The following is a 144,179-nucleotide window of genomic DNA, read 5'->3' on the forward strand; positions in this document are numbered from 1 at the left end:
AAAATTTAATCTACAGGCCAAAAGCAACCTGCTTTGTCTCATGGGAAACTACCATGAGGTAGTTTTACCCAAGCACTATGTGCAGCCTGGATAATTTATCTAATTCTAAGATGATTTATTTTACATAGTACCACTGAAAAGCTTTTGGAGCCCTGAGTCATGACTCTTCTGAAAAGTTGCCAGCATTATGAAAGATAAGTACAGAAATAATCAATCCGACACAAAATCATACTGTTCAAGGTTGGACTTTTATTTAAGGCAAAATATAATCACAGCTTTAATATTCATAATACGGATATACACAGAGTTTGTTCTGCCACTAGGAAGCTTAATATTATCACTGCTTTTAAAAAGCTATAAAATCTAGTTTCTATCATAATCTACAATACAAAACTAATACAATAAACACATTCTGAAAGATCACAGTGTTTAAAATATTAGAAAAGCAGGACAGGGGTCCTGCTTTTAAACAATAAGGTGCATATCTAAAGAATCAAATCAGTCTTGATTCTATGGGCCTGTACCACATCATGGCTGTGAATGGCTGTAACACTGAGAAACCAACCTAGGGTGTGGCACGTACTCAAGGAATGAATATCACACGCTGGAATATACTGAATAATCAAGTGTCACCAACACAAACTAGACATGAAATAATGCCATTTAAGTTCCCTGTATTTTTCATTGGTATCGGCGTTCATGTATATTGCAGAGATACTGAGAGAAAATGTGTATAAAACTGCTATCAAATAGGGCCCTGCATATGCAAACATCTGTGCTTTCCTCATACTGTACAGACAAGCCTTACTAATTCCATGGGACTCATGTGTGAAGGAAAGTTTGTAGGCTTGGGGTCTGGAATAATAGTTTTGCCCCTGTTTCACATATGTGGACCTACCATGCACGCCTGGAATCAAGTGGAGGTTCATCACTGACATCAGAAGGTGGCATGTCAGGCCCTTAAAATGAGTGCAGGAGGCTGAACCAGTGGCAAAATCAGACCACTGTTAGAGGAAATCTTTCTTCTCTCATGTGTGGTCATGGTAATGAAGACAGAGCAGAATTAAATTTCTGGTCAGACAGCCTTTCTCTTCTATCTGAAGTAGAAATATAGGCTTGATTAGGATTGGTTTTCTATTCCCTATAAAATATAATTGACTTCAGGACTTCTTTATAACATTTTCTCTGGAGTATGCACATATAGCCATGCAGTGCTGTCACTGAATATCACTGCACTGTAAAGTATCTTTTATTCAAATATCATTATACCACTTGGCAAAATGAGGTTTTATTTATTTTGCTGCCATTCCAGTTGATATTGCTGTACTTGACCTAAATGCCTCCACCGTCTCATTGACTCATGCAATGAACAAAGTCAAGGGGCTTTCCAAAATACAACCTTCTAAGTATCAACAATAAACATGGCCTTACATATTTTCAAGCAGATTGCTATATAAAAACTGTGAGTTTTTTCAAGAGCATGATATAGAATTTTAAATATAAAGGGTACAGGACCAATGGTGACAATACAAATTAGTCAGGAGGTTTAGTAATTCAAAGGCAGGTTGAAAAGTTGGAGCTTGTTGGCTTCTTGAATGTATTTTTTTTTTAAACTGCCTCAGCATCAATAGTGTACATCACTTCTGTTCCAGCAGGCAGTAGGTTCAGCTACAGGCAACTCCTTCACAGGCAAACTTTTTCAGCATATGATGACTTTGCTATAATGGCAATGAAGTGCTGTTCAAGGCAGCTGAAACCTGCACAGTGGATGCTGTACCACTACCTGTGCAGTGAAGCACACTGTGCTATTTTCTAGGAAAATGCCTATTCACATCCCTAAACTGCTGTATTGTTTTCTGTGGGCCCTGAGTGTTTTTGGCTTATGGCTTTGAAGTATGTTGCTCCCCTAGTAGTGTGATTTTTGGTCATTTTCTTTCATTTTCTTATTTCTTTTCAATTTAGCTTTCTGCTGCTTACTACTTTGTCCAGGACATAATTATATAAACTGAAATGTCCAGGCTGAGCTGCTGACCAGCAATTGCTCATCAGTGTAGTTCTCCACATCAAGATTACTCTTTAAAAAAATCTATAGGGCAATTCTTATTCCTGATATACTAATCTTCCTACAAATTAGAATACACACTCATGCCAGAGAATATTCAAGGTATACAGGAGAAGATTACTGCACCTGAGATTTACTTGGCAGACCTCAGAGATCCAAAGAACAAGGGTACATTCTCAAAATGCATGCACACACTAAAATAGGTCACTGTTGGCATAAAACATGCAATATGTTGGCAGATGTTGTAACTGTATATGCAGATAACTATGTAAGTACAAAAAGCTGATTGCTTATCAAAGTTTCCATTTGCACAGATTGCCCCTGTATGCTGCTGAATACACCAGATACCTATATCTCAATTTTTTTCACAATATTTTAAAAAATATCAGTATTCTGATATTGTTTACATGCCCATATATAATTAGCATCACAACATCAAAATGCCATTAATCTGACAGAGTAGCAATAAGGGTGACCACTTTACTTGTATTTGTTTATGTGTATTTCCCAGAACTAATTAAAGGTGAATTTTGGAATGTTAAGCCATTTCACTTGGTTTTGATTGTCTTAATAGAATTGAGATACTAGAGAAGTGACCATGCTCCATGATGTAAAACATCAGTGACAGTCATTACACAGTATAATGACTTTTCCTTAGCAAGTGGGAAATGGCAGAGCCAGTGAGAAGAGACCACCTGGAAGCATAAAATAATGTAAGGCAAGTTAGTGGAATACCCTGCTTAAGCAAAATCAATCTTATTTTCAAGAACAAAAGACCTGGGCTGCTTCTTCAGCCTTCTCTAGTTATTCATAGGTTGGGAAAGAAAGGCAGGGAAACCAAAGGCAACAATGATGCAAACAAAGCAGATATTGAAAGCACTGAAAGCAGTGGCACAAAATGAACATGTTGTTATGATGAGAAGTTGTGAGTAGCAGGTAAAAATGAAGATATATTTGTTAGAACTGTATTGTTGATAAAACTTATTGAGTCTGGTTCTATGAATCCTGAAATCAATACATCTGGACATTACCAATCTAGTTTCTCTCAAAATTATTCCCTGACAGTAATCTATGGGTGACAGACCAAAAGTCATGAACATGAAAGTCATTAAACTGATGTGTAATCTACAGCTTTAATCACAAACAGCACCACACAAACACAGGCACATCACAAATAAGCATCAATACCCACACAATGCATCCTCTTTGCTTTAACACCATAACCAGAAATACTATTATATCACTTAAATTCCTATTGCCTACACTTTAGAAACTAAACACAGTCAAGAAACTAATGTGCAAACATGACGTAGTTACTTGTGTTTTACACTTCGAAAGAGGCCCCTCGAGTTTCCAGTAACACAGTCCTTTGTCACAGCACCATGGCAGAATCATACACTTTTTCAGTCTATTGGGGCCCAACTCAGGAGCAGGAGGAGACAGCAGCTCATGGAGAATGTCTAGCAAAGGTTGCATGATTGATTTCTCCAAGCAGGAAGAAGGGAACACAAAGAACCTTACTTTTTATTACACCGAAAAGTGCCGATGGTTCTGCTCAGGTTACTTTCCTGTCATTGTCTTAAAAGCAACAAATAAAGGTTGCAACAGCATGTATGTAACAGCATATATAGTACAAAGAATAAAATCAAGATAGGCAATAAAGAGGAGGGAAAAGATGAAAAAAAACCCCTGCTCATTTAATAACTGGGATTTTTGGAAGAGCCCTGGGTGTATTTACACTGTGTTCAGAAGCTGTGACTGCAGCACATCTAGTAGCCACCTTAACCCAGCCAGGTCAGGTAAGAAAAGCCACAAAGCTCTAAGAATGAGATCAAACTGCCATGTCTGATGAAAGAGATGAATAATCATGTTCCAAAATTTTTACTAGATGCAAACCATGACACTGGATATTTGTGTGCTGCCCTTGCTAAAGTCAGTGACCAAGTCGCATAACCTGCAGAAAGATGTTTGGGACCTAGATTTCAAAAATTGGGCAGTTACATGGGTTTTTTTTATTGTTGAATGGACTAACTCTTACTCAAGTAACTATTTTCTTTGTCAGGAGATTAGTATCAAATGAAGCCAAACACATGGCTTCATATATGGAGAACAGCTGTGGAGAAAGATCTGTTTTGCGGGTGCTGTTGAACACAAAGAGCAGATCAGTCTCCTCTGAATGTAATTTGGAAGGAATTAATTCTACAAAGGGACACAGAGGAAAAACCACTAGAAAACTGACACTGAGTTCTTGATTTATTTCCTGCCATTTATGAAGAATCACATTTAAAGATAAATGCAAACTTGACCATTGGAAGTAAAGTATAATAAAACAGAGTGATTTTGTCTACTGCTATTATGGTAAATTTTAACACATGTGGTATATGTTATGGTATTAGCACTTGTAACTTGGTCAGAATCTAAGTTACTGATTCATCATGCTCTAGATTTATTGAGGTTTTGGCAATGGTTTTCATTCTCAAGCATCTCCTGAGAGATAACTAACTGGAAACAATTAAATGTTGTGGCCCACTGATAATTAAAAAGTAGGCACTGGGACAAAGTTAAAAGTTCATGATTACTATTCTGATACGTGTAGATTCTGTTAAGGCTTAAGTTTGGAGTTGTTTAGGGTTTTTTTAAGGTGTAGTTATCAAAACACTAGACGCTTTTGGTTTATGTTTGTATCTCTAAATAAAAGACTTAGCAATAAATGAAGGATTGCAAAAGTTTCAGTCCAGATCACAGCAAAACCTATTTCTCTGGTTTAGTGTAAGACAGAACACAGTTATAGTAGCTATTTAAATGCTGTGGCACAAATGTTGTTACTCACTTGCTTCAGCTGAGTGACATTACCCTACAACAAAAATTGAGATTGAAAAGTTTTAGATCACATTGCGAAAGTGGATACACCAAGTTTTACCTTCCTTAGACATTTGTTTAAAAAGATTCCAGTTATGAAATATATGAGCCACATGCATTACAGGAAGCAACTAGATAAACATCCTAATGGAGATGGGATCTTTACTGATAATTGACTTTGCTCTGATCTAACAGGAGCATTTCAACATTGCTGGGCAGAGCTCACACACATCTCCACCGACTTTTTGATTCAGCCTCACATGTACACCTCCCTGTGGAATTCATCCTTCCATGTGCACACATCTCACTGCTCAGAGTAATCAACTAAGTGACATTTATGGCTTTCTTAGAAGACCTTTTAACCCACAAATAATAAACACATAGCAAATGTATCTTGATTTGTAACATTTGCATTTGCTAAAAGATACCTAAATTCTTGACAAACTGATACAGAACTGCATTGCTTTATTCACTAATGAAATATGGTTATTTCTATTATTAAGTAATTAATTAGAGCTGCACAGGGCAAGACAAAATAACAGAAATCCTTATCTGCAGCTCATAGTCATGCAACCCATCTCATTAAAATTACAGTGGCAAGAACAGGAATGGGATTATTACATTAAAATGTGGAGGGATTTCAAGACCCTGCTCCAACTTATAGCCTGATCAAAGCCCACTGAAATGAAATGGGAACTTTAATCCATTAGGCATTAAAAATAAAGAAATTGTAATCTCCTCCAGCTGAGAATGCAGGAAGAGAGACTGCATTGTTTGGCAGTGCATGTACATCTGCTTTTTTTCTATAACTTCCGTTTCTGACATACTGGTCTTTCCAATTTGTCTTTACAGATAATTGTGTTACAATATTCCCATATAAATAAAAATAAATGAATAAATAGTAAATATATATTAACTACAGATATTGTTTTTATATTTTTAGTACAAATCTACGTCAATGGTTTCTTTAGCTTTCAAGAACCATGTCACATCTATAATACATATAAAACAGCATATAATTGCAACCTTAAGTGCTAGTGCAACTAGTATTGAGCAACCCATTTATTTATATAGCTAAAAATCGTTTGGGCATATACACTATTTTGTTTACTAGGAAAAGAAGCAATTTTGAATTTGTTACCAGGTTTTTCTTAAGATCAGTATGTCATCCAAGGTTTGCATTCAGTTTGCAGGGTTTATAGTGAATAATTCATCAAGGAAAACAGGTTTTTCCATTGTTTGAAATATGTATGTTACTGTTCAGAAATGCTGCTATAAGTAATTTTTAAAGGAAGCTTTTGTGTCACTGAACAATACTTATCTAGCAATGCTGTATCATGAAGAAAGCATCTGCCTGCTGTATCTTTGCTACAGAACCTTTTTAACCAAGTCTTCTCCACAGCTCCACCCACCTTCCCAGTGACCAGGAAATTACTGACAAGTGACAGGGTTACAATAAGTCAGCAAGGAGACCAGCTCCTTGTCACAGACTGAGCTCTGAAAGGAAGGGTCAAATTCAGTGCTCATTTACACACGAGACCCCACTTGCTGAAACAAACTGTGAAACTGCAGCCCGAACACACAGCTATCTACAGAACTGTCATTACATGCACATGAAGAGGAAAGAGCTCCAAGATACAGGTATTCCTAATACGTGTTACTAAAACTAGCAGATGTGGTTGAAGTAAAGAAGTCCCAGATTTTGCCTTTGTGCAGTGTAGTGAAATGTCTACAACACCTTCCCCAGTAAGTGCATTGCTTCATGAATTGTCTTTGCAAGACTCTTTTTAAAACCTACTGAGTGCATCACTGTTTCTTCTTTGCGTGTCCCTGCAACTCTAGTTTGACTTTTTTTTTTCTCCTGTGTAACTGCCAAATTAAAAGTATGATAATGCCCCTTTCTCTCCCACTTAAATGATTAGATTATGCTTCTTATTATAGCTAAATATCTACCCCATCAGATTCAATCACTTCCCCCCACCCCCCTTTTTTTTTCACTGACCCATTTTTGGTGACCACACACTTCCCTCCTAAAGCCCCAGTGTGTTTTCTTTTTCACCTGACTCCCAGCTACATTAAGGCTAGCATTAGTGGTACCACTGGCTCGTTTTGTAAATAGCCTGTCTTGACAAAAAAAGTGAAACTGCAGGTGCCCTCCCCCATCGCCACCGGGATGTGGCCCTGGAGGGTGTCAGTCTTTAGACAAAGACACTGAAGAGAGGAAACTCGGCTTGGTTGGGTTGCAGCAAGTCAGTCAGGAAACACACAGTTCCTGAAAAACCTTCATACAGACTATATACACTTTCTAGTGCCCGGGAACCAGCCTTAAATTCTTCTGTAAATAAGAACTCTGCAAATCTAAGAGAGAGAAAAAAAAAAGAGTTTGTTATTATTTGATATCTCACTCTGTCTACTTACCTATTGTTTCAAAGCATCATTTTAATAACATTCAGCCATTAAAAAAATAGAATGATCATTATTTAACCTTATCTGTAACTTCTACACTATCCAACTTCCACAAGAAATTGAGGTCCATTAGATTTTGAAGAGATAAACCTTTGCAATCTGTATGTGCATTTTGCTTGTTTAAGAGCTGTAAATTTTTTCTGATTTCTGTAAGACATATCATTAAACAAGTACTTTTTAATAACCTTTAGGATGCAAGCAAGGTTTCACACTGATGCAACAAATTCTGTCATGCTGAAGTAACTACACAAATAAAAGGTTCTCACTTCAAAGCAAGTGGTTGAAAATAAATCACCCTAATTTTTATACCACTTTCCCTCACTGTCCTATGCTGTAAGGGAAACAATAACAAACATTGAATTCTATGTTTTTAAACATATGCATTTAAGTTACAGATGTATAATTAAAGCTAGTTGCAGCACTGTGACAGAATTTTCACTGGATCATACATGCTTGCATCTGTAGAAAATGGAATTAACTCCACTAGCTAAACTGAACAGCACAATGTCAAACTGGCTAAAGGTGGGAAGGATAAATTAAAAACCTGTAAAATAACAGCAAATCATGTCCTATATTTATTTTCCCACTTCTAGTAGAAAGAAATAGCATTAAATGCTCTGAGAAAAATGTAACAAATCATGTTTTACTCTGCTGCTGGACTCAGGTACACAACTTGGCTGATTTCTGAACTCGCATCAGGATGATACCTGGTTGCACATCATCCCTCCACATCCAGCCCAGTTCCCTCTGAAAGAGCACAGGATCTCGGGCAGGGAGGGAGGGAGGGAGGCAGCCTGGGAGAACCTGATGCTTCTCCCACCACAGGCAGCTTGGAAGCAGGACTGCAGAGCTCCTGCCCCACAGCTCATTGCAACTCACTGCTCATGTTACCACCGAGTGGTGATCACAGACAGAGCTGCTCTATAAATGTTCCTGAAACTTTCCAGTATTACCCTACATCCAGAAGACAGGAATGCTAACCTTTGTGCCCTGTATATGTATTTTGAGTTTCCAGTGAGCCTATAGAGCAGCAGGAACACATAAGCACTACCAGCCACTCCGTGGCATATTCCAGGGCCCTTCTTCAACAGGCCTTTCTGCCAAGTCAGCTCTCCACAGCGGATACAAGTGTCCAGATATTGAGGCTTCTTGGAAACCAGGTAAGCTTTGGCAAACAGGTATGCAATGCCTAGGAAAAGAGCAGTGAGATTATCTTCTGTAGTAAGGACGCCAAGGGTTTCATAGAACACTTGAGAAAATAAAGGTTAATACACTAAAAAACTGCAGTCTCATGCTCTGCACATGTCAACGTTACCTCTGTATGCTAAATGTGGAGGGAGGAGTATCTGGTATGATAAAAAAGCATATGGCAAGATGTACTTACCCAGTCCCTGTGACAATATTTTCAATATATCATTGAATTTCAGGGTTTACTCTAAGATTCCCAAACTTTTATCACTTTAAAACAGCAGTCACATTTTTGCCTTTAAAACAGTAAACTCTTAGCACTGTCTTCTGCTATTTCCAAATCCCCATTCACCTCACCTACTTACACTGACAGAAACAGAAGGATGGGCAAGATAATTTCTTACATTGGCAACAGATAATTTTTTTTACTAGATGAGAAAAAGAAACGCACTTTTTTCCCCACTGGGGCCCATACTGCTTTATTCTAGTTATACACAGCTATGCATACTGAAAAAAAAAAAAAATAAGAGCTATTTGGCTTATTTTTAGAGGGGATTTAAATAAATTAATCATAATAAAGTTTGGTAGGCAGAAGCTGTTTTTACTCCACTTCATTAGAGTGCCATTGTTATCAAGACAATATCACTCGTTAGCAATAAAATTCTGCCTGGAGGTAAAGCAGCATTTTCAATATGCAGCACTACTTGCCAAAATTGCTGACAGACATCAGCCTCACCTCATGAACCCAAACTAAGGATTGATTTTTTTTTTTTCTGAAAAGCAGTTTTATATGCATTACTTTCAGAAAAAAATGCCTCTTGCTAGTACAAACTATACTTCACATGAAAATACTTCGGTCAAATTATGCGTTATCCATGTAACAAGTGCAGTTTAAACTTTGATTCTGACAGGGAAAAAAAGAGGTATTCTCAAGTCCTTCACCAAACTCACGGATGTGTCTGTATCTGTGTTCTTTCACGTACCATTTTTCTTTCCAGCCATATGCTGTCTTTTGACTCAGCTGTACCAGTCTTTGAGGTCTTACGAATGGGAGCAAAAGCAGAAAACAGGATCACCAGAACTCTTTCAGCTGTGATCACCTATGCTTTTAAGGCAGAAAATATACCTCTTGTTCCAGCTGCTTCAGCAATAAATAAAACACTCTGAACTGGAAGAAGAAGTCTAGATAGTTTTCCTGCATCTCCTAAAAGGTCAAAACCAGTCAAATTTAACCTGAGATTATCTTCTACATAGAATCACCTAACGTGAAAAAGCAATGTGATCAGCATCTGGCTATTCAAAGCATCAATGGCAAAAAAGAACCTGGAGCTCCATGACACCAGTGCACGAGCTCATTCTCCCGCTCGATCGTCTCCCCCAGCTCAGGAGGCCAGTTGCTGTTCTGTTCCTGGTCCATAAGGAAATCCACACTCTGCCACACAAGCTCCTGATCTGCTGGCTGCAGGTACTCATAGTAGGAGAGCAACATCTGAAGGATTGACGAAAGCCCATGAGCTGCACCTGTAAAGTACAGAAACAATCAAATTAGAGGGTCCTACCTCCACCACAAGGCAACTTTCCCTTGGGATTGATTTCTTTGTCAAGCACATAGCTCCTTCATCTTCTTTATGCATGTTACAACAGTATTTAGAATAAAAGATATTTTACTACTTCTGTCATTTCCAATTCCTCCAGCTTAGCAAAAATATATATGAATTTTTTCTGCTCTCACTAGGATATGACTGAAACTCAGTGCATGAAGTTAAACTGAACCTGAACTGAAATTCAAATTGAAGCTGGGCCATAAATGGGTATTCTCAGTTCCCGACTGACAGTATCAGTCAGCTAAAACCTAAATTTCAGTGCAAGAACTGTCTGTACCTGCCAGGGTCTGTGGCACACACACAACTCAGTGACTTCTCCTGCTGGTTGCCTGCCAGAGAACTCGCTAATATATGCAAATCAATCCCACACTTTCTGCATATTGTACCTTGAGGACCTTGCCAGGGAGCTGCTCAATGGCCTTTCCCCACTGCTTCAGATGAGCTGCAGCTAAAGCTGCTCTCACTGTGTAGGACCTGACCACATGTCTGAGTTGCACTGCTACGGCCCAAATCGCTCAGCAACAGTAGCTTACAAAAACATCCCTGACTGTTCCCTCGGGTAACCTGCTCCACACAGACATGGGCACCTCTCGCTGCCTCTGTCTGGCAAGGCAGATTTACCAGGGCAGGAAGAAGAAGAGAGGAATGAAGCTGCTCCCTGCTGCTCCCCTGGTGCAGCACAGGCACCTCTTGTGTTCCCCAGTGCTCGGCAGCATCAGTCCTTCCCTCCAGCTCTTCACCCCTCTTAGCAGTTTTAGGAGGTTGGATGGTCCCAACTGGGTCAGGAGAAATCTCACACTGTAGATTTTATGTATTTTATTTCTGAAGTGCCTACTAGCTCAGCATCTACACACAGCATCACTGTCAAAGCTGTTGGTGTGTTTTACTCACCAAGATACTCTGTCCCGTAGTAGGAATACATGAGTGGGAATGGTTTCCTCTTCTTCACTGCATACTGTTTTCCTGATTCGAGTATGGCCAGGCAAATTGATTTTATTTGTGCTGGGGTCAGCACCTAAACAAAAACATCAAACAAACATCAAGTCTATTATAATAATTTAATTTTTTAAGACATTTTTCAGGACTCTGCTTTTTTGCTGATACACAAGACAAAGTACTGCCTTTAATCTTATGAGCATGCTGTAATGTACATCATTATTAAAAGTTCCTTACATAACATAGTCAATTTACATAATGATTCTCAAAAACAGAGTTTCATCCCGTCTCAGGAAGGGAATGCCAAACATTTAGCTGAAGAGATGAGGTGAAAAGAGGCCCACTAAGAGCTTTTCCTTCCTAAAGATCCAGCGTCTAGGACTTGACAGCAAGCAGGAGGCAAGCTGCAGAACAGCAGCCTCCAGACTGGAGGAAGAGAAGCTAGGATAAGACAAAGGAAAAGACTAGAGAAGTTGTGTTACAGGCTTTATTAGGACACACCAGGCTAGACAGATTTTTCTACAGACAAGATAAAAAAAGAGGAAGCAAAGAGGAGGGTACCAGATTTTATTGAAAATCACTATTATGTGTGTGGGTTCAGAAACATCTTAGTAAAAAAATCAGGCTTTCTTACCTCAAGAAGATGCTGTGAAAAATGAAGTGCATGTTCTATGAAGATAGGTTAGCTATGCTTATGGGACTTTATCATCGTGAACAGGGCAACGCTGCCTTCATTGCAGTCCTAAGAAATGACTAATGCCTTACTCTTAGTGGTGTCAAAAGTAAGACTGATAAATCATATATTTCACCAGACATGAACTTTTCCAAGTTACTGACCTAAAGCATTCAGTGAAGGATCAGTTTTACAGGTTTTAACTACGACTCTATTTATATGCAATTCACTGCAATCTTCGGCAATTTCCTCTGTGTCAGCCCCACCTGCACTTTACTAACCAACACCTTGATTGAAGTACTGTTTTGGCTTTAGGGGAAAGCCTGTATGGCAGCAGTATTTTAAAGAAATATATTTCAAATTATGAAAAGAGAACTGAGAAAGAAAAAAGGCAAAGTGAGACAGGAAAAAAAATAGAAAAAGGCTGCACAAATAGTCTTGACAAGATAAATGGTAACCCTAAAACTAACGGGGATATCAAGGTGATGTCTTTGAAATGTTTCTGAACTCATTTGGGTTTGCTATAATTTGTATTATCATAGGATTTTCATTTACTTCTTCAGATAAAAAGTTTAAAAAATACTGATAGCATTAAGTATGGAGGCAACATATGTTATAAACTATGTTCTCTCATTTGGCACGTAAAAGATGCTACAGAAAATTAATGTCACCTAAAACTTGTCTGAAAACTAACGGCTGAAATATTTTATTTGTCTGTCTCACCTTGCTCCCTGATAACAAGGGATTTTATTACAGCTGCTCCAAATGACTATGATATTTATACCCTGGAGAACAACCTACTTCTGATCTTCATTAGTGTTCTTTAATGTTGCTGCAGTAGAAGTAAATAAGCCATTAACATCTGGAGACTTCACTCATTTTCAGTCATTTTTAAATGAATCATTTTAGCTTCACAGAATTTAAAGAAACAGTTTAAATCCTAAGCAAATTAGGAGAGCAGAGGAATAAGAAGACACACTGAATTCTCTCCAGAGCTTTCATTTTAATATCTGCCAGTTTGCGACCTATTCCTCCAGACTCCATACCTTCCTTGTAAAACCATTAGTAAGGTAACCCCTTAGAAATAAATGTGAAGGATAAAGTCCACTAATGGTAATCCTGGAAGGCAAAGGCACACTGGATAGAAAAATCTTAGTTCATTTTCCCTGCATAGTAACCCCTTTACTTAATATTAACAGCTACCTTTCAATACAGACCATATTTTGCTAAGCTTATTTTTATGTTCCCCACATTTAATTTTTAAGTGGAATTAATGTCTATTTTAAAATGCTGGTTGTGTATTTTAAATGCATACAAACTTCTACCCAAATCCAGCCTTCCACAATGCTGCATAAAGAAGGATCAGTTCACCGTTTTTTAATATAAAGCAAGTGTAAAAAGTCAAGCACTTAAGTAGTATGAATACTTAAGTGTATACATAGTATACCCTTTTATCTGGCATAATGAAATATGCTAATGAATATCACCTCTTTTACAGAATGCAAAAGCAGCCCACATGCAAAGCCAGATGAAAAATGATATTTAGAATCGTGATTAGAATGGATGATAGAAATCAACCCACCTGATCCACTTCTACATTACCAAAGAAAATGGCAAAGAAAATTACGTGTGTATCTGGAAAACAACCTTATTTTTTGCTAATTACAAAATTATCTCTTAACAAGAGCCTCAATTCACAATCATTGTAGGGCTGCTGCCTGTTTCCCAAAATACTTAAATAAGAAGGATTTGTATTTGCTTCTTATTCTAAGAAATGGTTGGCTGGAACAGAAACCCTCACTTAACCATAATTATTACTGGCCTGGCAAAGTCTGAATAATCAGAAATCACACTTAAGATCTCCCCTGACTTGCTATATTTTACTTCAACCAATTCTGTCTTAAAACCTTCTCGTATTTCTTTCAAGAAAAGAAAATTGTGACTTGTCTCTATATGCTCCCTTACAGTATCTTTAATAAAACTGCTAAATCTTATGACCAAAACAACAATCACAGAATACATTAATCATAACCACCGATGATGTAGCTGTGGTTCTACAGAGTTCATTTTCATTTCAGTGTAGTCACAATGCCTCCTTGCCCCTGGGAATTATGGAAGCAATATGTTTAATTAGGAACAGAAAAGAAATAGACTGATCATCCTCAAGGCTTTGAGGATATAAATTGCATATTGATATCACGTCCTCTGGAGCTGTCAGATGCTTTGATGAAGAATAAAGCCAATATGAGAATATGCTACGTAGAAAAAAAGTCATGCTTGAGATAGACACATCTTTTGAGAAACTTCTTGAATGTCATTTAGCATAAGCATAGGTAAAATTATTCTTCATCCTATCAGTACTTAGCCAAAAGACTACTGACGCTAAGAGATATATTGCTGGTGCTTTAAAACTTCAGCCAACTATTTTTTTACTTTTAAAGATATCACAACCTGTCCTATCATAGAATTACAGAACGGTTTGGGATGGAAGGCACATTAAAGACCATCTAGTTCCAACTGCCCACCATGGGCAGGGACACCTTCCACTAGACCAGGCTGGTCAAAGCCCCATCCAGCCTGATCTTGAACACTTCCAGGGATGTGAACTTCTCCACCACGACCTGTTTCAGTGCCTCACAGTAAAGAACTTCTTCCTAATAGCCAGTCTAAAGCTGTCTTCTTTTAGTTTAAGGCATTCCCCCTTCTCCTGTCACACCTGCCTTCTTAAGCTTTCAGCTATTTAACAAACACATATAAATTATACATGTTCCTTTTCCAGGTTAAGTATAGGTGGTCTGTCCACTTTAGTCAAAACTGGTGATTTTGTCTCAATTGATGTTAGAAATGTTCATTTTAGTCTCCTCAGTAGATTGAAGTTTGGAATACAGGCATTCCACGTTTCCCCTGCAATTTCTGTATCAGTAGGTTGGTGGAGTTCTTTATTTTCTGTTTTATATCATTGCCCACTGATTCTGTGTGCTGTAAATAACTGGTTTGCTCACACAGGCGACAGCTACATTCCCATATACCTTTTACTTTAAGTACAACACTTAGGAAGCACTGTAATACTTAGTATTTGTACTACTGTCTGTGCCTAGGAGCCCGACCTACAGTAAAAAAGCCACTGTGATTGTTTTTAAAGTCTCTCCATTTTTCTCTTGTGCCACTGCAGGCAATATGCCTTTTCCCATTAAGGCATTCCACAGTTTTGTGAGTTATTTGAGACAGATACTTCATTCAGTAAATCCCTGTTAAAAGCCAGCAAGGAAGTGCTATGTCTACAGTAATCACAGAACACCATCCATCCTTTTTTGTTGTTAGAAGTCTTTCTCAACCTGAGATTGTTTAGTTAGAAGAGAATGATTTCACAATTCCTTTCAATCTACTAGGAGAGATTTTGTGATGTATCAGTTTTGACAATGCCCAGCTCTAAATATGTGTTTTGATTGTAGACACAAATCTTGACCTTGAGAAGTAGGAAGTAAAAAACAGGACTAGCTCTTCTTTGCTTCTGATTACTGTAACATTTTCAGCACTTCATCATTCCTTGTACAAGCCCCCCTTGGCTCATGCTTTGCCTTTTGAAAACCACCACTACATAGAACTGCGCAATGTACTGAGTATACTTGATGACTGTAAGCTTCTAATTCTCTTAAAAGAGCTGTATTTATTTTCTTAGAGCTCTTTCCTGTATGTAACTGAAAGCATTACTGAAGCCAAGCATCATTTTGATAGATGCACATATACTTTTAGGAGGTAACAGCTACACTTACATTATTGTGGAAAAAACCTTCCTCTCTGCATGTAAAAACACTCTAATATGCACCTAACACATCAAACCTCTCTGTCACACTTCCAAAAAGCCATTTAGATGAATTTGATCAAATACTTTTTCTGATGCTGCACAAAGTGTCAAAATAACCTGAAGAAAATGGGTCAATCTGCAAGTAACATGAGTTTTGCCATCAGCCTCCTATGCTGGTAGCCCAGCAGAGGGAGCCTGTGAATTAGTTATAAGAACCAAAAATTCTGGAAAAAAAAAAAAAGATATATATGTTTGTGTTCAGCAGGACAGCTGACTCAAGCAGAAGGATGATGGAGCCAACTTGATAATTTAGTGATACCTTACTGCACTGTGTGATGTTTAAGTTCACTCCTTAAGCTTCATCTTTTTCTGCCAAAGACAGGGGCTGGGATTGTTCAGGGATCTTTCCATGCAGTGTCATGGCCAGTTTTTTTCCTCATATTAACAAAACTACATGACTGTGTGTAGACTCAGGACAACTACTAGTATTACTCTGCCAGCTCACTGGAGAATGCTACTTGACTGCAATCTTGAGTAAATCAGACTTCCCTCTGGATCCCACTGGTATTGCTTGTTTCTAACATGTAAATTTGGGGGGGGGGGGGGGGGTGGGGCTTGCCCTTTGCCTCAGGCATGAAAACATCAATGTCAGTTATTACTCTCTTGTTTTGTGGGTCACTAATCATGAGTCCAATCAGAAACTTAAGGCTGCTTTTATTCCTGATGAATCAGATTACTGGTAAAGAAGACAATGCAGAACTTCTGTTAATGCTAATAGTGTAAAAAATTTCCACAGGTCTCATTAAACCCATAACATTCTGCTGTTAAACTTGTCCTTCAGAAGGGGAATGTGAAGTGTTATGGAAAAGGATGGAGCAGAACTGTTACTGTAGACAGGAGGTTGTTTGAGAGCAGCTGGTGCTGCTACACAGTTGGTCCAATGCACTGGGCATCTCTAATCCCTGTGTGTGTCACCTTCGACTGGAGAGTTTCAAAGCAAAACCAGCAATTGGCCTTTTGTGACAGCAACAATAGTCAGGTCTTTGGTGTATCTCCCCACACATACACATACACTCCCTCTTGTGATTGCCTCTGATGGACATTTTGATTTGTCCTATCATAAGAACACCAGGTCGGAATTGCAGGTGGGAATTGCAGGAGTGCCCAGTTGGTCCAACCTCCAGCAGCATTTTATACAGTTTTGCAGGACCAAAGCCAAGTACCATCATCACAGCTCCCACATCTCTGGAATGCACTCATTTTGTGAGCATCTGGCCAGTTCCTCCTGCAATTCTCACATAGTATCCTTACCTTATGACAATTCTCACTTGATGTTTGTATCTTAGGACAAATTACAATGCAGAGACAGGGGCAAGGGAGAGAGAGGGTGTATGGAGTGGGAGGATGCACAAAAAGACTCAACCTTTCTTCAGGTTCCCCCTATCCTGGGTCAATGAAGAGAGAGGGAAACGTTTCTACTAGTTATGCTCAGGCCCCAAAATCTTTCACTCTAATGCACCAGGGTCTGGCTGGATATGCAGTTCTATTGCAGTGGTTCTCCTAGGTCTTGGGAAGGAAACAAGAAATCCCCATCTCTATCATAAAGCAGGGAATCACAACCCCCCTGCTCTCTGCTGCTGGAGAATTGAAGCAGGAAGGATTTCAGAGCAGTTCTGATAACCACCACGACTGAGGAGGTATCAGGCTGCGTATTAAGAGCTTCGGTCCTGTTCAGCCAAAGGTGTCTGGTCAACAGCAAAGACAGCAGGGAATTTCTCAGGAGGACAAGTCCTATCACAGAAGAAGAAGTGAGGTACCCTGGGATGCACTCCTGCATTGAGGCTTTCGAATGGCAGCTGTCTTCACCCCAGCTGCGTGTTCTCTACTGCCTAGTAGAGGGTTAGAGTTGCCACAGAGAGCCAACAATTTAATTTCAAGCATCTCTCCCTAGAATTGCACCCAAATTCAAGAGCATGAATTGAAAAGCATGTTTAAAAACAGTAAAAGATTTGCAAATTAACTGAGAAACAATCCCGACACTGCTTGGAGAGGCTTCTTCTTACAGAATTCTACCCTAACGTTTTTCAACAGGCACATAAAATTCTTTTTTTCTTTATTATTATTATTCTTCACCATCCTCCCAGTGCATGGCTGAGCAATTGTGGGGACAAAGACCCTGGGAACTGGGTGATCAGTGATCATCTTTCTGTGATCCAAATCCTTGTTTGGAGCTCCCTTGTGTCAACCACTCCTCCACCAGGGTCTGGAGCAGCTTATGAGAGCTGCAAGTGGGAGATTAGTACTGCATGGCTACTGCTTTCCTTCCATCTATTCTCCCCTCACAGGTAGGAGGAAGATTATTCATGTAGAAGTCATCAGTGGGAAAACCTCTGACTCTGCTTAGTCCCAGTCAGAATGTACATCAGTATACGAGTCCTGCAATAACTGATGCCAAAACTGCAGTGAGGAGCTGTCAGTTCCTGAGGGGAGATCTATCCTCCTGCACTCTAGAAACCTGTCCCTGACAATTCTCCATTATGATGATAAACATCTTCCAAGCTGGGCGTCTTGCACTCTTGTTTGGGTAATAGGCAGCCCAGTGTGCTGTAGCTGTGCTGCCTCAGGATCCCATCCCATTTTTTACACTACTAAGCAAGGAACATCTGCTCTGCCTGTGTATATTGGATCATCTTACTTCCCTATAACAGCAGGTCTGCTGGTTTATTGGAAGTGAATCCACACCTTCATCTGTTCCACAGACATTTCTTGTAGCAAAGCTGTCCTGGTGCTTGAATTGGTTGATGTATGCAACATATGCAGAGGGATAAGGAGTATTATCCATTCTCCCAGCTCCAGAACAACAGGAAATGAGATTTATTATACAGCCTTTGCAAAAGATAAAAACACTGTAACCATGAATGACTGACCCCAAACACTGCAGGAACCATGGCAGTGCCTGTAGTCTAAAATAAAACATGATGCAAGTCTAGTTTAATTGGACACCACTGTTTGCTGCTAGAAACTTAGGCAGGCTGCTTCTTGGGAAAATGAACTTATTAGTGTCTGTACACAGGTCAGCATGAGATGGGCAGAACTTGATCTCAGTTCAGTAAGTAAAGGCTAACATTGTTCAAAGGGAAGCTGACCTAGGCTTAGAGTTCTACAAATGAAAATGGTAACTGGATCTAGAAACCAAAATAAGCTGGTAAGTCATATTTTAAGATGTCCTGGAGGTTTCCAGAAAGAACTGGACATTTCCATTCCTTCATTCTTTTGCTTCATCCATAAAAGAGAGCACTCAGCATCAGACAGGGCACTGATCGAATAAAATGTAATGCATTTACTTCTGAGGAGTACAAATGTGCAACAAGAAATGTTCATGCTAGAACTTCTTAAGATTATGACTTGTACAGCTGCCAAGTTTGTGAAGACACAGTTAACTTTGAAGGTACCACTCAATACAGGAGTGAAATCAGGTACTTGAAAGCACTGTTGCAAGTGGTAAGAGGAAACAAGGACATCTCTGACACATCTCCAAAATTTAAGCTCTGAGAAACTTTATCTTGTTTTCTATGAGAAACCTGTGAAGTTCCTTTAAACTGATGTTTGGTTAAGAAAGACAAAGGGACAAGAACACTGTGTATCACTTCACAATTAACAAAACTTTACTGCTGTAGTGATGTCTCCTGGTGGTTATGATGTCCTTGGTGGCTGGCTGGTATTTCTTGTCTGAGTTGGGAACAGCCAGCTGGATGTTACATGGCAAAAGGTGGCACAAAACAGAGACAGAGTGGCCTAACTGGCCTTGGGAGAGAGGGAAAGGGGGTAAAGAGAGAGGAAGAGAGAGAGGTGAAGAGCTCCTGTGCCCTATAGGCTGTGTTAGCAGGTTATGTCTGAAGAGAATGGTCTACACCCAAATTCATTGTGGTACTGGGCTGGAGAAAACAACTTAGTGGTTTATATACAGTATATTTGGATGATTAAAAGTTTTTCTACTGCCCCCTTCACTGAGGTATCTCCCTGACCAAATTACTGCACAGAACCTGTATGGTCACATCACCTTTCCTCTATTTTTCATTTTATTGTAAGTGCCATTCTCATGGTGCAACTGTATATAACATTAAAGCTTCACTTGTTTCAGAAACAGTGTTTATGTTGTTCATCTGAGATTGCCAAGAAAAGAAAAATAAAACTGAGAGATTACACTGAAAGCAACTATGTAATACAATAAATAAGAAGTACAGGATGGGGACAGAGAAAGATTGATTGCTGGTTCCTTGAGAATATCTCCAAGGATGCTCATCGTTCAATTCATCTTAAGTAACACCATCATCTTAATCACTCAGAGTGATGGAAAAGAGCCTTTTTAGTCTCATGCAGCTTTTTTTTTTCTTTTCAATTTGTCAAAGTCATTTCACCTATTAGATGATTAATATGGCTTTTAATATCAAAATCCTCATTGACCTGAATGGGTCATTGACCTGAACGGGAAAGGGAGGGGAGAGAGGGTTGTTACTCCTGGTAAGTATTATATAAGAAGTGCTGTAAGTTTTACGACTTGGTTAAGGTTTCTATGCCATGTAATTATTCCTGTAAATTCTTGTTATTCCCAGTAACACCACAGGGCTGATAACAACTGTGTCTGATGAGGCCTTTAAAGGCTGAGAACACAAGAACATGGCGTACCTGACAAAGTAAAATGCTGACCTTGCTTGCAGAAGCTGAGTAGAAAAACCTAACAGATACAGCTGAGCGAATATCTAACTGTTCAAGGACTGATCCTGCTCTCAGTTTAGTCAGTTGGGAGAGAACTGACCAGCACAGGCATTGGCATTCTTTGCTCCAAACCAATGTGGAGTGTATGACTTACACACAATGGAAGTATTTGGGGGTTTTAATCACTTTTTTCCAAGGACGTGCACGCTCTATGCCTCTATTGAATAAAGCTGCATTTATAAGCAATTCTCCCTGGCACTCTGAAAGAATTGTGCTTCATGTCAACAAATATTCTCATGAAGACTGTCTCCTGTGATGAGCCAGGCAATACGTTGTCTTCTATATCTAAATGAAAGAGACTAAAAATTTCAGTTGAGGTATGAGGCACCATTTCCCTGAGGAGAGAATTCCAAATATTGGTCTATAGTTTGTGTTGAGGTAGAGCTTTACACTCTTGCTGTGAATCTTCTTTGCTCCTGCAAACACACTGTTTGAAGAATTAAAATAAAATGAAGAAATTTGAAGAACTAAAATAGCAGTAAAATAAAAGGTTGCAGTTTATATACCCACCAGCAAACTGTAGTGGATCAAATTGTGTCTGATCTTGCTCAATATTCAGTTTAACAGGAATTCATTTGCCTTTCAAGCAGTTATAGTAGGTCATGGTTCACAGATGCAGCTGTGAACTGTTTTCCAGGGGGAATTTTTTTCTGTCAGGACTACAGGATTTGGCCTGGAGCACACCTGTCAAAAACATTTTATCACTTTTCAGCTAATCAAATATTACAATGTAAACAACTGTACATCCATTTAATTTTACATATGAAGTGTGTTGCTGGGTATCATAACTTTATTTCTTCCTCCTTTTTTTTGGCATCCTTGGTGTTTTATTTAGCCATTGCTGACAGGCAGCAACTCACAGAATATGCCAGGGCCATTTGAAATCCAGAAGACAGAGACTTCATTCTATACATTATTGAGCAGCCTTATATTTTTTTCCTCTTTACGTTAAAGATATACTACATTCCTTATCTGTCATCATCATCCAGTCCTTTTATGTTCCTCATGCAACAAATCCTAGTCTACTTCAAATGCCTTTAGGCTTGTTTTTTGAGTGTTCAGACCTCCTCCCTTGGCACAAGTGAACGTGCGTCATTCACAGGCTTACCAAAGTAAATAAGAGACTCCTCAAAGCCTCACTGCAGAAGTGTCAGAACCAAAAAAATTGATGGGGGAGGAGGGGCTACAGAAAGTAGCATTTGGAAAGCTATCCATGAAAGACTTGATAGCTTCTTATTGTTAAAACTTGCAGAGATAAGCTACAGAAAAGTCAAACAGTATTCTTTTCTTCATTTGTTTCTAGTTAAGGTTCGAAAAGAGAACAGGGTTGTCACCAGCGTTAGAGGCTCCCAATCACAAGGCTTTCACCTGTGGGGTTTTTTGTCCATTTAAAACCAATAAAAAGTTGGGCTTTCATCTTAACATGTTACCTCGGGATGTACAGAGTGTCCTGATTGTGGCTGTATAATACATGTACATTTTTAACAGTTCAGTACCTTAGAGGAGTCCTTGACCTTCTCAAAATCCTACACTCATGGAAGAGAAGAACCTAAAGTATATGTGACAATTTGCATAGCGCTGTGAACAGCTCAGTGAAAATCTCTGCTCAGTGTATCACAGCGCTGTAGAAAGCAAACAGAAAGTGTTAGGATGCATGAGAATAATGTTGAAATGATTATTTAAAGGCTACTTTAGCAGTATTGTTTTGTTCTTTCTTCTGATAATTCTCCAGGTCTGTTCTCTCATTATTAACATAAAATAAAACAAAACCACCAAAACAAAAAAAATCAAGTAGACACAGGTATTTTAGAGAAAATTAAGTGAAGCTAAAAGGATGGCAACATTTATTTTCTGGACAGGAGGTAATTAAAGAATTAAAGAATACAAAGTTATTTCATCTTCCAATGTCAAGAACAAAATGATAGCTTGTAAAAAGCTGCAAGTTTAAAGAGAAAATATCTTTCTGCACAGTCAAGACTCAAGTAAGCCAGAGAAATTATTTCTGCAAAATTTAGCTGAGTCCACTCTCATTGTGGAATTTTAACAAACCAACTGAACCTTAAGATGAGAATTTTTAGGATGATTTTGGCTTAACAGCCAGAAGTGTTCCACTACTCCAACTGAATTAAATAAGAATTCTTCAGAGTCTGTGCTGCTTAAATAAATAATTTATCACCTTTCAACTCATCAAATATTTTAATGTAAGAACATTTATTCTTGACAGATGTTGCAAGGCTAAATCTTACAATCAACTCCCAGAACTCAGTCAACCAATTCTGGATGAAAAATAAACTTTTGTGCTTCAGAGCATAAAGTCAGTCCTTAAAAAACACAGGTTAGGCATGTTACAGAAAACACATTTCAAAATTAGCTTCCACAGACATTTGTGCAGCTACTCTGAGTCATCTAGTACTGGTACAAGATATTAAACCAGATGGAGCATTGGAAACAGACCTTGAAGAAGAAAGATTTGTTTGTATACTACAGTACTCCTCACTGCAAACAAGGGGAAGCATCCAACTGTTTGGACAATGTCCATGCTGTACTGTATGTAAAACAGTTTGAAAACTGTTATTTAAACCTGTTCTGCAGTTAGTGTGTCTCTGCCATGTAGGAACAGTATCCTTCCATGCTGACACCACGGGCGACAAAGAAACAAGAGTGACTTGGGAGCCTAGAGTTTGGGACACTTCCCTCCAGGCCCTGCTCTGAAGAATATTTGAGTATTTTACATCAGTAATTTCAATCAGAGGGAGTATTTTATATAAGTAATTTCAATCAGAGGTGCAATAACAGAGACTTGCTCTAGCTATCAGCACACTCAGCTTAGAGGCATCAGCTTAAATTCTTGCAGTGTGTCAGAAAAAGAAGGAATGTGAATTTGAGTTGCCAGGTTAGTGATGAAATCTCAAGGTTATTGCACATAAAAAGGAAGAGACTATGACCCCCACTTGTACTGCAATTTGCTTAGAGCCCATTTGGTCTTGAAAACTGTAGGGTGACAGGAGGTGAACACATTCTGTCCTTGCCACTGGGAAAAGACAGGATGCTTGGTTTGCTTTTACTCCACAGTAGGTCAGACCCTGCTTGGGGGTCTGTGAGAAAAGCACCTTCAGCAAACTGGGAGAGATGAGCTTGGTGGGATGTACTCCCCAGCTGCAGCTCTACAGCCTCCTTTGGATGTGAGTTTTGGCAGGTGAGATGAAGGCCACTCATGTGGGAAGATTGGGAGGAGTTACATAAACACCACGGAGAAAAGAGAGCACTATAAATCTGTACCAGAGCTCCATGGATGGTGAGTGGCATGGTGTAGCTGTTGGCTTATGGATTTTGGCATGGTTTACATGACCCGCAACACACAACTCTCAGGTTTTGCACACCTATCGAGAGATGCCCAGCAGACTTCCAGGGCACAAACTAGGTGCCTTGGACTCTGTTGGATGGTACAACTGTGTAGGCAGTCCAAAATTTCACTGACCTTCTGAATGCCATGTTGAGTTAATTTCTACGGGTACTGGTTATGCCTTCTCATTTATATTAGCTGCTCATTCCCATGGGGAATGAATGCAAAGGAATGTAATGGTAATTTACATTAAAGTAAGTGCAGGACACTGACGTGCTCTCATGTTACACCCAGTGTACAAGCAGTGATGCAGCACAGGTGCAGACTAATCTAACACTCACATGAACTGGGTACATGAGGAACTCAGGCCCTGTCATTTTCAGCTTACTTGAGTCTCAGTTTCTTCCTAACATACAGGATAAGTATTACAGATATTTCTCCCCAGATACATCTGCTTGCACCGCTAAAAATAAACTTTGTTTTAGCTCATTTTTTAATCTCCTGAGCTGTTTTCATACTTTCCCTCTGCCCGTGCATGGTATTTGGCACTTGTCTCAGTTTAAAAGCCAAAGCAATTCTTATCCAGAGAGCTGCCTCTTCTGGATCATTAATGAAGATAATAAATAAGGCTGGTTGCTACATCAGTCCCTTATTAGTAGTTATGATTAGCTTTGCTTTTTGGTCTTTCAGCCAATTCCAAATCCACAATGTCCCTACCCAAGCCAGCATGAATTAAGTTTTCAAAGAAGATTATCTTTGACACTGCATCAAAAGACCTATTCAAATGTAAACAAGGTATTGGCTACTACTCTTTCATCAGTCACTAATTTTATAATTTCTTATTTACAACAAGTAACACTGCTTGTCTCAAAAGACTTCTTTTTTCTAAGTCATGCTGATTTATATGCAGTTCTACTATGCAGATATTTGAGACATGTGACACACAGAGGTCTATCTAAATATTTATGGCCAAGGAACAACATGGCTACCTGTGAAATTAGTTAAATTAGGTAAACACCACAATGTTAGCATCATTCACAGGCTAACAGAGGCATAAATTAGTCACTTTAAAGTAGCACCAGCAGTGCCGCCAAGCAAAGGGAATTCTAGAGAACTCCATGCTGGCATCATGCCACTTCTACTTTGTGTGATGATCTGCAATTTGTGCCATGCCAATAAGCTACTGAATAGAAATATCAACTTAAGCTACAGGAATAATGCTGACAACATAATGCAGGAAAACTAGATGAAGGTGATCAAGTCCTCTGAGTCATCTAAATTTTACCCTATCCTTAGACTGTGGTAGCAGCCTGATGTAGTAAAAATCCTGATGTTCTGTTATGTGGCTCCCAGATACTCCAAGGCACATCGACGAGACAGTTCTGATGCAAAAGACAGTAACAAAAGTTTCCAGTGGCATACAGGGCCATTAGCACTGCTTGGAAATATGCCTACAACTCCAAATTCAATTCGAGTCATATTTCAAATACAGACAGTCTCTTATAATTCAGTACTGCCACATTTCAAGGGCAGAGTGAGAGTCATGGGATTAATTTGAGGAAGTGTGGAATACTGTGATCCTTAAAATGTGGCTTATTTGGTAAGTAATGGGATCTCTGTCTGTACTTTTCTCCTGGATAAAAGATTGCCATTTGATACTATAATAAAATCAGGAAAATTTTATCAATCTTCCCTTTATGCTACTTATTCTCAGTTATGACTGTGTGTAAACCAAGCAGACTTCAGGAAAAAGAGACTGCTGTGTCAGAAGGCACAGTTCAGATTACTCAGAGTTCAAACCTCACGCAGCAAAGAAGAAGAGTAGTAGGAATCACGAGACAAATCACACCACTGCCACCAGTAATAAATATTCACAGCACTTGGCCATTACTTTGCACATCATTAACTAACAGGAATTACTATTACCTCATGTTACACTGTGTTGTTGGTGCCCTGGGAGCACTCAAAGCCATGCTTCCCCTTTGCTGGATTTGTCATTTTACATGACTATTCTCTCCAGCCCCTTGGGAGGAACTGTGTAAACTGAGATAGAAGAGCCCCAGCCAGATATTCCTGGACCTATGGATCATACAATGTGTTTTCCAAGTCAAGCTTGCTAAGTCAAACTACTTGTATTTAAAACTCTTTGCCAGATGCCTTTCCTACCTGTTCTGTGTGCTTAATATTCCAATGCCCTTGGAGTAAAGCAGCTTCACTTCAAGGGCTCAGAAGGACATGGAAATCCTCTGATGTCTTTCTTGCAAAATCTGAAAGAAATCCCACAAAAATAACAATTTAAAAGAACCTCCCTCATAACCCTGGCACTTGAGGGGTGTCCTGGCCATCTGCAGACATCAGGAAGAATGTTTTATCATCCCTGGCCTGTAACTTAGCTTTCAGAAGAAGGTTTTGCCTCCTTGCCCTGATGCATCCTTGGCTCCTCACACAGCCTGTGGGACAGGGAACTCTCTTCCTCCACTGGCAAACAGCAACCTGAGGTGTTTGATTAATATGGGCGGTGAGGGGATAAAGTTCCCACAGGCACTTTTAGGGTATTTCTTGTCTCACTTTGATAGTGGGGTATGGCCTATCTCTTATAGACATTTTCACTAACAGATGTTCAGTGCTGCAGGGCTGCAAGGCATTAAGAAGCCTTTGAGCTGCAGCATGCATTAAAACAGCTTCATTTTTCTTGGAAAAAAAATCTTCACACTGAAGCTCTTCAGATCCACAACCTTCCTGATTACCTGAGAGAGCCAGGAACAGTTTTGTCAACCTCAATATTTAGCTATAAGAGAAGACTCTGCCCTTCCTTTCATACAGCAAAGACTGACAAGGGGGATGCAGTTTGAGTTTGAGACTCTGTGGCAGTGTGGTGCTGAACGGGTCCTTTTGACACTTCTGGACTTCAGGCTCTTCCCTGCTTCCAACTGCAAGGGAAAAAAACTGCAATCCTTTGCCCATCCAAGGTATTAGGGGGAGTCAGAGGAGTTGAGATGGCATTGTGAGCCTGCTTTTGGGGAAAAGAGGCAAATGGAGGAGGAATGACTGTGTGCTTTCTGTGTACTAACTTAGGGATTGCTCAGTCTGGAGAAGAGAAGGCTCTGGGGAGATTTCATCAATGTGTATAAACACCTGATAGGAGTGAGCAGAGAAGGGCCAGGCTTTTCTTAGCAGTGCCCAGTGACAGAAAATTCTACTTAAATATAAAAAGAAAGCTTTCTTACTGTGAAGGTGGCCTAATACAGTTGCCTAGAGAAGGTATAGAGTGGAAATATTACAAAACAAATGGACACAGCTGCTCTTGCAGACCCTGCTCTGAGCAGGGGCTGGACCAGAACACCTCCAGAGGTGCCTTCCAGCCTTGGCCATGCTTTGACTCTACAACTGAGCCAAATCCAAATCTAAGTGAGTATGCTGATACATTGGTCAGATAGATCATGTGGATTCAACTCTAAGTTTGACTCAGCTTACTTGTGTGTTATTTTTTTTTTAATTTACCTCACAATATTTGTTTTATCAAAATAAGCAGTCCCACAGTGGTTAGAGAATAAAATCAAAATAGAGCTACAGCTCTGTCTACATTTTGTCTTCTGGATGTGTAGCACTTATCTGAGCATTATTTCCAGGTATTTTTGCTGGCATAATAACAAGCATGTATGGATGAAAACAGCAGCCTGGCATAAGAAAGCTCATGATTGATTCAGCTGTGCAAGACCAAGAACAAGCAAATCAATATTTATTTAAAGAGCCTGAATAAGTTTATTTTGCTGTTCTACTGCTAAGAATTTTGCCCGAGTTCATATTTGACCAGCTTAGGTCTGATCAAATTTAAACAGCTACATGTGGAATGTGTATCTTGTGATCCATTGCTATTATAACTGGAATTTCAACTACTTAATCACTGACTTAGCTTTAGAAAACTAAAACAAGTATAGCATTAGCCATTTCACAGATGACTGAGCTTTATCTTTACATTAGCAACAAAAGTAAATCAGAAGAACAGACTAAGTTTAATTTCCAGACATTTCTTCAGATTTCAGTTACTCCTTGATTTCTAATGTCAACAACACAGCTGATTTAATAAAGCCCTCTAAAATATATTGTTGCAACTATACTTCCACAAAAGAACTCTATACTTCACAGATGTCCCCTGGATATATAATGGCACACCTTGTGTTACAAGGTAGAATAACATATTCCCAGTTTTATTCAGGGAACAAAGGAAAGGAGGTTCTCTAGTTGGCATTAATGACACAAAGCCCCTTCAGCTTTGAAGCTTTGAAGAAGCTTCTCATCTTGCATATCACAGCACAGCTTCTGTGGTTCCCTGTCTCCACATGACCCCTTCCTTCCTCACTTGTTCAGAGACTTTTCCTAATGAACACCTGTCCATGTAGCAGCAGCCCATTAAAAGACTGATGGATAATAGCTGGATGTGAGTCAGTGTCATGCTGGTGTGAGATGCGAACACCTTACTGAGCTGTATATATGGAAACAAGACCTGGAAGAAACACAGTTATCTCTTTGCTAAATTGGAAAGGCTTTTGCCAGAACCAGGTGTCCAACTTCTGGCACTCTTCAGGAAAGGCTGGAGGGAGACTGGTAGAGTGCAATGAATGGGAAGGACCAGACATGTAGATAAGATGACACACATGGGAAGATTGTAAGGCTTAGGATTGTTTTGAGAAGAGAAGATTAAGGATAAAAATTATAACAGTCTCCCTCTTCTGTAAAGAGGAACAGAATTTCTCGCTGTTTCTCAATGGGGAGGACAAGGAATATCAGGATGAAATTACAGTAAGATTCAGATTAGTCATTAGGCAAGACTTTTAACAGGGAAGCTAAAAAAACCGGTATCAGACAGCCAAGGCAGCCTGCAGATCCCCATCACTGACTCCAGGGTGTGAAGAGCAGGTTAGAGAGGGTCTGCTGGGAATGACACAGGCACAGCCACACCTTCCTAGATGTGGGTTAGATGGCAGCCTGACTTAACTTCAAGGTCCTATCAGCTCTTTGATTCTGGTTGGGATATTATTTGGTTGTCAGGCCTGAGCAGACAAACTGCAGAACACCACCAGTATGGAATATGCAATACCACCACCTTTCAATTCTGTACTGACCAACCAGCACAGAGCTCCTTTGTCCTGTGCTGCTTCGAGCTCCAGGCCCACACATTTTTAAGAGCCGCTTTCATTTCCTTGACTCTGATATCTAAATATGACCAGCACACGCCCAATTTATAATCCTCAATTTATGTTAACATTGTACCAATAAGGGAATGGAAGTATCCTGTGAAGGAAAAGATTAGACACACAAAATAACTAAGAGCCTTGGACAGATAGAAGGTGTATTTATCTGTCACATGTTTTTTCTCCCAGATCATTCAGTGCTATCAGACACCCATTCCAACTCACTCATGATTCACTGTTCTTCAACAAGATGTACTAAGCCATTAAAATGAAGAATTCAGGAATGTCGATCTACTGCAAAAATAGATTTATGGTTCTGCTCTCAGACATCAAAATATACTGAGCTGAGAAACACCAAATGACTCAGACACAGCTCGGACTGCTATTAAGATGCTTTTTGATCGTTTGCCTAAAATGAAATAGTATTTCAATTATTTTGCCTTGGTGCTCCAGCTCACTAACAATCCCTTGAAAATAATCCTACAACATAGATAAGAAATACTCGGTTCTGACACGGTATTGTCATTGAGCTTCTTGTAATGGAGTGGACAGAAGGTTATGCAACATCACTCGGTGCTTAATCTCGTGCTTGTCAATGGTCAAAGAACTCACTGCATGACAGACACAGACAAAGAGACATTTTGACAGATTGTCTTATCAAAAATGGTGACCTGATTGCATATACTGAATTCTGACTTTTTTTAAAAAGGGGTGGAATAGAGAAGTAGGAAGACAGCAGGACCATGGGACTTACCCATCCTGATCCTCTCCACAGGGCTCCATGACTGCTCGGAGGTGAGGCAGAAGACAGGGGTTTACTGGCTGAGTAACCTGCTCTGCAGTCTTTACACAGTCTGTCTGTGGGCTGGCAGGTTGATTTTAGGACTGTCCAGCTGAATTAACAGAGAAGTAGGGCCTATTGATTTAATGGAGGTGAGACAAAAGAAGAGGACAGATTCTATATTTGGGCCCTGCTAGTTTTGGTGCGCTGCTGTCCTACATATTTATGTACAAATCTAATGCTCTGTGTATTAAATGAGTACAGAGGAACTTAAGGCTTACTTTTATCCCTCCATTTCAGTGCTGTGAAATGCTGAGGATGTTACGCTTTTAACCAGTAATTGTTGTTAGCCTTGTGTTTTTTCTATCTCCCAGGAGCAACTCAGTTTTTCATATTCCTGCTTATTTAGCCTGATACCTAAGTAAGGTTTACTAACAGTATTACTGTTTAGGTTACATACTGATTTATAATATTATATGCACGTAATAGGGAAATGTCAGCATCAGAAATATGGAAACATTCATGAAAATGCCCATATTTGCTTCCAGACGTCAGTAGTTATCTCTGTTATTCAGTACAGAAAAAAAATATGGAATTTAAGACATAACGTTGTGCTCTGAATTTTTAAGCACTGAATGTGATGGTAGCTATTTTTGTAAGTGTAGGAGCCTTTGCAAAGAGAATATGGTGACAAAAGCGTGACAAACAAAAAACAAGCAGACAAAAATAGTAATTTTCCCCAACTAAATGTAGTTTACTCCTCTGCCTGTCCTCTTCTCCATGCCTTCACTCTTCTTTTTGAACTTTTACATTATTCTAAATTGAGTACATTAGCCATCAGATCTGTCTGTCAAAGAGCCTGGCTTTAGTTTTAAATCTCCTCTGCTCCAGGGTCTACATTATTTCTTGCCTTTCTCCTCTCATCTTTGAATTCTGCTACCCCTCTGCAACTTTCCAATTTTTTTATATTTTTGCCAGCAACTAATTCTTTTGTTTCTTTTAGATTTTTTTTTCAATTAACTCTTTCTTTTTCCTCTCTGTTCCATCCCTGTCAAATGTCTTTTTTTCCTCATGCCTGCCTGTCTCTCTGTGTCCACACACTCCACCACATATGCATGTTTGACACACACACTATTTCTTTCTGCTATGTCATCTAGTATGACCTAAGAGTTAACAGCGGATTTTAGTCCTTTATAAGAACCATGACAAAAAATCACGAGGGAAACCATCAATGTGAAATATCTGTAGAAACACAGTACTGCAACAAAGTTCTTTGACGTATGCATAAAATATGACATAAAAAAAATCTGAAACCCTAAGGCAATGGATTTAAGGAACTTCCTGCACTGTGCCACCAAAGTAACTCCAAGTAAGCAACGCTGTGAGGAACAGTAGCTTCCACTCCAGCCCTGCACCTCACTGCTGGAGAGACCTCCTGCTTATCTGCTTCAAACCTGACGTCTCCAGATGCTTCCAGAGATTCAGTCACCAGACACACTCCACAGGTCCAAAACACTGCTCAGCAACTTTTCCACAAATATGCCTTCATTCCAATTCCTGTGTTTTGTGTTTTGTTCTGCAGATCTCACCTTCAAGCCTCTCTGCTCTGCAGAGGACAAGACACTGCCTCCAACACCTCTGCTTCTAGCAGAGTAATGAGCGGCACCGACAAACTCCTTAGGGTGACCTCAAAATTCTCCACGGGGATGATGAGGAAGATGACTTAACTGACAAAGTTTAAGAGTTAAATTCTGGCATATGATATTTAAAGGAGTCAGAAGATGGATGGGAAAGTAGAGATGCCTCTGCATAAATATATATATTTTTTTTTGCTAAAAGCTGTTATCATAACATCTGTATTAGTGCTTGGGCTGCTTTTTCAGCAAAAGGATGCTGCTGTGTAGGCAAATGTTCTTCCAACAGCATAAAGCCATAGAGATATGACACTGCTTTTGTACAAAACTGTCTTTTTAATACCACTCCTCAGCTATAAGTGGTTGAAATCCGTATTTCTGCAACTGAATATGTAAAGGATGTAGCTAAACTCATGTCAATCAAACCTCCAATTCTAGAAGGATCCAGTCTGTATTACAGTGCTTTTTTACTGGCTGGTAAACAACGCACATGAAATTCAGCATTTTCAACCTCAAATTTTCTACTTTGACACTACAACTGGACATTCAGTGTCCGCTGTGTTGAACTGAATCCAGGCAGCCCTTATCAACATGTTGCCATCTCTGAATTTGGAGGCTGTTAAAATGAAAACAATTCATGTTGCTTTGCTGAAGAGAAACAGAGAAATTCTGAAAGGTAGATGCAAATTATTTCAGAATGCCTTCTAAAAAAAAAATCCAAATGCAAATAATCAGCTTTGTTTCACTGTTTACTTTAGAAAACTCCAGTATTGAACTCCAGGTTTAAATTCATCAATTTAAGCAAATTAATGCAAAATCTAGCCCCTGTGTGTGGTTTTCGAAACCATGGCTAGAAGACTGTACGTTTAAGAGGCAGACCAGGATCAAAAGCTTTTTATCTTTACTGTTAACTCATTTTAATCCTCTGGCAAAAAAAGACATCCTGGCTGTGTAGTGGCCTGTGTAAAATGAAATAATGAAATCAGCACAGCTCCAGCTAGCACCATGATGTTTGACATTTCAAACACCACAACGCTTCAGATAAACTGGCAAATTCTTCCGCAGAGAGAAAGGACTTCAATGGCCGCAGAGCAGGAACGAAATCTCACCTCAAAGGACAATCCTTCCCTTTCAGGTGCAGGTGGAGATTAAAAGCCTGACATAGAGATTCTGTGCTACAGCACTTGGAGATGCACCAGTTCTGTGGGTACTTAGCAGATCTCCCTTGCTAAGATCAGACCACTGAGTGTCTTTCATAAACACTGTGTTCAGCATTAATACATTTGCTTTAAAGAGTTGCAAATGAACATGTTCTAGGCAGGATTCAGGAAGCTTTCCTCTCGTACTTTCCAATTTTTTTCCTAAGAGATTGAAAAGCAAAAAAAAAGTGGAGCAAAGTAACCTACAACAGTCTTTAAAAACCAGCTGACTATCTGGACGGAAAACTCTAAGGAACAATTTACATCACCTAGAATTGTCTGAGAGGCTGAAAGAAAATAATTTTTGTTCATTTGTATCTTCTCTCACAGAATATTATGAAATACACACTGGCTGGGCCTCTCAGGTCCCACACACTGTACATCTGTCTGTTCCACTGCCTTTTAAAGCCAGTCCTGCCTGACACATCCCTTGCTCTGGCACCCAGATCTCAGACTGCACAGCAGCATTATTTCTGTTTTCCAGGTACCAGGTGAAGTTGGCTCAGTTTGATTTGCAATCTTGTGAGGTCCAGGAGAAAAGAGGTTCTGGCTATACACAGCAGCAAGGGTAAATATGGTTTTTAGAAGGGCCCTACACTCAACAAGGTCCTGTTAGAAAGACTGTTGCTCTTTCTGGGCATGCCCTGACAGAATAACATCAGAATTGTGTCCATACTGTGACAGGATAACACTCTCAGAAACACACAGTAAATCATGACTTTGCATTTGCTGGAAAAGGAAATCGAGATGCCCCTCTGCCACAGAGACAGAAAGCTTAACCACACTGTGGCATGGAAGAGCTTAAAGTCCCTACTGGAGAGTCTCAAGACTCAGCCCAGTGTCTCAGCCCCTGCGGGAACAGGTTTGGCCACATTTGTGGCATACTGTGCTGCTTCAGCTTGTCACCACTGCAACTGCAGGCAAGGGTCTCTTACAGTGACCCAATGTCTTTCGAAACCACTGTCTCTAAAGAAACCACAGCACCAGGCAGTCACTCAAAATGCTGCCCTGCCTCCCACAGGGCACACTGAGATCCACTGATGTCTTTGCTGCTGCAGCCCCGAGCCAGTGGAAGTCAGTCAAGCCCATCCATACAGGCAGTTATTAAAAGATAACCCAAGCTGTACTAAAAGGCAGTAACATCTTGGCAGATGGTAATGCAAGAAGCCACTCGAACTTCTGTACCTTTCCCTCCATCATCTGACAGTTACATTGCCAGAAGGAAGTGCAACTACCGAGGCACACCACGCTCCATCATGGTGTGGGCATGATCCACGAAATGGGACAGAAACATCCCTGAGAAAAACCAAGGATAAAACATCACACGAATAGAGGGATGGGACCATCATTGTGATGGTGTCTTACTGCTGTTTGCACAAGCAAATAGAGACTGTGTGAAGAGAATTAAAAGAAGGACTGACAGATTTCCCCAAGAACGTACCATGAACCAGCACTACAAGCATCAGGAAAAGATATACCTACAGAGGAGAGAACAGAAACTAAATTTTCCCTAAGTGGTGAAAACACAGCAGGTAAGGACAGGTAAAGTACATGCACCTTATACAAAGGACACATTTTTTCTGCCAAAAGAGTATTTTACCCATTTCTGCCTGGGAAGCACTAACTGCAACATAATGGAAATTAAAAAAGGGATGAATACAAACATCTTTCCTAATGCACAGTGCATCATGAAAGTCAAATCCTGTTAAGCCTTGACTGTTGAAGTAATCCTTACTCATGCAAAAAATCCCAATTAATTCATCAGGGGAAAATGCTGTATTAGCCTGAAAATCTGAAAACCAGCTGAATGTAAATGCCATCTTTACATGAAGCCAATATTATCCAACCGACTGCATCCTTCAGGACAGTCCATTTACTTCGTGAAGAACATGTTAAACTTAAAGACACCAGGCCTCTTTAGCAAGAAACTGAAGCATCAGGGCACAGCAGCTGAGCTAAATTGGTGTTTACTGAAATAAAGCCGTCTCATTCCTTCCCTGCTTGGAATAAACAAAAACCAAACCCACAACAAAAACTGTAAAATTCACTCCCAAGGCTTTCTCCAAGGGCAAGTGAATCCTTGTATATAGGTCATCATTTGACTTCTTCAGAGGAAAAAAAACCAACCATACGGGCAGCAGCGGCTGTATTTCAATGTAAGGAGTGGATTTCACTTTGTGCTGGAAATGTTTGCACAGTGTCCTCAAAAAAAAGAACGTGGGAAACAAGAAAACATGCTGCAATGAGCCATGTGAGACTGTGCACAATCAAATTACAGGAGGTAGCATTTTCCAGCAGTTCGAATCACAAGACATTGCTTCTATTTTGGGATGTACCTGGCTTACCGTTTGACCTTGGGTAATAAATGACATGCACTCTCTCTGGGCATCCCTTCCTTCATTTGTAAAAAGATGCACGGTCTGATCTGGCAATGTACTAATTAAAATAATTCTGTATTAGGATGAGAACATTTATTCATAGGACACAAATTTTGCTCAAGCACAAGTACATAGAGACCAGAAATCACTGTAGTTTTCCTCATTAAGGAGCAAAATTAAAAGTTTTAATTTTTGTTAAAATTAACAACTAAAGTTGGTTTTATTAATACTTAACAATTTATTTCTTGCATGATACATTTAAAATTACAATGTATTGACAAAACAAGTAATACCATAGAAGGACATTAGCTTACTGATGAAAACATCAGCAAGGAGACAGAGAATATGTTTTCTTGGCAAAATAACTCCCCACGATTGCAGTTAACCCACCTGCTAAATACATTCCACAATAAGTGCACACCTTTGCTTATCTGTGGGGATGTTTAACTCTTTACAGCTGCGTTAAGTATAATTTTTCACCCAGCAAGCAAACAGAGAGTTTTCCCCTTCATCACACTGCTTGTAAGAAGTGATTGCACCTGCTCTCCAAACTGTTCAGCAGTTGTTCTCAAGGATGTAAGACGAATGGACAAAGGAATTAAATGAAGCAGTAGAGTGCAGTGTGCCACCTCATTCAGCTGGTATGTCACCATACCATCATAAGCACTGATACAGGCACTAGACACACTCCCCCAGTGCAAAATGAACTAACAGGGATGGCTTATTTCTCCATGAGAAACCATCCCTTCAGGCTGGCACTGCTGCATAAACGATTGTGAGGTGTCTTCAAAACTTTCCTCTCGTAGAAAATGCTGTCAGAGTGAAAAGTTCAGTTATGTTATGGTTACAAATAACATAAACACGTTTATGGTTGTGATTGTCAGACAATGCCATACAAAGAAACAGCACACCTCTTTATGTATGCTACTTCAAATGCCTAATGCTGTAAGAATTCTTGTTCAAGGCAATCAAAGTATTTAACTGACTTAACATTCTTTGTGTCTTCTCTGGATATCCTCGAGCCTCCTGAGACCTCCAGTAAGTGAATTTCCTCGGACTCCAATTGCAGTGACTGGTATTGGATGGGGCAAGGCCACTTGTTTTTACATCATTTATTTACTTGTAAATAAATGTTGCTTCCTCTCCTGGGAGGAAAGAAAGCCAGAAGCATATGAACTTGCAAATCAGTGATTAGCAGAGGAAACACAAATTGGACCCGACAAGAGGACAGGAACAAAAATCTACCAACTGCCTGCTCAGATACCAGACTGACCTCATAGTAACAAACACCACAGCAAACAGAATCAGTTGCAATAATTACTGTGCCCTAGTCAGTGGAAGCCCTGAATTGTCAGCACTGACAACGACAATATCCTGGGGTAAAATCCCGACTACTGAAACCAATAGCATGTTGAACCATAACCACATCTTGTGCTTCCAGCTAAAAGAACGGCTCTCATTCATGAAAAGCACCAAAATACAAGGACAGATTTCCAAAAGTCTGTATGCTGAGCAAGACCAAGTGCCTCTGAAAATCTGGTTCCTTGCTTGCAAATTACAGCACAGCACAGCTTAGTACTGTATACCCAACACTCCTCCCTTTCTTACCCACTTCATCTTACGGAAATACTCTTGAAAGCCCAGGGTGGCTCCTGCCAAGTAATTCACCATCTGGCAACCAACAGCTGATGCTCTTGGCGTGCCCTGGGATGCAGCGGCTCCGCTCCAGAGCCCGGCGGTGAGACCCCATCCCACTCGCCCCGTGCACTCCGCTCCCTCCGGCCAAAGACACATCTTTTAATTTCGGGAAGAAACAGCTAATAAAGGAAGCCCTCTCCTCCCGGGGGAGCAGTCCCTCAAAGTACAAGCTGACAAAGACGCCTTTTTTTTTTTTCCCCCTTTTTATTTTGTAGAGACCCGCGGCCCCACTGCATGCTCCTCCACCGCCAGCTAGAACCGAGGGCACTGTCCCACCTCGGCGGCAACGCGGGAAGCCGGTCCGAGGGACCGCCGCCAGCTTCCCGACGGTCCCCCCGGGGATGCCCCGCCGTCCCCCAGCGCCTCTTACCTCCATGCCCAGCCGCTGCTTCAGCACCAGGGCGGCGCACAGGTACCCGGCGCGGCCCACGAAGAGCTCGTCGGAGCCGCACTCGAGGAAGGAGAGCGGCGCGCAGACCTCGCTGAGCTCCCTGAACTTGCCCAGCGGGCGGGCGAACTCGGGCAGCCCCAGGGCTCGGTAGACCAGCGCTGCCACCGCGTACACCCCGGCGCCGCCCAGCAGGAACGCGGCGCGGGTGTCGGCGTCGGCCTCGCCGCATCCCTCCTGGTACCGCAGACAGGCGTCCACGACGCGGCGGGCGGCCCGCAGGTACGAGTCCCTTGACGGGGCGAACAGCGGGCACTGCGCGACGTGGTACAGCATGTAGGCCACGCCGGCCACGCCGCCGTACAGCCCGCCCGGGCACCCGCGGGGGCCGCCCAGGGGCGGCAGCTCCCGCAGGATGCGCTCGATGGTGGCGGTCACCAGCGGCACCGCCGCCTCCCTGTCCGGCGCCGCCGCGGGGCTGCCCGGGTAGTCATCGAAGCGGTTGGCGAAGCAGCGCTGGCTCTCCATCGCCCGCCGGAGCCGCGCTCTGCGCAGCGGGGGAGAGGCGGGCGGGGGCTGCCGCTCAGGGGGCGGAGGGATTGCGAGGGAGAGGCGGGAAAGGGGCGAGGATGCCGGGCGGGGGTGGGTGACGCCGGCCGGGAGTCCCGGCGGTGCCAGGGGCGGGTCTGGCACAGGGCGGACGGTGCCTCCCCAACGCCCCTCGCCCGCCGCCGCCCCACCTGCGCTCGGCGAACGCTTCCTCGGAACGTCTCCCGGGATGGCTGTGGCTGACCCGAATCTCCTCCGCAGAGCTGAGGAGTCCCGGCTCTGGTGTCCGGATTTTCATTCACGAATGGAAGCTCTCGCTGCACCTTTGCCCGACCCGTCTGTGCATCCCCGGGGAAAAGGGGTTAATTGGGTTCTTCACTCTCCCCTGCCCCGCTGCTGCCAGAGACGCTACCACTTGGCTCAGGAATGAGTTCTGGGTCTGCAGGAGAGATCCAGGGGCAAAGAAGGGTGGCTGGATAGCTGCTGAGTTATTCCTGGCTGTGGAACGGCCCCTCGGGGGCTGCTGCATCCAAAGCTGAAGGATGTAGCCAAACCCAAACGACGATAGCCCGAGGATTTACATGGGAAGATGAGCAAGTCCCCAGCAAACCAGTTGTAGCACAAGGTCGTCTTTGGCCCCTTTCCTTCGTGCATAAGCCAAGCAGAGCTTATAAGGAATAGAAAATTTAGGTCACTGAATAGATTCTAGTTAAAAGAAAGGGGAAAAGAAAAAAAGAAGGAATATCTTGAAACAGATACTTAGAGCAACTCTTTAATGATACAAATACACAGTTGTCACATCTTCCCCTGATGATGTGAACTTGTGCAGCGTGAATTCATCGTCAAAGACTTATGGGCACCTGCTGGTATCTGGTACTTTCTCTGCAGATGCAGCCTCAGTAATTGAGGGCATTCCCAAAGGAAGGTGGAAGTAGCAGCTTGCTGGAGGCTCCAGCCAGTAGCCACCAGTTGGCACAGCAGTAGCAAAAGCCAAAGCACTGTCCTTTGGCCATTGAAAGACCTTTTTAGAGTGTGTCTGGCTTCTCTCAGCCTCATGCTGGCTGTTTTAGCTCTCTTCCTGCCTCCTCTAGAAAGTACCTTCAACTCTGTGCAGCTCCTCACTTGCACTTTCACACTTACTTTTTGATTCAACCCACCCATCCTTTCTCTTTCCTTCCTTTGTATGGGGTTTATGATCTGCTCAGAGACGTTTGCTTTCACCCTCTGATTTTGGTTTTTGTGCTTTCCTTCAGTGTCTTTTTGCCGTGTTCACATTCCAGACACCCACTGCCTCGTCTGTGTTTGTACTGTGTTCCCTATAGCCCCATTTTCAGTCTTACCCACAGCTGTACCATATATTGTTTCTATCACACAAATCTTGCCAATCTAGAGCACTGAAAATGTGAAAATGCCCCACCAATAGATAGGACATCTCATTCATGCAGTATTTATTGTCATTAACTGGCTCCTGTCAGCCCATTGATAAGGTTCGGGGTGTAGCCAAGGATTTTCCAGCATAATTTCTGTTAGTGTAGAGAAATGTGTTCCCTACATGCTCTTCTAAGTGAAAATTTGGGAGTTTTGTTTTTCATTCTGACACCATTTATTCCACATTTTTTGGATGCTTGCTTCATCTTTCCAGTATCCTTTTCAGATTAAAAGGACTGGTAATTTCCTTCAGTATTCTGGAGTGGGAGATGTCTTGGACATAGTCTTCCTGTTCATGTGAAGGAATCCTCTCACTGGAATTGCTTGTCTCCCTGCATTGAATGTAACTGAGAGAGTTACCTTGGCACAGGTACCTCTTTTTGAGAACCTCAGCAAGCAGAAATGGACCCCTGCCAGTTTCAGCAGCAAAGGGTTTAAGAAAAATACAGAGTTTATGAGAAAATCAATTGGGTTAGCAACATTTTTCTGCAGGAGGGTCAAATAAGTGCTACAATATTTTTCAAAAGAGGGTCAGTAATGACATGCCAAAAAGAAGCACTTTCTGTGCTCTGGAGAGTCTTTTGTTGAAATAAAGAGAGCTTGGCCACTGTGGGGTTAGCACATGTCACGCAGCAATCAAGCAAGAAATGAGAATGGCAGTTTCTGCTGTACTTCTTTTGTATGAGTATTAACCACCAAGGCCAAAAGGAGAGATACATTAAAAAACCCCACATGCTTCTTATAGCTGTAAAACCCCCAAATCTTAAACTACTCATGCTTTCTTGTACCAAAGTTTCACGTTTTCAGATGGGTTGTGTTCTGTACCTTTTTCTCTCAAACAAGCACAGTTGCAGTCCCAATAAAAAAGGGAGGAGAAGAAGCGCAGATTATCAGTTGTAGATCATGTGTCTCTCATCAGATCATCCGAGATTTGCCCTTCTCTTGAGTTCCAGAGTAAGTGTGGGCCTCCAGTGTGGGCCTTTGGTTTCAGAAAAATATGAACTCCCCTCTCTCACTTCTCTTCACTGTTGCAGCTCCCTGGTTTGTGCTCTCTGAACATGCCATTTCTCTTCTTTGGCTCTTTAAATCTGATGCTGCAAGCGAAGTAAAGGGAAAATAATTATAGATTGTCCAAGGAAGAGATGTGATACTGGTGTGGTGGGTAAATGAGGGAGCTGAAGCCTCAAAGCTCTTTGTTCTGTTTTACTAAATCCACCATTATGCAACACATATTCTGGAGATTTATTGTTACATGTTGATAAAACGTGTAATCATAGAATAATTCAGGCTGGGAGGAACCTTAGAGTCTAGTCCAACTTGTACTTAAAGTAGGGCTGATTGGTGTGCTTGTTCGTGTATGCTTGTTCACTTCTACTTGCCTATTTACAGATTCCTTCAGGGAATCTGTGCCATCTGATATTTCCGGCAGAGCACAATAGTCTGTCTTCAGTTGTCATGTGGGGACTGGAGGCATCTCCTAATAAATGTCTGATTGGTTATTCTGGCATTTGTCTTGTATACTTTTTACTGATGTTATAATTTTTATGCCTTCAGGATTTTTGGATACCCCTGTGGTTGCGAGTTTTGTTCTTACCCAATGTTCCACATTTCTCCCAAGCCTAAGGTGAAATACTGGGCTCCATACACAGTCTAAGCTTCAGGAATAGAAGTGTATTAAGTGGTGTAAACACATTAGCAGGGTTGTGCTGGAGGATCTTCAGGCTGCTTTGAGCACACCTGCTATTAAATTCAAAATGAGTTCCTGCCCTAACTATTAAAATGAGACATCAGTACTCTTTACTACCCGGTGCTGCTCTTCCCTCCACAGAGAGTTTTGCCACTGCAGGTCAGTTTTGCAGTTAGCTCTTCTCCCTGCCTGGTTGGGCTTTGTCCTGGAAATCCACATTCCTATCTGAGGGGCTTTGGGGTTTACAGGGTCACCTCTGTCCCAGCCCTGTAGTCAGTTCATGTTTGATGGGCAGCTGGCCCTTGGGCATTTGGCAGAAAGGAATGAATTAGGCAGAGCTGTTTCATGTCCACATTAGAATAGAAATACTTGTATTTCCAGTGTTATCTGTTGAGGGCTCTTGAAGGGGAAATTACCACTGCACTGCAGAGGCCATGGTAGTAGCCAAAATACAGAGGAGTCTGACCAGGAGTCATACAGTGGAGGTAGCCCCCAGGGTTTCATGGCATTGTCATTCAGTTGCCATGTTGCCCCAGCAGTTTCTGCTTGCTCAGTATATTCTGGTTTCTTACCATAAGCATTTTTTTTCCATTTCTTAGGTTGAACTACACATCAGAAGATGAATTACTTTTTGCTCCAAGGGCACACTGAATTTCTGTTTACTGCTCAGTTTCATAAAACTTAGGAATTGAACAGGAGTTTAATTTCTTTGAGACTCTGCCTTTATTCCCAAATACGGTAGAAATTGGCCAACAGATGAGAAATTTAAGGATGGTGGGAAATACTGAATAGATACTGGACAGTTATGCATGATCATGCAAGCCTTGCCTCCTTAAGAGACAAGACTAGAATGTTTTTGGGGTTTTTTTGGGTCTTGATGTTTGTTTTCTTTCTTTTTATGAAAATGTGCAGAGAAAAACTTATAGGTTTTTTAATAAGATACTGAAAGCATGGGCAGAGATACTCATTGCCAACAGAATTGATTTTTATTACAGAATATCACAATTTCCATTTGGAAATGTAGGCTAATTTTGGTAATGGTTTCGGCTTAGATAAAAACATAACAGCCTTTATGGAGGCTCTGAAAAGAATATTGCATTTTTTAGTATCTCTGTGTAATCCTACTTGTGATGAGTGAATCACGGTTCAGCTGTTGAAAAATGCCAGGACTTTCTGCAGAGCAGGAGGTTTGAAGTTTGGAGTTTTGGTTTAACTGATAAAAATCCAACTTCAAAATGGCCCTGTCCTGAGCTTTTTCATAGGCTTTGTTATTCCTGGCATTCCTTCCCTTGGCTCAAACCTGCTCAGACTAACAGGATGGCAGAACTCTTTCCTGCAGACATGTCTGGCACAATCCACAGTTTCTTTGTCCAGTAGATTATGTCCATTTTTTCACGTTCAAGGTGATTTCTAATGGACCACGAGTGCTCTTGTGTGCTTGTAGAGCAGTAGTTCATCTGCAGTTCTCTACCTGGTTCTGATACTTTCTAATGGAATAAAGAAGGAAAAAAATCCCACTGGGCACTCTACTGTAGATATTAAAATGAAATAGATATTTTTCATCTCACTAATTAGTCTGTCAGTACAACATATACTGTAAATTCTAAATTTCCTTAAGTGCACCTTTTCTACAGTAGATGTCAGTGTGATATCCAAGATTTTAATTGTAACATTTTTTGTAAGAGCCGGAATTTGGAAGCATTTCAAAGTACAGGAACGAAAATGGACATCGGAAATCAAGTAGTCCATTTTGCTACTGCCTTTGTGCTAGCTCATCTCAGTAATTGCTGTGATGGAAATAACAGACAAACAAATGATGTTTCTACTTGCCAGGGCAGGGACCTCACCAGAGGGCCCACAGCAGGCAGTGAAGAGAGCTGGGGACAGTGACTGGGCCCATGACAGCCCTGGGACCTTGGCACAGCCACAGGCACTGAGTAGTAAAGCACATTGTTGGGATTTCAGGCTGTAACACTAAGTTTGATAAGAAAATGTCCTGGGGTCTTAAATACAACTAATGATGGTAATGTTAATAATGGTTTTATGTCCTTGGGGAAAGATAGCACCTCCAGAAACAAGTTACCCTTTAATGATATGCTAAGGAAGTTAGATACATGATAATGGAGATGGAGGATTTCCAAGTTCTGAATCATCAAACCTAGTGCAGAGTTTGATCTTTTTTAAAATTTGCATCTTGGCCATGTTTATTGACCGGGTCTAGATCTCTCAGCTTGACATATTTGAGGCACTCATAGTGCCAGGTGACATACTGTGCATTACAAGACACGTACACACACACTTAGAAATACAAATTATCCAGAAACAAAACCTCTTCCAGGTGTTTTGGTGTTTGGTTGTGTTTTGGTTTTTTTTTTTTGTATGTTTTGGGGTTTTTTTGGTCAAATTAACAAAACCGTAAGACAAGACTGGGTTTACAAAAATGAAAACTTTAATACGAGACTTCTCCTGAGAACCTTCTATCCAACTGTTTTCAGTGTTCCCTAAGGAGTAAGCAGCCTAAGTTAGGGAGCACTGAGTTGTGCAACAGGTCCAGCTTTATGCATGTGAGAGCAGCCTGGTCTAGATGCTTTTATGAATCTCCAGAATACTGGCTTCTCTCCATGGAATGCTGATGCATTATCCCTTACAGCTGCAGACCTAGGAAAACATAAAATAACCTGAGTTTGGGTGTATAGTTATTGTCCACTCAAAGAATGAGACAGTTGGCCTACTTTAAGACATTGAAAATTAATGAGGTTGACACTCAAGACAACTGCAGTCTCCTCAGGGTTTGTTTTTAATTTTTGATTGATACATTTTTAAGTCACAATTCTCTATATAGGATGACAGAATGGCTGAGGTTGGAAGGGTATTCCAGAGGTCATCTGGTCCAGCTCCCCTCCCCTGCTCAAACAGGGTCACCTAGAGCCAGTTGACCAGGACCATGTCCAGGTGGCTTTTGAATACCTGAGCATGCAGAATCCACAAAATCTCTGGACAACCTATGCAGTGCTTGGACACCTTCACAGTTAGAAAGTGTTTCCTGATGTTCAGACAGAGCTTCGGCTGTCTCAGTTTGTGCCCTTTACCTCTTGTCCTGTCACTGGGCACCACTGAGAAGATCCTGGGTCCATCCTCTTTACACCTTCCTATGTTTCTATACATTGATGAGCCCCCTCCCTGAGTCTTCTCTTCTCCAGGCCAACCAGTCCCAGCTTTCTCAGGCTTTCCTCATGTGAGAGGTGTTTTAGTCCCTTCATAATCTTACTGACCTTTTGCTGGACTCTCTCCAGGAGCTCTATATCTGTCTTGTACTGGGGAACCCACAACCAGGCACATTTCTCAAGTATGATTCTTGGTCTTCTAATTTTAGGAATCGACAACTTTTTTTTTTTTTTAATGTAGATATCACAACTGAACTGAAAATATGTCTCAGAAGAGAAAATAATTGAGGAGGCCAGAGTTAATTCTTAGTAATCCTGAAACAATGCGTGAAGCACTTCCTTTTAAATACAGTGAAAATATTGTCTTGGGAAAGTGCCAAGAACATTTCAGAATCAATTTCTGCTCACTTCCATTTGCAGCTCTTGCACTTATTATGCCGTCTGTCTTCATTTCATTGCTATATACCAGTCTGATGGGATGCATAGAAGCTGTGCTAAACTGTGCTAGATGAAGATCCATCTGCAGCAGTTTATGCTATTTTGCTTGTTAAGCATCCAAGGAGGAGGTAACAGAAATATTCAATATATTATACTCTGGTTTTAGGTTTCTTTTAGTATGAGCTTTATGGGTCACTTGAAGTTATAAATTAAAATAAGATAAAGTAGTATTATAGGACTTTAAACAAAAACATTTTGCTTTATTTTTATACCCTCAAATGTGTAAGCTATAATCAAGGAAATATTACATCTGGGATTTATCTTGCATAAGTGAATACTTCCTAGCTGCTCTCAGTAAATATTGTTCACAAGATCATGGTCTAAGATTATTTCAGAAGCCTGTTAAGTATTTTTGTTTTTCTAGTCTTTCATTTTAAAACTGGTTCTTTTAAAAGCTAGAGGTAGAGGATATATAAAAATAATTCACAGCTTCATGAATTATGCAGGGAAACATTCTAGTTGATAAGGCAATATGTTCAGGTACTAAGGTATAAATTTGGATAGGATATTACAAAATTAGGCTCTGATTCAGTAAACCATATGGGTCAGAAATATTGCTCACATACTCAATATAAAAAGCTCATGCTTGAGTGGATCAGACCTATACTGCTCTGGCACAGGATTTTCCTCTTCCAGCTTTCTGTAAATCGATATTTCTCTGAAGTAAGCAGAATTAAGCCTGTTTAAAAGGCATTTTAAGACACTTAGGTATTCACAAAGTGACACTAGTGAATGACAGAATAAAACCATGGCCTTTCCATACAAACATGGGTTTAGAGTTTCTCTATGTAAGCCAGATGATTCAAATTCATTATGAAAAAGGCAATGTAGATAAAGGAAATAATGTATGTGTAATATTTATACACAAACTTACATTAGATAGATGTATGTATAAGCTCACATTTCAAATTTGAAAATAAAACTTGCTATGATGAGCTTGAAAATAAATTTTAAATAGAACCCTCCCTTTTTTGATTATTACCTTTATTATTGCACCTCATTAAAAACAAATTAATTCAGTTATACTTACTCACTTACTGCTTGGTTTATTTGCTGTGTCACAGCACTGTTTGCAGCATTTCTGCAAAGAAGAAGCTTGACATCACTTTTTAGAATCACAGCTAGTTTAGAAGAATTTGCCTGCATTTGCCACCTTCTCTTGCCTTCCCTTCCTTCTCTATTCCCCTCTGTCAGAATCAAATTATGAAACAAAGCCATCAGCTCTCCAGAGTCAGGTATTAATACACAGTTTGATGAGAAGCCTCTCCTTTGAAAAGGTTGCTGGGCTCCACCAACAGTCACTGCAATGAAAACTTTGTGCTTGGAAGTGCAGCTGCTGATGCTGGCGGGGCTGGACTGGCCGACTTTCTGGATGCCCCACATTTGGATACTTGTTATTCAATGCACAGTGACTTTCACAGATGTCGGTGCTTGTTACCTACTGTGGGGAAATTAAACCTCTGCATGTAAGCCAGAGCACAAATTGTTCCCTCTTTTTAATGTCACTTTGCCCTCCAGCCCCTGCTGGCTCTGAGGCTCCAAGGCCCACGCTGGGGTACTTAGTCACATGTTCCCACACTCACCTTTAGATTTAGGTATTGTTGTGTTCAGGAGATGAAGTTAAGTTTCAAATAATTCTTCTGATTAGAACAACCCCATCTCAGGAGGAGGTCAGCCTGATGTTTTCAGTTGTTTTCAGTGGGCTTGACTCCCATTTGCATTAAAATCCTGGACTCCTGTTTACATCAAGGTCCTGTTCCTGCAAAATGTTTCCTGGAGTTGTGTCTGGATCAGTATTAGCTGTCACTCCCATTGCTTTTCACTGCTTGGATAGTTAAAAAAGACGGAAAACTAATGTATCTGACCTCATTATGCACAGGAATTTTCCACTGGCATTCCCCCCACCGTTGCCACAGAGGAATGGTGAGAGGGGTGAGAGGGAACATGTTCCAAGCATTTTATGGCCCAGTGATGACCTCTTCCTAAAATAGCACCTAAAGACCAGTAACTTCTGGTACAAGATAATGAACCTCTTACTCTTCCAGCAGCATATCCCTGGCACACATGTCCTGGAGAGCATGGATACTCTCAGCTCACAGGCAGGCTGCAAGTGGGCTGGCAAAGGAGCTCTGTGGTGCTCAAGCAACACCTTGCTGCTAACTTCATATATCATTGGGTCTCTGTCCTTCACCTTATGGCCCACAGGCATGACTGTTCAACATATGAGTTTGGGACAGAGGATTACATGTGTTTGTAACATTAATAGTAAATTCATTGTAGGTCCCACCCTAATCCTTGGCTGAAAATGAAGATTTCTGAAAAACCATCTCTGTCTCCAGTATGCAGCAGAGACAAATTCTGTAAAAGGTGACTTTCCAGGTGCAATTTCTGTCATCACCAAAAACTCTCCCTGCCTTGCTTTGTTAAAAGGTTACCCCCTTTGGTGCTTGCCTTGAAGGCCTAGAAAGCTCATTTTTTAATTCTCACAAAATGTTCCAAGCAGGGGGTGGGCAGGTACTCTGATCCCTGGGCAGAAGGGGTGGTACAGGAGCCAGGAAAATGTGCTGTGAAGTGCCACTGCCTCACTAAATATATTTTCTCCTCCCTCATCCTATAGGCTGGAAGAACAAGGAATGGCAGTTGAAACAGATCCTTCTGGAGGTAGGTTGCTCCTAGTAAGAAGGAAAACATGGTAAAGAGTTGCAAACGTGGGAGATGTAACCATAGGCAGAGGCTGTGTGACATGAGCCAAGTGTATTTGTGTCACACTCAGTGTGTGAGAATTGACAGGTCTTTCATGTCAGAGGCACAAGGATCATGTGTGGGTTTGGAGCCTGTCCCTTACGGGAGCGTAAGCAGGATTAAAGACACTTGAAATTAAGCCCATTTAGTTTATAGAAATTCAAAAGATGCTTCCTTCTTCCAAAACTTTCTCCTCTGTGTAGGTTTTATGATGTTAGGAATTAGGAAGAGTACTATCACTTCCAGCATGTGACATAACTGAGATAAGAATTCATAAATGCATTTGGAACAAACAACTCCATGTTACTGAAAATAAGATCAGTTCTGTGATTAGAATGAACTCAATCAAATTTGAAGCTTCAGGTGCTGCAGCTAAACAAACATATCTCTAATCAGCAAATTATGTCCTTTCAAGGAACGTTATAATTCAAAATGGAGGAACTACTCTAAAACTGTCTTCTCTGGTGAACAAATGATTAGGCAGCAATATTTACGTAGTTATATGTAAAATCTTTTAAAGGGAATTCACGGAGATTTTCCAGCTCGACCTGCACAAACAGATCTGTGCTCAGGATCTGGTGCAAGGGGGACCCCTGGCGGGACGTCCTCGCAATGCCAGGCCCGGCGCCCGCTGCGGGATTCCCCAAGTGCACATGGAAAATCCTCGTATCCTGGCAAAAAAACGACTGCTCTGTTAGAAATTGCCGGTTGGAGTGTTTATAACATTGGCTTCGGGAACTTAGAGAACTACGGAAGGGGAAAGGAAGGGAGGGGAGGGAAGGGAAAGGAGAAAAGAGAAAGGAAAAAAAAGATTTGTGTTTTGTATTTTATGCTTCTTTTTGACATTTTCATACACAAGCAATTTCATATAATTTTTCAAGTTCATGGAATGGCAGAATCATTAGGGTTGGAAGGGAGATGATCTGGAGATCATCTGATCCAGCCCCCCTGCCCAGGCACCTGGAGCAGGTGACACAGGGACGCATCCAGGTGGGTTCTGAACATCTTCAGAGAGGGACACTCCATGACCACCCTCTCTGTAAAGAAGTTTTTCCTCATGTTGAGGAGGAACTTCTTGTGTTTTACTTTATAGTCATTGCTGGGCACAACTGAAAAAGAGTGTGGCACCATCCTCTTGGAACCCACATTTGAGATATTTAAATGTATTGACGAGATCCCCTCTCAATCTTCCCTTCTCCAGGGGAAACAGGCCCAACTCCCACACTCTCTCCTCATAAGAGAGATGCTCCAGACCCCTCATTATCTTTGTGGCCTCCTCTGGGCCCTCCAGTAGCTCCTTGTGTTTTTTGTGCTGAGGATCCCAGAACTGGATACAACACTCCAGATGTGACCTCACCAGGGCTGAGTAAAAGGGGAGGATCCCCTCCCTCTATCCACTGGCCACCCTCCTCCTGATGTACCCCAGGATACAATTGGCCCTCCTGGCCCCAGAGCACACTGCCAGCTCATGGTCAACTTGTCATCTACCAAGATCCCCAGATCCTTCTCTGCAGAACTGCTCTCTAGTAGGTCAGCCCCAGCCTGTACTGGTGCTTGGGGTTATCCCTGCCCAGGTGCAGGACCCTGCACTTGCCCTTGTTGAACCTCATTAGGTTGCTTTCTGCCCAGCTCTGCAGCCTATCAAGGTCCCACTGAATGGCAGCACAGCCTTCAGGTTCATTCTATACCTTCAGCCAGGCATCTCTGTTATTCTTTCCTTTGAGGCATTTTAATTGAAGTGCCAATGATGCTCTAGGGTAGTGACGCTCTCACAGAATTAAAAATGCATATTGTATTTTGTTTACGGGCTGACAGTGAAGTGCTCTCAATTGTACATACAAACTCTGGTTGTCTTGAAATTTACTGTGTTTAATGGAGACCGGAATGAAAATGCTTTTCATTTATTTGACACTAATATTTTTTTTCTTGTAGTAAAGACAGTAAATGCTCATGGAATAAGATGAGGCGTCCATATGACTGGGCCAGGCTAATCCTATAAGAAGAGGCAGCAACATGGGCTGCTTCTCACACCTGTCCTTGGGTGCACCCTGCTTTTGGAAAGGGTGGTCACGCTGGTGAAATCACTAAAAACACTTCAAAGAGCCTTGGTCCTGCTCCAAGCCCTTCTTTTCATTTGCAGAGTGAACAGAGAGGTGAATTGATCCTCTGTGGGAGGAGGAGCTTACCTGTTCAATAGGCACAGGGAACTGGCGTGCCTCTTTTCAGGACTGACATCCAGAAAGATGACCATGAGAACATACTCAGGTCTCTTGACACATGAGACTATAAAAGTCTAAAACTTTATTAAAGATATGAAAAGCTAATAATAATAGATTGCCTTGGCAGTTTACTCCTAAAACCATTTATTACTACTGTTTATTCCTCCTCCTTTTCCCTCTACTCCTCCTCCTCCTTCTCACTGTTCCTCACACTTCTCACTCCTCCCTCTGCTGGGCAGCATTTTGCCTTTTCCCACACAGGCCTCCCCTGCAGCTCCAGCACTGCCAAACCTGGATATCCGGGCCACAGACACGGATTTACCTGTACCAAGAGTGACCTTCTCAACTGCCTGGGAGACACAGGCAATATTCCCACTTAGGAGGAGGAGTGCTGGAAGAAAAGCAGGAGGCCTGTGGAGGTCTGTGTATACATGACCATCTCCCAGCAGTCTTCAAACTATGTCCAGAGGTGGCTGAGCCTCCAGCTGTGGGTCAGGATCTGATGGTCAGAAATAGGTAACGCAATGGCCTCTGCAGGCCTTTGGGGGTTTATTTGATGGGACCACCCTCCTAAGAGGAACAGCCCAAGGACAAGCAGCAAGACCCCGTGATGGAGCTGCTGGTTTCAGCAGCATCTTTTGAAGCCAGTTTAGAGGCATTCCGGGACATGGGAAAGGATGCAGGGAGGAGGAGATGTCAAGAACACCAGGAGAAGACAGGGAGGTGCTAAGCACCTCAGCACAAGTGTAATCACTGCAAACATAAATTGGAGCACAAACTTCATCTCTTTGTTAGAGAGAGGAGATGGAGCCAAGGGGTACCATCCTCCAACACAGTCTTGCCCAGACACCCACAGAAAAAGCATTTCTCAAAACAAGCAAACAATTCTAATAACATGCACAAAGGATGAATCTCTCCCACGCCTCCCGGCAGGGGGAGTATCAGGACTGGCAGCAGGTGCAGAGGCTGCACAGAAAGCAAGGATGTGGCTTCTGTTTGTCTTGTCAGACAGCAGAGGGGGAAGCACAACACGTTCTCCGAAGAGTGCTGCAAATGGCCATAGGAGTGTCTCACTGGCAGACCCACCATGCTGCTGAGCCCTGCTTGAAAAAGTGCACAAAGGATGGTCTCAGGGACATGAGCAGCAGGAGGTTGGTGATGTTGTCCTGGAGGGTGCCGGGACTTTGTAAGTGCTGCCTGCTCTCATGGCTGGATGCAGCCATCAGAAAGCTGTTCTTGGAAAGGGCTTGGCAAAAGCACCAGAGGTCCCTACCTTATCCAGGGGCTTGTCTTGAGTGTTGTAAGGGTCTGATTTATCTTCCCAGTCCTCCTCCTCCTCTCTCTGCTCCTGGGCACTGTTGGAGTTTCCCCACTGGCTGCTGCTTTCAGAGCCAGTGCTCCTCTGCTTGGGCAGCCAGTAGAACCCAAAAATCACGAGGAGGATTTCGGCAGAGGCCCAGAACCACCACCGCTGGCAGGCAGATAGGAGCAGGCTTTCCTCACTGAGTCTGGTCTGCTCCTGGAGCCTCTTCTCCATCTCCATCAGCCAAACCATCTCTTGATTCAGACGCTCCTCATGCTGCTTCAGGAGCTCTTCCGTGACCTTGACTGACTGGTCATCCATCAGCAGTATGAATTGTAGGACACCCAGAACCATCAGGATTTGGGTGACGCTCAGAGCCATGGCCTGGAGGAGGAGGATGGAGAGAAGGGGCTCAGCAGGACTGGGTGGCAGCGAAATGGCTGCACTGCCAGATGGGGCACCTGGGGACTTGTCCCCTCTGATGTCACAGGTGCCAGAGCCCCATGGTGACCCCACGCTGCCAGCCTGGGCTTTGGATGGAACTGAGATGAAACTCAGATGGAACCAGAGAGTTTATGACCTTTGGAAGGAGGAGCAGCCACTCAGGAGGACTTCAGGCTGTTGTGCGGTTATGCAGGGAGAAAATTGGAAGAACCAAAGCCTGACTGGAAGTTAATTTGTCCAGTGCTGTAAAAGAATAAAAAATGTTTCCATAAGTACATTAGCAACAAAAGGAGGGCTCAGGAGAATCTTCAGTCTTTGCTGGTTGGGAGGAAGCACAGTGACAAAGACGGAGAAGGAGGAAGATTCTGAGGTACTTAACATAAAGCTTGACTGAGTAACCTGATCTCCTCCCATGACAAGAAGAACTGCTTAGTAGATGAGGAAGGGGCTTTGTTTCCCTGTAGTTTAGTAAAGCCTTTGACACTTTCCCACAGCATTCTTCTGGAGAATCTGTCTGCTCGTGGCTTGGGCAGGTGCACTCTTTGCTGGGAGAAAAACTGGCTGGACAGCCAGGTCCAGAGAGTGGTGGGGAATGGAGTTACATCCAAGTGCCAGCTGGTCACCAGTGGTGTTCCCCAGGGCTCAGTCTTGGGGCCACTTCTGTTTTATGAGGAGCATCTGAGGGAGCTGGATTTGCTCAGCCTGGAGAAATAGGGGCTTGGGGGAGATCTTATTGCTCTCTTCAACTACCTGACGGGAGGTTTTAGACAGGTGGGGTGTGGTATCTTCTCCCAAGTAATAACTGGCAGAACAAAAGGAAACAAAAGGCCTCAAATTCTGCCAGGGGAGGTTTTGATTGAATTTCAGATACAGTTTCTTCACCAGAGGTGTTGACAAGCATTGGAACAAGATGCCCAGGGAGTTGCTGAGTCACCATTCCTGGAGGTATTTAAAATACTTGATGTTTCACTTAGGAACATGGCTTAGTGCTGGACCTGGCAGTGCTGGGTTAACAGTTGGATCTTAAGGTCTTTTCCAACCTACATGATTCTTTGATTCAGTGATTCTGTTGCAGTAGTCTAATGTAATAACTAGGCTCAATGCAAATCCTCACCTGAGCTTTATTTCACAAGCCCAGTCATTTCCCATATGTCTTCCTATGTATAAACCTCAAATTAAAAACAAACAAACAAACAAATGAACAAACAAAAACAACAAAAAAAGAAAGCAAAGCATCGTAAGTGACCCTTATGGTGTCTATAAGGCTGTGGTTGTCGTGGTCTTACCCAGTGACTCAGTGCTGTCAGGTTCTGGCTGGGGCCAGACCGAGGTCTGCTGCCCTTTTGCCCGCAGGATTTCAGTTCTCCCAGGCACCTGAGATGATGCCCAAGCTTCATGTTCCTTTCCTTGGATGTGCATTGCTTGCACTGCAGCTTCACTTAGTTCTTCAGAGCTGTGAACATTCGTAATATGCAGGGACATGCACTACCAAAGGTCCTTGCAATGTTTATCACGTCATACATTAATAACTTTAATTTAACTTCCACCGTGAAAGTTGCTGGTCCTGACAGATAAGGCTGGCCATGATGTTAATACTGTTATCTATCAGAGATGCTACAAAAACTCAGAAAAAATGAGTGAACCTTTTTCATTCTAGGAGTTTGCTCTGCTGAGCAGAGCCTGCAGAGGGCTGCTAGGTTATATTTCTTGAGTGTCATAAGTGATGTTTGAGATCATTCTCCTTCAATATGACATCAGTAAAAGACTTTAGCTTCAAAGTATAATTGAATTATGTTGACCTTTCCAGTCATTACTGATTTTGTGGAGAAAATTGCAATGATGTCAGCACTTGTGGCTCTGCTACGTATTGGGTAGCTACTGTGGATACTTCAGAAATCGTCCTTTCATCAACAGTTGTCCAAACAGGCTTTAAGGCTGTCAAATTTATCTTAAGGCTGAAGTATTGTCAGGATATGTGGCAAACAAAGGAAAAATGCCCTCAGAAAAAAATATGCTGCTATGCACTCTTCTGTCGTGTTCCATTTTCCCCTGATACACTGTATTTTTGGGTTTTGTTCTCAGAGTGCCTAAACAATAGGTTTCAGCCCCCTGCTTTGAGCTTCCTAGATTGTCTGCAATACACACAATAAAGATTGAATATTTGCCACTGGAATAAAAGTTACCTTATCTGGTGGCTAGGATACAGGTTCACAGAGAAACTCATCTTGGTTCTTGCCTTAGCTTGTGGTCTACTGAGTGCCTTCAGTGTCAGTGGTAATTTCTCACTTATAGAGAAGAGAGAGTAGGACGTGTTTTTCACCCTAAAGAGAAGAGCTGCTGTGAGACACTGAAAACCTGGAAGAGTTAATGTAAACCTGGAAGAGTTAATGTCTCAAACACTGGGGAGAAGAGAAAAGGAATGTTACCATGCCAATGGAATAAGGCAAAGTTAGGAAAGAGGGTCTTTGGAGGCAGGATAGTGTTTTTTTGGGACCACCTTCCTTATGTTGGGTAGCTGCCTCTAAAACCAAATTTCAGACACCGTTGCACTTGTGTCTCTGTCAGGGGAGGGGAATTGAAACCACGAGACCCCCCAGCACCCTTCTGAAAAGTTCAGGAATAACAAAATAACATGTGAGGACAATTCTATAAATAGCAAAACTGTATGTGCACCCACCATCTGGGCACCCACTGTTTGTGCACCCACCATCCAGAGGAACTGGACCCCAGATGGTGCTGAAACCTTGGGTGGTGACCCGGATCCTTTTCATTACCTCTATTTTTCTGTCTTCCCTTCTTCCTTTTTTCCCCTCTCCTTAACAGTTTAAATCTCTGCTGCCACACACTGTTTAGAAACGTTTAAGTCATTGACACTGCGAGCCATTCAATCTATCATTTGAAAGTTTAAGTCTTTGCTGTCCTAAATAAAACTTTGTAATTGATAATTCGGTGTTGTTTCACCTTAATTTATCCCAAGGGTATCCCAAACATCTATCAGCTATCCCAGAGTAGGCAGTCCAGAAATGCCCTCTTAGCACCTGACAGCTGCTCAGATGAAAAATACTCTGAAATCTTACTGTGATTTTATTATATTTTAATTTCTCATGATAAAGAGCAATAATATCCCTAAATTAAAAATTAAATATTATTGAGACATATGAAAGTGATATTTTATTTTTTTACAAGTCAAACTAGGGCTTGTTTGAATGCCTCTGACTTGATATTGAGCTTTTTCAGATAAGACAGAGATCTACTACTTTCAGTCACGTATTTAACCTTTGTAGCCTCATTGAATAATGACTGAAGCAACCAAAGAATGATATGTAACACTTATCTTTTATGCATTTGTTACCAGGAGTGCAAAGATTGAGAATTAGAACTATTAATAAAGTTTTACTTGTCATATTTGTCAAACACATACACCCATATGCACACTGGTTTTTTAAAATTTTTGGTGTTCTGAATAGCAAAAACCAGTTTGGAAAATCAGATGAAGGTAAACATAAGAAACAAGAAAAAAATAATTTTCACATCTTTTATAATTATTTAATCACTCCAGAATAATTCCTTTAGATATTGTTCTTTTCATTTTCTGAGAGTGTAACAGTTTTTCTGCTTACAGGTATAAGCCCATCCATCTCTGTTCTTTTTATTCTGTGTAAGGGAGATGAGTTAATATTTATTCCACATGGAGAGTTCTGCATCTTATACAGAAAGTTGTCAGAATGATCAAATTGAACAGCAGGATAAAATATTTAACATACCCACTGAAAAGTAGAAAATAAAATTTTTGCTATGTTCCTGTTCTCTATTAATCACAATCTGACTGAGCGTTTCTAACCACTCATGGTTTTCAAACAATTGATTTCTCACTGAAGCAGACAAAAAAGGAAAATATTGCAAATCAACCCAACCTCCCTGTATTGTAGACCACTGAAAAGTTGAAATGTGATTTGCTTTCAGGCACTTTTCATTACTTGATTAATAGAGCTGATTCATATTTGGCTCAGTGGTTGCTCTCTCTCAAAGGACTGTTTACTCCCCACTCTGGTATGAAGTTATGAAGCAAGGGCAAACACCATCCTTGCTGCTTTTTCCTGGTGAAATAAGTCTGTTCACCTTTGGCCAGAATTAGGGTCTAAGCATACCTATAGCATGGTCATTGCTGTAGGTGACATGACCTGCTGACAGAGCAAATGAGTTTGAGTCATTGGGCTGATTATTTTAGGTATTTTATATAAAATTGGCAACTTCAGTGAGAATTTTCAAGGCCAAGTACTGCAGCATACAAAGAGTCACACACATCTACTGCCTTCCATTCCTTTCTCACTCACTCACTGCAGCTCAAATTGAGGCCAGCTCCAAATCATCTGCCACGTGAATTGTGCCAAGTGAACCCAAACTACCTTCTCAGTTCATAAAATATTCATTCAATCCCAGCTGGGACTGTAAAATACAAATGTTTGGTTATGATGTTGATAACATACCCTTTTCATTCTCTTACATATGTATTAAGGGAATAGTTTTACACCCACTCAAAAGTACAGCTATCTGAAAAATTAGAGCTCTAAAAAAAAAAAGTAAAATCTAACTTTTCCATCTCCCTCTGCTGGAAGTGCATTTGACACTACAATTGCCTGCCTAATCCAAATGACCATTACAAAAATGTTTCAGACTTTACCCTGCCATAAATTCCTATCATCTCCTTTCATATCCATCTGTGGGAAATTTAGGTTCCTCCATATTATCTTCTCCTGGCATTCGATATTCCATGTTGGACAAGTATTTGTTGTAGGATAATTGCAATACAATTCAGTGCTAAAACACTAATGGAAGGAAGAACTTTGGAGTCTCTCAGATTATATACCCACTATACTAGTTCGGAAAACTGGAGAGTGCTGAGATACACACCTTTAGTCACAGAGAATCTTCATGCATAGAAGAGTATTTTAGGACACATTTGAGAAATTTTAGCTGTATTACTCCTGAGTTTTTCTCCCCTTTTGGTTTACAGACAATGATTGATGCAAATCTTTACACTTATAGTGATACGGATATTCACCTTCCAAAATACTGTTAACATACTCTGAAAAATATTTAAAATATAATTTTTCAGCAGAAAATAAGACACATATCTATCTGTACTAGGTGTGTTTCTGTGTGTGTAAATTAGACAGTGTTATGGCATAATGCATAGGTCTATTTTCAAGAGTTGGAGGAGTGAACATGTTGTCTTCAGAGTCCAAACAACTGCTAATAAGATGCTCAGAAAAACTCTGGCTAAGAAGCCTTAAGTGAAAAAACTGGGGTGAGTTTGCCTTGTAGACCCAGTGTTGTGACATGAACAAAAATGGCACAGACACAGCAGTTTTAGTTGGAACTATATCCATCACTTTTTAATGAGAAAGAACCAGGGTACTTTGTGAGCTGATAAAACTTTATTGTTTGCTCTTTATTGGCATCTGATTTACACAGTTCAACAACCTGCCATTTGTCTTTAAGTCAGAGTAAGGTCTCACTCTGGATGAACCCAGTGCTCACCACATCAGTGAGAACAGAGACACAGGCTCCTTTAAAAATTGTGCCATATATTCCACGGGTGCTACATTTGGATCATCTCAAATGCAAGCTGATTGCTACTGTAATTTTCAGATGATCTCTCTGTATTGAGTATACAGAGCTGAGGAAAGAATGTATCCTGTTTGAGTAAAACACAAAGAATATAAAAACCCCCATGTTTAACACACTAATCTGTGTTGTGTGGCCTCTGTTGCTGACAAAAGATATTTCAGTCACAACCAGAGAAGAATGATTTTTTTAATTAGTAGAAATGAAAAGTGGTTTGATTAAGAACTTTGGATATATCTGAAATGCAATGTCACACTATAGAAAAGCTTATGCAAGAAGTTATTTAGACAGAGATGTGTATAAAGAGTGAAAAGAACTCTGTACTTGATAATTATAAAAAAAAGGTAGCTATGTACAACTTTGCTTACTGTGTCCTCTCTCTCCAGGCTTCTCATATAAGGATTAGTGGTGGCTGATGATTCCTTTCTAGTCCTGGGGTTATGGTTTGTAGACATCCTGCAGTGTTGATCCTCTCTTGATTCTCTGCAAGCCAGTACTGAAGTTTCAGGAAGTCATGTACTTCCCAGGGGCATTTTCTCCAGGGCAGTATAGTAGCATGTGGAATATCTGCCAGAATAGGAAATCTCTCTTCTGTAGTCTGAACTCTGTGTTTCTGAGGAGTCAACAGGACTAGTTGTTAAATGGAAGCAAATAAAGAGATAACAAGCTAAAAAATAGTAAGGTCTGTGAGAGGGCAGGAAAAGAGAGAGGGCAGGAAAAGGGAGAGGGAAGGGAAGGGAAGGGAAGGGAAGGGAAGGGAAGGGAAGGGAAGGGAAAAAGAAAAGAAGCCTCATTTGTCTGGCAGATAGGCAGTGATGAGTGTTCTCATCTCATAATTATGTGAGTAAGCAGGAGGTACATCAGTATGGATGTTGTTATGGCTGAAAACCTTGTCTTGCATGTTCACCTATATGCACACCACAGTTTGCCTGCTCATATGGACAATCTCTTGAAGGGAAAACACAATCTGCTATAATGCCTATCTGCTAGACAAAATGTGCATGATTAGTTCCATATGGCTTTTTTTTGTCTTGAAAAAAAAGTGAGGAAGAGTTCCAAAGTGAGGAAAGATTTCAAAAATAAGCAATGATGTATTTCAAAATCCCAGTTCATTGGCCTCCAGTGAGATTTAAATGCACATGAGTGTGCTTTGCTGACTAGACATGTCCTTAGATATCTGCTTAAAGACATGTACATAGTAAGACATGATCTTCTTTATGTGGGCTTTGAATCAACATCCAAATTATTTGCTGAATGAAGCTTCAAAAGAAGATGTCTGCAGTCCACACAAAAACTGTCTGTTTTCTAATGTAACACTTTCCCTTACTGCTGAGTTGCATTATCAAGTAGAAAAGTGCTAATGCTGTTCCTCTTCACACAGTCACATTTAGGACACAGATACACTACTTAATGGAAGGAGATGCCTGGTCTTATATGTGCCTATTCCTAGCACTGCAGGCGTGAGAGTCCTTCAGAGGACAAATCAGAAAATCCAGATGTTGCACTGTGTTGTAATGTAACCCACCACTGATGACTTGAAAACAGCCCCTGACTTTTAGTTCCAGCTTTAAAAAGCTTCTGGGTGAGTTTTTCTTTCCTCACACTCCATACAAGCAAAATGAGGCAGGATAGTCTCCCAATTTAGATGGTTAAATTAGCTGTCTAAATTTAAGTGCTGTTAGTAAGCCACATGAATAACCTCTTTCAGATGTAATTTTTTAGGGGAGATAGGCTCTAGAGTGATTTGTCCCAAATGCAAGAAAGAAAACAAAGCTTTCTATCTAACATGGCTGTTTGCTTTCAATAGATGAGAGCACTTTAGCAGGTGTCCAGCATTGGGCTTTAAGAGTTTTAATGTGCAGCTCGTGGCACCAGGGTTGCCAGCACCCTCTCTGCCATGCCATCTGCAAGGGTGCCGTGGTGGTTGTAGCAGGATGCTCTGCCTGGAATGGAGTAGAACAACTCAAATAATGCCCAATTTGCAAAGCTACCAGTGGTAAATGGAGATGGAGGAGTCATGCTGCTTTAAGTGTTGAATAATAGTGAAATCAGTCTGACTCATCAATCCCAAATTTAAACATCCTGATTGTGAGGTGAAGATGTGGTAGGCCTGGTAAAGCACCCGGATAAAGGAAGAAACAAGTGATACCAACTGCTTGTCTAAGGCTGCTGAGCTGACACAGCCAGCCTGGAGATACATGGTGGACAGTCAGTCACTTTATACTATAAAAGCCCAGTCTGAAATTTTAATGGCAGGGTCTTCTAACATATCCCTTCTGGGAGTGTATGTGTGGAAATTTCTCCCTTGAGTGAGGCTGTCCCTCAGTGTTACTCCTTAAGATTGAGTGAAAGCAATTTGCCCACAGTCGTTGATATGGGTGACATCAATCTCTGCTTAATTGGTTTTGCTAGCTTTAATACAATGGCATATATATATATATATATATATATATATATGTAGCTTCAATGTTGCTTCATAGTGCCCTGTATTATAATAGTATTATAATATTGTTATGGCTCCTATACTGTGTCATTAATAATTCCGATTAAGAACTTTTTTCTAATCATTATCATAATAAATCATATATATATTTATATAAATATATATGGTTTGCCATCCTTAATCCTGGTGACAACATTGTATGGAGGTTCAATTACACCTATACAATACTTTACACATAAACTATTGACAAAGTCTGGGGCTAAGACTGGATCCTTTGCAGCAGATTTAGAAAGCAAGGGGCTCCTTTCTGTTCCCTGTGATTCAGTAGGAGGATTTCTTTAATAAACTTTGTCTGAATCTCCCACTCTGCCTGCAAGAGTGGGGTGACAGTCACTCTCCATCAAAGAGAGGAAAATCAGGCATCTAGATGGGAATGTCCAAAAGCCAAATTGCTGAGCAGAGGAGAGTTTCAAACTAGTCAATCAGAAACACTGAGAGAACTGAAAACTTGACTTTGATGTTTCCCTGGAGAAACAGGGATTCAGTGTCTGCAGCGTCTTGCCCGCTCTCTTACATAGCCATGGATTACAAAATGTGCCCAGGAGACTAATTCCCAAAACAGTATCACCCTTCCTGTCATTTGAACAAATGGCTCTGCATTACAAGAAAAGCTACTAGTTTATGAGGCATTTTGCACAGGGGTGATTGTCACCTCTTACTGAGCTCAGACTGTTCTGTAGTTAAAAGTGTGAATTTGTGAGAGCAAAATCTCCACAGGGGACTGGATCAGTAGCCTTGGTTGTAGGTACTTAGCCTGGGGAGAGGCACACTGTGGTTCCTCGGGGTAGTAAGGAAATTGAAACACATCTCTCATAAAACAGAGAAAAATACTCCAGAGTAGGAGCCAGAGTCCCGCCTACAGAAGACACACAGCCCTCTGAGCTGCAGGTCATGGCTGCTCTCTGCTAGTGCTGCAGACCTTCCTCTCTCAGTGGCCCGAGAGTAATGGGGACCATTCCCACCTCAAATAATCAGCACCCGATGTTCAGGGCATTTTTCTGAGGTCAGGGAGATGAAGGTTCAAACTTTCATGGGATTAGAAGAGTCTAGGATGCAGGTTTGGTGTTTCCCAGAGTAGTGCTATAGGTTATCAGTCGGAAGTGGAGCATCTTGTTTTGGGATAAAGTCTTTTTAACTGAACTACAGGGTAGTTCAGAGTTGAGAAATGAATTCTGAACAGCAGGTCAGGCCCAAGACAGCCTCACAAATTCAGCATAAGCCTGTCTGGTCAGCTCAGTGAAGTCAAGGCCATGTGTATTTTGGCTGTTGGCGCTGCAGCAGGCTCTCAGGGAAGGTTTTCCCTGGGGATGTAGGTGTCCAATGTGCATAAAACAAGAGAGGCAGCATTTCCCTCAGCAAGTCACAGCATGGGAGGACAAGATCTTACCTTGATTCCTTCCCTTCTGGGAGCTTTTTAAGCTGTTCCTTCTCCACTCCAAGGTGGTTATGAGTAGCAGAGGCTGCATGCAAAGTCTTATCTAAATGCAGTTTTATTTCAGAACTTTTATTTCATATACAGAAATAAATGGCTTATAACAAAGAGTTGAATTGCTGTCATTTTTCCTCTCCCTCAGGCAGAGAAGGGAACTCCCTGACAGCTTCCTTGCATACCATCAGACATCTCCGACCCTTGAACAGGGCTTTTCACAATGTACATTTTGGATATAGACTCTTAAATTCTGCCTAAGCACCACTTTGCATGAATAAATCTCTTTTTTGAACTGAGAATTAATCCATGTGCCTCACTTTGTCATCTGCAAAATGGAGAATTTTCTTACCTGACAAGAAAAGTGAGAGGATAAATATTTCAGAGACTATGAAGTACTCAGACAACTCTCTCAGCTCGGGTGACAAAAGTACCTCGGCTAGACAGGAAAACGCTGTTTTAAAATTCCCAGAAGAGTAGGACAGAATAGAGATGAGATTCAGCAATCTGGGAGGCAATTGCAGCATTCTGTGTGATAGATGACATCACTCACAGCACAGTAAAATGGATCTGTGTGTCGACTGTCTTTCCTGGTATGCTCCCTTCACTTCTGGCTTGTGCTTCATCTGTGCACTGTGCCACCAAATAGTGTTGTTCATCCTCCTGCTCTTTAATTACTGCTTGCTGCATCAAGTCCTGCAGAAAGAGAATTGGGAAGAGGAGTGGTACTGTATTTTTTCTGCTTATTGTTTTGATGTTACAGGACAACATTTGCAATTCCCATGGGGACCTACCCTCAGAGCTGTATTCTGCAGAAATATAGAAACAGAGAATTTAGGGGGAAATGGACTTATTTGACTACATATTTACCACGTGCCGATCTTTCAGTCCTTTCTCCTCAGGCAGGGCACCCCTTGGCTGTCAGCTCAGGCCGCTGAAAAGCCGTGAGTGACACAGTGGTAGCTCCAGCACGTTGAGCTGCTGTTTGCAGGCTCGACCCACGAGAGGGCAATATAGCAACATCCATCGCGCTTCCTCCCTTCACAAAAAAGGATCAGGCTCTGGAACCAGGAATTTCATTCTACAATATTATGTGTAGTATTAATAGAAAGAGCATTTTACTCTTTTAAAGTGCTGCCGTTTTGCTTATAGCAGTAAAATATAATCAGTATGCATTAAATTTCTTTCATCTCACAGAAGCTAATATGGCCCTCTGCTGCTATCCAATCTAGGACACCTAAACATTGGAAGAAACTCATTTTTTTATGCATCTCAGACATTCTATAAGACAATTAAATTGGAGGCTCAATGCTACAACTCATCCTCAGGGGGTAGCAAGTTTATCAGATGTTTTAATAGGACTAACTAATTGTATGAATACAATTCCGTAGGTTCATGTGCTACTTTCATTGACCCTTATGTAATTAAATACCTTATTTTGTATCTCACCCTCGGGTCTGTAACCTCCTTTGTTTAGCTGACAAATGTCTGTATCACCTCCTAACCTGGTTGATCCGAATTGAGCTTTTTGAAAGTGCCACTGACAGCAAATCACTGCAGTCTATAAAAGGTTTATCTTCCACTTGACTGGAAACTGTTAACTGTGTGCTAAACATTTTTGATAGCCCCATCCAGAAATATTTTTTTTCCACATACTTCATATTCTTATACACCAAAAGGCTGTACATATTTTGCAGCTGCCTTGTCTGATGCAGCTGAAATATTTTTTTCTGAGTGATGCTGCCGTAGATGAGTGATTTGTCTTTGCTTTGTGTTGCACAGAAGTTACTCGCCAGCTGCGGGCTCTGGTAGTGATTTGCAGTGTCACCAGCTATTAGAAAGGAGGATGCAGAGTCCTTAACCAGATCTTGACAGGTAAATGAGAGATGAACAGAAATGCTGTGACTAATGCTGTGGGAAGGAGGAAACACATTCTTACAAGCAGTTGCTCAAAATAAGTAAGTGAGGTGAGATAAAGGACTGTACCGGTGTCAGGACTTAAAAAATGAGGACTTAATTGTCTCAAAACACTGTCAAAGAAAGAAATTCCCATAAGATAAGTCACCAGAAAAGGAATCTGTGATAAGAGCAGATGGCAACAACAGGAACCAGGCCTGGTAAGGCAGATCTGGGTAACCTATCCAGACAATGACTCCCTCTGTGGAAAACTGTGAGAAAGGAAAGTGTTAATTCCAAACCTAAATGAAGGTAAAGGTTTGAAATGAGCAAACCAATATTTCACTGAGCAAGCTGTGGGAAAGAAAACAACTACTTACATCCATGCCATTCCAAGTTGTGGGAACATCTCCTGATGCCCTGTGAATATCCAGGACTTGAACTGTATAAAAGTGGTATTCCAGAAGCACAACTTTGGGACTTCCACCACCGAAAAGATCAGAAAAAGCGGGCATGCCAACAGAATCCATGTGGTGGTGATCTTTTACTTAATCTGTCTCTCTCTCTCACTCTTTTTCTCTCCCCCTCCCCCCTCTTCCTGTTTTTCTCTCCCTCACATTTGCTGTCAAATAAAATCCATACTATTGAGTTTGGCATGTGGTCTCTTTTGCACCTTAATTCGGGCAGAGGTATCTTTTAATAATCAGATCCTAACAGCTGGCTGTGACTGCACTATTTGCAGCAGGATGAGCAGCAGTCGAAGAGCACAGGAAGGTAGAGAGGGTGTTGCAGGGATGCAGGAAGGCCTGGCAGCACTGACTCCTCCAGAGCAAACCTGTCCATCAGCCCTGCAGCCGACCATGCCGGTGTGGGCAGATGCAGCAACCGGGGTGCAGGTTGTGCCAGACCTGCAGACACGAAAGGTCAACATATTTTGCATGGCATAGGCATTACTATGTGTGCTTCTCCCACATATCTTGTTATTTAATTGTTGTGAACTGTCTGGCAGCTCTGTGGAATGGAAGAATTAAGTAGTTTGATTAGTCACCGTCAGTGAAATTGTGGCTCATGCACGTGTCCCCTGCACACTCCATGTTAGACTCACGCACAAGGCCGTCATTATTCGTGAGGATGAGCTGCTGCCCTCCAAGATCAGGACTGAGGATATTGGAAAGCAGAATCACTGATGCCACAGGGACTGAGTCAATGCTGAGGAGGCAAGTCTTACCAAATTGGAAAGAAACTGTACTCTGATAATTACAGAAGTACTTCTGTACCTGTTAGGACAGATCAGTCTCTAATGATTCTGTGCCCTGCTGTGAGAAGTGTCTGTGCTGCCATCATGAAAAATTAAAAATTAATTCACTCTGTGTTTTATTTTGGCTTTCCTTTTTATGTCACAGGAGGGCAGGGAGCACTGCTACCACTGCACTTCAGCCCACGGCTTTTCTGCTGGCTGGAGAGACAACGTATGCTCACACAGAAGACTGATGTGGTACCTTTCCCCACAAAGTGTGTTTGAAAGGGTTTGTTAATAAGTCTGTAGTTTCCAAATTTACTTTGAGAAAGGAACCAGGAAGCTCTGCTCAGGAAAAGGTGAGGTGTGAGTGATGTAGCCTGAAGCTGGGTGTGGCCCAGTGTGGGGGCACCGAGTGGCCCCTCATGGCTGAACACACTGAACACACACGACGCTGCCAGGAGAGAGAAAACATTTCTGGTAAAAATGTTAAGCAGATTAAAGCATGAGCAAAAATAGTCGTGCATCAGGACTGTGCCCAGGCGTGCCAAAGGAGCAAAGGTCATACCAGGGCCAGGCTCAGAGGCTGCAGTCCTGCCGCCTGCCCTGTCACACCCCTGTGGGGTGGACAGAAGGCAACAGGCAGCACCAAAAGGAGGATCCTGCTGGTTATGAGGACCAAACCAGGCCAGGGCTAGGACACCTGGGGTTCTGCATCCCCTGTCCAAGACCAGCTCCTTGTGGTGAGGAAGAGCACTGGGGGCTTCTGCCCCAGTCTGGGGGCAGACCCTGCTGTCCCAGCTTCACCTGCTGGGCCCCTGGCTGGGCCATGGAGCTGCCCCAAAGCCCCAGCCATGCCTCGACATCCTCAGCTGGTTGCTGGTCACCGTCCCCATCCTGGCTCTGCCTTGGTGTCAGGGCAGCCTGAAGACCATTATGAGCCTTTACAGGTTCATTTTTTTTCATTAAAATAGTGGCATTCTCCAGACTAGTTTGTACCAACTTTTCAGTATACTTCAGCAATGCCAAAGCACTGGGTGGAAAATTTCTTTTACATCAACAAGATTTGTTTAATGGGAAAGGACATTACTAATGGGGAAAGCAGTTTTTTCGGACCACAGAACCAAATGCCAGCCTAGAAAAAAAAGAAAAAAGACGGAAAAAATGATGGAAACTATAAAAAGTTCTGTGACTTTTTAAATGTGAAGCTCTACTTGTGCCGTATATTTGAAGGCAAATTGCAATAGGCTTTCAAGCAAAAATAAACTTGAATGGACTTTAAAGAAATGTTATCTGTGAGAAACATATGTAAATAGACATACACAATTTTTATTAAAGCATTGTAAAGAAGAAAATACAGATTTAATGTGACATGCAGTATGTAACCAATTAATAAGTCTCCAGTTTGAACACTGTGATGGATGTATGTAACAGAGATTGGACTTTGGATAATTGCTACTATTTAACTAGGAAAAAGAAAGATGAGTGGCTGAAGAGTTTTGTCAGCTCAGCCACTTCCAAAGTGACATCCCACCCATGCACAATCCCATTCTCACGGGACAAGCTGCTGTACAAAGCCACTCAAACATGCTGGTCACAAAGCATAACCAAACAGGATCAGGTTCTGATTTAAGTAGAGAAGATTAAAACAAAGCCAATCTAAAACTTTAGCCCAAACGAAGAATTCTATGGGACGGGGCAGGTTCTACTTTGCAGATTTCTCCAGAAGCAGACTTCTCCAGCCTCTTCCAGACCTGTGCTCACAGGATTAACCCATGTGGATGGTTGTTTGGAGCTTTCCAGCTTTTAGCCTGTAGTTAAAATACACTTCTCTAAATCAGCCAATTTTCAAGATGACTCTTGCTGCTACCTGGTTAAGCAAATACATGTTCTTAATAGCTAAACATAAGCAAAAGGGTCCATATTTTTATCTCTTACTTGATTGCCACCTTTGCTACAAGATTTGCAATAAGTATTCTAGAGCATCCAGATGAATGACATGTTATAGAACTGGGGCATCAGCCACTACTGACTAATCACAGTTTCATTCATTATATTTTACATAATTTAACTGGCTGAATCCGCTTACCATTAGAGGAATATGAAAACCATTTAGAGCTTTTGCAGTCAAGTTCATGACAATTTCCTTTCCTCACAATCATACTGTTTCCCTGAGTACCTGCACAGTTATTTCTTGCTTGGGATGTTTACCTATTACATGGGGAAGGTCAGTAATTTCAGCTGAGGCAGATTGGCAGAGTTAAGCTCAACGGGAGCCTGACCCCAGGTTCTGTAACCAATAGATTATATAATAGAAGTTTATTACTTTTCAGAAGAAATGACAGAACTAAACATTAATAGACAGATTGACTTTCCTGTGGGGTCACTGTTCATTAAATTTCCCACTGCTTTTACAATCTGAGCTGCTACAGTCATTTAGCTTTTAGCTCAAGTCATTAAAGTGAGAAGATTGTTTCTTTATTACCTTGTGACCATTCTTCATGTTAATGGCATTTTTCAAGCTCTCATCTTAAAACTGTCAAAGACTATAAAAAAAAATGTAAACTGTGCTTCTGCAGCTTAAACACAAACAAACCCAGTTGCTTCCATCCTTCTTATTTAATATCTGACAGGCACCAATTTGTGGCAGGCAGGTAACCAGGTCCCTAACTGAGAGAGCTGGGTAAGGATGCAAACCCCCTTCACAGAAGTAGGTGTTAGACTCAGGGCAATTAGCTGTGAAGGTCTCACTCTGTAAAGCAGCAGTGTGCAGGGGAGGCTGCAGGAAATTGCCACTTTTTGTCAGGCTGCAGAACCAGGAATGGGGACGGGGTAGTTGAGCTAAGAAGGACATGCCAGAGAGAGATTTAGCCACTGGAAGTGTGCACAGATGCCCTGAGGGAATCACAGTGCTGTAGCTGGACCAGAAACCACTGGCTTCGACAATGCTGGCATCTTTTGTGTTCTCCTTTCCTCCTCCAAAAGTCAATATAGAGACTTTGAAACAGATACCATTACAGAAGGTCATCCACATACATTACAGAGGACTGTTGTGGAAATGAGGGTATGGAAAACAGTAAGAAACTCCCTGAAGGAGATTCCATGCACCAAAGTATTATAGAATAGAATCATATTAATGGCTTGGGTTGGAAGGGACCTTGAAGATCATCCAGTTCCAGCCCTCTCACTTTGGACAGGGACACCCCCCACTAGACCAGGTTGCTCAGAGCCCCATCCAACCTGGCCTTAAACACTCCCAGGGATGCAGCATCCACAACTTCTCTGGGCAACGTGTTCCAGTGCCTCACCACCCTCAGAGTAAAGAATTTGTTCCTAATATCTAATCTATACCTACTTTCTTTTAGTTTGAAGCTGAAGAAAGATATTTAGTTCTTATTAGGTAGACATAACATTTATAACCTTGCAACAAAAATAGTTAATAACAGGATTTATTACTTATCTTAATCTTACAAGGACAGTGTTTTATGGCCCCTTCTTTCAGGTCACAGGTCACTTAAAAATACAAGGGCCACAATATCAAATGTTTGATGAGTGGTCAGAATAAGAGAACACTCTTATCTTACATCACTGATTTCCCAAGGAAAACATGAAAAAACCTTTTCTGCACATACTACATAATTTATAGTAATCTAATTTCCCCAATTTCTGATAACACAGGGCTCATGTCTTAGACTTTACACTGTTTCGATGAAAGATTAAAGAAAACTTTTTCATGCTTGCCTCCTGCTCTTCGATCATGACCCTTTAACTTTGTTTCTTGTCACTGACTGATGGAGGAGCAATGTGACTTGACTCCCTTCCTGCCCACCCACTCCAAAAACGGAAAGCCGATAACAGCAGTAGATGAGATAGGAGGAGGCAAATATCTGTTGAATCCGTGTTCTGTGAGTCAAAGATGTTTTTTTGAGCCCTGAAACCAGCAGACTATAACAGCTAAGGACACCTAAACCAAGAAACACTTGGGAGAATTTTGCAGCTGAGCAACAGTGTGAGGAGGATGTACAATATCTTACACTGTTCCTAATATTACAAGCTCCATTTGTTATTCTTTCCTAAATCCAGATTTATTGTTTGAGGCCATCACCAAAGTGTTGTTTTCCCACTATGAAACAGATGGCATAAATGTGCCATGTGATTTTATTGCTATGTTACAATTTCACCATGTCATGCTCAAACCACTGGATTAGTTCAGTCCACAATAAAACTTCCATTCTGCTGTGCTGCCTATGGGGGCACTGAATAAAATGGCAGCTGAAAAAGTCTCAAGTTGCTAAATCAATATTTCATTATTTGTCTCAATATAGGTTTATTAGCCATAGAAACAAAGCTCAACAACAGATAAAAGCTTGAAACAGTTACTTGGAAAAATGTAACGAGAACAGACTTGTGCACAACCACTGCATTTTTAATCTTTTCATTTCTTAGTACAAGTACATCTTTTCCAACACGATGAGATTAAACAAAATTGCTCAGCTCTGTTCTTTGTAAGGTCAGTCAAACTATCGCCTGAAAGAGTCTTTCTCAAGGTTATACACAAACGAAAGAAAACTTCTATTATAAATTTACCTTGGCACAAGCAAGAATAAAAAAGAAATAATCTGTGAAGAGGTGTTCTGAAGAGTGTTCAGTTTAAGACGAACACGACTAAAAGTAAAACAGCTGAAATACAGTAAGATTTAACTCCCTGCAGTCCTTTATCAGTGCTTTTCAACCACAGCAAGAGTCAACCACTCAGCACATTTAATGGTTTAAGGCCAGAGGCAGGTACAGAACTTGCTACTCTAACCTTGGAGGTGTTCTCACACCCAGGGTGGAGCAGAGTTGACACGTGAATACATAAACATTTGTGGAAATCCACTCCCTTGATTGCATAAGGTGAATACAGCAGGCCAAACTCTGTTGTTACTGACAGAGGCTTAAAAGGAGACATGTTGATGACAGAAATTGTTTTCTTCTACAGGAAAAATACTGCAAATCTCTTGGCTTTAGGGGACACTTTATCTACTGGCCCTGTAGAGATAACCTTATACATGCCACCAAGGGAGCAGAGGGAGGACTTAAAAATCCCAAGTGAGGTTGCTGGGATAATCTCAGCATTCCTGAATGCCTCCCTTCCCACTGCCTGGATGGACACCAACCAGCCTCTGATTAACCCTCTCTGGAAGCTGACCCTTTCACACAGATACCACCAGTCCCTGCACTGGCCGATCCAGTTTAGTGGACCAGTATCTCCAGCTGCCCTTGAGGGTGGCTGGTACTGTGTGCTGGTTCAATATGCCCATTTTGATGGCCCCTGCTGTGGATTTCCTGGGTATCTTGATACCAACCACAGCATGAAGGCAGGCCAAGTCAAAACAGAGAAGCATCTGTTAACTTGATTCAAATATAGACAATAAAGATATCAGAGATATGTGTACCTGAACAAAAGCAAGGGGTTTGGAAGACTTTTAACAACTACTACAAAAGTAATTACTCCCATTGAATTGGCCTCTTCCTTTTCTCTCTGTTCTAATTTTTTTTTTAGGAAAAAATTAGACCATTATTTAATTGTATCACTTTCTTTAGATTTGGTATTAAAAGAGATCTTTCAACATTTCTGAGTGCCCTTCAAATAATTAGATTTCTGAAGTCCACCCTGTAGCATTCTATTAAAATTTATTAACTCACCTGCCAGCAGTTTAAATAACAAAATGAAGAAAACAATTTGCATCAGGTACTGGACAGTGACGACAGGAACATTCCCAAGGCACCTTCACATGATTTCTTTATATGCCCTTCAAAGCCTTATATAAAACAGGAAGCTTGTAGAACATGGTCCAAAGAAATTAAAATTAAGGCCATGCAAGTAAGAGAGATGGGGCAACTCCGTGGACCTGGAAAGATTTAGATGCTCACCCATCTGTTTGCATTACAAACCCAGCTAAGGTGCTGCTGCCTGTAGCATATTCTCTCGAGTAGAGAGCTCCATGGCAGCTTAGGGGTTTGTAAAGCAGGTTTGTGAAGCTGCTTCAGGCCATGGGGCAGCCAGCACAGCCTGGCAGTGCCTCACGTGTAGCTGAGCAGTTCTTACTACATTAGCCCTGGTCACATGGAGCACATTGCCATAGGCTGGTCCTGAAGCAAAACAGAGCTCTGAACAGTGACAGCATCTGCTTCTCAGAGGCATTACTTCATGGTCAAATGCAGTTGCAGCCAGGCAGAGTGGCTCCTACCATGGGGCCACGGCAGCCTGCCCTCCATGACCACATCTCCATCAGTGCTGGACACCCTTCTTTGGGAGTGGGGAAAGACAGCCCCCCTGCCATCTCTCTCACACAGCAATGCCTCCATCATGTCTGTGCTCAGTGCTAATCAGCCTCAAATCAACACATATTGCAGCTGTGGTGATGACACAGTGTCCTTGTAGCCTGAGGAGGCTCTCTGAGAAAGCAGAGGGATATGCCATGGGGAGGTGCAGGGGACAGCAGGGCAGCCTCTTGCAGAATCTCATCTGTGAAATCTCGTGGAAGAGGAGCATTTGTTCACAACCAACTACAGCAATCTCTTTCAAAGAAAGGATTATCAAAATGATGTTGACTATCAGCAAGCCAATAATTTGCCATTGTCACCAGCAAAGAGGATATGCCAGATGAAAGGTCCACAGGCTGTACCTGACTCTGAAAACCTCTGTCGGACAGCAAAATGAACTCCTCTATCCTTTGCAAGGCCTGGCACAGAAGAGCTACTGAGAAAGGGCAGGCCAGAGGGAAGTGAATGCTTTGGTGATGTGTGGTAGCATTACTCAGCTGCCTGGGAAGGCATTTTACACATGTCCCAAAACAAGAGTCTGAAATTGGGGCTTATACTTTTAATGTCACTCTGGAGAAGACTTTTCAAGAGTATGGCACAAAATATGGTGCACAGAGTACTGGAGAAGTGAGATGGTTTATCATCAAGGTAACCACATCCATTTGGAAATCTCTGGACAAATGAGCAATGTGGGGGGACCTTTTTTCAGTCATGTTACTAAGAGACATATTTGTAGTCAATCATAGAACCATCAACTGCTGCTACTCAGGAATTTTTTTTAATGAACTCTTTTATACTGAAAAATAATTCAGTGAAGCTAAAATTGCTCATGGAACCGTGGTAGTTTTGACAAAAACAAGAAACAAAACTTGCACTGGCAATGACTTTTCAGACTCCAGATGGAATTTGTGATCCATAAAGCATCACATCGAGGTTGGCATCACCAGCATACAAAAAATCAAGAGGAGCAGCTCAAACCCACGCCCTGTTATATCCCTTAATAGAAGAATACTGGTCTGCTTTACAATAATCTATAAGGAGCTAATAAGGAAATTAAGTCTACGTTAAGTAGTTTAAATTGGCTATACCCAGAGATCTGCATATACTATAGAAAATGTCAAGGGATTTTGAAGTCTGAAAATGGATGAAGACTGCTAGTCTACTTCAACGTGCAAAGCAGCCTAATGCCCTGCAGTGGAGGAAACACAAGTTCAAATCCTTGCTCCAGGGCTGTGGGTGAAGGACAGAGCAAGAGTCAGCCTTCCTTACGGGCTGGGGGTTTGCTGACAGCCCCAAGACACTGAGTATTTTGGCACTAGTATCATGATTTTGTGAAGTTTTCAGGAAGTCAATGCTGTGCTATGCAGAACAGCAAATATTGAAATCTCAAAGTACTGTGCAGGACAGAAATCCCTTTTTTAAACACTTCTACCAATGAAGGAGACAGGAGCATTTTCACAGAGCCAAGCTGCATGTGTGGAAAGGCTGAAAGGTAATGAAGGTTAGTAGCACAGTTAGGTAAGAAAAGTGACACTGAGCTACAAATAACATTTCATAGGGTTGAAAAAAAATTGAAGAGAACATAACACTAGAAATTATTTTCAAACCTACATTTCTTTTAATAAATCTGCACAATAAAAGTATTGACTGTTATGTACTTTGATATAAGAGCATGTGAAATATTTTAGGGGGAATAGAACAAGGAGGTATCATTATTCAGCACTGCTATTGAACAAAACGCAAAAAATCAGCAAGTTAAGAGAAAAAACATCCAAAAGACCTAGAAACAGAAAAATGAAGTTTTTCATGATTACTGGACATATCTGGGATGACCCAGAGCAGTAGTCAGGCTTAGGTTTGAGGTCAGCACTTTTTCTTCATGGAAGAAAGGTCTTTTCATTTTAAAGTTGATAGTTACCTTCAACCTTGCCTGCTCCTCAGGTGCTGTCACAGAGAAATTTGCTTAATGCTGCCTATGCTACCAACAAATGAACGTTCAAGAGTGCCCAGCCTTTACTATACTTCTACTAACGCTCTTGAAGTTGTAGGTGAGTTGGAAACAATCAAAACCACGATTTCAAACAGCTGTAGGACAGAAGAAGTACATTTAGAGACACCAACATAATGTTCAGAAACAACCCCACAAGACTTCACACAAAAAGGGGATACTGAGATATTTATGTCACTACTGTGAGACACAGGAGACATCTGTGTGGAATTTTTTGATTTTATTTAAAATGCTAGTGAGGTGGGTACATACAAAAAAACCAGTCTGACAAACTCTAATATGTCAGGTTTTCTTTCAGAGGGTCACTATATTTTACCTTCACCCACCTGTAAAGAAAAACCTATGGTTAGAACAGAACCACAAACAGAAAAGTAGACAAAACAAAATAAAAGGAAGAGATAAAAATAACAATCCCAATAGTAAATGGAAATAAATGACCTGTGCTAAGAGAGTTTAGGGGTGCCAGCTAGGGAGAATGTTTGAGCTGGTCACATCGCCCTTGCTTTCCTTCAATAGTGTAATTTTTCACAGAAAGTCCTGGCAAGAAATGCTGCCTGCAGTGGTTTTAATCTTGGAAACAACCCACGTGTGTTGGCTGCATTAAGACTGGAAGTGAAAAGGCCTCAGGTGGGAACAGGCTGTGTCTCACTGTGTGTCACAGACTGACACCTGCATCTGGCTCCAAATGCCTGTGTTCATCCCCTCGGCTGTTTGTCCAGCACTGAAATACTGCCTGGCCCAGGTGGGAGCAGACAGAGAAGGACAGCAGGTAAGCTTGGGTAGCAGATCCACATAGGTACAGACCTTCCAGCGTGTCACTGAACAAACAACTTGAGTCCTTGTGCTCAACATCACTGACAGTGGCAAGAGCTGAGTAACAAAATAAAGAAAAATCTAAGGAAAAATCAAATCAGGAGCCTCTGACCTATGGAATCGATCCAGGGTCTGTTGTGCAGGAAAACACATTCTACACCACAGGAAAGGCCAGGGAGACAGAATATTCTGGTACAGAATATTCCCTATGCAGAGATTTCATTGCTGGAAGTATCAAAATGATTTAAGTGCTTGTTTCCTCCTTGCTTTAAGCTCCTCAGCTAACCCTGGGAGCGATGCAGGTACATACAATTCTTCCAAGTGGAGAAGGAAACAGTAGGTCACACTGAAAATTTTTGGTTTGATTCTTAGGTTTTGTTGTTTCTAAGGGGAAAACAGCACAGCAGTCAGTGTACTTTTATTGCATGATACCCAGAGACAGGACAGGCAAAGAGAACACAGGTCCTAATATTACAGTAAACATCGCTGCAGAAAGCTAAATGGTAAGCAAGTGCTGTATAACATGCTGCACGTGCTAGATATATACAAGGTCAAGAGAATATAAGCAAGGCCTTTCTTGCACTGACTTGTTACTTAGCATTCAATAACTCACTGCCAAATGAAAAATACAATTACTGAGATCCCCCCATAGAAGAAAAGCATAGTTCAACTTTCTGGCAAAGCTCAAAGTTCAATTACCCTGTAGCAAATCAATCAAATCTGTGTGCAGCAAACAATGAAATAGTACAGATGTCACCTCTGTGCTTTCAGCTGAACATGGTTTTCTCTCTTTTTAAAAATCAGCAAGTAGCACTAGGAGACATTTACAACTCTCACATTATGCAGAAGATAAAAAGAAATCTATCAATGTGATTTAGAGCAGCAGAGAACAGTGCTCAGGGCGTGCAAAACAATAAATAACGAACATTCATCACCAGTAACCTGCACGATGATCTGATTTTTATAGACACCGAGATTCATGATACCAGTTTAACATTGTATCTGCCACACTCCCATAGCTGGGAGCCAGGCATGCAGAGGCAATCATGCACTGAGCCATGTGCAAACACATCAGCCCATGGTGATGGATGTACGGTCAGGACACAAACGTGTACGTGCACAGCAAACGCCACTTAACCCAGGGCAGAGTGTCCTGTTTGGATAAGAAACTGTTCCAAGGGGAGCAAGGTGCTACACTGTGCATGTGACAGCTCGGAAAGTCACACTCACCCTGCTGCTTCAAAAGACTCTCTTTGCCCTTTTGTTATGATCAGTGTAAAAACTCCCCTCGTGTCCATGAAACTCTCAGACACCCACCTCCCTCCAGGCTTCACCAGCCTCTTTAAAAATACCAGGGACACATTATCCTGCCTACCAGAGCGAGAAAGGATGACACAAAGTTTGTGTTGACTGCAACAGAGACTTTCAGTTTCCAGCAGGGGTCATTATGCAAGATTGGTTTTGGTTTTGTTCACTGTTATGACATTCCCAGAAATGATGGCAAAATTTTGCAATCACTTTCAAATGGCTGAAGTCGACTTTGAATTTAAGTCCTCTGACTTAAAACACTTTTTTGCTACAGAAGATTTGTTTTTTGTGCTTTTAAAAAAAAATTCCTGACAATGTCACTGGTCATATTTAATGCTGGAAAAACCTTTTAATAATTCCAGGTTAGACCATGATATTGTCAGTGAGTGAAAAAGGGAATATGCTCATGTTTATAAAACAGCCAACGAGACAGTGTGAAGAAATCCTCAGATCCAGTTCTGATCCCAATTACAGTGCTTGAAAAACCAGACTAATTCTGGAATTAGCCCTCAAATAATTCAAAGAAGTTTCAAATCAACCTTGCCACCCATGGAGTAAAAACTGCCAAAGAGTTGTCCTCTCACTCAGCTGTAATCTTTCATTCTGTTGTAACAGAGAATAATTTCTGCTTTCCCTCAGCCTGTGACTGTTATTTTGCTATGGCTAGAACAGATGCTTTTTGTGAAACTGAAAACTATACAAATTCACAAATATGATTAAAATTGAGCCTGAATTTTGAAAGAATATACTTGCTTGCCTACAAACAATAGATATTTTGTATCATAAAAATAATTGATTTGTGCAACTAAGTCCATAGAGCAATGCAAATTAAAAGACCACTTAAATACACAGTTAATTCTCATTGTAGTTGTGTAGAATTGATATTTTGAAACAATAGAGGCATCTTAAAAAATTTTATTTAGCATATTGAAAAACAAATGTTACAAAAAATTTTCTATAAACATAGGCAAAAATGTTTAAATAGGATAATTTAATGTAAACCAAACCCCCTTAAAATATGCAATACTGTAATCAGAGGTTATTTACATCCAGTGAAGACAGAACAACCTTCACTAATGTTAATGTAATCTAAGCAAATCATTAATTTCCATAATTTCTTAAAACAGCAACACATTTAAGTTAGTTTTAGTAGCTAAATCATCTCAGTCCTAATACAAGATGAAATTCAGTGTTACATTCAGAAGTGGGAAAGGCAGTATCCTGACTATTCATGTCATCAGTCAAGATAGCACTGCATTCAGAGTTGCGAAACCTTAGAGAGGTACAACTATAAATTCATATTTATTGCATGACATGCAGTTACATGATAGGTAAAACAAACAAACAAACAAACAAGCTGTATAAAACCCCAGTACAAATGAAATTTTATTTTTCAATCAGGTTAGAAAAGCCAGCCACAAGACTAAGCTATTTTCCCACATTTCACAAAACAGAACAAAACAATTTGCAATTTGATATTATTCCAACATGGAGAAAACTGTTCATGTCTCAGAGGAAATGAATTTGCACAACTGTCCCACACAGTTTTGTTAACTATGAAATTTATTCACCAAGACATAAATTTATAGCCCACAATGGCTTTCATGCTCATGTACATGGAAAAGGCATAGCCCAATAAATTTTGCTTATAGATCACTTTAGGTATTTGGTTGTGACTTTTTTGGAACAGCAAGCATCAATTTTGAATTGCACATAAAGGTATCTACAGGATACAGTAACAGGATAAAGTAACATATTCAATTTAAGAACCAGAAACAAAGCCTTTAAAAGTGGTAGTGGAATATAGTTTAAAAAAAAAAAAAAAAAAAAGCCAAACAAAAAAGGGATCTAGCTCATCTCTAAACTACTAAAGCAGACTGCCCATGTTCAGGGGATGACAACTGCTGCTGAACAACCTAATGTGAAATGGGTGATCTCCATGCATTTCCTACAGGAAAGTCTTATATTCTAACAAGAAAGTTACTGCTAAAATTACTATCTGTGCTGGCAGGCACAGGAGATGCCAATATGGCACAGACAATGAAGTACCAGCTCTTTCTGAGGTGGTTTCTGCACGTTGGGATGAGGCACTTTGTTTTGGTAACATCTGCCCAAAGCAGTTCATTTATTAACTGTTGCTCAGTACAAAAGGAGCTTTAACTTCTATAAGTGGCAATTCAGGATTCACAAGGGCTAAAACCATGGCTAGGCTTCGCAAACGAAGATTTGGGAAGGGCTAAAACCACTTCAAAAGAAAAGGTCAGACAGCCCAAAAACAAGACTCAGGCAATTTTTACTACAAGTGTCCAAAATATTATATTTCTCTGCCCAATATCTATTATATATAATAAACATAAATAAGAGTTAGAGCTTTGACAATGGAATCAGGATTTTGTCCAGGGGTTCATCTATTAACTCTAATATAATTTGCCTTAGCAACTGGAGATCCCCAGCAGACAACTTTGGCAACCTACTCTTTGTTAAAAATAAGAACATTAAATTAATCATAAAATCCTTACTCCACTTGTCAGTACATCAAATCAAATTCTTACCAAAGTGTGCATATACATACTAATCTATGACCACACATTTTTTTCCAGTCTCTGTCCATAAAAATCCTCCAGGAAAAGGTGGGCCAAGCCCCCTGTGAGATGGACTTTAAGAGTAATTTCAAATGTATGGCACTGGCATTTCATTTGGGGCATTTGAAACAAGATGCAGTTTGTGTTTCTGTTTTAAGAAAGCCATAACATAATTTAGTCCTTCAGGGCTAAACATGTTTCAGTTGGTGCTGACTGAATAGTAGAACATGGAACAGTACTAAGCTAATGCCACACTACCTTGGTGTGGGAAGAAAGAAAACTGAAACTAATATTCAGAAGTTAAATCAAGCAATGAACTTTCAAATCAAGCTGGGAAAAAAGGAATCACCACACGAGAACTTTCACCACCCTAACTATCATCAGCATCTAAACCAGGTGGGTGAAATTTTGTACAAGCCTGTAGATAATTTGCATCCATCTCTTCATCCTCAAAAAGTCACTCCACACTAATGCTTGGGGTTATGCCTGCATGCTCTTAGAATTCCTTGTTGGAATGGATAAGCAATAAATATATTTGTTGTTGTAAAAAGGTATCTATATTCTCTGCAAAGGATTTCCAAAGGCACCAATACAAGGTGCACACACGGCACAGGTAAGTAGGCAGGAGAGTATTAGAATTTGAGGAAGGGGTTCATAGCTGGGGAAACCTTGAGGAAGGTTTTCGTAGCTGGGGGAAAAGGGAAGTCACACTGATTTGCTTTCTTTTTTTCCCTTTTATAAAGAAAAGTAATACCTTTGGGTTTATGTGCTTATAGATAACATCCTGGTCCCAGTGAAGACCATGGGAGAAAGTTTATGACCAGGATTTTATCCACTCTTGAGTATTTCAGTATTTCATTATTTACTGTTGCATGAACTTTCTAGTTCTAAAGTTAACATATGCATACTTCTCACCTCTGGAATACACAAGGGAAAACAGGAAAGGCAGAATACAGACAAAACCAAACACCATTAAATTCACTAATCAGTGTTTTGAATTTTTAGCTTCTAAACATTTACAGAATTTTGAGCTGTAATAGCAAAAGCTTTAGAACACATCTCTTCTGCTAGGACTCTGAAATTATTGCTATTACACCAGCATTCTCTAAATGAGATCCTGGTTTGAACACAAAGGCATCCTACTCTCAGCCTCCTGAGGGTCCAGGATAGGGTTCATCATGTAACAAAAATCCAAGTGAGAAAAAAGAACCTACCAGATGAGGCAATACTGTAAAATCAGGCCCCTTTAGTGTAACTAACTATTAAAATGTTGTTTAAGGATTCCCTATTGCAGGGAATTATGACAGTCTGCAGCAAGAAAGGGGAGGGGGATCCCACAAATCTTGTGGGGAATGTGGACATGTTCAGAATGAAACAAGTGACATCCCTCAAAACAGAGGAACTTTTGAGAAGTATGACAGAGCACCACACTTGTATCTGCACTACACTCTCAATACAGATTCCTTATCTTTTAAGACCTTCTGTAGGGGAAAAAAGATCCCAAACCCAAAGAACGAGTGAACCTAAAAAAAGTGAAATCCATTGTACAAGTCCGTTAAATTACAGAAATGCATAATATGCCAAGATAAAGTGCTACAAAATGATTACTGATTTTTAAAAGGTCCGTGGCATTCTTCTTGTTTCACTTAGCACTGGTGACAATGGGAGTTAGTGCAATCGCACTGGCTGAGCTGGAATTCACAATGTCTTCGTACTGCGGGGGTGGATCTAAATGTTGCTCAGTGTCACTTCTTCTCACACTGATCTCACCAGTGGCTTCCTCATAGGAAGGGGGAGGATCACAGTTTGAGAGCCTGGTGGATATCGAGTCCGACCGTGCATCCGTATAGCTCAGACCTCCCGGGGAGAGCCCACTGACTTCATACATTTCCTCCTGTGGGGAATGAACAATGCTGAGGGGCGGCGGGACAGGGCCTCTGCCATCAGCCACAGCACCGTCACCCAGCGCTCCGTGGGCTCCCCTGTGCACGTACACCGACTGTCTACGCATTTTCTTTTTAAACAGGCATCTCCATATGACAAAAATGACAATGAGGATAACGAAAAGGCCAATGATTAATGGAAACGCAAGGTAAAATGAATACCAGGTATGTCCTGTGTTACTTTCTCCCTGAAGTCCGTTTTTGTAGACTTTCCAGAACTCCTTCTAGAAGAGCAAGATACAGTAAGTCAGAAACTATAAGGTAGTTAAAAAAAAAAAAAAAAAAAGCAATGTCAGCAAGTTGTTTTAAACGAATGAGGAAAATAAAAAAGGCATTTCAAATACTGAGGATTAAAATAAGAACTGGCATGGATAAGCACACACAATAAACTTTCAATTTTTCTTCTGATGTCATTAGTGATACCAAAGGGATTTGGTTTTTAAAAACAAACTCCACACTACTTTTAAGGTTCCTCTGTCTGCACTCAGTGTTCGCAAACATGCAGCACAGACAGGGCTATGCAAAAATAGACAAAAAATCAACCCCTCAAACAGAAAAAAACTTAGCCAACCAACCCCCCTGTCCCCAAAACAAACTAGCTAAAAACCCCCAAAACTCCTGCTTAATCAGCATGCACATTAGCCATCTGGTGGATCAAAATTTTTCAGCACCACTCAAGGTAAGATTTTGGGGTTGCTTTGTTTGTTTTAAAATTGCAATAATACACTAATAGAATTTGACAGGGAAATACTGGTTCAGAATGACAGACCATTTTGGCAAAGCACAACTATGTTGTACTGTCATCTCATAATTTAGACTTCCTCCACCCTCTGGCTCATACAGCAATTGCTGTCAGCTTATTTTGAGTTGATCCAGATCCTCTGTTTACAGCTAAAAATAGCTCCAGAGCTATGAGAATATCACACAGCTTATTATATTTTAGAAATCTTGACAACACAGCCACAGATAAATGGAACATAAAGTGAAAATATGAACAAGTGAAAACAAAGATGAAGGGGTACACCAGTACTTGAAAGTCATCTTTGCTCTATTAATGTGCACAAGCGGGAGCACAAAGATCATGTTGCCAATCCAATTTCCCCTGCAGTGACTGCTATGAAAAAAACAAAAGAAAAGCATACCCTGCCTCAAAAAAGTAGCCATCCTCACCTGTAACGTAAGATCTTTCCCACTAAGAAACACTTCCACTGTGTTTTATAATCATGGATAATTTAAGAAAAAAAATAATTAATGAAACCCTGCAATCCATGCCAGAAACTCTGAACTCTTTAGTTTCCTTTAAAAATGCAGAGAGCTGGCCCAGCCATGCTCATGTCAGCATTGCATTCATTTGAAATGATAGCACACATCTTATGCAAGTGTTTATGAAATAGTCACCAGTTACAATTGATATTGTCATTACTCAGTTATTAGTAGACATATTCAGGTGCAGACTGACTGACTTAGAGCACAGACAAACCAGGTACATTAGTTGTTTTTTTTTAGTTCAGGACTGCTGCCACATGATCAGCATCAAACAGAAAATGCTGATCCCAGAGGCAGCTTGAGTCCACAGGCAGTGTCCAGGCTAAACCTGCCCAGTGCAAAGCCAGGACCAGAACACCATGGACAAAACACATGCTTACAGTGTTTCTGGATCAGAACTCACTAAGGTTAAGAGCAATGCCATGTGCATGAAACAAATTACTATCTTGTAAATTTTCTTTACCAAAGATGAATTCAGTTGTTCTTATGCCTATACTCAGTGCAAATTTAAAAAAAATAAATAAAAAAAAATTTGATTCCTACAGCAGTCCATTCAGGCATTTTCCCTAAATTTCAAGGCTTGACACCACAAACATGTCATTACAGTGCCCCTCTTTGATGTGAACCCAGGTCCAAGTCACCTAAGCTAAGTCAGGTAGGATTGGCTTCAAACAAAGCAAGAAACTCTGGGAAGATGGACCCTAAACACTTCTATCCCAGGGCCTTCCCTGATGCACTGTTCCACATTGAATCTCAGATCAACTGTGCTGATTTTAGAAAAACATACGGAGGTGGGAACTAACATTAAAAAAATGACATCAGATGCACAACTGAGGACTTTTGGGATCTCTGCACGAGATGGCAAAACCAAACACCTCACCCCCTCCCCACCAGATTACCAGGCAATCAGGAAGATCTGTTACCTATCACTTTTCCATCTGGTTAGAATAGAATTAAATTATTTAGTGAAATAAATAATAGATATATTGTTGATTAAAAAAAGCAGAAAAGGATTCATAAGGATTACGAAATGCTACTGTCTGCACTGGAATGAAATTTTCCATTTCACTGTTCTGCTGCCTCAATGGCAGCAAAGAAATAAAATGGTACAGTGCTTGTTTTTAAGGCCAAGGTTGCAAAGATTTACAGAAAGATGTCAAATAGACTGTGCAAGGGTATGTCATTTTAAAGACTGTGGAGGAGAAAGGTAGTTTTGATGAAAAAGAAGAAATCACACTTCTCCCCTAGCAATCTATTTCATGTTGTAGACTGCAGAGGAAATGCACCTTCTCCAATAGAAGGGTAGTGAGTAGTGACTGGTATTTTAGTGTTGTTTTCATGTGACTTCTAGGTCAGATCTATCTGTTGTAGAAAATGTCTCTGTACCTTTTTTATAAAGCTTAAATACCAGCTGAAATACCTCCTTGGCACTCTGCAACATGGCAAAGAAGCAAAAAAAGCTGTTTTCCCAGACTGGCAGGTACTTAGTTCAGAACAGGTTGTGAGGATGTTTGACTTGATGATGTGACCAGACAGCTGCATAAAGAGCTTAAGGTAAGAGTTGAAACTGCCTTAAGGATGAAAGTAGTTTAGTGTCCTCTTTCATTTATATGCAAGGTAAAGAAAATTCAAGACAGTGTAGACATCCCTCACCCCTGGTCAAAAATTACAGTACTTTAGACCTGACACTATCTTACAGAGATACAGGAATAAAGTTCTGCACACAGATGCAAAACACTAAGAAACAAATACTTAAATGTTCTTCTTCAGGGGAAAAGCGAAAAACAACCAACCAAAAAAACCCACAACAAAACAACTTCACTAAACCCACCAACCAAAACCTTACTAGCATCCCAGGTTTGCAGCTTGCATTTCTGCAAGTCAGATCTCAAAGAGAAGCACAAAGACACTTAGTTCCAGAGTGATGCACTTGACAGGAACTGCAAGAAACTAATCCTTAGGGTTTGAGCTGCACAGCTGCCAAGCAGCTCTCCCTCTGCTCTGTCATCCCACAGCTACACCACACAGTAAATTGATGGTGCAGAAGGAGTACAAGACATCTGGTGAAAGTCAAATCATGCCCTGCAAAACCACAGACAACTAAGATGAATTTGCACAAAGTCAGGATTTGTACAAACTGTTCTGAAAAAAGAACAAGCAGGGGAAATACTGAAAACTTAGAAAGCAGCTGTGAAATTCATAAAGAAAGTGAAAGCGTAGTTTAGAAGTTGAAAAACTCACAGCACAAACACTTCTTCCACAATTGCTGGTCTCTTAAACCAACAACAAAAAGGACTGACTTTCTACTTGACAAGATTACTAATTTGTGATCAAAGAAAAGGACACAAGTAATCATTTATCCTCAAGTGCTATACAACTGGGAATACCAGGTGTGAATGCCTTATAAGGCTGAAAACCTAAGCTAAGCAGGCCACAGAATCAGATAACCACTGTGGAAAAGACTTGGAAAACATCTAACATATATTCTTGCCAAGAGCTATTTTTCTGAATGTACCTTACTGCTTTGGCAAATCCAGTTTGAAATAATCAAAAGGAATTCTCAAATGCATCCCAAACAAAGACAGTTACAGCAAATTTGCCAGATTTTTGTTTCCCTTTTATTTGTAATACTCAGAACAGAGTCAGCATCAGTTAACTGGATCTGAACACATCTGAATCAAATAAGGGATCCACATGAAAGTCAAGAGACTCACATCCTGCTAAGAATTTCAGCTGAGGCCTTTACTAATTTTGGCAGCATCATCAGCTCAAATGATCCTTGATCAACTGTCTGACTTGTTTTAAAGGTGGACTAACATGCCAGCCAAAAGAGTGCTTGTATTAGGTCGGCAGAGGATGTGAACAAAGCAGTAATGGAGAGTGCACCTGCCACACTGTTTCCTTCTGGTCTGCCCCCCATTTCAGGTGACAGGAAAAGATTCACCTCTTCTTCTCTGGGTATTTATCCAGCATCCATAGTTACACACAGACTGGCACTAGAAGTCTTACTTGATCACATCCTTTTAGATCTGGTGCTGACAAGTTTTGAGTTTGCTAAGCTTTTTCACAGTTTCTTTGCTTTCTAGGATAAAGCAAGACAGAAAACACTGGAATTTCTTCAATACTTAAAATTTGTGGGAAGATCTGTGACTTTCAGCTTTTACAAACTTCATGTAGAACAAATTAAATAAAAAAATTAGTTAATGGACACAAAATTAATGTCAGCGCTACAATCACACCCAGATACTTTGCACAGCAACATCTGAATAAATCTTTGAGTCTCCCAAAAACCTTTGACAACTGACCAGGGACAACGCACAGTGCTGCTGTAGGCAAAGGCACCACCAATAAACAGCTTTACTGGGTCAGTCCTAGGGTTCACCTAATCTGGTAACTTCTCTGTGAGAACCATAGTTAGAGACTGCTGAAAGGAGAGTTCAAACAAAGTAGGCAGTGACACTTTCCCAGATCTCACCTATTTGTACTTCAAGAACTATCATTAGCCAAAGCTGATTCCTTTTATTTAATGGTTCCAGACTGATTATCTTCCCTTCATTTACATCAGTGTTCTCTGAACAAATACAAGCTTTTAGGATCCGAAACATCCCGTGGCAAGGCAGTCCATACCTCTATAAGCTGTGGTGAGGAGAGATACCTCTATTTGCTTTGAACCTGCACATTCTAGTTTCCTTTGAGGCCCTCTTAGCTCTGCTATCAGAAGGATGGCAAGTGACTGACCTCAGCTCAACCTTCATGCTCCTCACAGACATCAGTACATACACCCTGATTTAATTATTCTATGAACTATTGTTGTCACAAAAGACTTTTGATATCTTTGGTCAACTGTCACTCTTCTCTGGTCCTTCCTCAGCTACTCATTTGCTTTTAAAGAGATAGGGGGATCATGGTACATTCAAGATGTGGGTATGCACTGACAGAGTTACACTCTTTATTTTGATCCCTATTCTTTTTCTTTCATATTCTTGGCACTCAGGTTTTTTATTTTGGTTTTGTTTGGCTGCTGAGCATTAAATTCAAGTCTTCACAGATCTGCATTCAGATCTTGTTCCTGAATTCAGTTCAGAGCCAATTATGTATGTAATGAGTGTTGCCTTTCCCCCCTCCCCACATTATATTTGTCAACACCAAATTTCATATTCTATTTTAACCACAAAGTCTTGCAAATTCTTCCCTGATGGCTCTAGCCTAACATAATTGTATTATCTTTATAATTAACTTTATAATTTTAAATAATAATTCTGAACCTGTCAAAATCCCCAAGCCAACACAATACTAAAAGCTGTCAAGAAAATACTGAATGCTATGTATATATACTTGACATACAAAATGCTAATTAAAAACTCATGAACCAAAAATAACTTGAGGGAACTGCTTGATGTTACTTTACTATTACAAATTTGTATGTTGCACAGTGCCCCAGAGACTGCAGAAAAATAAAGAACCAAGTGGACAAGATAAAAATACAAAGTGAGAGATTACACATAACAAAGTTACCATGAGATAAATAAGCTACAGACCCTATTTGAATCCCAGTCTATCCATACCATGAAATTGTTGATCCTTTGTTTCTCTGAATGTACTGGATCATGTTCCTTGTCTACTGCATCCATTTCCTTCCCCTGGGGCACAGAAATTAAGTCTTACTAAGTGGCTGTGTGGATGGATACTGCTGGGCGACAATGGACTAAAGCTGAAGTAAATAAGGCTGGTCAGGCATGACTGCACATTAGCAGAGCCTGGCCCATTAGCAAGATCCCAACAACACAACACAGCAGCCAGGAAAAAAGGATACAGTAGTAAAAATGGATAAAAGCTCAGGACCTTATTGGAAGCTCCTTCACCACTTGCGGCAAGAACAAAAATGTATCTATTTCTATTTTACTACTTCCCAAATGCCTCTGCAAGAGAACTGCTATCTACTAAAACATAAAATGTTCCTAAATACAGCAAAATAAGCTGAAGTGAGAAGCAACATGTTTAAGTTGTGTTTTCTCTAACAACTTGAACAAAAAGCAGAAGTGATATCGTGTTAGAATTTTATACAATTTGTCTCATCGTACACACTATTCTTAATTACACAAAGAGCTATCTTAGGAATAGCCACACCATGACAAATTTGGGAGGCAAAAAAAGTGCATGCACTTTAAAGCTTCAGAAAGAAGAAGCTTTGAAGAGATGGCACATATTTCATTTTAATACATCCTACTATTTAATAAGTCCTACTATTTCATTTTAATAAATCAGAAAATTCTCATTCATCTCCCCGGGTATGACCTCCAACAAAAAGATGCCAAGAACTTAAAATCTCCAGTATGCCTTTCACATTGTTATTCTTTGATGTAGAGCTCAGCAGCTGAAGAGTGGAATGCACTACCTGAGTAAATTCTGGAAGAAATCTGCAGTGTTCCCTCTTTGACCACAAGGGATAGAAGCTTATTGTGGAGATAAGTAGAGATAATGATACCTAGTCACACTTTCTAGCAACCGCTTTTCACTTTAGATTTATCTTCAAATTCGGCCCTAATTTCATCTATATCTATCTTGAATTAAAAAAAAAAGACTATATTGTATTAAATAATTCAGATGCCACCATCAGAAACCTGGTTTTATTTTTTGTGAAGCAATATAAGATACTTTGAGTATGATGTGCAGCTACTGCTTGCAGAGCCATTAGCCCACAAGCTTCTTTAAATCAGAGAAGCCAACAGAATTAGGCAATAATTCTGTGTGGGCAGTTTCTGCTTCATTCCCATCAAGACAATAAATCACTGCCCTCACATAACACATGGTAGCACTGAAATCATTGCTCCTTCCACATTTAAATCACTGGTGCTTAAAAGTACTCTCTGGAGGCTTGCAGATTTTAGCTTGAAGAAGGCCACTTTCCTTATTTTTAGACTATTAATAGTCTGGGCAGTGAACACTTTGGCCAGCTACACCAAAGTCTGGGATTCAAAGGTGTATTTTAAATGGAAAGCTTTTTGAGCTCCTCACTCTTTTCATGTGAACGTATTCAATAAACAAGTTATTCCAGCAGGAGTGAGGTAAGTGAAGACTTGTGCTCTCTGCTTCTCTATACTCCCCATAACTGTCCCAGTCCCATCATTTCTTCCAAGCAGGACAACTACATTTATGACATCCAGGGAGAACCAGTACATGGGCTACTTGGGTAAAAACTCATCTGCCACCTTTTCTCAAGTGGGGGTTCATGTTTCTTTTCTTTCCAGCTGCTAATTTGCACAACCCATATAAGCATAATTACCTCTAAAATTTCTACCTCCTTCAAATATAGTTTAACTGGGAAATGTGTGCTCCTAAGGCCCAGAAAGCCAACTGTGTCCTGGGCTGCATCCAAAGCAGCATGGGCAGCAGGGCCAGGGAGGGGATTTTACCCCTCTGCTCTGCTGAGATCCCACCTGGAGCATGGCATCCAGCTCTGGGGTCCTCAGCACAAGAAAGAAGTGGAGCAGGTCCAGAGGAGGGCAACAAAGATGATCCAAGGGCTGAAGAACCTCTCCTATCAAGACAGGCTGAGAGAGCTGGGGCTGTTCAGCCTGGAGAAGAGAAGGCTCTGGGGCGACCTTATAGCACCTTCCAGTACTTAAAATGGGCTTCTAAAAAAGAGGGAAAGCAACTTTTTACTGGACAGATGGTGATAGGACAAGGGGGAATGGTTTTACACTAAAAGAGGAGAGATTTATATTAGATGTTAGGAAGAACTTCTTTGCTCAGAGGGTAGTGAGGCACTGGAACACATTGCCCAGAGAAGTGTCTGCCCCATCCCTGGAAGTGTTCAAGGCCAGGTTGGATGGAGCTCTGAGCAACCCGATCTAGGGAGTGGCTAGATCTTCATGGGGGGTGGTGGGGTTGGAACTAGATGGTCTTTAAGATCACTTTCCATCCAAGCCTTTCTATAATTCTAGGATGGATTTGAAAGCTACTGCTGTGAAGTCTATCCGCTTCCACGGTTCACTTAATTTGCTTAAAGAAACACTACCAAAATTAAACCAAATCTAATGTAGTGTTGGACAACATACAAGCATTCAGCACAGCGAAAAATTTAGCATCAGTACACCCCACACATCTTTACATACACAACATAACATACCGTTTTTTCCTCATTTTCAAATGCTTCTCTTGCTTCTTCATAGCTACAGATTTCTTCTCTGCATTCATGTTCTATGTCACCTTGCTTTAATTCTTCCAGAAACGTGTTAGCTCTTGGGTATCTTTTTAACACAGAGTTGGCTTTGTCCTCTGTTAAGAACACTGAATAAAAAGAGGTGAGACAACAAAGGTCAGTTCTAAAATAGATACCCAAAACCTCATGCTAGAATTGTTCAAAGAAAACATGCTTGTAAGAAAAAGCTTTTCCAAAGTCTTCCCTTTTATTTCTTATGATAAAAGGCGTCTCCCAGTTTTGTTCACTGTTGTAAGGAGTTGGGCCTACAATTTCAGTAGGTATTGCTATAATGGCATAAATGCAATAGACCTCAATTCAGCATCATAGTCCTGTGTGCTTCAACAAGACTGAAGCTGGTGCCTAAGAAGTGCTCAGATGAGACAGGCACATGCTCAACTCAAGCAACTTCTTAAACTAAATGACACAGAACAAACAAAACGAGATTTGCAACTGTCAGAGGACATCGCAGCCAGAATGCTCTGAAGTTTTTTATATAAATATTTATGACTATTACCCAGAATCACTCACACCAGAACAGCTGCATTTATCAATGTTTTAGTCTGTTAAGTTTTCTGAAGCAACTTCGAAGCAAACTGGCTCCCTTCACTCCAGAAATCTCAACCATGAAATGGGTACCCTTTTGGAGGTGTGGGGGGAACTGGCCTCTTTCTATTGTCTTTAATCATACACAAAACCTCACCTTATTTGATTAATCAAATAAAACAATTCCAAAAGGCAACCAGTGTTCTGACACAGGTATTCTTTATTTGCATTCTTTAGTTTTCTCTTTTCTTCTGATGTTTCACATTTCCCTCAAACTCCCTGTACCAACGATTTTTACATTAATATGCAGGAACTGGAACACTCCAAAATCCATCAGACTGAATTACTTGGGAGGTACATCTGCAGTAAATGCTGCAGAAATTCTCCAGGTGTTTCAGGTCAGGAAGCAGGAACATCATGTCAGTGCTACACTGCTCTTGGGCTCTCACTGCCAGCAAGAGGGGGTGATTATTCAATGCACTGCCACACTAATGCACTCATACCACTTTCCTGACCTATGCAATCATTTGTGCATTGCTTCATTTACATTTAATCTGAAGGGTTTTTTTCCCTTAATCATCTGATTTTTAATGTTACAGAAGGAGGGCAGCAAGTAAACAAATATGATCACTGCGCTTTTGCTTTAGATAGATGTCATCTGTCAGCAGTGATTAGCATAATTAGGCTGATCTATTTGAATTTCATTTTATTTAGTCTCTGTAATGGGTTTATGTGGCAAAGTTTTGGTAGTGGTAAGGCTACAGGGGTGGCTTCTGTAAGAAGCTGTTAGAAAATTCCCCTCTGTCCAAGACAAAGGGGAAACATACTTCAGAAGGGTAAAAAAGCTCTGTGCAACTGCAGCAGCAGAGGAGTGAGAATATATGAGAGCAACAGCCCTGCAGACACTGAGGTTGGGGAAGCAGGAGAGGCAGAAAATGCTCCAGGTGCTGGAGCAGATATTCCCTTGCAGCCCATGGTGCAGAGCGTGGTGAGGCTGTGTCCCTGCAGCCCATGGAGGTCCACGGTGGAGCAGAGATCCACCTGCAGCCTGTGGAGGATCCCATAGTGGAGCAGATGGATGCCCAAAGGAGGCTGCAGGAAGACCATGTTGGAGCAGGCTCCTGGCAGGACCTGTGGACTCTGTGAAGGACCCACACTGGAACAGACTGTTCCCAAAGGACTGCACCCCATGGGAGGGCCCCATGACAGAGCAGGGGAAGAGTGTGATGAAGTCCTTGCCCTGAGAAGGAAGGAGCAGCAGAGACAGTGTGTGATGAACTGACTGCAGCCCCCAGTCCCCGTCCCTCTGTGCTGCTGGGGGGAGGAGGTAGAGAAATGGAGAGTAAAATTGAGACCAGGCAGAATGGAAGGAGAAAAAGTGTTTTAAGATCTGTTTTTATTTTCTCACAATTTAAATAATTTCCCCAAGTTGAGCCTGTTTTGCCCATGAGAGTAACTGGTGACTGAACTCTCCCCATCCTTATCTTAATCCATGAGCCTTTCACTGTATTTTCTCTCCCCTGACCAGGAGCAGAGTGACAGAAGGTTTGGTGGGCACTTGGTGTCCAGCCAGGGTCAACCCACCACAACTTGATTACAAATCATTAGACAGTGATCTTCCTTTTGCAAAGGATTAAATGAAGAACTGAAGATTAAATTCCAAAACAGCACTCACTTCCAGTTTTAATACATGTGCACACATGCACCACACAAATGACACTATCCACGATGGTGCCAGGGGTTCAGTGCCAACCCTACAACTGCACCTCCCACTAATTTGGTTTTCTACAGCACCACAGGTGAGCACATGGGCATCTCCTATAAATTCACTGACTAAATAACATAAATCTCTTTAAAAGGAAAGAAAAAAAGATGGCTTCTTTCCATCTCCCACACAATTCTCCTGACTCCCCTCTAGGCCTGAAGAAGCTGGTTTCTCCTCACATGCCTCAGTGATCACCTAAAGGTGGTGAGCTGAAGGACTTGTCCACATGAGGAAGCCAGCACACAGCCATGCCTGGGGATGGACTGCTGGTACTCCACCTACTTCTCCCAATTCCTTGTGGGCATTCCTGAAGGGAACAATGTCAGGCCAGACTCTCTTAAGAGTGCCCATATGAAGAGTCAATGAAGAGTAGCTAATGCACTATAAATCAAGTTTCCTTTCCTCCAGCAGATAAAACCTAGGGAATTTCATTTCACAGCTGGAATTCATCCCTGAAAAGAGCAATGAGAGAAATTATGACAGCTTTGTACCGGATGCAGACGGAAAAGAAATACAGGAAAATGCAGACAGCTGAAAGTACCCTGACTTGAAGATTCTGGTCCTCAGAAACAAGATAAAAATCTTTTTTTCTGCACACACAGTCTAATCTAGAAACAGAATAAAGGTTTTAAAGCTGGTATGTTAAGAAATGTTGCATTCGATACACACTGCTCTGAGTTTCTAGGGAATACTTTAGTTTTCCAAAAGGAGCTAAACATACATTTCTGATTCAAATGCATTGACAAAGAACAGCAAACATTAAGATAATTCAGTATTGAAGAACAGTCAATATATGACTGTCTAAATGCCCAACTTTTTTATTTAGCATTCACATTCAGAAAGCCTGTCTTCTCTCACAATATAGTATACAAAATGCATACATCACAGAGACAAAAAAAAGCCCACTGAGGAAAATAAACTACATCCCATATTAATTCTGAAGATGTCTGATAATTAATGATCTCTGGTTAGTCCAGATCAGGAACGGCTTTTGAAAATGCAAGGCTGGAAAAAATAAAGTATAATAATTTGTTTGTTTTGATGTGACATTTTTAATGCTCTGCACACTCCTAGTGTCTTCAAATCCTATTGAGAAATCAATACAAATTCATCAAGGCAACATGAGAACACATGAATCAAAGCAATTTTGATGAAGATACTGATTGAAATACAGGAATTTAATGAGAATCAGTCACTGCCTGATGAACCCTATAAAAAGAGAGAATGGAACCACACTGAAGAATCCATTTTGACTTCTTAGTATTCCAGGATCATAATCCTGTAGATATTCAGTTATAGTTGGATAGGAGTGTGTAAAAAAAACCTACTTTGCATTTTCAGCTAAGCCACAGTGTGGCCAAATTCACTACAGCTGTTCTTGTGGAGTTGAACACAATCAGGGAAGGCTTGTATGTGGCAAGAATAAAGTAATGAAGCACGATAAAACATACTTTTTTACTTTTTTTTTAAGGAGATTAGCTAGCAAATACAAGATAAAAATAAAAATTATTATTTTGGCATTATGTAAAATAGACACAGAAATAAGTAATTTAAAGTCTCTTTCAGTCCCTCAGTGTTTGTAGAATATAGATGAAGATACATATCTACTAGCAGTTTTAATGCATTTGAATACATTATTTCTTCAGACACTGTTGAGCTCTGTAACTGCAATACTTGTCTTTTACCAAGCTTTTATTCATCAGAAAGCTACAAAAAAATAATTCCAAAGACTTGGTTTCACTTTTTATTACTGAAGAGAGCAATACAGTCAGATCAATCTATTACACATTCTCTGTAAAACCTTCATGGTATCCTAACAGAGGATGGATACTCTACCAAGGTAAAATTCAATCAGAACCAGAGACAGGCAAGGACACGAGAGGATAAATACACCACAGCCTGCCAGCTGAAGCTGTCACAGGGAAAGAAAACAGGCTTCAGGTCTTTAGTGACAGAAGGAACAGGGAGCAGGAGCGTGGGAAAAATATTCTGGGACACAGAAGTGTGGCCAAAGCAAAGCCTGGGGTATTCTGGACACCAAACCCAGCTCTATTAAGACCATTATTGAGGTTTCCTTTTTTTGACTCCTTCCCAACAACTAAGCAGACTAAAACCACCACTAAAACCACCGTGCTAAAAATAAACATTTAACCTTAAATTTGAAGCTGCTGCTATTAAATTTGAGTCTTTCTGTAGTCCACCTTAATAAAACCATTTGGTTTGAATAGGGCAGAGGGGTGAAAAATGATTTGTACATTTCTTTGTTAAGCTGAAAAAGTGACTTCTGCTCTAAAAATTTGGAGGTACTGGGACAAGACTAAAAATAGTTAAAAGTAAAGTACTCAAGGCTGGAAATTGAGCTCTGTTTTCATTCTGCAGCCAACTTTCAAAGGGCCACAAGTAAGTCTGTGATTATTATGGTCTTCAAATGGTCTCTGTCAGAACAGTCGTAGGATTCCAGTTCACATCAGTGTGGGCAAAGATCTGCATTGTACATAACATTCAAGCCAGTCCAATGCCAGAGGGCATTTTTTGTGCAAAGTTACCGGGATTTTGAGGAGAGGACAGTTCTGGGGTGTGTTACTGCCCACTTCATAGGGAATAATAAAAATGCACACTCATCACTAAGTTAACAAACTTACCACTATCCATGATGATTGCTGTCAAGGCAGGGAACTTGCAGTATCAAGTCTGTAAACAAAAGAGGAAACATTCTGTTGAGTTTATGAATTATGATGAACTTGGAAAAGTTTCCCTTGATTCCCTAATACTGTTACAAATATATCAAGATTAACCCCTCTTTTGAGATGTACCACTACTGCAGGCAAACTAATTTCAGTAATATAGGTATACTATCAAAAAAAAGTTAACTCTTGTGAGCTGGTGAATGCTTTAACCTTTTTCAAGGCTTTTAACATTCAGAATATACAAAAATGTTAATATGAAATAAAGGGTGTGTATCATTTAAAATGTAATGCAGCCTGTTTTGCCTAATTGAACTTGAAAGGTATTACATTCTCCACCGTAATTACTTATACCTTAGCTAAGACTTAAATTTACTCTGCAGAGATCAAGTCAACACATTGAGTCCATGGATCAGATTTTTTGAAATCAGAACACACATGTAAATACATTCAGAGTCAGCTACTGATTAAAACAGGATGCCTGCATAAAGTGCAAGGGCAGAACAAGGCCTGCAATTTGGCAAAGGAACTTGCAATACATGAGAGGCTCCCAACCAGCCCTACAAGAACTTACATGCACTTTGGATCTCATCTTGGAAAGAGAACAGACAAGAGATGCTCTCAGTTAAAGTGCCTGAAGCTCACTGCACCCACCAGGCAGAGAGCCAACAAGAACTGCATCTGAAGGCAGCAAGAGTAGTTTGAGGGACTGTTTTCTGTGTCTTGGAGTCTTTATTAGTATGGGAAGAATTGAGAAAACAAAAGCTTTCATGAAAGTACAAGAAAGGTACAACTGCCTAACCAAGTTAGTAGAATATCACAAGGTTAAAGGTGTTTTTTTTTTTTTTTTTTTAATTAATAAATTACCTACTCCTAAATTCAGAGGACAGGTTACACATCAACATGTACCATACTGATGCCCTCACTTTTCATAAATCCAAACCCTCATAAGCAAACCTCTCTGTAAAAAGGGTTGGCCATGGCTGTTGTAAAAAAAAGAGGGAAAGTTAATGTTTCCAGCATGGCCCGTCCAACACCATAATTCATCAGGCAAGAGCAGACTTTGTAAACAGTATTTGTAAGGACTGCTGAGGTGAGTGGAGCTCTGTAAAGACATCCCAGCCTGCTAAACAAAACTGTAGGATTGGGACTACAAGACTCATAGGATGAAGGAGTAAACTGATTTTAAAGCAAGTTCATCAAATCTCTGTAAAGGCAAATAAATGTGGATAAACAGCAAACATTAAAGCATTCTGAAATCTCACCACCACAGTGTTTAGCTTGTCATCACTAAGTATTGCAGGCTAACAGAAGCAGAGGACTTAAAATTTTTTTTCAGAATATATATAAGACCTCTTTTAATACACTGAATTTTTCTTGCCAGACTCCTCCGTGCTAAGACAAACCACAGTTGCCAATTGCTTCTTGAATAAAATTAAAATTAGCATCATTTTCTGGGCAGTCACATTGTTACAACCCAAATACCTGTGATGAAGAAATTGCCAAACTTATAAACAGGTCACAAAAGAACTGGCTAGTGGTGTAACTATTCTCTTCACCTGTTACATCATTATTTTTTTTTGCCAGTTATTACCCAGCAGTTTCAGATGGCTGCTTTTGCAAACATCAGATAAAACATACAGCAACAGAAGAGGCAGGGCCATGAGTGCTCCCTTGCTCTGTTAAGTGGCAGTAATGCTGTGCATTAAACACACCTTGCCAGGCTTTCCCCCTCTCTAATGGAGTCATTTTTCTGCAATAAATTTCAGTTAGTCTTTAATATTTCACCCCCTTAACAAATAACTTGGGTGTGGATTTCAAAAACATTAAAAAAGCAAAAGGCAGAACATACACATCCCCATCCACGAGTCACTACTAGATGGCTCTGATGGCTCTGCCTACTTGGAACTGTGGTGGAAAGAAGAGGAATTTACATGCCTCTCCCCTGCTACAGGATGTTTTCCACCAGGAACACAGCAGGACACTGCCTCTGCCTTGGAACCTTGCACGAGGTACTTGGTAAGTCATAAGCTCTGGGAATGAACATCAGAAAACTGATATAGGCTGGGAAACTGGGAAAAACATGTGGAGGAGGAAAAGAAAAAAAAAAGAAAACACAGAAGGAAAAACACATTTTAATTTCTTCAAAGGTAGGTATATTAGGAGTTGGTGACAAAATAAAGATTTCCTGAAGTGGCTGCAAAACACAAATTACATTTTTCTTTACCTCCTTCATTACAGAAGGAAACAGTATGTCCTTTTCTAAGAAATCTCAAATACAGCTTTCCAATCAGTGGCTGTAGTACAGAAACTGCCCTTCATAAATCTACATTAAATTCTTACAGGAATTACAAGTATTTAGAGCTCCCTGGAACTAATCATGTCCATTTCCCACCAAATGTGTGTCTTTTCTATGTTCCCCTGACTTTCCTCTCTATATCTCCTCAACCTTCATTTCCAAGCTCCCACAAATCATAGCTTCCTCCTATGACATCCAAAAACCTACTGGGCAAGAGGCTGATTAAGGACAGGGGCAATGGCTGCCCTGCCACTACACAGACATTTCACTCACAGAACAAACTCTCCCACTGCAGAGGAACCACTTGTGCCTTCACCCTCTACTTAACTGTCCCTTCCCCTAAAGGGAAGGAGTTTAATTATATTTTAGTCCTCTTCTCTGACTGGCTTGGTTCAAACTGACTAAATAGTTCAAAGGTTGCTTGGAAGAAAGGATAGAACATGGACAAGTACAAAAATCTTTTTTACCGTCATAAACCAGCTAATAAAGCTGAAGAGGGCTGACCACACCACAGGAACATCTTGACTTGCTACTGACTCATTTATTCCTCTACCCAGCTCTTTATTTAGTTTTCTGCTTTTAAGTCTTCACAAACCTTACTGAAGCCTATGTATACAGAGCAATCTTTTTCATATACATACACAAGAACACACACTCTTCACCACCACCCCCCACCTCCAATAGTATCTTACTAGTAACACCAATGTTTATTGTTTCAGGAATTCCTCTTCTATATATTATTCCCTCCACAAGGTTACATATCACCTTAAATTTGCTTGTGGAAAAAGTGACAACAGGGTGGACAGCATGGGCAGCTCTACAGCCACGCTGAGTGTCAAGCTCTGAGTTCAGTGGCAGCTGACTTACCCAAACCAACACGTGATCTTTCCTCACTGCCTTCCTGGCTGTCAGTAGAATGGTTAAAAAACATGACAAGAAAACAATGAACCATCCACTCCTGGTAGGAATTATAATGACTCAATGAGAACACAAGTTCCAAAGTGTGTGAGACAGCCAAGGAGACACAGCAACAAGGCCTGTGCTATTTACCAGCAGCACCCTGCTCACCACCAAAGGGGTGCAGTCTCTTACCAAGGGCAAATATTTTGCATGAAAACTCAAGGACCTAATATTGAAGTAACAAACCAAGACGTACATTTCTTTTCACAACTAACCTAAATTTTCTTTTCCTCAATCCTGAAAGTGCCCAAACCTTGCCTGCACTATCTATAAGCATAAAGCATAGAATATTTGTGTACACTTTTCCAAAGCTGGTAATCCTATTCTAACAGTGCAGTGTATCCCTTAAATTCTAAAGGTAACTAATTTCAGCATTAAAAGTTGTTGGCTTAAGACAATATTCCTGCAAGATTTTGTTGCATTTATTAAGATCACCATCTTCAGTTGGCAGCACACACCTCTTCTGGGTACATTTCCTGACTAATGGAAACTCGTGTGCAGCATGTACCATTACAGGACAGAGGATCTGACTGAGGGCACACAAAACTGCCTGCACTGTTCTCACTCACTGTCACGTGTTCTAAGGATACAGAACATCAAGAACAAAGCAAGTCTTTAAGGGAAGGGATTAGAAAGAGAAGGGAAAATAAGGCTAATGTAAAGCAGCAGTGGTATTGTCCCTCACTTACTTTCTCACCTGCTGCATTAACAGGGACTTAAAACACTGCAAGGCCACCATGCTCCTCTCACAGCTGGGGAGGGATGAGCCTGACAGCATCCAGGTAGGGAAGAGGGAAGTGTTTTTTTTCATTCTGCAACAGAATTCTTAACACAACATTCAAGTGCTAATTTTAGTCTTGTAATCTGTACAATTAATGAAAACACTGGGACACAATTTATAACCAGATGCCACATAGAGCTATATAATTTCTTAAAGTTATAAATATCTAAATTTTTCTTGAGCTTTTTATGAAAGCAGGTCCATTCAAGGGACACTTAACTAAAACATTAGTAGATGTTCTGTCTAAAAATAAACACCCCTTTTCTAGCCCTCAGCCCCAAACCAGGCGCAATGCAAAACCTGAAACACTCCTGTGGGAGGTCTGTTTAGAAGAAATATTAAAAGATTATCAATCTGTCTTCCTGTGTAGTTATTTAATTATCTGACTGCCATTTATACAAAACGCATTATGTGCCTACCTAAAAATACCAGTCCCACCACATACATCTTTTATATCCTTGGAAAAAAACGTTACAGAAGACTAAAATTTTACTTATTATCATCTGTTTCACAGGAACTTGCTTCCCAGGAAAAGTGTAACAAATAATTTACATGGATTCAAATGCTGAAGAAATAGATTTATTTTTCTCTGACCAGAATAGGATATAGGATATAGAAGAACCTTGTATTTATTAAGTTGCTCTTAACAGCACGGTTTTTCAGGGAATTTGGTGGGAATAAAGAGGGATGGAACATTTTGGAAACTACTCTGTCAGACAAGGATGCAAAAGATTTGTCCCACCTCAGACTACACAGGACAAGGATAAGAGTAAAACAGAGAAATGAAAAAAACCCCTCTGCTTTATAGATGCTATCTGATCACAGCATTATAAAACGTCATCATTAATTCTGATGACATAAGGACCCAAACCCACAGAGCAGGTGACTAAGAGAAACCTGTACTTAGCAGAGTGCCATTGCATCTTTAACCCAGTGAAACCCATCATTACTCACAGAGCAAGCAGGCTGAGCACAGCTCTCCAACACCGCCCTGAGAGCAGAGAGAAGGTGGCTCTTCACAACTGCAGCTGGCCAGGACTTCAGCTGGCAGAGACTGAAGGCTAAGCTTCTGCCCCAACTTCACCCCTTCTGCACTTGTGGGTTTTTTTTCCTGTTAAAGTTACATCAATATTCTGGCTGGTTATTCTCTGGATATTTCCAGGCTCCTCCGGTTCAAAGAGGGAATCACTGTAAGTTGAGACATCTCTCCCTTCCCCCACCTTTCAAAACCAGACAAGAACATTTTCCTGATACACACATTTTGGCAACCAGGACATCAGGCAGGAGAAGTAACGAAATTTTCTCTTCAGTGAGGAAGAATTTTGGGAGGTTGCATTGTTTTAAACTCCTGGGGACCACCTGGAGCAGTTCCTGGGAGGCAGAATTTAACACTTGCATAACTATCTGTTTGGAAACTAGAACTCCACAAATCCTCAAGAGACCAGGCCTTTCTGAGCAGCCCACAGAGCAGAGCTTCAGGTACCTCTCTCTTCTGTAAGTTACTGCTGGAAGACATTGCTTTAGGTTAGACAATCTCCTGTGCTTCAGGAATTCAAATTTTGAGTATTTAACCTGAGTATTTAACACTGAAGTGTTGATATAACTAATTCTTCTCCTTCTTTTTCAAGTGAGAATGGTGAACAATTAAATAAAGCTTCTGCAGCAGGATGTGTTTTTATCCTGATTTTGTTTGGACACAAAACTAATGTTACTCACCTATTCTACATTCTGCTCCTATCCCAATACCTTTTAACCAAATCTGACACTGAGATCTTTTTCTGTGCTCCCAAAAGTTTTCCATGAAAATCAATGACCAAGAAGAACAAAGAAAACCCATTAATGTTGCCACTGAGGTAAAGATGGCTTTACCAATTGTGGCAGTATTTCAGGAAACATGGCACCTTTGGTGGCTGTAAATCATTACCCATTTTGCCAGCAGAAAGTAGGTAGTCAGGAATCATAACACCATGTTCAGGACCAGTCACAGCCTGCACAGCCCTTTGCTAGGTGGGAACTCAAATAATCTGAGGAGATGAGAAGAGGGAAGGAGCTGCTGGCAGCACATACGAGGTGTCAGAATATTGTGGTAATTTGGGCCAGTGGCTGGCTAATAAGAATAAGCATGTTAGAGAACGAAGGAGAAATCAGATTAATAAAGCAGGAAAGGTCAAAAGGCAACAGAAAGAGGAAAACAGCTTCATTATATCCCTGGTGCTCCCTGACCTAATTACTGTTTAAGTCTCAGGTTCCAAATAAAACTCAGGTTGTCAGACACTTGGATATCGTCTATTCTAACCTAGGCTTGAATAGCTGGACTCTTTATCTGAAGCAATTACAGTGGCCGAGAACAATTACCTCTAAGTGCATAATAATTATCTCTATTCATGACTGTAGTCACATTACCTAGGAATGCAGAGCAATACCAGTGCACCTGAAGAACAAAACAATTGGTGCTGAGGACACTATTTACCCAACACAGGTCGAGAATCTTACTTTGGGGTAGCTACAATTTCATTCCATGAGCTGAGCACCCTGTGGCAGTGGGACTGCAGCGGGTGTGCTCTTGAAGAATATCTTCTGGTTTACCTTCATCCAAAAATAATTTAGTCTCAGTGCTTTGAAATGATTCTGCAGCACAAACCAAAGCACAGTAAGTGGTGACAATTGGGAGATTTGCTTTCCAAACACACTCCTAATCTGAACCAAAATGCTACTGGAGATACATCCAATGTGTACTGTATGACTGCACTCAAAACAGTAAGAAGCTATGAGGAAGGAAACTCTGTGTAAATGACTGCACAGGAAAAGCCAAGGGTTGCTATGGGATGATAGTGAATGTCTGGCAAAACTTCCCATAAAGCTACAAAATTATTTGACAAACACGTTGACAAAAACAAAGATAACATGAAGCTCTACCTTGAGCAAAAACTCAAACCAAACAAAAAAACTTTTCGAAGACAAAAAACTTTACCACAGTGAATAATATTTCTGAATCTCAGTCTATGTGCTTGTCTCTTGAATTCAAATATTATGTTCTTACTGTGGAAATTAAATACTGCTAATGCACGGGATACCACAGGGACCAATCTAAGGCCAAAAACCTGAAATACCAGAGTGGTTGCTCAGAAACACCAGAAAAGGACACACACATAGATAACTAATCCAGGAACTAGGAGAAAACCTGGACACTCCTCACTTCCCCAAAAAAACCTCCACAAACAAAAAAAGCACATTCTCCCCTCACACATCCAAAGACTGGAAACTTGCAATTACAGATTACAAAATTAACATCCACTTTATGATCACCGTTATCAGTATTGACAGTAAGTTCTTCTCCAAAATGTTACCAGTTTCTAAAACCATAAAGTAACACACCAAGTCAATACACAAGAAGCCAGAGAAACTGCATGATCCTTTTGCATGCATTTAAAGGTGGTTGAAGTGTTAAATAACATATTGACAAAATCTTACATTATACTAGTAAGGTGAGAGCTGCTTATTGAATAACTATCAAGTATTTTTAAATTTATAGAAAGATAAAACAATCAATGGACCTGCTAGTGCTTTTCAAGAAAAAAAACCCCACATGACCTGTATCAGAATTGCTGCAGAATGTTTCCTTTATAGTATGTTTTCACTCACAGCCTCCCTAAACTGGATGCTCTGAATGTGCATTCATTTAATTTTCTTCCCCTATTTTGTTCCTGTTTTCATACAAATGAAATGTTTGCATCTGTTTTGTAAGTTATGATCAAGCCAACTTTCATTTTGTAGTTCAGACCGTCTCCTGATGCTTTGCAGACAACAAACCGAGGAACAGTCAGCAGCTCTCAGCTTCAGTTGAATACTGGATTGTGTAGGGATTAAAAATTACATATTACTATTTATATGGAAAGAAGGAAAAAAAAAAAAAGGAAATATCCTTTGTGTTTAAATAACCACTGTATAACAAAGCACTCAGTTCAGAGAAGGCAGACACTGAGTTGATCTAATTGTAAACTTTTGTCAGTAACTACCTGGCTGTGAAAGCAGGGAAGCAGTTCAGTGCCCAACAACCACATCCAGTTCCTCTCCAAAGTGGTTTAAACTGGATTAGGACCAGGGCAGTATCTATCAGCACATAACACCACCACATAACCAGAAACTGAGCTGACAGATGGTAAATGGTCTCTTGAATAGATCCTACTTACTATCTACACTCTCCTTTTTTCATTGGCTCTGAGTCTCCCAAATCAATGCATAAAAACTTTCAGAATAAGCAGAAAGTAGATTATAACAGTGTCTTCTACCTTTTAAAAGCACTCATGGGTTAGGTAGGAGAGAAACAAAAACTGAAAAAGGAAAAAGAATGCTACCTTTACTTCAGATTGTATCTCTCCAGGCATGAGAGAAAAGGGCCAAGTAACAGTATCTGAGCACAGTTCATCCAAAAATGTAATTTCATTGTAGATACAGTGTTTGTCCACTGACAGAAGGTCACAAGATCAAAGCTAACAATGTAACATTCATCCTGCTCTGAAACTCTTTTAGATGCTTTCTTCTCCAACACAGCTTATAAAGTAAACCCATTACTTTAGTGTCACAAATAATACCTTTTACAGATTTTCAAATAACACAAACTGGCTGCACAAAATTCAGCCTCCAACTCTATCAAACTGTATCCAATACTCAAATCTGCTCTTTTCACAGAGAGACCTGACAATTCCATACATTTGAAAAAGATTATCCTTAATTCACTGAAGTTTTTCTTGAAATTATTACAATACTGTGAAAGGCAAGGAGCAATAGCTACTTTTGAAAATCAGTTTCCCACTAAACTACCAGTATTTTTCAAGTATCTATTAAAAAATCCCAGAAATATTCTAGCTCTCAGAAGGTGCATTTTTGTTGTGAAAAGAAACCTGGATAATTTCACATTGGCATCTTTGTTTTGTATACAATAATTTCATAGCAAACATAAGCTCACTTCTTCATAACGTTTCTTTGGCTTTTCTGCGATGAGGCAAATATTCTGGTCTGGATACTGCATTTAGCAGTTGTTTGGTGGGCCAACGTCTAACTCCTCATCTATTTGAGAAAAATTAACCCAAAACCAACAAAGTGTAAATTTCTTTGTGAAGTGCTAAACTAAACTAGAGAAATGTGCAGACAAAGCCTTCTCTTCCACGTATTTATGCACCGTCAGCACGCTTTAATATAAATTTCCACCCTGCCTGTCCTCCCCTGAAGCAATGCATATATGACTACATTTCAGAGCATGTTTTAATGGGATTTTCCAGTCAACCAAAAATCAAATTGCATAGAAGTTATGAAAGAGTCATAAACACATTTTTCATCTTATTGAATTATATGGTAACTAGGGAAAAGATAATGAGGCACAATTCCTTTACAGATTTTATTAAATTTTCTGTCACACTGGCAAATTGCATAAAGAGAGTGCACTAAAGTTGTACAGCACTAGAATCCAAAGAACAGCTGCAGTAAAGCAGAAGGGTAAACAGCCCTACAAAACATGGAAAAAATGTTTTAAATACTATTATTTCCCTCTCTCAACACCCACACCCATTATCCCTCACATCAACTTTACCTGAATTTCCAAATACATTAAGATACACACATTATACACACATTGCACTTCATTTTTTCTGAGTAGGATTGGAACAAACCTACACACAAAATACTCCAGCTCAAGCATATGGTGTTTTGGCTTCAGCCTTGAACAGGAGTCAAGGAATTTTACCTCTTTCCTGCCACAGATACCCACTCCTTACTGAGGATCAGCCCTCTGATGTGGGCTGATGCAGTTCTGTGCTCTGCACCAGAGATTTGCCTCTCTCCCACCAACCTCCCTCTCCTCCTCTGCCCCTTCCTCTCTAGAACAGCAGCAGAAAGGAAATGTGAACTTTCCAGACTTTATCTGCCACCAAAGCTAACCACTCAGAGAGCTAGTTTTGCATCCCTCCTTAGCTACCTTGCAGCCTCTAAAACACAGATTACATTTAGTTTCGTAAGACTGAAGTCAAGGATGAATTTTTATTTTAAATGGGTGTTTTGCATTAAAAATGCAAAAATTGAAAACATCAACAGCATTTCTTTTCAAAGGATGTTAACACAGTTTTTCTATTTCATGATTGTTTGCATTCAGTAATAAGGGCTTTGTGTTGTCCTCTAGTCCAACAACTTTACTCATTGGCCCTTTCCAATCAACTACTACAGAATAGCAGAAAACCTTAAATTCATGGAAGTTTTCCTAAAGAAAGCACAATGGTCTAGAGGATGGAGGTATTCTGAACATCATAGCTCACGAGAAGACTGGAAGATGACCTAACATCTAATTCAAACTGTCATTTATGAAGAAATAAATGTCCCAGTAAAGATCTAAGTCAGAGCTGATCAATCACACAGCATAAATCCATACAAAACAAAGCTGCATCAGTTCCAGCAGCCACAGAACTACCAGTATCAGGTTATACTTATAGAGAGTTTTCCACACTTTTCAGCACTGTGAAAACACAAGTGCAGCTCCCAAAACTAAAACAATAATTCTACTGTTACTCTTCTACTCCTTATGAAGTGATTCAGTACAATATCCATTCTGCCTGAGTAAAGCACAAAAAAATATGTAACAAAAACAATGCAGAGGATGTTCACTATAGAAATCTGTTTTAAAAGACTTGGGGTAAAAAAATTTTACACATATTAAAGTTCCTAACACTAATATGCCAAATTAATGTGTCAAATTTGTGTGTGTGCAATCAACTGTATTTGAAGACATAATTTATCTTAATTGTGTCAAAAGCATACACAGAATGAAAATAAAGTTAGCTCTTGAAAACTTTATTCACAACTGAAAGATTCTCTACAGAATCTAACATGTCTAACATTTTATTCTTGGAAGATTTAAAGAGTGTTCCCCCACACCTCCACAAAGCTGAACACATGGAAACTCTCCACATGGAAAACGTGGTGGAGTCTTCTAATAAGAAGAAATACATCACTGCTATTTTTTTAGATTTGGTAACTCATTCATTTGTGTGTTCACTGAAGAAGTCATTGGAGAAATCCTAGACATGCTGCCTGTCAGCTTGTGCATCTCCACCTTTTGTGTTTCTGGTGTAGATCACTTCACTCACACAAAATTTCATAGAATCACAATGCAGCCCAGGTTGGAAGGAAGCTCAAAAGATTTGTCTGGTCCAATGTTCTGTGGAAAGGGAGCCCTGTTGAGGTTATCTACCATCTCTGTCCACTGCACCCTAGAAACCTCCAGTGATTGGGACTTCACCATGTTCCTGGGCAGGTTGTTCCAGTGAATGACTGATCTCAGTGTAAAAAATTTCTTTCTTACACTGAGATGAAAACTTTGACCAAACTTTTGCCAAGGGTTCCTAAAAACGGCCACAGTGAAAGTGCTTTGATACTTCCATCTGAGACAACTACAGATGAGCTTTTGGCACTTGTAGTTGGGCACTTCTTTACAGTTCACCCTAAATGGTCCTTCCATGAAAGAAGAGTTTGTTCACCTTTCTTCTCTCTTTCTGAGATTGACCCCAGGGTCTGTTCACTGGGTTCTTGGTCTTTTTGTGGGATTTCCTTGTACCTTCCTTCTTGAGAAGTTTGCTGCTGTTCTTCAAAGATGTCAGCAGAGGAAGACACTGATACCCTGCTGCTTCTCTGATGGTTCTTGAGTCAGCACTCATATCAATCCCAGCTAAAGCTCTGTCTGAGAAGGTGGTCCCACACACACAGATTCCCTCCACCAAGTCAGTACAAGTTCTGGCTGGCAGCACCCAGTGGAAAAGCTTTTTGTGTGCATGTGTGTCAGGATGCTTGTTTTGCAATAAAACAAATCAGCTCCCTGGTTCAGTCGACTGCAGAGCACTAAGAGTGCTAGTGCCAGCACAAGGGAAGCAGTCAAAACACAAAACCTGGCAAGGATGGAGTGGAAAAGGAAGAACTCCTGTTTTCAGGCAGCAGGAGAAGCTTAGATCAGTTAAGCTGCTTACCCAGCCACACACTGTGTGCCATGCCTTTATTTTGCTGCTGTCCACAGCTCTGACAACCAACAGTAACAAACAGAAAGTAGCACAGTGAGTCCATTGCATTTCTGATGCTCAGAGCTGCTCAGCAGTATTGCAATGGAATGTCATGGACTGTGTTAACTTCAGCTGCCATGGGAGAAATCTATAGGAAGAGCAGCAAGAGGTTTAGCTGATAATCCTGCTGCTGAAACCTTATTAGTCCTTCCCCGTGGCCGTGAGAATGAACAGGAGACTGAAAGTTAAAACAGAAAGTTGCTTCTCCCCCCAGGTTTATTGAGCAAATAGTTCCAAGAGTAAAAGTCTGCAAATAAAAGTTGAAGAATACACAAGGTCAGTGAACAGCTCACTGATAAACCTGGGGGTCCAGCCAGGTGCTAAAGTTTCACCTGTCTGATGAATCAACCATTCATGAATTTTCCTGGTAGAATTCCATAAACTGCTTTGCACCAGTGAGCAAACAAATTCACACTTTGAGTCATTCTCTAATGCCAAGTAGGAAACATTTAGAAATACAGCTAATTACTATAAGTATTGCAGTTTAGGCAGTCAAGTGAAACAGTTAATTTAGCGATAGGGATTTTAATGAGGAATTGCTGTAAAGTGAGTCTTGAAACTGGTCCGTGGCATCCATTGTTACACTACAGGAACACAAAGAGCTCAGCAAAACAGGAACATCCAGAATTACAACAAAAGGGTATAACATCTTGGTGTAAACAAACAAATAGAAAAATCTCACCTACCCTACAGTTCTGGAAAATATAAATGTTCTGCAGTTTCAGGCAATAAAATGAGTACTTCACCAGGATTAAGAAGCTTAATCTACAATAAACTACTCCAATCCTACACTTCACATGGTCTCTCTGGATTTTAGTATCACTTAATTTGACCACTCTTGGGAGTAATCATATTGGTACAGACTGACTACTAAATGAAAAACTGGAAATATGTTGAGTGTGTTACCTTAGAAAAGGAGATGACAATTTTCAAAAGTCATTTCAAAAGTGACATGAGAAGGCCAATTCAATGCTTTAAATGAAACACTCCACTGAGCAGGTACACAACACAGTGCAATGTGTTAAAGGTAAGGAACCTCAGAGATCTTTCAAGATGCAATTGCACAGTAATCTATCTCTCCCCCATGTCAAGACACTTAGTTTCAAAATAATATTTACACAAAGCAGCATTGTTGGTTTGAAAACAGGCAGCACTTGTGCTGCTATACTGTCCAGGAATCTCAGCCTTTGATGCTAGCTCCAGTATGTTAGGCTGTGCAAATATATTTCTTGTCTGATTTTACATATTTATTTCTGAACAGATGCCTAATTTTTATCCAAAATTAAAGACATTTTACATAATGATTATCTAACAGTAAATATAAGCAATAGCCTGAAATACATATAAAACATCTCTCAACAAATATGTTTCCTAAGCAAGCCAAAATCCATGGTGTGATTTTAGGTGTTTAGGATGCAATTTCTTTAATTTCCAGTATGAAGACAGACTTCATATTGAAATGTAGCTGTTTTAATAATGGTATTCAGCAACCTTGATTAAAACACAGATTACTTGATAATCAGTACCATCAAAAATGCTGGCAAGGAAAGAATGGGTTAAGTGCATTTCACACCTCACAAATGCACATCAAATTTTGTTTAACAAGAATCAGTAAATCAAACAAAAGTAAACAAGGAAAGGGCTGGGTATTGTCAGATTAGATTTTAAAAGGTCAAATAGTTACCAACATCTGAACTCAAAAATAGCTGGCAGGAGAACAGAGGCCAGACATGAGGTCATTCAGTCCACTCCCCTGCCAGCTCTGTAAGGTTCTCTACTGCATAATGCAAGTGCTTTTGTTTATAATGTGGAAGAGGAAAGGAAGCAAGGGTGGGGGAAGAAATCAGATTGTCTTTGGAGGCTGAAGCAAATCAACCATTAAAGAAACACCAGCCAGAGAAAGGCAGCATCCTGGAAACACAGCTGATGGGAATTCATGAAGGAGAAGGATGAAAACCAGCAGCAAAGTTTCAGGATTGAGTTGAGAAACTGAAAGCAAAAGCTGTTAACATGATATGCCAAAAAAATTAAAAGTCTTGCCTATAGGCAATCTGGTGTCATTTGCTGAGTAAGTGGGAAGAAATGAAGCACAGAAATTTCCTGGAATAATGGAAGTGGAAGGGTAAAATGGCTTAGGTTTTTCCCAGTACTCATACTTGGGGTAAGGGGTACCAACCACCTCTCTTGTCCCCTGTGCATCCAGGTGCTTCTAAGAGCCAGGTAAGAGTAAAAGTAAGCCAGATAAGGTTTTTTTCAACCTGATTAATTCTGTGATCTGCCTCATCAGAAGAATATGGAAATGGTTACACTATCACAATTGAGGGAGGTCACAGAGGTAGGCAGAACAATACGATGGCCAAGACAATCCCGGGAAAAGCTGTTTAAAATGACAGAGAAAACAAAAATGTTCACAATATTCTACTCTAAAATAAGTTAGCAGTGTCCTGAAGTATATTTTATCCTGGTTTTGCCAGAGAATTTATTCATGACTCTAGATAAATTACCTAAAAATGCTGGTTTGAGGTGGGTACCAACTACATACATCTTTTTTAGGGATGCCTCTCCCAAAATCTGGGTTCTTGATCTGCAAAAGCAGCATAAGCTTAGACCAGATATTAAAATTTATTTGCACCTCTATACTTAATATAAGCCAAGACACTGAACTCAATACCCTGAAAAAGATCAGATCCTACCTGGACCAAATTTGGTCTCCATAATTTTGTCTTTCATTCTTCATGTGGAATGGGAGGATGATTTCCTTGTCTTAGAAGAGTTTTGTCAGTTAAGGGGGGAATTTGTCAAGTACTGAGATACTTGACAAATAGAGGACACAGGGAAATTTGCAATTCCACAATCAAAGCAGAATTTGATGCAGATTTGAGTCACATTCAGAAAATGTCTCGATGTCACACAACCAAATTAACGAGGATGAGACCAAAATAATTCATCTCTTTAACACCTTGAGTATAACAGGATTTTTTATGCAATAAACTATATGTTATTACTTAACAGAAAACTGTAATTCAATCTAGATGTATGAAGAGACTGAATTAAAGGTAACTTAAGAACTTCAGGTCTCCATTTTTGAGTCATTCTGGAGATGACACTATTAGTATAGTTACTCTGACTGTGTGTAACTACCAACTTCTAATGAAAGAAAATTGATGTCACCAAGTTATAATCTCAACACCTGCACTATAACCAGCAATGCTTTGCTGTTTTGAGCTAATATATTAGTTGGACAAATTTCTGGATGAACTTGTGTGAGAAATGGATGTTTCACCAAGGGATTTCTTGTTATTTGCTAATTCCAAGAAAACAGATACTCAGGAATCCCAGGCTCTAGCCTTATCTGTTTTGAGAAATAAAGTTTTCTAGCCTAAGAGAAGTTGAAATGAGATGGCTGAACACATGACTAAAAATCTCACTCTTGTTTTCCATGCAGTACTCTCACACATAAATTCCCTGTCCCCTCTTCTCTGGCTTCTAATTTCATTCCCCTGGTGCAGCAAGAACTACTCTTGCAATCTCACTCACTGGCTAAGGCTCCTCAGACTGCTTGTCACCTCTTGCACTTGTAAACCTCCCCCACAACTGCTTTATCAATGGCACTCCCTCTGTTAAACACAAGAGCCAGAATGCTCAACATCACAGTTGCACAACCCCTTTACAGAGGTCTGTCTCTGCCTATGCTTATGCATTAAAAAAAAAAAAATTGTATACATACCTACTCATTTATGTACGACAAAAATAAAGTCTTTCCCTCCACATCACACGTTTCCTTGAGCCAGTATAAACTCTCCTATGGTAGTGCAGAGAAACAGACTGATCACTAACTAGGTTAATCAGAAAGTGTTTGTAAGGTCACTGTGAATCTGTGGGTAATGCTCTGTGCCACTTCACCCCATTGCTGCATAAACAATGGTGCCAAGCATGGGGAGAGAATGGTACAGAGAGTGGCAACCAGCAGCCCAGGCTGCAGAAAAAGCACGACTTCAGTGACAGCAACAGCCAATAGTAATAAAAAATTTAAGGTCTTGATTTTAATCCAGAACACCAGCATCTGCATAACTGTCCCTCTTCTCTTCCCGGGCTTATCTATGAAAACTTAAATTAGTGTTCTTCACCGGCCCCGTTCGTCTCCGTTTTGTTCCCAACAAGCCTTGGCCACCGCCTGCTCTCTCGCCCCTCAACCAACGCAACATTGAATCCCAGTTTCAACTGTGATGACACCGAGGCTGCCCCTGCCCCTGCTGTTTCCAGTGGATGTGGATACATTGTCCCCTTGCCAGCTCCAGGCCTGGGAGAGGGTCCATGGGACCCCGGGTCGAGGGTCAGGCTCGTTCCCCAAACACCCATTCCCATTCCCATCCCCAGCATCTCCCGGCTTAAGCCCTGCCCTGGGCACGGCAGCCCAAACACGGGCGGGGTCTGTGGGTGATCCTGCCCAAAGTGCACACAGTTTTAACAGGAATACGAAAACTTCAGATGGCCGTGGCTTTGTTTTGGTGGTGGCGCCTTTTGAAACTTCGGAGAAAAGTGTATCAGCTGCCTGTCTCGGAGACAGCCACTACCTCTTTCAAAAGACAAACTCCGCAGGATTCTTCCTTTGTTCGCTACAGTCCACACATTTCCTCCCCGGCTTAACTGGAAACGGCACAAACCCCGTGAGAGAAGTTTCCCGGGCGGTTCCCGGGCGAAAGGCGCCGGCACACGTTCCACCCTCGCTCCCCTCCGAGGGTCTCCCCGCGCAGCCCCCACAGGGGACTCCCTTCCCGGACGCACCCGTCGGGCACCGCCCCGCCCGCTCCCCTCGCCGGGCAGCCCCTTCCCTTCCGCGGACACCCCGCGGACAGACCGCACTCACCGCCGCCGCCCGGGCGAGGCTCCGGAGCCGGGCCGGGGGTGCCGGGCCAGGCTGTCCCAGCGCTGCCGCCACAGCTCCCGCTGCGCGCTCGGCGGAGCGGGCGGTGTCCGCGCATGCGCGCGGGAGCCTGAGGGCGGCCGTGAGGCGGGGAGAGATCGCGGGCGACCATGGGCTTCTCTTGCTCGTTCCCCCGCTCACCGCTCCCCACCGCTCCCCACCGCCCCTCTGCTATCCCGCGCCTTTAGCCGAGGCCCTTTTCAGGGCTGACCCGGGCAGGATGATTCCCTTCAGCCGCCCCCGTCGGGACCTTCCCACAGCCGCGGCCCCAGCCACGGGCTCAGCGGAGCCCGGTGGTCGCCTCACAGCTGCCCGGCTGAGCCCCCCAGCACAAGGCGTTTCCAGCCCTAAAGTTTATGTCAGTTTGTGTGTATAACAAAATCACAGGATCAATTAGGTTGGAAAAGACCTCTGAGATCATCGAGTCCGGCGTATGACCGAACACCACCTCGTCAACCAGACCACAGCACCGAGTAACTCGCCCAGTCCTCAGTTAAACACCTCCAGGGTCGGTGGCTCCACCACCTCCCTGGGCAGCCCGTTCCAATGTTTAATCACCCTTCCTGTGGCGAAATTCCTCCTAAGGTACAACGTGTATGTAGATACGCGCAGTCTATTCTTCTTGTAGGGAAGTGACACACATACACACACCCACCGGCACATGTGGTCTTCCATGGAGAGCTAAAAATTGCCCCAAGAGTCGTGATTTCCCCCTTCAATGTGTCCCCAAGGGTGGCTGCACGGACCCGTGGTCTTGTTTTCCAGAGTTCTGGGCTTTGGGGTGTGCTTGGATCTCACCGCCCTGGAAGGTGCATTTCAGGAACCCTAAACCCCCTCATGTTCCACATTAAAAATTAAAGGTTGCACATTAAAAATTCAGTTGGTTTTTTGCACTGCCCAGAATTCATCTGAAACCAAACTCTCTCAAACCAGAGAGTTTGATAGCTTACTTTTGTTTGTGACTAGCACCTTTATTTTTGCCTCTGATTTTTAATGGCTGTGTATGGAAAGAGGATAACGCTCCTCAGAAAATTCACAGTAAGTGAATAATCCCTACCTGACTTCAAAGGTACTGTTGTCAGTGGTGCATTGGCCTGGTTATAAATGACTTTGGAACAATTCACAAAAATAACAGCTTGGCTTGCCAGAAGAAAGATTGAGGTCTAAACGGTGTGGAGCATAAAATACCATTTATTCCATGAAGCTCTATATAAATATGCAGTGGTTTTTGAAGTTTACATTGCTGCTGTCTTCATGTTCAATGCTCTGTGGCTTCAATTTTTAGTGTTGCTATTTTGTATAGCAATACTTTTTACCTTTAAATTTATATTAACAGACAGCTGACAATCATCAGAAAAGGAATGAGGTAATAGTACAATCAGAGAAATGCTGAGGGAATAGAAAAATGAGACACAGTTTGCAACAGGTCAGATGTGTCTCAGCTTCTTTAATGGATCTTGACCTATAATAAAAATTAATACTTTCATTTGTGTCAACTCAGAACTGACACTGAGACCATCAGGTTTTAAACAAAAGAAATTGGATCAATGTGTCTGACAGTTCTTAGACAAAATTATTTAGAAATTCGAATCCCTAGAAATAATGGGAGGCAAAATACCTCTTCTCTTTTAAAGTTTGTTTAGAGCCTGACAACAAACGGTCAGCAGTGACCATGGAAAGAGACACACATCATCAGAGGTTAGGTCTCCAAGAGAAGTGGATTTACATCTGCCTTTCTTAGGGAGGCAGGAAGTTTTCCTGTAATAATTTATGAATGCTTGCTACAGGTTGTTTGAATATGCTGTATTCAACCGTATCTGTTTAACTTAATGGCAGGTGGTTGGGAAACAACCAGGAAAGGCAACAAATGAAAAATTTATTTGTTAGGGTCAGAGACAATATTTAACTTAAGAATTATGCAGTCTTTTCTTCCTTGATTCCAGATGCATTGCATAGTTTGTTTGTGAAGGCTGAGAGCCAAAGCTCAAAAGGGCTATGAAAAAGTTAGAAAACACTGTGAACAGAGAACAAGAAATGTCATGGCCATATTTGAAGAGAGAAAACTCTCATTGAGCCTTGCTGAAAGGATTGGAGGCAGAAAAACAGACCAATACTTGAGTAGAACTCATTGGGGAATCTTACAGTTGTGTGGACTTTTTCCTTAGAAATTAATAATTTTTTAAGGATATAGTTTAGTAAAATTTTAACTGGAAGAGGTACTTGGTCCATGGTAGAATTTTCTGACAGAAGGAGACCCATCAGGATGGATAATAATTTTACTGTGTAAGTACTTTCCTTGGATTTTTGAAAATTAATTCAAATCCTGGCTCTCCTACTTTGAAATATTTGAGTCCCAACTTTTGGAGATGTCTCGCTTTATACAAATAATTAAGTATTCATGAGAACAGCAGTAGTAAACCCACCTGAATGTCCTAACTTCCTGTTGAGATGAACGATTCTCAGTTCTCAAAAAAAATCTTAAACCTCAGGGTTTTTTTTCTCAACTTCTGTCGTGGTACAGAATAATTCAAATAAATTTGAATTTTCATTTCATATCTGCTTTCATCTCTAAGAGTAAACAGGGATTTGATTTTAAAAAGGTTGTCATGGGCAAGTACACAGTTGCTTCTAACTCCAGGGTACCTCAGGAGGTTCACTCCTGAGTCACGAAGAAAGTGATGTAAAAGTGACAATCGAGCCAGACCTTTCTGAGGTGAAATAATTATCATTATTATGCAGCCCAGGAGAAGGATAAGGAGTGGGAGAAACAAGTATTTCGTCTGAAGGGAGATGGAAATTCAAAATCTATTGCAGTAAAAGAACTGAGAAGACTTAAAAAGTGGAAGGAAGAGTTTTGTCTAGCACAATAACTGCGATACTGTACTGTTTTCTAGAAGGATATATTCTAGTACATACCCTAAATTTAGGCACAGCATATAAAGGAAGTGTACACCACAAAGTCATCTTATTTTTTTATGTATGTAATATGATATGAATAAAGACACTTTTACAAACAGAACTTGCTTGAAAAAAACAAAGGAAAAATATATAAAGTATGATTTACTGTCAAGGGTTATCATGAATTCTGTCTTTCAAACCCACATATCAGTTTTCCTGCTTGTGCTGTGCATTGTGTTTGCACAACTAACTTGTACCCTGCACTGGAACATTTCTCCGATGTCACACTTTTCACATAAATGTAACTGGTTTATTGATTCTTTGTCATCAAACAAAGCAAATAAATGTAAAACCAGGAGGTTTCTAAGATGCCATGTCACATGCAGATCCAATGTCCTCATTACTCAGTGTTTCCTGCTCTGTGACTTTTTCTCATCTCCTGACACATGATAAACTGCAGTACCAAAGGGGGTTACACTGATGACAAGAAAACAACACAAACTTTCCCTCCTCATTTTGTCCCTTCATTTTGGTTTGCCATGTAGTTTTGAAACTTCTGATGTTTCAGTGCAAGAGTGCAGGATGCAAAGAAGCAATTACCGCTGTGGGGAACTGTGCCGTATTTTCAGAATATTCAGCCATTTCCCCCATCCAGGCCCTCTGCCCTGAGATCTCAGGCTGGAGCAGTGTTCCTCTCAGCCACGTAGGCAATAAAAAGCTGCTCTTTAGAGCCCATTAAAGGTGCTTCTTAGGCAGGGGAGTTGGTCAGTGCTGGCAGCATCGATGAATGGTGTTCCCAAGGAACCTCCTCATGACCCCAATGCTGCTACTGCTGCACTGAAGCACTGCCAAACAAAATCTTCACATCAACAGGCTGCACTCAACATCTCCCTGTGCACTGTGAGAACTAACACCACGTGAACGAATTCTACACTCTTGGGCTGTTTTCAAGTGTGTTAAAATATCACTGTGTAACACATTAACTCAATTCAAATATTTTAGATTTTTTTAAAATCCTTAGTTATTCTAGCAAAGCAACATTGGAATGTTTAGTGTTCTAAATGGCTGCTCACATCTAAGTGGCTTTGTGCTTTCAGAAACTAATTTATGATTTGATCCACTCCCTTCCCAAACATTAATAGGATTTGGTGTGTGTTCCACTTGTACTGTGAATTACTCAGAAGGCACCATTTTGCATCTGTGGATGTATTCATCTGAATCTCTGTAGATCACACGAGTGTGCAGTTGATCAAAGACAAATATTACAAAGAATTGCAAGTGCATTTCTGTTCTGTAACAGCAGTATGGACAGCAGGCTGCATATAAGTCCACTGTTTTCGTAATGTATATTGTAGTTTGATTGGTGGCCTCCATACAGCACCTATGAAAGTGCCATAATTATTTTTCTGATCCTGAGCATTTCCATATCTCATAATTTCTTTTATGTTGAATCAAATAAAGGGAAAGAGAAAAACAAATAAGGGGAAATATTTAAAAATAAACTGGGTCTTTTCAACTGTGCAGTTCTTCCCTACACATTAATAACCAAACCCCCCCAACATTTTATGACATGAATCTGCAAGTTATTTAGGACAGTTGTAGACCTCAGAACTGAAAATTACATTGTGATATGCCCAGATCCCTACTGGGGCAACAAATTAAAACAAATTAAAAAACTTTCTAGTCAGGGCTTCCAAATAGCTTTGTTTCTTAGTGGATAAGAATGTGAGAATACTCAGAATATTCATAGCATCTAGAAATAAACAGTTGATGAAATAATACCATTCTTAAAAGAGAGTCTGACAACTGTTAGGGAAATTCCAGTCCCCTTGATGTTTGTGGAAATAAGTGATTTTGGATTCACACTGCTAGACTCTATCCTGTGACTTTGGAATATATTTCCTTACTTTTAAGAAGACTGGGAAATAGATGAGTGACATTTTATAACACCATGCAAAGCTTTTAAAAGTCCATTTGATATAAAAAATAAATAAGCAACTATGTTTAAAAGGGCTGTTCTAGCAAACTCACTATTCCTGTACCACAAGCAACTCAGATTTCATTTCTGTGGTTAAAGAGTCTCTCCAGAACATCTCAACAGAATAACCTCCTTGCTGTGCATTTTTTCTTACAGTTTGTTCTGCTGTTGACAGTATAGATCTGATACACACAGTCACAAGGCAAGCATACAAAAAAAAAAGGCAAGTAGTTCAAGTATAAAAGCTGGAAATTGATTTATTTAGTTTGTTACTACATACTGTCACAATTCCACTAACATGATCTCATAACATGCAGCCCTGTGTGCCTTCTGACTGTAAATAGAAGTCTAAGGAGAATGATACTTATTTATTCCGTACAGTCCTCAAGTGCACATCTTGAATTTTCCCACAACACAATGGTGACAAAATCCTCTGTTGTGCTTTAATTCTGCTAAATGGAAAACCTGCTTGGAAGACCTCAGTTATTTTCTGGGGAGCATTGGTCTTTTTGGGGTGAGTGACTGATAGGCCAGGTGCGTGTGCTGCCATTCAGAGAGACTTTGGCAGTCTGAAGGGGTGGGCCAACACCAGTCTCATGAAGTCTAACAATGGGAAGTGACAAGCCCTGTCCCTGGAGATGAAAAACGCTGTACAACCGACCTCCTGGAAAGCATCTTGGCATAAAAGGACCTGAGAGTCCTGGTGAACACATGTGCCCTTGTGGCAAAGCACCCTGGTCTGCTTCAGACAGACTGTCAACAGCAGCTGATGGAGGCTTTTGATCCTGCCCATCCACTGAGCCTTGGTGAGACACACTTGGAGAGTCTGGTAAAGGGCAATGAAGACAACTGAGGATCTGGGGAGTCTGAGGGAGCTGGGACTGTTTGACCCAGAGAGGGGAATGCTCAGGGGAATCTTATCCATATGTATAAGTATCTGATGGGATGTTTTTACCATGGAAGACAAAACCAGACTCTTGTCAGAGGTGCTCAATGACAGGACAAGAGGAAATAACACAAGTTGAAATACAGGAAATTCCATTTTTTTTATGATGATGGGGGTGATCAAACAGCGGAATAGGCTGCTGGGAGAGATTGTGGTGGATCAATCCTCAGAGATAATAAAAATCTGACTGAACGTGACCTTGAGCAACCTGCTCTGAGCAGAGGTTTGGACAAGATGTTCTTCAGCAATACCTTCCTGCCTCAGCTGGTTTGTGCTTCTGTCTTCAAACCTCTTCCATGTAAACAGTAGTTTTGCAAGGGTAAGGACAATAGGCAGTGAACTGGGCCAGGTCTTGTGTTTTGAACCAAGTTGGATGACACATGTTTTGAGTAAAAGAGGAAATAGGTATGAGGGATTGAGTGCATGAAGAACAAGTGTAGCTGCAATATGAAGGCACAGGCCTGGCTTAGGGTACCAGGGTTCAGCAGGCAGGTGAAAACAAATGAGGACCAGGGAGCAGAAGCTAAGAATGGCAGGGTGGTTAGAAAGAACCCCAAGATGCCTCCTGAGGTGATGCCTCCATCAGTGAGGCTTCCTGATGCTCTTCCTGCCACTCCATGGCTTTAGCTACCATCATCATCATGTAAGCAGCCCTTGTTCCTGGTGCAGGTGTTGCAAGACACTGGAGCACTCCAGGCTCTGATGTCTAAATCGTGTCTACAGTGAACTCACTGTCCAGTTTAAATCAGCAACTGTTTCACAGCTATCCATGAGTAATCCAACTGAATGGTCAAAACGGAGAAACTAAAGAGATGTTAATGTCAGAAAAAATGGGACTGTGACTGTTGGGAAAGATAGGAAGCAGAGGACCCTCTGGTGAAGCACTAACTGTGTTTAGAAGCATGTTAGTGAATGAGAAGCTTTTTGTGCACTGCAGTCAGGCCTGCATGGAATCACAAGGATTGAGCTTCTGTATCAGCATCAGTGGTGTCATCATTTGCCTTTTGTTTATCCTTAGCTTTGTAAAAAGCAAGTGACTCATCTGTTCACTCACAGTTTATTTTGAAATGCTTTAACTATTGTTTCTGGATAGCCGAGTGAATTGTAGGATGTCACTGGAGGATTGTTGCTGTTTGAGCAATGGTAGCTTGTTTCTACACAGCTAATAGCCATATTAGCAAATAACTGATTTGTGGTCAGGACCAGGAGAAAAAGAACTGCTAGATCTAAACTTCAAGTTAATTTTTGACAAAGATATACCCCTTTCACCTTGCTTTAACTTGAGAAAGGTCATATTCTTTTTTTCTAACTCAACCACATTGAAGCTGGATCCAATGGTTAGTTCTACAAGTTGTTCTGATAAACATTCCACAGTTTGCATCTCCTCAGTTAATTCAGAAGAATGGTAAGAAATCACATTAACAAAATCATGGGCTCCTAAAGAGAAGAAAAAAGAGTGCAGTAATAGGAAACAATGTCAGATGAGTGAGGATGAGAATTAAAAAATGATGTGGGAGTGAGGGATCTAACCAGGGTTATAGAGCAAACAGCAAAAAGGGTAACAAGAAGTCATTCTTTAACCATGTTAATGATTAGAGGAAGACTTACGAATGGTTTCTCTACTACTCAGTTAAAGGGAAGAGCAAGTGATGCGTGAAGAGCAGTTACCAATATCTCACTGTCAAAAGAGTTTCTGGTGAATTTGTCTTTAGTCCTGGTCCATTCGGTGGGTGATAAAGTGGAAAAAAAAGCTTATTGCATTGTCAGATAATACGTGGAGAAATTTCAAGTATGTTTGAGGACAGGATTAGAATGAACAATAATCTTGATAAACTGAAAAAGTAGAGTATGAGATTCCATAGAAAGAAATGAAAAGTACTATACTCAGGCATTATATATACATATATTGTTTATGTGAACTCAAAATGCTTTTCAGGGATGGATGAACATTCAGAAACCCTATATTAAAAAGGCAATTTGGACATCTCTTCATAATGCCTATCTGTACAATGTGACATAGTATAAGAAAGATATAAGGCTGTTAGAGAGTGTCCAAAGGAGGGCTGGAAAGATGGGTCTAGAGGGGAAGTTATACAAGGAGTGGCTGAGGTCATTTGGTCTATTCAGCCTGGAGAAGAGGAGGCTGAGGGGAGACCTCACTGCATTTACAACTTCCTTGTGAAAGGAAGAGGAGGGGCAGGCACTGATCTCTGCGTGACCAGTGACAGGACCCAAGGGAATGGCCTGGAATTGTGTCAGGGGAGGTTTAGGTTTGATATTAGAAAAATGTTCTCCACTCAGAGGTTGGTTGAGCACTGGAACAGCCTCCGCAGGGAAGTGATGAGAGCACCAAGCCTGACAGAGTTCAAGAAGCATTTGGAAAATGCTCTCAGGAACATGGTGTGACTCTTGGGGCTGTTCTGTGCAGGGTCAGGAGCTGTACTCAATGACCCTTGTAGGTCCATTCCAACTCAGGATATTCTATGATTCTATGAGGTATCCCTGGTAAAATGCTTGCCCGTTAGAAGAGAAGGCTTCCAGACTGATTGCTGACAACCTCAGCATTCTCTGTAATGCCACTGCCTCTTGCAGTGAGGTGTTAAGAGAAGGATGGGGAAGAAACAGAGATCTCTGATATAGTCATGTTTAGCTATTGTTGTGGACAGTCCTGATGAGTTAGATACTCAGTCAATTTTATGAACAGCTCCTGCTTCTGTTTTCTTTTTGGAGGCTCTGAGCTTTCCTAAAACAACCTCCTGCCAAGAATGGGCTTGGTGGACTTACAGCATTTCCACCTGCAGTGTCCAAAAGGAACAGCTGCGTTTTCCCAGCCCTTTGCTGTTACATATCATTCCCTCAGTGCAACTTTGGTGGTTCACTGTAGCACTTTTCTTATCTGTTGTGGTGCCAAGTGAAACAAGTTTTTATAAACATTCAGTGGCAATTTTGTGCAAACACATTTTATTTTGCTTTCCAGCCCTCTAGCAGTATGTGTGTTGTCAACTGTTACATTCAGCTGTGAGGTGGCCCTTGCCAACTCAGGGCTAGTAAAATATGGAACTTTTTTAACAGAAAAGGAAGAGTTATCATGCTCTTCATAGTTAGTATTTTATCCAAAGGATTTGATAACCGACAACATTTGTTGTTTCCCCAAGGAACATTGTCACCAGATTTGTGCTGTTATACAGTTAGTTGCTATATCTGGACTTAATAGCTAAGGAGATTTTACCAAATTCACTATAGCAAAGTGAAGATCATATTTTTATGCTAATTTTTGCTAAGAGAACTCTCTGAATATGTTCCTGAAATCAGATTTTAAATTGTGAATGAGCAATAAAATATATAGCAGCTTTCATATTTAGAATATATTTTAAAAGTCTTAACTGGGACAAGTAAGTCTCAAAAGACATTTGAATAATTCTGTAGTTGCCTTTATATAACATTATGCACAATTTGTCAGCAATAATGCAATAAAGGGGCAAAAATTCATATTTGGCTTGCAAATAAACATTTTTTCATTATTGTCTGAAGTCCCCTATTTTGTATCTCCAGTAAACAAAGAAATATTGTAAAAATAAGTCCATTTCTTGCTTTCATATTCAATTTTCCTGTTAAAAAATGTTTGCATTACTGTTGTATTGTGTTGCTTTCCAGCATATGCTGATTATTAAATAAAAGATTTAAAATGTGCAAATAAGAAGTAATTTATTTGGCAGTTGAATACTGATTCAAAGTCAATGAATTTGTTCTTAAGTTTGATTCTTTCTGAATATAAAAAAATTCATAAGAGTGTTTGTCTTAGCTGTTTAAGATAATATAAAACAATTTTGATTTCTTCTGCGAACTCTCTACAAATTTATACTGTAGTTGCATTTGAGTAATGATTTCAGTTCAAGTCATGCAAATTATTAGTTCTGAAAACTATCAGGTTAAAACTCATATTATTCAAGAAAAAGATGTGTTTATTTCAGATGACTTCTGAAGTTATTGCAATGGGAGATGTTAACTATATCTTCTTCCATTATTTATCCTTATGTTCACTTTGTGCCACACAATAGGAATATGAACAAATTGATCTGTTTCTTCTCTACTTGTCTTTAGGCTTTACACGCACACACACAAAGACAGAAAGTTGTTGGTTTTAATTGATTTTATGTGTGTATCTCAGAAAAATATTAATCTTTTTAATTGGTCTCAGGGTACGCAAATTTTTTGTTCTTAAAATATTTAGAACTTAAATTTTGACTCAAAATTGTCCTCCCAGGTTTCTTTAAAATCTCTAGATAAAGGGCACTTTGGAAAATGCCTATCTGATAATTCCAGAAGACCAATGCTTTCAAATTTTAAGACTAAATTAGAGCTAAGCTGATCTAATTACTTGGTGTGACAGAAAGAAGGAGAGCTTCCTTCACCTTATTATCTTCCATCTTCCTCCAGATCTCCTTTATCTTTTTTCTTTTCTTACCTCAGCGTCTCTTTCCCATCTTCCTTTCTCCAACCCTTCCGCAGTTCTGACCATTTCGTCCATCATTCCCACTCCCCTACCTTATTCCAGTTCTGATGCTCCTCAGGATCTCACCCATACTGACAGCAGTGAATTTTTAGTGACTCACCTTTTCCAAATGAACTCTGTGCATTGGTGTCAATAAACTTATGAGATGTAGAAGTGACAAAGATTTTGGGAGTATTGTCTCTCCAGTAGTCACCCACAAAATTTACTTCAACCTAGATGTTAACTGTGCTACTGGCAGAAGGCCCCTGAGACCTTCAAGCACAAAGTTGTGGTTTTCTACACTTCATAGGACAGAGAAAATCTTCCTGCATCCCTGATTTGTCACTTAGAGTTACACTATGGCAATTTCAAAGAAATAAATAATGCTAATCTAGGTCCAGCACTGACTAACGAAATTCATTTCAGCATAAACATTTTTACAGTCCATCAACCTTCATGAATGACTTCTTGTGAAACAAAGATGGTGTGTTCAGTACAGAATTTAATAAATTGAGAAGAGCAGTTACAAGTTTTTGTTCTCTCTATAATGTGCCTGGCAACTGAAGTCAGGACAAATTTGATTGCAACAAGAAACTCCTAATGAGTTTACCAAGATGCATGTCTCCCTAATGAGGCTGAGAGGCTGTGATTGGGGGTGGCATTATATTTATTCTACACACATAGAAACATTAATAACCCTTCGGAAAGATTAAGTTCCTTCCTAGGATTATTAATGAATGCAAAATGAGGATTTTTTTTTTCACAAAGAAAACAAATTAAGAAACAAACACATGAACATTTGGTTCAAATCAGCACCAGCAGTTTTGCATTCATTTTGCATAATTTTATTTTTCTATCACTTGAAAACTAAACAAATTTATTTTTGTTCTGTTAAACTGGTGGGCCAAACCACCACCTTACACAACACAACAAAATTCCACAGTAAGTTTTTTTAAAAATGGTAAATATTCTCCACCCCTTCCCTTTGTCTGGAGGAGCCTAAACATGCTGAAATACCTGATAATCAACCCCACCTTCAACTAGTTTTGGTTAAAATAATTTAGACATTAAGGTATTAAGTTATATCATATGAGGTTTCTTACCTTATGGTTAGCAAGCATCTAGACATTTAGATTTTTAGACTTCTACAAGAATAAAAATCAGGCTTCTCATATTTTTCTGGGAAACCATACTTCTCAGGAAATGAATTAAATCCATGTGAACGCTATTAAGAAGAACATATTTTCTTTAATAGATTTATAACCTTAAAACATTGTGAGTACATACAGTAGTCATTAGAAGAGAAATGTGCTCAGTAGTGGGTGCAACACTAGAACAGTTACCTACACAAGAACAGTTAGAAGAACACTATTGAGATCAGTGTCGAAGTCCCAGAAGTCAGGAAAGCAAAAGTGAATTGACTTCTTATCTAATATAACTAAGTATTTAGTTACATTACCATCTCATTCAGCTTGCAGGACAAGCAAGGCTCATCTAAAGTGAGATTCTTGCTTTTCAATAGGTATTTGCAAGTTAGGCATCTAGTCTAATCTAGGTTTTTAGGCTATCTTTCAAAATGGGTAATATGTATCCCATCTGAAGATGGACATCTAGGATTTTTAGAAAGGTAAAATTCTCATCAGTGTTTTCATAGACTGAGCCTTTTTTTTTTTTTTGTACACTAGAAATCTAAGATTTAAATCACTAAAATTAGATGAGGTGTATTCCCTCACAAGCATAGAGGAGAGCTTCCTTCTCTAGGTTGTAGTCCCTAGCTTCACACCAAAGCAAAAGGAATAGAAGCTACAAAGTCTTTCTGCAACACAGTCTTCCATAGATGGCACACGTGGTTTGGTCAGTCTGAGGAGCTACAAGAGGTACAGCAATTCAGCAGCATTAGACCTCTAGGGACTGTAGTTAGTTTTCTAATGAGGCTTTACCAGTATGTGCAATCTGAGATTTTTTTGTCTTTACTGGACAGCTGAACAGATTTTCATGAGGTTGCAAATGACTCTCCCCTGACAAAAATATTAACTTGCAAATAAAGGTCAAGCTCATGCACTAAAACCTGGAGAAAACAGAACGTTCAATGAAAAGGCTGACAGGACTGGCAAAACAATGTGATTCCCTAGCTGTATTTTCACATATGTGTGACTCATTAATACTGAAATTTCCTGAATAAACAGCACTGTGCAAGCACCAGATATGGGGAAATTTCCTTGTAGGTAACTAAAGGTTTCAGAATCTTAAGACATCAAACCCAAGGTCTTTTAATAGCATATATGGCCTAGTCTGTAATAAAATTTGTTCCAGGTGCTTGTATTGCAATGAATCCCTATATGCAGAGCATTACCCAGCTGTCTGGCAACCCCCCTGACTTTCATTGTGTCCTGAACGTTCAAAGTATATTGGGCAAGTTTCAGTGAGCATCCTGTTCTCTGGAGATTTAAACAACCCTACAGTCTTTTATAGGCATATACAAATCCGCTTTTATCACACTCTAAGTCACCCGGGAGCTGTGCTGATGTTTTAGCACACGGTTGAGCCCAAGCTGATATAGTCTCACAGGGTTTATTAGCTTTGCCCCTTGACAACAGCTTTACACAGCTTCTGCCTTGGAGATGTCTTGTCTCCAGTCTCTCCGGACCTTGTCCGCCTGCAGGATCTGTGTAGAGGTGCCCATGGGAAAGAAGTTTGAGAACTGCTGCCTTCTCGCACACAGGGGAGACAGCTGAGACAGTGCATGTAGTGTGAATAGTAAACTTGCTTACAGCTGTGAGATTTCTCTTTGGCAGCTTTGAGGGAGCTGGCTGCAATCAGAAATGCACACTGTGCAGATGCTGCTGTATTAACTCACTCTGATGGTTTCTGTTTTGTTGCTACCAGCCGCCGTTATGCACACTGCACAGAAACTAGATTATCAGGAACAGTGAAAACGCATCATGGGACAGCCATGTCCCTTTAAATCCAACAAAGTAAATAACTTACAATAGCTTTCAGAGCATGTATTATTTATTATCAGTCATATAGTCTCCCTCAGCTGTTATTCAGATTTGACCTGCACTGCATAGTTTTGCCAGCAGAGTTATTTCAGCTGCAAGTGTGAAAATAATCGTGCTCCCTTGCTGATAGAGCTGTGCTGCAGGAGAGAGCATTTGTTGGCCTGATTAACGTTGCAGGGGAAAAATAAAATAACATCCAAGTTGACAAAAACCCCCTCTTCAACAAATGCACACTGTATCTTTGCTAGGCTGCTGTGCCAGAATAGTTGTCCTCAAACTGGGTCTCTGTAGGAGAGCTGAGCTCTCAGAGAGAAACAGTCTTAAAAAAGCAGTCAAAATGGAACCTATATGTAAAAGAAGGAATAATAATTTTGCTCATAATGCATGATAGAGAGGGTTATGCATTCTGTGAGACTCTGGATATGTAGAATTCAATAGCAAAGGGACAGGACGAAATCCAGGATTCAGGCTGAAATGTATTCTGTGGCTCAGGCAGTCCCCATAGAACTAACCCCGTTATCTCTTCACATAAAATCTTTATTTCTTTTTTCCAAAAGATTCCTATTATTTAATTCTTTAATAAAATGAATTATGATATTTATTCTTCATTTCTGTTTCTTGGAATGCCAATATGCTCACTTTCCTTATTGTTGCTTTATTAATGATTTTTTTATCAAGCTAAAGGAAATTGCTAGCACAATATCCATGGAGAACTGTGAGCTTGGAGACATTAATCGTCTTTCTTATCCTCTGAGAGTTTGCTTTTAATTCAGGGAAATCACTTGAGATTAATGGACTGGGGGAATGGACTGAGGTCCAGATAAAGCCAGAAAAGCAAAATAAACATTCCAAGAAGAGCATTGTTGTGCACAGTGAATGCAAAAATAACAACCTGAATAGAGAAGAGGTGCTTTGTTGAGGACTACCCACTGATTCCTGGCTGAAGCTTATTGCAGTGCCTTGCAGGGCTGTCTTCATTAAAACTGTGTGATTTCCTCAGAGCTGTAAACTGTGCTTGTTTTCCTCCTGGTACAACATACAAAGGCTCCCTTCCTCGGTGGTGTTACTCTGCTGTGCACGTGTCAAGTTGATGTTTAAACCTTCACATGTTCCCCGGGTACTCCTTGCGTTGCTTAAAGAGCTCAGAGTGAGATTTTTAAAGTGATTAAAAATCAAGACCAAACTATATTAAAGGCTGAATTTGAGTCTGTGAACTACTAAGATAGTTGATCTCCCAGGATGATGCAGTTTACAAATCAGAAGATAAAGCACACAGAGCTGGGAGATTGGACAGTCTCAGGACTACACATTGTTTTTCTTCCTAAGGAAGCCTCTTCACATGTCTATCTCCTCAAATTTGTAGTCTAAATAATAGTGACAAAGATACACTACCCAAAGGGTGGATACATGTAATGAAACCTGAGGGAGACCAGATATTTCTGATCTCATTAAGACACCCATTAAGGTCTTAATTGCTGGAAATCTGGGTTCAAGTAGAAGTTGTTTATCTATGACAGTGATAGGTAGGATTTTAAACCTCCATATAACTCCATGTGAGTTGGAAATAATGATAATAATATTTTGTGGGGTTTATTGTATTTATATGAAATAGGAGCAGTACAATGATAATTGCTTATGTTTTTGTTTGTTAGATTTATAATAGTATCATACAGATAATTACACCTAGCTAATTGGCTGAATAATATATTTTATATCTCAGGATGGTAAGAGATGAGTAGCACTGAATACAGAAGTCTCAATTTTTGAACACTGGTCTTTCATGAGACACCATCAAAGCTCACTTATCTGCTTTACTGTACTTTATCTATCTTCTGTCATTTGAGCAGTGTCCTCTAAAATTTCACATACTTATTGTCAAGGATCACTGACTAGAGAAAAAAATTACCTTCATATCTGTACAATAGTTCATTAGAGAAAATTATTCAAAATTCAATAAATTATAGTAATTTATTCTTAGAAATGTTAAAAGCTTTTTCTTTTAAAAGTGAGATACTATTATTCTGATTTGAACTGAAATTTGAGAAAAATAAGCAAGTGTGATGTATAAATTCACAAGTGAGTCAAATGCAAAGGTAGGTGGGTGTCATCTAATGTACTGATTCTGTACTCACAATTAAATAATAAAAAATAAAGTTACTAACAACAATTACAACTGCTTTCCATCTTACAAATTTTCTCTGGAAATTACAGAGGCATAATTAAGCTAACATACAAACATAGCTGCACTAATCTAAGTGTCCACAGAGATACATATTCCAGTATGAGTGTGCCTTTTTCTGCTCTAGTTGAATCAGTTCTGAAGGAATTTATACCAAAAACTGGAAAAAAAGACCTCATAATTAGATGAAAGTGTCCACATATGAATTTCTATTAATGCCTTGTAGCACTTTAGAATCACAGATTACCTTTTATTACCATAATTTTCCATGTGAACAATCTGTAATCTTCTGCCCAATGCCAGTAGCACTAACACAATCTGGGTTCAGTCTTGCATGAGGGTCCTATTCTAAAATAAATTCAGCTGTGTTTCAAGCTGTTCTCTGCATTTCCATTCTATTTTTTTTTTCTGGTTCTGGGAAACTCTACTAAAAGCTGACCAGTTGCATTTTTTAACTTACACTGCTGACAAGTTAGTTCTTTTAGAAATTGTGGTATTTTTTACTCTGCGCTACAAGAGTGTAATTCTTCTTCAAGTGAAAACATGTATTTACACATAGTCTTTTTAAAATGGTCTTTCCAAATGAATAAATACTGCTCTGTATATATAAGAATATTAAGTTGCGTAAACCAACATGTAAAAGCGTATGAGTGGATCTAGGAATAAAGCATTTGTGATTCTAGTGTCATGTTCATTTCTCTGTGTTGATGAGAACACATACTGGTCAAAGTAAGTGAACCTGCATGTGCATTTTAGCAGTGATATGACTCCACAATAATCCCGGTTTACTTTTGGGAAGACCTGGGAGGTGTGTGTTTCAGGTATGATTGTGGAGTAAATGTCACCCCGTACTTGCAGACACCTGCAACACGTACCAGCAGAGCTGTTCATGCACAGTTCATAATCTTCACATCACCAGAATGTTAAGCAGAAGCCAGAAGTTGTGCCCCTCAAGGACCTCCTGCATGTAATTCCTCCCTTTTCCACACTACATGAGTTGCCATTGCACTTTTAGATGTGATGCTTCATCAGCTGTATACCAGTAACAGGAGGACTGTCATAGAAAAGAGATCTCTCTATATCTTTTCTGTCACAGCAGAGTCAGCACATGTGGATCAGATTATTGACCTCTTCACTCTTGGGATACAAGAAGGATGATTTCCACAGCTGCCCTGTTGAGTTCCAGGGCCCAAGTCCCTGAAGGGTCTTGGGAATCCTTTCAGTCTCTGGACTATGCCTGCTAAAAATAGAAAGAAGATGGCTGTTCTTTTATTTTACTCTCAGTTTCTTTTCCAGATGTCTGGCAGCCTTGGTGGCTGATGCAGGAATTTGAGCTATTGCACATGTTCTGTACAGCTCTACAGAGGTGTGCAGGTGTGCACTGCACTGGCTCACATGGAATGACAGCAGTGTACACACACCAGCTGCGTGAAACCACAGCAGCCCTCAGCCAGCATTGCTCAGAGCCTCCCAGTTCCCTCTGACAGCCTCCAGCAGGATCACTTTTTTCTAATCAAAGGCAAATTACCTTTGGACCCAGTAGTTCCATGTGCCTTTTCATCCACTTTGGGGACTCGTGTACTCATACAAGCAGTTTTGCTGTAAGCACAGTGATGTGATGTACAGCCTCCAGAGGAATGTGGGCAATATCTGGCTGGGGCAGGTATTGCTGGTAACAGACACCAGCTGGCTGGGTTACTCAGCCCACCAGAGGTTGCCACCCTTTTGCAAAGCGGGCAGGTGGAAGCTCTCTTTAGCTCCTTCCCTTCGCAGCCCCGTGGTGTGGCTCAAGCCCATCTTTGTTGACAGCTTAAGGATTTGCTCTGGAGGAGTTGAAGTATGTGCACATACTGCAGTCTGCCAACTCCCCTCTGAGGAAAATAGCCTCTGGCAGAAAAAAAGAGACAATTTTGAGACAGACATTATCATAAAGTGTTTTGGCAGGACTCCCTACAGCTCTTATGTTTAAACCCTCTGTGGTACTGATGTGGAGGAGTTCTACAGACTTCTGTAGGAAGGAGAATAAAGTCCCATTATATGTACAATGACAATATATCTTTCTGATGTAAACCCCACATTCCTAGGTGTACTGGGAAAACACAGTCATTGTGGATGCTGAGTTTCAGTGATGGAAGTTACAACTGACTTATTATTTCATTATTTATTATTCTGTGAATAATGAAAGCCATATTTAGGACTCTAGAAAAAAAAGGAATGACCTGGTTTATTTAAAAGTTACAGAATGTTTTCTCTGTAGTGCCTCAGAGAAATTAACATAGCTTTGGCCCTTTCATAGTTTCAAATATTTTACTCTTCTTTAATTATATAATTTGCTAAAACTTATAATGAAGGGATACAGTTAATTTAATTTTTTTACTGATAGAGTGGAAGAGGTGACAGTAATTTCCAGTTACTGCAGCAAGCACCAGGATCTATTTAGAGAAATAAATTGATTTAGATGCCATAAAAGTGGTAGCACAAAGTCAAAACATTACTCATACTGTTAAATAATTTAGCTAGTGATTTCTGTCTCACTTGAGTATATCTGACTTGCTACACTTTGGGATTTATATTTTTAGGCCTTTGATCTCTCTGAGATGACTACCTTTTACATCCTTTCTATGAAACTCAAAGGAACATCTTTGAAATGAAGGTTATGCCTCAAAAAGCACGTTTCTTTTTCCTATTCACTTCAGATCCAAAAGAACAAGGTCATTCAGAAGTATGAAACACTTTTCATGGATCATAATATTATTCTGGGCAGCTTTTCCTTGTCCTGCAAGTAAGGCAGTTGTTTCTCTGAGTCAGATTTCCAACAGTTTGGTGGATCTCTCACAGCAATTGTGATATCTTGCAGTCAGTTTCTCCGAAAAAGCTTCACCTGACTGTGGTGGAAGAGAGCAGGTCCCTCCCTACTTGCCGTCTGTTACAGGCAGTAGCTAATTTTAACTATGATGTAGGTGAAATCCAATGTCTGATCCAATAGTGTCAGGATGAGTTACCTAATTTCTTAATCACTGTTCTATTTTGAACTCCAGTGTGCCAGTTAAAGTTAAACGAATAACCTCTGGACTTGAAGCTGATCATTACTTTGGGACCAATAGTGTTACACTCATCATGAATAACCAGGGGCAGTTCCATTCCGCATTATATATTATATATATATATAACAATTTTTGAGATAAACTAGGTTAAGACAAAAAATAACCCTTAAATTTGTGAAATAAACTCATTACCAGATTGATTTCACAGCCAAGTAACAAGACAGGTAAGTGTTGTTTGGCAGTTTATTTTTGTTCAAGAGTTAGTGAAGGAAGAAATTCAAGGAAAATTTTAGAAAGAAATTAAAGGATGGAGAAAACCCTAAATTTTCAATATTAGTGAGTATGAATTACAAGGTAGAAAACAGGGAATGTCAATAAGGAGAGATAAAGATAGAACAAAAGACACTGGAAGCACAGAAAACAAAAATAACACCTTCTCAAGGGTATTAAGGAGAATATAAAATGTAGCTGGTATTCATTGCCACAAGGAGATGGAAATTTTTGAAGAGCAGCAGGAAAAGCTGTTTATCCGATAAATGGTTTTGTCTTTCATTTGCAAAGAAGCAGAGAAAGCTATTCATAACACAAGAGGATGGAAAAGTACTTTCCAGTCTGCTAGAGAGAAGAGAATCCCACTAACTCCAGTTTGTATCCGTCAATGCAGACCGTGCTAGTCAGCTGCACCTTATAACTCTCTACAACTACCGGAAAGGAGGTCGTAGCAAGGTGGGAATTAATCTCTCCTCCCAGGATAACAAGTGACAGGGTGAGAGGAAATGGCCTCAGGTTGTGTCAGGGGAGGGTTAGATTGGATATTAGGAAAAATTTCTTTACTGAAAAGGTGGTCAGGTGATGGAACAGGTTGCCAAGGGAAGTGGCGAAGTCACCATCCCTGGAAGTGTTCAAAAGGCACATGGATATGGCAGCTGGGAATATGGTTTAGTAGTGAAGACGGTGGTGATGGGTTAATGTTGGACTCAATGATCTTAGAGGTCTATTCCAACTTAAACAATTCTATGACTCTCTCCAGTCAAGGGCTGGTACTCCATAGGGGACTTTATTCCACTCTGTGTACTTTTAACTGCAGCATCCAAATGACCACCAGGCCTCAGGTAAGGAACCAGGCCAGAACTGTATGTTATGTAACCCTTTAATGACAATAAAATGATCTCTGCATTTGTGGCTGCCACAGCACTCGGCTCTGCACACCCGTTTTGGCAGCAAGGGAGGGCACACACACAGCTGATGGCATTGCTGCCACGCCGGAGGGCATCATCTAATGGCAGTGCCCTTTTTTAGCAGCTGTCAAGATAATAGTCTGTGACAGTATAACCATTGTCCGTTCAGGCAGAGCTTATCTTTCTTTAAAATATTCTGGCAACTTTCCAGGTGTGGCTTTGTGATAGCCTCAGCATTTTGCAGTGCCTTCCTATCCCAGGGTCAGTGACTCAGTCACGTAAGAATTCCTGAAAACTCCCTTTGCACAGCACTTTTCTCAAGAATATAGGTATACATGCATATAATGCTTTGTCACCCATGTGTTACTAATGTCTGTGTGCTTACAGCAGTGCTACTGGTATGTGCTCAAATTTATTTGCTTCTCTTCAGGCTACAATGATTCTCTCCTTCACGGTGACCTGTTCAAATAACAATTTCCTTAAAAACACAGCTGGTCAAACCGTTCAGTCCCCACCCAATCTGCACATAATCACTGGCCTCCTGAGGAAACGTTTGGGCGTTGCTTCATAATGTATTGATTTTTCAGTGCCTTGTTGAAGATAACCTTGAGAAAACATATGTAACAAATTACCACTGTAGTACATAAACCACAACCTGCTAATAGCTCAGTAATGGATGAAGTAGTACATGTAACAAAGTTGTTGTTGTAGGACTGTAGAACAGCCAGTGCCACCGAGACTTAGCAAATACTGTTTTAATCTCTGATGCCCACACTGTAATTTATTGCCTACTGTATTCAGTTTTCTCCTTGGTTTGTTGGGACAGTGTCACTGATTGGTTTACTACAGATTCGTTATAAAAACCTTTCTTCCGCAACTTCTTCCATTCAGCTCCTGTTTCTCCTGTTACAGCAGAAGCTGTCATGCACTGGGGGGAGACTGTTTTCAGTCATTCTGATTGGAGAATGATGTTTGGTTTTACACCTAAAACCTGGTATGTAACAACCACGGTATCATTGCAAAATGTGTGTTTTAATTTTAAAATACAGTCTTAGTCTGAAGACACAATGATAAATGATTTGGGGTTTGGGCCCTACCAGCTGAATTTTGGATCAGAATAATTCTTTATGGTGAGTATTTGGTTCCACTTCTCTACAGCAAGAATACATCCTAATAACTTCCTGGAACTACACAGTCAGCTTCGTCTTGAAAAATGGTTTGTTTCCACTAGCGATGGGTTTTACCAGTTAAAGGATCATTAGTTTATGTGTGGTCTTTCCACATATCTGCGATACAGCTCATACAGTTAACTAAGTAAAGCAACTGGTTTACAGTGTTCTAACACACGGTCAAGGCAGTGGACCTTTCTATACTTAATTAGGTCAAGTTTGCTTCTATTAATCCTTGCATTAATGTATTTTAATATCAGCAAACCATGTGGACCTGATAATATTGCAATCAGATTAATCTGCAATTATTCTAGCATTTGAAACTAAGGAGAACACAGCTTATTCAAGGACCAATAATACACCTTGGTTGTATACTGAAATGTGTAGTCTTTAATTTCTCGGTAGGAACGCTTTAATCACACTGTTGCCCATCAGTGATAATTTATCCCAAATGGATTCAAGATCTACAGTATTCATTGTTCCATTCACTACACCTAAATTTCATAATAAAGCACTTAAAATGCTACCTTTGCCTTTCAAATACTTCTCAATCCATTGCTTAAACAGGCTTTGATCAGCATACATTCCAGTTGAATAATTAGGAAATTTAATGGAACAGTTACTTGAGTTAATTTGAACCATATGTAACTCTCTACTCCATATTCAAAAGCCTTTCTGACTTTCCATATTACCTTTGGAAAGTTAGACCTCTGGGGACCTAGATTCCAGCAGTAGCTGGTATTTGCCCAATAAAAGGAAACAAGGGGAGCAGATGGGGACAGTGTGAGCATGGGCAGGTCCAGCACTGGTGCTAAGAAGTCTGACCTGATCTGTTCAAGAATGAGTTTATTCTGGGAAAGCTAAATATTAGATGGAGTTAGTTCTGTGTGATGGGGATGATGCAGAGCAACGGGTGCACAGCTGGCCAGCAGGACAAATTCTAAATACTCTAATACCTCAAAACTGAATCCAGCTGCAGTGTGGAGGAGGTTTTCGGGCCAGGATAGAGCCTATTTCCTCAGTACCCCTTTGGATCACTGCTTGTGGAAACGAGAACTGTTTAGTTACTTTTCAGCCATTTACAAAGTGTGTGGAAGTCATTCCTGTCACGCAGTTAGCTGTGATGCAATTATATAATGTGGCATTTTGTCAGTGGAGAATTCCCAAGGATGTTATGTCAAGAGCAAATAATGAAAGAGTTGTGCGCAGAATTTACGAATTGAGCAAAAAGAAATCCCACATAGCAGGACAACCTCAAAGTTCTGGACAAGTGGAATATTCCTGTAGAAAAGGCTAGGAAACTTAGAAAATTAGTAAAAAGCGGTGATAAAAATTAGGATGGAGAGCAGTCTATGTACTCATGACCAGAAGAGCAACCACTGCAGCTTAATTGATATATGTTTCTTTGACAAGAATTTGATTTGAAGAGAACTGAAAACAGCATAACTCTGTTAGCTGTAAGCAGAGTAACTTGTTGAATGGCAACCTCAGCTGAAATCTTGAAAAATTTCAGCCTAAGCAACAAATGCTAAATGGTTGATTTCAGAATTTGAAGAATGAACTTTTACCACAGAGGTATATTTTTGCTTATGTGATTTCCAGTCAAGGTACCCTTGCAAATGTTCTTGAGTGTTTAAAAGCTAAAATAAGTGGCATAACTGTACTAATGTTCACAATGGTTTCATACAAAATCCGGTTAATTTTTACTGTAAAAAGCAAGACCCAGATAGTCAATGATCACTGCTGTGGGTACATGGAACACCACATCAGTCTTCCTGCTGAGGTCCCCAGTTCCTTTGTTATTGCTCCAAGCTCAGTGTCATCTAATTCTGCTTTGATTATGATTTGCACCACGTCTATTGTTACAGCTAATTTATTTTCCTGTTGATTTTTTTAGATGAAATGTTTCTGATGTCCCCTTTTATTTCATAGTATAATCCAAACAGCAGCTTGCATAGCACATAATTTTTGGCTTACCCCACTCCCCTTTCTGGGAAGTGTTCACCCTGTTCCATACTGTCCTTTTCCAGGAAATCCCTTAACATAGCTGCTGTCCTTAATCCTTCTGTGATTGCATCACATTCCCCACTATGCTCGGGCTTGGATCCTGTTTTCTGCCTGCTTCCTAAACACTCCAATGCCTGAACTGCTCATCAAATAAGCTTTTTGGATACCCTTAACTTGGTTCTGATTTGTAGTCATGCCTTCAAAAATATGTTTTTCATTTCCTGATTGTCCATGGAAAGCATCCTCTGTCTGCAGATTTGGACTCCACTGCCTATTTTTCTTTAGCAGGCATCAGGATAATAGTCCCTAAAGGCATAAACAATTTTTGTTTGGTCACATACACGTTCCAGGTTTAGAGTTCCAGAAAATTCCCTTTATTCAGCACTGTATACAAGAATATAGGTGTGTGTTTTAGCTTAGTGCTATTAATATCTGTGTATTTACAGCAATGTTACTGATACATGTTTGAATTTATTTCATTCTCTTCAGGATAGTTGGAACCAAATGGCTCTATGGAGGAGTATTATTTTTCTTTCTCTGTTGTTGGAATCCCAGGTAACTCAGCTAATTTTGTATCCGTTTAGGTGAGATGAATCACGCTATTAGTAGCAATGTGGATGTTAAATGAACATATTAGCAGAAGGATATTTCACATTGGCAAACCTGACACCAGTATTCCTAAAAGCAATCAGTTTTAGGATTGCCTCCTGCAAATGTCAGTTTTGAGTAAGTATTTGCATGTGTGTGATTCTGAAGATCAAAAATGTACTGGTATTTTATGAGTATTCAAAATGTTCAAGGGGAAAAGAAGATAACAGAAGACTTACTAGATAACATTAGTTCTTGGCAAAATAGTGTCAAATCATAAAGATTTGTTGATAAAAAATTAAAAGAGAAGGATTTATAATTAAGCTTGCTCAATGTATGAAAAATAGGCTTTGTCAAATATATTTGATTTCTTTCTTTCAATTTGGTTTGATAGAAGTAAGTACATAATGGACTTTTGTAAAGCATTTGATTTACTACCAATGACATGCTGATAAGAAAATTAGGACTGTGCAGTATCAATAAAGTACATCTTAAATGGATTAAGGGCTGGATAACAGGACGGAAAGAGTACTTGTCAGCAGGGAGCTATTACTGATTATGACATTTTTAGGAAGTTTCTCTAGTGATTACTCCCAGCTCGAAATTAGTTTTGTTTTCATCAGCTCTGTGTTCTTCATAATTTTCAATCGATTAGCAGAAATAAGTGAAAAATAAAATCAGTGCTGTTAACTCGCGAATGTTTCAAAGTGTTAAAGAGTGTGAAAAACAAGTTGCCCAAACAGACTATTCTGGACTACGGGAGAAAGCTGAGCTCAGTGGAACACATTTTACTTTAACATGAACTGCTGGAATGATATATGGCAAGGAATAAGACTTAGATCTTACCTAAAAAGACAGAGTCTGAGGTTTAAGAGAGAGGCAGCATGGTCTCCCAAGGTAATAGGCTGTAATAAAGGGTTTATGGTGCATAAACCCCAGAATAAGCAGGGAATATGGAGGTGATTTTGTCTCTCTACACAAAATCCCTTGTGTATGCATCTGTGATACCAACACTTGGCTGGCATATGGTTGAAAGAATAGAGAGGGAAAGAGAAGAATGACAAAAATTACTCCAGGTTAAGACAAAATGTTCTACTCTAGCAGACATCTCTGTTACATAGTTAATGCATCAGTGCCCCTGAACACCACTCCTTCAATACTGTAGTTCTGTCAATCAAGTTTTTTGGTGCCCTCAAAAGAAATTTATATAATTATATTTATACAAACTCTCAAAATTTTATAATGGTCTTCTCAAATGAGATTTATATATATATATATATATATATATATAATGTATTCCTGACCTATGTAGGATAGGTCAAATATTTTCCTTTGCTACTCTCACACTTCTCAGGAACATACTAACCACTGTGACACCTCTGTGTGTACCTGGATACAATAAAAGATTGTCTTACCTTACAGCAACACAAAGAACATGAAGTATATGTCCAGAAGCTTTTGTGTATTAAACTAGGGAGTCGAGCACTTAAGCACTGAATGAAGACATACAACATGTGGCAGAGTTTTATAACATGATTATTAGCATGTGGGGAGTGTTAAATTAAATGCTGTTAACCAAAAATAACCCATCCACTGAAATGCACCTCAAGGTGCTGAAAAGGTTGGACTTCTTCAACTTACCAAAGAGAAAGTGGCTTTATAAGAGTGTATAAATGCTTTCAAATGAAAATATAGTAAATAATAAACGTGTGTCAGTGGAACCAAGCCAAATAGTAATCTGTGCTTGGTTATTAAGGCCAAAAACATTCAGAGTACAAATTGGCATATTTTTATTTTGTTACTTTTTTTAACAGCAAGTCTGCTAAACAACAAAAAAAAATGTCAAAAGAGTTTGGGGTTTCCACCATTAATGTTGTATAATCAGTGGTGGATATCTCTTGGAAGATATGATAGAAATTTTCTTTAGGAATTACTGGCCTCTACAAAACTACCATGTAAAGTTTAATAGCCTATGTTATAAGGGAAATCAGACTACAAGATCTAATACTGTCACCAAAGGAAATAATCTATGAATAAACTATAATAAAAGTATTACATGGGAAATTGGATCGGAAAGCACCATTCAATTATCTTATAAATCACACCAACAACTGTGATCTTTACGTGAAATTCTGGGAGAGAATATTTTTTTTAAATTTCCTACTACTAAAGCTTAAGTATTCAATCTTGAATTGCTATGAAACATATTTCTCTCTCACACATATATAGTGTCATATATCATGAGGATAGAAAACCCAGCTGACTGGGAAGTCACGTTGTAGGATGGGATTGTTAGAGCTGGAAGAAACCCTACTAAGATCAAAGAGGCTCAGCAGAACAGAAAAAGAGGACATCTATCCTTTATTAAATCATGCTTGCAATAGAGAGAAGTAATGGAGAATTAATATTGCTGGTTTCCTGATGCTTGAGATTAAAGCAGTATTATTCTACACTCACATAGTACTTACTCTTGCAATGCTGACATGGTACTTTGAAATTAACCTCCCTTTACTTCAAGTATGAAAGATATTTCCAAAACTGGAAGGAAAAAGGTTTGCTTTGCAATTATGTTGACTTACTAATTAATTTAAAGTGGTGATTTCGTGATCACTGGTTGCCATTAAATTGTTTCTTGTAGGATCATGCAGTGTGTTTGTTTGAAACAGCTCCACCAATTTGCCATATAATTGCATGATTTAAGGGGAATAAAGTTTGAGACAAATTGCAGGAGGCACATTCAAGAGCTATATCTTACAGATACAACAGAACAATTTGTTTTGTGATTCCTAATTGTTAACAAGTCAGTGGAATGAAATGTGCTTTCAGAAGCTCCATTGCTGACATCTTGCTGACATCATCTCATTCAGCACAGAAGCCGCCTCTATGTATTCATGCCCTTTGAAAGTTCCAGTAGCTGATGCTGAACAAGCAAAAAATAGCTACAAGTACAATAAAAGCACAAAGTATGGGAAACACAGGCTGAGTCAATGACAGGAAGGAGAAGAAAAGATTAAAAATAAATGGGAAATGAATGAATCAAAAAAAAAAAGCTGCTCTGGGCAGGCTGGGATGTGAAATAAATGACCAAACAAAAAAGAAAACTGACAAAATAATGACAATCAGAAAGAACGATGATAGGTGAACACAGAATAGTAAATCAGACAAATATTAAATCTTAAAAGAAAAAATCAAAAAGAAGAAATGATACACAGTAACTCAGGCAGAAAGAAAATCAACTTGAAAAAGGTAAATTAGAAAAGTGATTCATACAGGGGCAGATGTAAAAGCAGTGAGCTGGTCAAATATAGGAAGAGAGTCATAGCTAACAAAGAGAGCTATAACTAACAAAGACAGTTTTCAATGGGTCATGTTGAGGATGAAATAATCAGTTTTATTAGGTAACAAAGACAAGGAGTAAGGACAAGCAGAGGGAACAATGACTTTTCTCTGAGCTTTCACAGCTGTGAAACTCCAGTGTATGCTGCACCGTCTGAATGCTACGGAGACAATGACAGGATGGCCTGGAAAAGTAAAGGCAGACTTTTTAATTTGTTTTATGCAAGTCCATGCCTTTCTGAAACTGTTCTTCTCATTTGTAGAAGGGTAAGTTGAGATATCTGAGAGTTCTTTGTTTGCCTTTTGTTTATAACATTCCATTTCTAGGGAGGTACAAAAGTGCCTTTTGAAGTATGAGCTGTGTTTATTCCTTCAGTTTTAAAATACAAACTCATGATTTTGGAAAAATGCACACAGAATTTAAATATCTAGATTTCTAAGAAATAATGCCAATTCTAGGACTCCTTCTCAGAATCTAGAAGGGAAAGATGTCCCCCTTTTTCTTTTTAACTCACTATTAAACTTCACTGTTACTTAATGACCACTGTAGGTCAGGTTAGCCTGACCTACTGATTTAACAGGATATAGTTGACATGAAAGAACTGCTGCCTTCAGAGGCTTGTTGTCAAACAATGTGCTTGATCTCCCCTCCCAAAAATGACTCATAGAGTGCAAAGACACAGAGCAGTTCTACAGAATTGCCCTTATTCAGAGAGACTAAAGGGCTTATGAATTCTTTTGTGCTTGAATGCAGGACACACAGTCATGACAGAGAGGGCTGAGTACAGCCCCTACATATTTTTGACAGAGGGGATAAAGGATAATTGCAGATTCTATTCCTCAGTCCCTTTTAGCTGAATACAGTAGCATTTCTGCAATTTTACCCTTTTTGCTATTTGACACAGTATTTCCTTGAGTAAGGGCCTTGGTGCCTACAAAAGCCTGCTTCCCTTGTTTCCTTGAGTCACCTCCAAATCTGGTCAGGCTACACCACTGTTTCGGTACCTCAGACTCTTCTGGACCCTGGAGAGGTTGCCAGTGTAACAGCACCTCGCTGCCTGTGAGCCCTCTGGAGCACTCCAAATAGGACTTTCTTTGAATCTCTTAGAAGGCAGTTTTCAGCAGTAAAACTGAAGGTTCAGCTCAACCAGCAGCTGCTTGGCTTTGCTGTTGAAGCTGCAGTTACCATGAGTAAATCTCTCTAGGTTCTACAAGCATAGGCTCAGCATATTGAAAGATCAGTACCTCACTGAACAGTACTTGTCTGTCTACCCATGCCTTTTTCAACCCCTTCCCTTTCTCCTTCTGCCTCTCAGGTGTCAGTGGAGCAGTCACCATCCTAGATGAGGATGCTCCACTGCCTCCAGCGTTACAACCTTTGATGTCAAGCGCTTTTTCTCAAGTAGCTATGAACTGTCAATGGCCAGCAAGTTTTTGTCCAGACTACACCACCATCCTTAACTTTTTCCACCACTGAAAAAACATACATGGAATCTAGGAAAAATGAGGCAACTGCAGACAGCATAAACCTGCATCCTGACATAACCTTCCATCTACTACAAACCTGTCAAGTAGATAATCCAGCTCTTCATTATGCTTTACTGTTTGCATTGATCTTAATAATAAGCATTAACATATTCTTTCACCATTTTATATATTGAATAATATTAATATTTTTTCAACTTTTCCAGCTTCTGAGTCTGCTGTTTCATGAGTGAATTCTTCCACATCATTCTAGATTGCAGCTACTGACCTGCAGCTCCTTTTTGTCTCGTTGTATAAGTGTTTTCACATGTTAGCCTTTTAAAAAGTTATATTGTTATTCATTAATTATTTTGTTCTAGCAATGTGTGAAATGGTTGTTGTTTTACATTCTTAACACTTCCTTCAGATACTTCAAGGACTATGTGCCAAAACTTCTAGCAAGCTTCCCTAGTATATTCAATTGTAATCACTCCAGACTGTGCATCCATTGTGATCTTGGTATTGTGGGAGCAAGAAGAAAAGCTACTTATACTGGTATTCTTGTTACTTCTTCTTTCTTTGCATTCACTTATATTTACTTATCTTTCATCTATCCATAGTTCTTAAATGCTTCAGAAACAACAAAGACCTTAAATGTCTTACGTTTCAATGTCCTTCATGTCTGGAATAGGTGTTTGTAAATTTTAACTATGTGTTAATAGACTGTTTTTATGCTTCTGTGCCCGTGGAATTTCTAGTCTTTAAGTGGAGACTGAATATAAAACTAAGATGAGGCTAGTCAGAGATTTCTGGAATGAGAGTAATGTATTTAAAATACAAGAACAACAATCTACTATCCAAAAATGTCAATAAAACTTCTCTTAGAGTCCTTGATTACTTCTGCAGACGTGAGAGAATTTTTATTTGCAATCACAGATGTTGGATTTAGAGACATAATGAGTTCATCCATAGATGATGGACCCTGATCTAGGGCAGTACAGAGAATAAAGGGAAAAGAAGAATAATTAGCTGTTGTAACCAACTGAAGAATACAAGTACATAAGAACTGAAGATTTTTATACCACAATCTCTAAAAGATAAGTTTGAGTGCAATTCCAACTGCTGGAATTAAATAAGCGATTAGATCTTGGTAAATCACAAGGCATTTATACTGCTGAAAATCTGTTTAGATGATCACAGGACCCTTTCTAGTTAAATGTTATAAAAAGTCACTGCTGACTATGAAATCCCAACTTTCCTGACTGCCAGGAAATGCTTCTCAATCTCTGGCAAGATGTAGCAAGAGATGTGTTAAATATTGTGGTTGGTTGGAGCCCTGAAGCTATATAGGATGATGGAGGGGTGCTGGCCTCATGATGTTACCATAAAGATATGCTTTTCATGTCCTTGGCTAGAAACTTGAGAAACTTTGTAAGCTGGTTTATAGCCCTGTGGGTAGGTACTTTGTGGGGAAATGTTCCAGTGGTTGCTGAAAGCTGAATTTGAATTAAATTATGCCACTGTGAAGTATAAGCAGCTAATTCAAATATAAGGAATTTAAAATCAGTATTAAAATAGTTATACTTCCTCAAAAAATAATGCCATTGGGCAGATGAATTTATTTTCAGAGTGTGGCCAAAAATATAAAAATACTGTGATAATACATGTCAGCAGTGCAAATTGCTGTGCTTCATCTGACCGCTCTTTTGGCAACAGAGAAAAGAAGAGCACTGTCATAAATACAGTAGCTTGCTTGATCTATGCAGCTCAGTGCACAGCTGTTCTCAGTGCTGGAAGCCTGCAAGGGAAGACAAATGAGAAATAAGTCATCCAGACACATCCCCAGTGCATTATTATTCCTGTGGCTGATGGGCTCAGCTAAGTGTCTCCTCTTAGGACCAGTGGAGAGTTGTGATCTACCCATCATTGATTCGTGCAAAGGAAAAGACAAATCTGGAAGCAAGGTTTCATTAAGAGCTGAGAATGTGGAAGAGCGTAAAAGCACTGTCCTCAAATACTCTTCTTATTCTAAAAGTCTGAGATGCTGAAATGTTTGTCAAGAAAACTGTAGGAAGCTTGTATGGGATAGTTCTGTGATGGTAACTGCTGTGGCTCTTGAGAACATCTCATCTGAGAACACATTGAGATATAAGAAATAAAACCAGCTAAACTTAATGTTTTTACTTTAAAATACACAAATATTAGAAGATCACACTCCAGTAGTTCACAACTTATGTGTATAAGAGCCTGGCTGCATGTCCAGCAAGAAGAGAGAGACATTTGTCTTTGACTTTCCTCCTCCCCCTTCACTCCCTGTCGTGCTCTCCCATAGCAGGTCCAGGCCTTTTGCACTTCTGTGCCAGGTAGAACTCACAAGAGCAGAGGTGGATCCACTGTCAGCAGACTGCTGAAAGATGCTGATTTTTGCTCTCTGTAGCAGACTCTTCAAGGTATGATTGATGTATTTATTAGCCTGCTAGATTACATTAAGAGCTCTTCAATGGGATTTTTTCTCTAATTGAAAACCCCTCCCAAATAGTACTGATCCTCACTAAGCTATTTATGAAGTCCAGGAAGAACTTATTGTTTCAATATTTCCTAAGAATTCATAGTGCTCTTGCAAATAATTGTTTTGCTTTTCACCAAGCAGTTAGATTCAGAGAAATAGGGGTATTCAGTTATAGTACAGCAGCTGCAATGGTTTTTGGAACCTCTTGCATTTCCAAAATGCACATGGAATTTGCTGACATGCTGGAAAGGCCATGCAGTGCCCAGAAGTCAACCACGGAGGAATGTTTCTGGAAGGGAGCGTTGCTCTCCCTGGGTGCTATGCCCGGCCAGAGCTGTCTGAGCACCACCTACCACACTGCCACAGCGTGGCCATAGGTTGCTAAAGCACAGCAAGTGTGCCTTTTTCATCAGCAGGCAAAGCAACTCTGGTGCTTTCTCCTGTTCTGCCTTATATGGTACTTAGCTTGTGCTGCTTAGCTTTCATTTCCATGACTTTCCCGGGAAGCCTGTTCAAGTGCTTCGCATTCACCCTTTGCAGAAGACATTTTTCCTAACATCAATTCTAAACCTCCCCTGGCACAACCTGAGTCCATTTCCTCTTGTTCTATTGATTGTTACCTACGAGAAGAGACCAACTCCCACCTTGCTGCACCCTCTTTTCAGGTAGTTGTAGAGAGCGATAAAGTCCTCCCTGAACCTCCTCTTCTTCAGGCTAAACACCCCCAGCTCCCTCAGCTGCTCATCATCAGATTTGTGCTTCAGGCCCTTCACCAGCTCTTCTTGGGGCATACTCCAGCATCTCAAAGTCTTTCTTGTAGTGAGGGGCCCAAAACTGAACACAGGGTTTGAGATGCAGCCTCATCAGTGCTTAATACAGGCAGACGAACACTTCCCTCGTCTTGCTGGTCACGCTATTGCTGATACAGGCCAGGATGGCACTGGCCTTCTTAGCCACCTGGGCACACTCTGGCTTATATTCACCTGCTGTTGACCAGCACCCTCAGATAATTTTCTGCTGGGCAGCTTTCCAGTCACTCTTCCCCCAGCCTGGATCAGTATCTAGGATAGTTGTGACCCAAGTGCAGGGCCCAGCACTTCACCTTGTTGAATCTCATCCAGTTGGCCTCAGCCCATCATTCCAGCCTGTCCAGATCCCCCTGCAGAGACTTCCTACCCACCAGCAGATCAACATTCCCACCTAATTTGGTGTCATCAGCAAACTGACTGAGGGTGCCCTCAATCCTCTTGTCCTCTTGTCATCATCCAGTCAGGCTATGGCCATTCTGATTTTTTCCCTGCATAACCCCAGGACAGCTGTGTAGTCCTCCTGTGTGACTGCCCCTTCTTCCAAAGGTCATAAACTCTCTGGTTCCATCGAAGTTCCATCTGAAGTCCATCCAAAGCCCAGGCTGGCAAGGTGGGGTGTGGCTGTAGGGCACATGCCCCATCTGGGAGTTTCACCACTGCAGTGCAGCTTGAGGGAGCTGTGAATGGAACAGGTGGAGGGAAGGCTGCACTGAGTGAGGGCTGGGTAAGAACCAGCCCATGCAGGGTGTTTTCTAAGGCTGGGGAGGGTGTGCAGGGGCTGTGGGGAGTGTCTTGGGCAGGACAGGTGTCACTCTCAGGGCAGGTGCAGAGGTGCCCAGGCCTGCCAGACACAGGGAGTGCCCATGGGGATGTGCCCTGGAGATGTGCCTCCATCCCCACAACTTTCCCTATCCTTCCCCTTGCTGTGACTGGGCTCCTTCACTCTGTCTCCCATCTGTCCCCAGGGCCCTGTGTATCTTGCCTCAGCTGCCCTAGCTCCCATTTTTCTTCCACTCAGCTCTGCTGAGCCCCTTCTCTCCCACCCACTCTATCAGGCCATGGCTCTGAGCATCAAGAAAATCCTGACTGAGCTGGGCATCCTGCAATATGTGCTGAAGGCAAGTGACCAGTCAGTGAAAGTGCAGCCTCTGCACCTCCTCCCAGTCTTGATGTTCCCCCTGCCAGGAGGTGTGGGAGAGATCTACCCTTTGTAAATAAGTTAATAAATTGTTTGTTTGTCTTTAGAAATGCCCTGTCTGTGATTGTTTGGGCAAGACTCTGTTGAAGGCTGATATCCCTTGGCTCCATCTCGCCTCTCTAACAGAGATGAAGATTGTGCTCCAATTTACATTTGCAATGATTACACTTGTGCTGAGGTGCTTAGCACCTCCCTGGTGTTCTTGATATCTCCTCCTCCCTGTGTCTTTTCCCATGGCCCAGAACACCTCTGAACTGGCTTCAAAAGATGATGCTGAAATCAACAGTTCCATCATGGGGTCTTGCTGCTTCTCCTTGGGCTGTTCCTTTTAGGAGGGTATTCCCATCAAGTGAACCTCCAAAGGCCTGCAGAGGCCATTGTGTTACCTATCTCTGACCATTGGATCTTGACCCTCCAGCTGAGCCACAGCTGGAGGCTCAGCCACCTCTGGACACAGTTTGATGGCTGCTGAGAGATGGCCGTGTGTACACAGGCCTCCTACTTTTGTCCCTGCACTCCTATTCCAAAGTGGGAATATTACCTGTGTCTCCCAGGCAGCTGAGAAGGTCACTCTTGGTACAGGCAAATCCATGTCTGTGGGCAAGGTGTCCAGGCTTGGCAGTGCTGGAGCTGCAGGGGAGGCCCGTGTGAGAAAAGGCAAAATGCTGCCCAGCAGAGGGAGGAGTGAGAAGTGTGAGGAACAGCCCTACAATCAGCAACATGAGAGGAGAAAGAGGCCAAGAAGAAGACAAGGAGGAGGAGGAAGAGGAAAAGGAGGAAGAAGAAGGGGAGAAGGAGGAGGAGGAAGGAGAGGAGGAAGAGGAGGAGGAGGAGGAGGAGAAGGAGGGTGAGGTGCTCCAGTTGCTGGAGCAGGGATCAACAATGCTGATCTCAGATCTCCCCACACTGGAGCATATCACAGAATCACAGAATATGTCCTGTATACCAGAACTGCTGGTAAATGATGGAAAGTGGCTCAGTGAGCTCTTCAAACAGCTCCCTCAGAACTCTTGGGTGAATCCCATGTGGCCCTATAAGCCTCTGTGTGTCCAAGGGGTGTAACAGGTCGATGACCATTTCTCCTCGATTTATAGAGGCTTGTTTCTGCTCCTTGGCTCTGTTTTCCAGTTCAGGGACCCAGGTACAAGGAGAACAAGTGGCTATAAAGGCTGAGACAAAGAAGCTATTAAATACCTCAGTTTCTTCCTCATTCTTTGTCACTATGTTTCCCCCTAGCCAATAAAGAATAAAGATTATCCTTAACCTTTCTTTTTTTTTTTGCTAATGCAATAATAGAAATGTTGTTATTCTCTTGCACAGCAGCAGCCTGATTAAGTTCTATCTGGGCTTCAGCCCTTCTGATTTTCTCCCTGCATAACCCCATGATAGCTGTGTAGACATCCTCAGTGGCCTTCCACTTCTTCCAGAGGTCGTTAACTCTCTGGTTCCATCAGAGTTCCATCCAAAGCCCAGGCTGGCAGGATGGGGTGTGGCCATGGGGCTCCAGCGCCTGTGACATCAGAGGGGAGAAGGCCCCACATGCCCCATCTGGTAGCTTCAACACTGCAGTGCAGCTCAAAGGAGCAGTGAATGGGACAGGCAGGGGGAAGGCTGCACTGAGTGAGGGCTGGGTAAGAACCAGCCCATGCAGGGTGTTTTCTAAGGCTGGGGAGGGTGTGCAGGGGCTGTGGGGAGTGTCTTGGGCAGGGCAGGTGCCACTCTCAGGGCCAGGTGCAGAGGTGCCCAGGCCTGCCAGACACAGGGAGTGCTCATGGGGATGTGCCCCCATCCCCACAACTTTCCCTATCCTTCCCCTTGCTGTGCCTTCACCCCATCTCCCACCTGTCCCCAGGGCCCTGTGCCTCCTGCCCCCTGTCTTCTGCCCCTGCTGTCCTGGCTGCCATTTCCCTGCCACTCAGCCCTGCTGAGCCCCTTCTCTCCATCCTCCTCCTCTAGGCCATGGCTCTGAGCGTCACCCAAATCCTGATCGTGCTGGGTGTCCTACAATTCACACTGCTGATGGATAACCAGCCAGTCAAGGTCACGGAAGAGCTCCTGAAGCAGCATGAGGAGCATCAGAATCAGGAGATGACTTCGCTGAAGGAGATGGAGAAGAGCATCCAGGAGCAGACCAGACTCAGTGAGGAAAGCCTGCTCCTCTCTGCCTGCCAGCAGTGGTGGTTCTGGGTCT

At 40.7% G+C, this 144,179-nt stretch overlaps 3 protein-coding genes and 1 long non-coding RNA gene across 9 annotated transcripts; all 4 read right to left on the reverse strand.

Annotated features, from left to right (window-relative positions):
* Positions 1 to 229: 229 nt before the first annotated feature.
* Positions 230 to 37,510, reverse strand: LANCL3 (LanC like 3). The gene is made up of 5 exons (XM_027636275.1): positions 36,965 to 37,510; positions 11,071 to 11,194; positions 9,899 to 10,096; positions 8,369 to 8,576; positions 230 to 7,279 (listed from the first exon to the last, which is right to left on the reverse strand). The coding sequence occupies exons 1-5, from the start codon at positions 37,508 to 37,510 to the stop codon at positions 7,120 to 7,122; spliced, it is 1,236 nt and encodes a 411-aa protein (XP_027492076.1). The 3' UTR covers positions 230 to 7,119.
* Positions 37,511 to 50,137: 12,627 nt separating this feature from the next.
* Positions 50,138 to 62,999, reverse strand: LOC113946006. The gene is made up of 5 exons (XM_027640839.1): positions 62,850 to 62,999; positions 61,127 to 61,269; positions 52,303 to 52,469; positions 50,543 to 51,114; positions 50,138 to 50,369 (listed from the first exon to the last, which is right to left on the reverse strand). Exons 1-5 carry the CDS (start codon positions 62,997 to 62,999, stop codon positions 50,340 to 50,342), a joined length of 1,062 nt encoding a protein of 353 aa, XP_027496640.1. The 3' UTR covers positions 50,138 to 50,339.
* Positions 63,000 to 63,157: 158 nt separating this feature from the next.
* LOC113947356 lies at positions 63,158 to 69,852 on the reverse strand. Its single transcript, XR_003527689.1, has 3 exons — positions 69,798 to 69,852; positions 69,395 to 69,510; positions 63,158 to 63,377 (listed from the first exon to the last, which is right to left on the reverse strand). It is a non-coding gene; the product is annotated as an uncharacterized LOC113947356 (long non-coding RNA).
* Positions 69,853 to 75,502: 5,650 nt separating this feature from the next.
* On the reverse strand, positions 75,503 to 109,226 carry PRRG1 (proline rich and Gla domain 1). Of its 6 annotated transcripts, XM_027637296.1 has the most exons (6): positions 109,135 to 109,213; positions 107,995 to 108,069; positions 106,422 to 106,476; positions 92,090 to 92,138; positions 87,065 to 87,225; positions 75,503 to 78,893 (listed from the first exon to the last, which is right to left on the reverse strand). In XM_027637296.1, exons 4-6 carry the CDS (start codon positions 92,097 to 92,099, stop codon positions 78,369 to 78,371), a joined length of 696 nt encoding a protein of 231 aa, XP_027493097.1. In that variant the 5' UTR covers positions 92,100 to 92,138; positions 106,422 to 106,476; positions 107,995 to 108,069; positions 109,135 to 109,213; the 3' UTR covers positions 75,503 to 78,368. The 6 variants fall into 6 exon arrangements, with proteins under 6 accessions (XP_027493097.1, XP_027493104.1, XP_027493113.1 ...); XM_027637303.1 differs by lacking the exon at positions 106,422 to 106,476; XM_027637312.1 differs by lacking the exons at positions 106,422 to 106,476; positions 107,995 to 108,069 and having other exon boundaries at positions 109,135 to 109,226.
* Between the last annotated feature and the right edge of the window lie 34,953 nt (positions 109,227 to 144,179).

This window comes from Corapipo altera, unplaced genomic scaffold (assembly GCF_003945725.1).
Source record: "Corapipo altera isolate COAL_440 unplaced genomic scaffold, ASM394572v1 0, whole genome shotgun sequence".
Lineage (NCBI taxonomy): Eukaryota > Metazoa > Chordata > Aves > Passeriformes > Pipridae > Corapipo > Corapipo altera.

Coding starts and splice junctions, on each gene's coding strand:
- LANCL3 (XM_027636275.1), bottom strand. CDS start 37,510: ATGGAGAGCCAGCGCTGCTTCGCCAACCGCTTCGATGACTACCCGGGC. Junction 8,577..9,898: donor CTGGTGTCATGGAGCTCCAG/GTTCTTTTTTGC, acceptor CTCTTTTCCTAG/GCATTGCATACCTGTTTGCC. Junction 7,280..8,368: donor TACATATACAGGGCACAAAG/GTTAGCATTCCT, acceptor TCTCTCTCTTAG/ATTTGCAGAGTTCTTATTTA.
- PRRG1 (XM_027637312.1), bottom strand. Junction 78,894..87,064: donor TTGAAAATGAGGAAAAAACG/GTATGTTATGTT, acceptor TTGCTCTTCTAG/AAGGAGTTCTGGAAAGTCTA.
- LOC113946006 (XM_027640839.1), bottom strand. CDS start 62,999: ATGGATTCTGTTGGCATGCCCGCTTTTTCTGATCTTTTCGGTGGTGGA. Junction 61,270..62,849: donor CAACTTGGAATGGCATGGAT/GTAAGTAGTTGT, acceptor CTCTTTCTGCAG/GACTTGATGCAGCAAGCAGT. Junction 50,370..50,542: donor AAGACAAGCCCCTGGATAAG/GTAGGGACCTCT, acceptor TTTTTCAAGCAG/GGCTCAGCAGCATGGTGGGT.